This window comes from Schistocerca gregaria, chromosome 8, assembly GCF_023897955.1.
Source record: "Schistocerca gregaria isolate iqSchGreg1 chromosome 8, iqSchGreg1.2, whole genome shotgun sequence".
In the NCBI taxonomy this organism is placed as follows: domain Eukaryota; kingdom Metazoa; phylum Arthropoda; class Insecta; order Orthoptera; family Acrididae; genus Schistocerca; species Schistocerca gregaria.
In genome coordinates, this window is record NC_064927.1 from 179,650,675 (window position 1) to 179,794,853 (window position 144,179).

General features: G+C 42.1%; 1 non-coding gene across 1 annotated transcript; it reads left to right on the forward strand.

The window, feature by feature from the left end:
* The first annotated feature begins 80,469 nt into the window (after nucleotides 1-80,469).
* On the forward strand, nucleotides 80,470-80,544 carry Trnas-cga (transfer RNA serine (anticodon CGA)). The gene has a single exon. It is a non-coding gene; the product is annotated as a tRNA-Ser (tRNA).
* The last annotated feature ends 63,635 nt before the right edge of the window (nucleotides 80,545-144,179 follow it).

Below are 144,179 nucleotides of genomic sequence, written 5' to 3' on the forward strand. Positions count from 1 at the left end.
GTGGCACTGTGATCGTGCAAGTGTATTGAGTGCTTCTAGGTCTGTGTTACTCCATTTCACTTCTCCAAATGAGTAGGCCAATATTGGTAAGCATAGGTATTTACAGATTTTGTCTAGTTTCTTGCTGTCAATTCTGTTTTCAGTATTTTTTGTTAGTCTTTGTCTATATTTTTCTTTCAGTTCTTCTTTAATATTTGTATTACGTACTCCTATTTTTGCCTATATCCTAAATATTTATAGGCATCTGTTTTTTCCATTGCTTCTATGCAGTCGCTGTGGTTATCCAATATGTAATCTTCTTGCTTAGTGTGTTTTCCCTTGACTATGCTATTTTTCTTAAATTTTTCTGTTCCTATTTATATCATTGCTGAATACTACTGTTATCTTTAGCAATTGGTTGAGTTGTTGATTTGTTGCTGCCAGTAGTTTTAGATCATCCATGTATTTCAAATGTGTGATTTTGTGTGGGTATGTTACAGTAATATTGCATACATTATTTGTATTATTTTGCATGTTGGATATGGGGTGCAGAGCAAGGCAGAACCAGAAAGGGCTTAAGGAGTCTCGTTGGTATATTCCACGCTTAATCTGTATTGGCTGTGATGTGATATTATTTGGAATTGTTTGGATATTAAGTGTGGTTTTCCAATTTTTCTTTTCTATGTTTAGGAACTGTATCAATTTAGGATCTACTTTGTATATTTCCAATGTTTGTAGTAATCATGAGTGGGGTACACTATCAAAAGCATATTATTATTATTTATTAATCTCTCCCGGACATCGTTGATTTACAAGTATCATCTGATTGATTGAGAATGATATCTTAAATTTCATATAGGCCTATACCTGACTCTTTGTGCATTTTTGTTGTGAAAGAAAGAAATAGTAAAGTGTCAATATTTATATACAGCTGATGACAGAGACAAATGAATTGCTTCCACTGTCGAAATTTTCTATATTGCTACCGGAAATAGGTGTGATGTTTGGAACAGGCTAGTCAAAAGTGTCCTAATATTAATTTTTGGTTTATACGGAATTGTAAAGAATGACTCGAAAAATGAGGTGAAGAAGGATGAATATCAAGACAAGTGATTGCGGAACTGGTGAACCAATGTGTTCGCTATTTTTGTACATTATTCGTTTGAATAAATATTGAACAAATATATCAACGGGCTCTAAGATCGCGATGGTGTGTACAGATATTTCTCTTTACCAACAGTTCATATAGACTATCAAAAAGATACAACAATCTTCAGAAGAGAAAGATTCAGATAAAATGTGTACGTTAAACTTTGCATATACAAAGTGACGTCGCATACTGTGATCTTGAATTTCCCAATGCGTTTGATATAGTTAAATTACATTGCAACACGTGTAAAAATCGCACAAAGCCACCTCTTTCTCTTTATTATGGAAATGAACCCTATGCCAATAACAAGTTGATCTTAACTGTATCTCTACTAGAATAAATATTCACGTTCTCTTTATGTAAATAAGTAGCATCTGTCATTGCTATGAAGGTTTAACTTCGCCAGGGGTTTACACTCGACATTTTCATAGATAATTACCTCATTACAGAATCTTCCATGACAAAGTGTTAGACACTATCCAAATCAGAAATAGCGTTAAGCTGCCGAACGATAATTACAGACTTTCTGTTTCTTTATTGACGAGATTCATTTCACCCATTACCTTATGCTCTGAGAAATGTTGTGATACATGAGGTGAAGTAAAAAAGGTGTATTACATGGACCCAGTCTGCTGCGAAAGATAACTTATAATTTTAACGTATGTTATGCTTACGAAACAATTTGACCAAAACCTTTATGTACAGTACTAGAATGTGCTGAAACTTTTAACATATGAATTTGTGGCTTCTTAAAAACGTTGTAAATAGAAATTACCAAATATGTACTAAGATATTGTGTTTTATGTCAATAACTTTTTAGCTCCATAAAATCGATTTTTTTGAAGTTTCTGAAAAAACATTTAATCAAGTGATCAAGATTACTAAAAGAAAAAAAAAGAAAGACGTCATTCGTCACGTGTAGGATTACTGAGCAAGTTCCAAGTAATGGTAGCATTTCGCAAATATTTATAAACAACTGATGACCAATCTCGGCGTCACGTTACTTATATGACGTTTACATGTGGAATTATAAAGCATTATCGCTTTATGTTTGAAACCGATAGGTATTATTTTTCCATATTCCTCCATTTGTAAGCTCAAGACAAGTTATTTTTGATAAAGCGGGTTTCGACCTCTAATCATTACTAGTGAGCGGTGGCTGGGTTTTGTGAGTATTAACAGGTTTCAGAGCTATAAATCATACAGACACGGAAAATAAGATTTCCATTTACCGTTTCATCCATCTACGACGAGGTCATTAAAAGCTATGAATGGGGAAGAATACAGAAGCTAATTGGCTGCCGCCTTTAGTAACAAAGATACCCCCTTGAATGTCTGAGAAAAAACACGAAAATCCTTCATCTCGGCTGCCGGACGTGGATTGGAACCACTCCTCTCCAGAATACGAGTATCATCAAGTCTTACACTACAGTCCCTTCCTCCAGAGAAAATCGTTGACAGTTAACAGCAGGCTTTGCACTGCTGAGTTATGCCTCTATTACGAGCAGTCACAGATTACGATCTTGTTTATGTTTCTATGGAAACGATTATTGCCACAGTTCTAGGTCATATCGTTTTCGGTCTCTATGGTTTCTATACTTCGCGGTTTAGAGCTGGCAACAAATATCAAGTGCATCCTCTCACCGAGTAAAGGATAACATATCACTTGCTCCAGCAGAGTTAGTTTTTCTATGACAAATTTCCCTTCTACTAAGATGCGATTCAGGTAAGTTCATCTTGAAAAGTGCATTAAAACTGTTCTCACATTCGTACAACAGAAGATGGTGTAGCAGTACTTACAGTGAACTCAAAACTGTGAAATATCTCCATCGGAGAGGACCTACCTTACAAGGAGTCGCGACGAAACCTGAAACACATAACACACTATTAGGTCGTAAGCAGTCCACAATGAGCCAGAAATGTGTCACATGTGAAAGAACAAATTGCAGCTGGAGCTACCTCTGTTTGTGTAGGACAATGTTAATATTAGTAAAGGCGTGTAATCAGAGTTGTATGTCAACACAATTTTTCACTCTGTTTCCCTATAGTTCTTCCTACTCCTTCTCGACGTTGGACTTTCTTTTCTTAGGAATACAGCACAGTTTTTATACTACAATGTATTGTAACGCTGGAACTATAGTCGCGCCACGTCAAAGATGCGCTTTTAACAGCGAAAAAGGCTACTTCAGTCAAAGTCTGACATTTTTATTAGCCTCTCTGGTAGGTAAACTCCATTTTGGAACTGTAGTAATTTTTTTACATGAAATTCTCACACACCGACAATTTGTTATAACTCAAATAACCTCGCTTTGGAGGAATTATATTCGAAAACCTGCCACGGTTAGATTTATCGTGTTGCCTACGTTCAGAAAAAAACTGAGTAAGTACCTATCACAATGAATGAAATCTTCATGTCAAAAAATGTAAAGTGTTTAGAATTGCCCATTTCAAATCCTAGGCAAAGCATTTCAGAACAAGATTTATTTAATTGCGACAGTTTACTTTACAATGACTGCTGCTTATTATTTAATGTTCATTTTGTACCTTACTCCGTATTTCCTTATAGCAATACTGTGTGTTGGTTGGTTGTTTAGTATTGGTAAATATTATTTAGGCCTGGCTCTTTGTCCATGACAACGAATCCTGCTATTTCCGAGATAATTGCTGATGTTATCCTTAATGTGTATAACAAGTTAGAAGGTGTACTTACGTGGTGTAGTTATAGTCCGGTTATGTTAGAGGAGATCTATACAGGTCAGAGAGATATTTACACTATTTATACTATTTTTAGTTATAATAATAATAACAAACAGATTTGAAGAAAGTAAATTGGAAAAAGAAAACTCTACATGGCAAGCACCTGTATTATCTAACACAGCCACACATCGATCAAGACGCATCCAACACATGGCTAAGAAAAGGCAATATATACAGTGAGACGGAAGGATCCATGATTGCAATACAGGACCAAACAATAAACACCAGATATTACAGCAAGCATATTATTAAAGATTCCAATACCACAACAGATAAATGCAGACTTTGCAAACAACAAATAGAAAGAGTAGACCACATCACAAGCGGATGTACAATACTAGCAAATTCAAAATACCCTGACATTTCATTTCTTATAAATTGTGTTAGCTGTCCAATGTCTTTTCTCAGTTTTTCTATTCTGATCTGTAGACTGTGTTGCCATGTTGGTTTTGTGGGTTTCTTCTGTGTGTTGGTTGGTTCTGATCTCTGCCTAGTGTGCATATTTAGTGTAGTGAGTGCTCCTATTTAAAGCAGTAGTTGTAACTCTTCCATAGTTGTGTTTTTACTTATTTTGTTGTATATGATTGTGTTGACAGTTTATATTGCTGTTTCGACTTGTGGGTTATTTGGCGGTCTATAAAAGAATGGTCTAATATCTGTATTTGTGTCTTTGTATTCTATATATGTCAGCTGAAATTTTTCTTCTATATCTAACTTGTGTGTTACTTCGAGTTCTATTTGTGCTTGTTCTGGTGGCTGTCACAAGATTTCGCTTTCCTCTGATTGTTTAATTGATGCGTTTTGTTCTTGGTTTGTTTGTTCTGGGATGTGTGAGTCCATTACTGTATTTTCTTCTTCTTCTGATTGCACATTATTTTGTTACAGTATTTGTTGTACTTGTTGTTTAATGTTTTCTAATTTTGACTGGGGTATCCTGTTATTTTTACTTATTACACGGATCTGATCAGCTAGTCGTTGTTCTTTTAAAAATTTTAATTCTCGGTATCTGGTAATAAATGTTGTGTACACTTGTGATCTGTATCCAGTTGTTTTGGTTCCTAAGTTTGTTTCTTGGTAATAACAGAACTTGAGGTGTCGATTAACTTCATCTGACCATCTCATCCTTTGTCTTTGTTTTCCTTCTAGGGTAGTTGCAGGAAGCATATCCTGCAAAACACCTCTATTTGGATTTAAATCATTTTCCAGTTGGTTAGCAGTGTCGTTACCATTGTGTGCGGGCATAGGGTTCAAACGTCGTCCCCGACCATGGCGGCGCTTGTCAGAGGCTTCTTTAGTTCTGTCCTGAACCAACTAATCACACTAAAAGAGGGGGGGGGGGTTAGCCCTATTAGTGGTTTGTTATTTTCGTCGCCTTTTACGACTTGCAGAACATGCCAGAGGCCTATTCTATTCCCGGGCCTCCATGGGGTTTATTATTATTATTATTATTATTATTATTATTATTATTATTATTATTACCGTTCATATGTTTGGTGTGAAGACTGTCTTCATGTTTTGTATATGGAACCCCAAAAGAAGATTCCATATGGAGTGAATATACGTATACTATGTTTCCAAATCTTTAAGTGCACAGCATGTTGATGACTATTATTGGTAATGTATTCTTTAGCTGATAATTAACATAAATTGCTAAACCTGTGTGTTTCCTATATATTCAAAGAAACTTTTACCCACATTTAACTTGAGAGGTTATTTTTTCCTCTTTCAGACGAAATTTTTTCCTGGGTGTGAATTTATACCAGAAAGAAATATATGGTGACTGAGATGTTCAAAACAATGAACACATGATCATGCCTTAGAGAATAAAAGAAAAACTAATAGTGTTACTTTCTCTCCATATTGTAGTCTTACAAAAACCTTTAGAAATAAACTTTCCAGTCACATTAATGCGACCACTTGTTAAAATCCTGCAGGGTGAACTGCTGTGAGACGTACAGGAAGAGAATCAGTGAGCTGCTAGAAGGTAGCGACAGGGATGTGAAGCTGTGCTGACTCCAGCTCCGCCGGGTTTCTCGGTTGAGATCCATAGCGCCGGCAGTCCGATGGAGATGATCCCACACATTTTCGATTGGGTTAAAATCTGGAGAATCTGGTGGCCAGGGGAGTACGGTAAACTCATTATTGGGTTCTTCGAACCATGGATGTACAGTATGACATATGTGACATGTTACATTGCCCTACTGGTAGATGCTATTGTGCCAAGGAAAACCAAACTGCTTTCAGGGGTGGACATGGTCGCCAAGAATTGATGCATTGTTTTTGTACGTCCATCCTTTTAACAGGACGTCTCTGGGACGACGGCCGTTTACTATTTAAACAAAAAATAAAAATCACCTACAGCCGTCCTTATAATTTTATTTTATTTTGTCACTACCAGTTTCGACGCTTCATTGCGTCATCTTCAGACTGTTTTGATGCGGTACAGGTGGATACGGTCCCCATGCATAACCCATCACTTGCCAGCCTTACTGCATTCGCAGATAATCTGAAACTCACGTGTCAGCACACCAAGAATAAACTGTCACCTGACAGTTATTGGTTATGCATGGGGATCGTATCCACCTGTACCGCATCAAAACAGTCTGAAGATGACGCAATGAAGCATCGAAACTGGTTGCGACAAAATAAAATAAAATCATAAGGACAGCTGTAGGCGTTTTTATTTTTCGTCAAGAGGCACTGTTGTCCATGTCTCCGATGTGCTTTATTTAGCTTCAACTGCTAGTATTGCCACTTGCTGCTGAGTCACTATCTGACGTCAGACACTGGCGCTGATCACATTAATGTTAGTGGACCTTGTATATTCTGAGCTTTACGAAGAGGCGGCTGTGTGTGAAATAAAATGAAGAAAGGAAAATTGGGATTTATCATCCTGAAGACAACGAGGATAAAGCGATGTAGAATGAATGCGGTCTGGTTGTGGATTTATAAAAAACACTCACCGTCATTCGTTTGGGGCGATTTAGCGAAAGCACAAAGTACCTAAATCTTGTTTGTCAAACGAGGATTGGAGACCCATTGCTCTAATTCCGTACCCTTCAATTCCCTATCCAGTGTGCCACGTCCCTCGATGGGATAAACAATCTTGCTCGCATGACAGGAGAATGATAAGTTTTATTTTTATGTTCTAGGCGCACTGAACAATGTTACACGCACACATTCTTGCAATGAGCAAAGTTTCAGAGTGGTTTAGACTCTGGATTTGCTTTAGGGACGTCAGTGATTCACCTTTAGACCATCCAAATTTGGTATACATTAAATGAATTCACAATAGCGAATAAGGATAACCATCAGCTGTAGAATGCAATGACAAGAATGTAATTTGTGCCGGGCTGGGACTCGAACCTGGATTTCCCGTTTTTGGCGAGCGGTTGCCTGACTTTTCGGCCACCCATGCACGACTCAGAGCCGGACCAAACTTCCATACGTCGTCAACCATGCGTCTACGACCTGTAATGGTACATCCATTTTGTATATTCCCGTACAGGTCAGACATTTTAAGTCGCTTGTCTGGTATCGGCAGATAAATACGTTACGCAGTGTCTGTGTTATTCTGATTAGGATACAGTGTTCCTTTGGACATGCATATACGCATCGTAATCAAAATATTGCAGGCTATGCAATATCGTATTTATCTGCTGATACCGGGCAAGCGACTTTCAAGTTCAACGTCTGATCTGTATGGGAATATACATAATGGATGTACGAGTACAGGTCACAGACGCATGGTTGATGACATATGGAAGTTTGGGCTGAATCGAGTACGGGTAGCCAAATGGTCAGGCGACCTCTCGCGATAAGCGGGAAATCCGGGTTCGAGACCCGATCCGGCTCAAATTTTCATTATCGTCATTCCATTCTTCAGCTGATGGTTGTCATTATTCGCAAATTCATTTAATCTATTCCGTAACGACCGTAGTCTCCAAAGTTCAAAAATGGCTCTGAGCACTACGGGACTTAACACCTGAGGTCATCAGTGCCTTAGAACCTAGAACTACTTAAACCTAACTAACCTAAGGACATCACACACATCCATGACCGAGGCAGGATTCGAACCTGCGACAGTAGCGGCCGCACGGTTCCAGACTTTAGCGTCTAGAACCGCTCGGCCACTATCTCCACAGTGCATGTTCCTTTGTACATGAATGCATGTATAAAGGAACTTTACATCGTAACGAGAACATAATGACTGCAATATCTTACTCAAATTTGAGTTTTCTGCGATTTACTCAAATGAAATGATGGTTTGAAAACGGCATAGCCAATCTCCTTTCCCAGTCATCTGCACTCCGTGCTTGATCTCTGTCTCTAATAACCCCGTTCTCGACGGAACTTAAACCCTCAGCGTCCTTTATTATTACTTTCCTTTCCCTGAAACAAATTGTCACTGGCAACGTTAAACATAGGCCACAGAGCAAAGACGTACAATATTTCATACTCAGGAATCAAAGAAATGGCATATAGTCGTGCTCCTGAAATTGGTATCAATATCATACTGAAGCATCGCTTTGTGAGGAAGGCAAACATCTCAATACAGAAGTCTCTATGAAACTTACACGGTGTCGGATGCTACTAATTTGATTGTTACGCTAGGTGTGAAAACTGCACACAGAACACTTGAACGATGCGTTCTTGAGTACGGCTCGAGTGTTCTGGATCCAAACCACGTCGGATTAAAGGGAGACATCGAAACAAATCAGAGGCAAGCTGCTAGATTTATTTCCCGCAGCTACGGTCAACATGCTTATACCCGTTAGGGAAATGCTCCGCGAACTCAAATGGAAATTTCAGAAGGGAAGAAGGTGTTCTTTTCTCGGAATTCTTATAGGAATGTTTAAAGAACCGAAATTCGCGACAGAGTGCAAAAGTAACTGCCATCAACATAAATCTAGCGTATGGACATTGAAGACAAAACAAGAGAGAGAAGTGTTCCTGCCAAGAACTATTCTGAGTGATGACATGACGCTGGTGTACGACAAGTGATGTGACTGCCTCAGCACAGATGGTTCTATGTCATCGACCAGAAGCTGGACTGGGCGTGACGCGAATGCTTCTTTGTAGGCATTAATTGTACCTAAGCAATAATTGCACTAGTCAGGTGCTCTTGGAGGATTGCTCGGGTAGCTGAAGCTGTTAACGTGGCCTCTCACGACAAGCAGGCTACTTCTGAAATAATCCGCAGCAGATGTGAAACTACCCTACTGACCATTAAAATTGCTACACCAAGAAAAAATGCAGGTGATAAACGGGTATCCATTGGACAAATATATTATACTAGAACTGACATATGATTACATTTTCACGCAATTTGGGTGCATAGATCCTGAGAAATCAAGATCCAGAACAACGACCTCTGGCCGTAATAACGGCCTTGAAACGCCTGGGCACTGAGTCAGAGCTTGGATGGCGTGTACAGATACAGCTGCCCATGCAGCTTCATCACGATACCACGGTTCATCAGGAATAGTGACAGGCGTATTGTGACGAGCCAGTTGCTGAGCCACTATTGACCAGACGTTTTCAGTTGGTGAGAGATCTGAAGAATGTGCTGGCCAGGGCAGCAATCGAATATTTTCTGTACCCAGAAAGGCCCTTACGGGACCAGTAACATTCAGTCGTGCATTATCCTGCTCAAATGTAGGGTTTAGCAGGGATCGAATAAGGGTAGAGCCACGTGTCGTAACACATCTGAAATGAAACAACAACTGTTAAAAGTGCCGTCAATGCGAACAAGAGTTGACTGAGACGTGTAAACAATGGATACCACATACCATCACGCCAGGGGATACGCCAGTATGGCCACGACGAATACACGCTTCCAATGTGCGTTCACCGCGATGTCGCCAAACACGGAGGCGACCATCATGATGCTGTAAACAGAACCTGGATTCATCCGAAAAAATGACGTTTTGCCATTCGTGCACACAGGTTCGTTGTTGAGTACACCATCGCAGGTGCTCCTGTCTGTGATGCAGCGTCAAGGTTAACCGCAGCCATGGCCCCCGAGCTGATAGTCCATGCTGCTGCAAACGTCGTCGAAATGTTCTTGCAGATTTTTGTTGTCTTGCAAACGTCCCCATCTGTTGACTGAGGGATCGAGACATGGCTGCACGATCCGTAACAGCCATGCGGATAAGATGCCTGTCATCTTGACTGTTAGTGATACGAGGCTGTTGGGATCCAGCACGGCGTTCCCTATTACCCTCCTGAAGCCACTCATTCCATATTCTGCTAACAGTCATTGGATCTCGACCAACGCGAGCAGCAATGTCGCGATACGAACAACCGCAATCGCGATAGGCTACAATTCGACCTTTATGAAAGTCGAAAACGTGATGGTACGTATGTCTCCTCCTTACTCGAGGCATCACAACAACGTTTCACCAGCCAATGCTAGTCAACTGTTGTTTGCGTATGAGAAATCGGTTGGAAACTTTCCTCATGTCAGCACGTTGTAGGTATCGCCACCGGCGCCAACTTTGTATGAATGCTCTGAAAAGCTAATCATTTGCATATCACAACATCTTCTTCCTGTCTGTTGAATTCGCGTCTATAGCACGTCATCTTCGTGGTGTAGCAATCTTAGTGGCCAGTAGTGTACAATCGCAGACTTCGAGTTCATTCTTAATTGATTACGGCTGTCGATGTTCAAGGCAATGTTTCACACTACACTACAGTGTTCCATCTACGCCTCATGATGTCTGTGAATGTGATAAAAGCTTAGATGCGTTTGGGTTCTAAGTCCATGCTTAACTGTACATCCCCCTGAACTCAAGCTCTGGACTGTGACTTGATAAATACCTTGATTTATTCATAATATTAACATTATAGTAAGTAAAGTGCATCATAACTTATCTGTCTCGAGTCAAAGTCCACTATAGTAAAACCAGAGAGAGTTAGTTATACTACAAACTCTGGGAGTCCACAGCCGAGATGTCGGAAGAAATTAGCAAAACTGCAGTAGGATGGATTTACATAAGTTCTTTCAATTACAATTGGTGTAAGCCTGTGAAATAATCAGCTCGTTCTGTTGCTCCACGAGATCCACAAAGCAGTAGATACAGGCTCATAGGTAGTCGCGATTTTCCTTGCCTTCTAGAAGTTATTTGATGCAGTACCGCATTGCCGCGTACTTGACAACAACATACGGACGGAAATAATATTGAAGCAGCTATGTGTCTAAACTGAAAAGTTTCCATCAAACAGGATACAGCACGTCAATCTGAACGGAGAGAAATCTTCCTATGTAAGATTAACATCGGGCGTACCCAAAGGAGTGTTCTGGGACCATTATATTTCAAAATATAAATTATGATCAGAGATAGTCTGAAAAGCTCGTAAGGGTAGATTAGCACTGAAGTTAGCTGATCAGGTTACTGAGTGTACTAATTCAAGCTGCTCGCCAGAAATAGTGTCGCCAAGCATGTACTTCGTTTGGTTTCCAAAAGCTCAGCTAGAGGGTGATGCAAAAATTAGACATGGAATAGCGGTAAGGATTGAAACCAAATCAAAGGCTGAGCAGTTTCGTGAGTCGTCCTTCATGAGGACAAGTAACATTAATTGTGTCTAGCAGACCTCTTGGAACTGCACACGCAACGACGTGATCGGCTAACTTCAAAACTGATAGACTCGGCGTAAATATCGATTCTACCAATTATTTCCCAGAGCACAACCAGCAGTGAAAAATCCTTACAACCTTTTCAGACTGCTTTTGACTACACTGTATATCATTCTGTATGGAATACAGGAACGGGTATATGTCACATCCTCTATACATAATTAACAGCGAGCGAGGTGGCGCAGTGGCTAGCACACTGGACTCGCATTCGGGAGGACGACGGTTCAGTCCCGGGTCCAGCCATCTGTTGATGACAGTAGGCAGTAGGATTTATGGAAGAGTATTTGAGATAACAGTCGTGTCTCTCAGGTACATATTCCTTAGCTGTTATTTATATTTCAGAAGAAAATGTTGTTATTTATAGAGAATATTTTACAAACATTTTAAAGTATTCAATAAGGAATGATTTGCAGCTTTGGATTAAATTTATTGATGTGAACAGTGAACATATTTTGGGAGTTTATGATGAAAAATAATTCGTGATTTTTTCTGTATGTCACATAGCTTGTCTAATGTTAAAGAACATTTTGATATTTTTCAGCGTTACACTGTAGTAGCAATGCTAGAATATTTTATAAACACTTTAAAATATTCCATAATGAATTATTTGCAGCTTTGGATTAAATTTATTGATGTGAACAGTGAACAAATTTTGGGAGTTTATGATGAAAAATAGTTTATGATTTTTTTTTTATGCAACGGAGGTACCTAGTCTAATTTTAATGAACATTTTGATACTTTTGAGCACAGTCGCGATGGGGTTACATTGTAGTAGTAATGCTAGACTGTGACTGGAGTAGAGGAATGTGTGTGGCATATGTAGAATTCAGGACGTTTCTGTACTTTTCATAACAGCGCTGAAGTGTCTACATTGTTAGTGGCTCTTTCATTTTAATACGAGACTGATTGGAGGAGGGGGATATGGAACAATAAGGAACTTGTGTACGCCATTTTATGTAAATGATTGATGGCCTTGACTTCCAAGTTAATGTTACATAATTAATTACTGAATATCTGGGGTAAATTTGTAGAACTATAGTTGTGACTGGTTGGAAAGAGGAGGGTGGTGGAGTGTAAAGCAAAGTTTTGGTGTGTTTTTACAATCCCACCCTTTTAAAAATATGCTATGGTTGGCACGAAGTTAAACGCTGTCGGGCTGGGCTAGCACTTGGATTTATGACCATCCGGTCTGCCGAGCGCTGCTGGCAAGAGGGGTGCACTCAGCCCTTGTGAGGAAAACTGAGAAGCTACTTGATTGCGAAGTAGCGGCTTCGGTCTCGGAAACTGATATACGGCTGGGAGAGCGGTGCGCTAACCACATGCTCCTCCATATCTGCATCCAGCGACGCCTGTGGTCTGAGGATGACACATCGGCCAGTCTGTACCTTTGGGCCTTGATGGCCTGTGCGGGAGGAGAGATTTTGTGGTTGGCTGGATAGAAGGAATGAGAGATGAGAAAGTGGTTGTCTTGATGTTTGAATTTCCTGTTCTTTACATCTATGGTCACAATTTTTTGTCATCAAACTACCGGTTTCGGTCTATAATGAGTCTTAAGATCTATTTTATAAAAACATGTCCTAATGTACTGCAGCCATAGTGGCATCATCAAATGTTAAACGCAAATGGAGCACCAGCAGCGTCAAATATATATATATATATATATATATATATATATATATATATATATATATATATATATATATATATATATATCAGGATATGCAAGAGTCATCTTGTCAGAAGGAGTACTGTTCAAAACAAACCTAGTGTGTAGACTGAAAACGGTAGTCTGAAGAGAAAACAATTTGTGACCATAGACTTAAAGTAAAGGAAATGTATTCTGTATTCGGGTCACTGCTTGTGAAACAGTTGGTTTGTTTCTATCATCTTGGTATTTTTCATTGGGTGTTTCATTTAAGTACTGCGATATGATAGGCTGAAATAAGAAGAAGGTGAAGGGGAGAGCGTTTTTAAAATTTCCATTATCACACTCTGGTTATTTCCGACATCAGGGCATGATTTCTCACTGATAAAGATTATGATGTAACTTAACAGCTTTATGTCACTATTGATGAGGTCACTTTTCAAGGTCTGAGGAGGGGAAACAATACCGCAGAGGCCTGGATAACACATACTTATACTAATCCCAACGTGCCTGACAGTCGAATGTTGCCAAAGATATTAGTGTAGCAGTGCTACTGATTGCAATTAACCAAATGTGAGTTCTCAGAATATTAGGTTCCAGCCCCTTCCACCCTTTCCATTTCTCGCTCCATCAACAGCTTACAGATTTCCGAATGTTTTCTACGAAAACTACAAAATATTAAGGCTTTTCTATGCTAGTTTTTGCATGCGGGTTGAGCATTTCTTACAAGCTATGAGTAAACCAATTTTCGTAATATGCACTATTCGTCGTTTGAAAACCCAAGCCGTTTAGTGGACTGGAAAAACTATGACCTTGGTCTGTTAACGTGTGGTACGAGCTTCCGTGAGTCTCATCAGTGGTCCCTGATTCATTCACGGGAGTCTACATGCCTTAAGTGTTTACATTTCCTAGCGAATATGCTGCCTCTCTCGCTGGGTCATCCTTTCGCATATAATGCCCTCCACATGGTGCCAACACGAGGAATGTTCCACCCTCTCGACCAGATGACTGTAGATCTTACGAACTGAAAAATATGGTATCGTTGGATCGGTCTTTCTGGTAACAAGATGGTCCTGCAGAGGCAACAAAATTAAGAGCTCTGAACTTTTGTCTATGGTATAAAACAATGTCTCTACAAAGAAACGCCAACTACTCCCGAACTCATGAATTGCTGTTTAAGACGATTGTAGTGCTTTTATAAATCAGTATGAAATTGAGCGTGCAGTATATTCTGCCCTGAATCACTATAAATCGTATGACTGTGCTCAGGGTCAATAGTTGGAGTTTCTGACATTACAGTACAGTCTTAATAATAGTAAACACACGAACGTTACCTGAGTGAAGGGCTTCCTTACATTTCGGCAGGCGTTTCCGAGACGTCAGACCTGGAATATGGGACGGCGGTCCGCCACACTGTTATGCTCTTACTGTTTGATCAAATTGCAAAGATGTTGCCTTATTTGAGTTCTCGCCGAAGGCTACTTACAAAGCAAAAAAAAAAAAGAGTGTATAGTTCCATTAAAGAAAGAAGCCAAGTCAGTGTTATAAAGCAGCACCTAAGACATCAGAGATTAGTTGTATACCACAGAGGCTTTGACACATGGTCCTCTGTTGTGTAACTTGGCGGAAACCAGACTTAAATACATTTACTCGATATAGATATGTTTTGAGTGGCTAGTCGCATCTCCCTCGCACTGTATTAGCTTTCTAGTGGATAACATTTGAGTTCGCTATTGCTGTTCGGTAATGTTACCGTTGTTCATAGGGAATCCGTTTGCAATACAGCATTCACGTATAGTCTATGTACAGGAAGGTACACCGCTCATTTCGCTAATGGATATTCGACTGAGTCTGCCAGTTTTCACTCTCATTATGAAATATTCATTTATTGAACTAAACAAAGTATCTATTAAATTAAAATGAAGGTCAGCGTTGGCCGTAATATTGATGGTTTATTGATTGAAAATCGATTTTCAATCACATAGTGATTGCCCACAATAATTGTGATCGTTTCTCAGTTTTGGTTACTGATATCAGTGCCTAAGAGTTTAATTTGTACACCCCAGCACTCAAGATGATCATTGTGTGATGGAAAATCGATTTTTCTATCAATAAACCATCAATATTACGGCCAACGCTGACCTTCCTTTTAATTTACCATATATGGTCGTTGTGCACACAGCACTCCATGGAGTCGCCAATCAATAAATTATCTAAGAATTTTGATGTCTAGTGTAGCACAGAGTATGTGAACTGTAAAACGGTCAAAATTCAGTTGATCTTGTATGTGCCTCGCTTCTTTCAGACGACGTTAGAAGACCCACGTTATCAAGCAAATACAGACCTAAACTTTACGTGACTTAAACTTCTAGGACAATGGGTTTTGATGTCTTCTGAGTACTGCAATTTTGGTCAGGACTACTAGGATCTTTTGGCAGAGACTCTAACTGCTTCGAGTCTATTACAGTGTAACTACACTCCTGGAAATTGAAATAAGTAGACCATGAATTCATTGTCCCAGGAAGGGGACACTTTATTGACACATTCCTGGGGTCAGATACATCACATGATCACACTGACAGAACCACAGGCACATAGACACAGGCAACAGAGCATGCACAATGTCGGCACTAGTACAGTGTATATCCACCTTTCGCAACAATGCAGGCTGCTATTCTCCCATGGAGACGATCGTAGAGATGCTGGATGTAGTCCTGTGGAACGGCTTGCCATGACATTTCCAGCTGGCGTCTCAGTTGGACCAGCGGTCGTGCTGGACGTGCAGACCGCGTGAGACGACGCTTCATCCAGTCCCAAACATGCTCAATGGGGGACAGATCTGGAGATCTTGCTGGCCAGGGTAGTTGACTTACACCTTCTAGAGCACGTTGGGTGGCATGGGATACATGCGGACGTGCATTGTCCTGTTGGAACAGCAAGTTCCCTTGCCAGTCTAGGAATGGTAGAACGATGGGTTCGATGACGGTTTGGATGTACCGTGCACTATTCAGTGTCCCCTCGACGATCACCAGAGGTGTACGGCCAGTGTAGGAGATCGCTCCCCACACCATGATGCCGGGTGTTGGCCCTGTGTGCCTCGGTCGTATGCAGTCCTGATTCTGGCGCTCACCTGCACGGCGCAAAACACGCATACGACCATCATTGGCACCAAGGCAGAAGCGACTCTCATCGCTGAAGACGACACGTCTCCATTCGTCCCTCCATTCACGCCTGTCGCGACACCACTGGAGGCGGGCTGCACGATGTTGGGGCGTGAGCGGAAGACGGCCTAACGGTGTGCGGGACCGTAGCCCAGCTTCATGGAGACGGTTGCAAATGGTCCTCGCCGATACCCCAGGAGCAACAGTGTCCCTAATTTGCTGGGAAGTGGCGGTGCGGTCCCCTACGGCACTGCGTAGGATCCTACGGTCTTGGTGTGCATCCGTGCGTCGCTGAGGTCCGATCCAAGGTTGACGGGCACGTGCACCTTCCGCCGACCACTGGCGACAACATCGATGTACTGTGGAGACCTCACGCCCCACGTGTTGAGCAATTCGGCGGTACGTCCACCCGGCATCCCGCATGCCCACTATACGCCCTCGCTCAAAGGCCGTCAACTGCAAATACGGTTCACGTCCACGCTGTCGCGGCATGCTACCAGTGTTAAAGACTGCGATGGAGCTCCGTATGCCACGGCAAACTGTCTGACACTGACGCCGGCGGTGCACAAATGCTCCGCGGCTAGCGCCATTCGACGGCCAACACCGCGGTTCCTGGTGTGTCCGCAGTGCCGTGCGTGTGATCATTGCTTGTACAGCCCTCTCGCAGTGTCCGGAGCAAGTATGATGGGTCTGACACACCGGTGTCAATGTGTTCTTTTTTCCATTTCCAGGAGTGTAGGAGTTAGTCAGACTCCTCATTCTACGTCTTCTTATATCACAATTGGCAAATACAATGTTGCGCCAAACGTAGGCACGCATGTAAAATTCTCTTTATATGTCACTGCCAAGCGAGAGCTCGATAAAACTTATACCATACATATAAAAAATCTCCTACAGTATAGATCAGAAGATAACTAAAACAAAAACGCAATGAGATGGCTGTAGTGAAATCACCGCGATCTGTGATAGTTCCCTGTATATTACACACACATTTATTAATGATGTATGTGATCACCACCGACCGAAATGCAAGCTCTGCAAAGTGCTCCTATGCTGTCCAGTTGGTTGCTAAGGAGCTCTTGTGGTAGGGCGTTCTATTCCTTCACCAGCGCTGCTAACAACTATTTGATGGTTCAAAATAGCTCTGAGCACTATGGGAGGTTATCAGTGCCCCAGAAATAATAACTACTTAACCTAAGGATATCACACACATCCATGCACGAGGCAGGATTCGAACCTGCGACAGTAGCGGTCGCGTGGTTGCAGACTGAAACGCCAAGAACCGCTCGGCCACAACGGCCGGCCCACTACTTGATGGCCATTCATGCATGTGCTCGTGCTGCAGTACGTCTGCCCACCGTATCCCTCACGTGCTCGATGGGTAAGTCTGGGATATGGTCAGCCCAGTCCGTTCATCGAATATCCTCTCGATCTATAAGCTTCTCCACCTGCGCTCAAGGGTGCGGTAGCGCCTTGTCGTCCCTACAAACGGATTCATGGCCTAGTGAACCCCTGAAGTCACGCTCAAGGGGGAGTAGCACTGTATCACAGTAATGTTGGTGAGTGCACAGTGATGAAAGATTTTGAGGTAGGTACGCGCATGCAACATTACCCCCCCCCCCCCCCCCCCCCCCGCACACACACCGTAACACCTCCACCACCAAATCGATCATGTTCGACAATGCCGGACGTACCCTTATACGGTGAGAGATATGAAAGCTTAATGTACCCGGGCGCATGGTCGAATACGACCGTCCAGGCGTTATGGAAGTGGGAAGCATAATTTTGCATGTGCATACTGTCCTTCAAATCTTTCAAACCGTGACACTGTACTCTTGAGCCTTATGCGTCTTTTCAGGGTACCATTGGGCTCTGACTTCATTTTTTGTGGATGACAGTACGTAATCACATCGAACAGCGCATATGGAGCGACTCGTGCAACGTAAGGATATTCGGCGAATGAACTGACTTGCCTGTTCCCCGCGGTAAAGTCCCATCGGGCACATGAGGAATGCGTTGGGGATAAGCACTGAATCACATGCAAAGCACCAACGACCATTGAGCAACTATCATCCAAGCTGATGGTGGAATGGAATGTCGTACCACAAAAACTACTTACCAGCATTGTGGACCACAAGGAGCGTGCAGATTGGGCCCTGGTGACCACATCTTATTAAGAACCATTTCCCGCATTTTCTCATGCCCAAGGAACCACCATTAATCGCGCTGACTACAGTGCAGTTGTTGTATTTGAATAAAAGTGTGCTTATCTCATTCCATATCTGTTTCACTTACCTTTATACTACATTGCAGCAGTTATTTCGTTGTATTTGTGTAGTTCCTGTTCCCTCGAGCTGTGTTACTCGACAATGACACACTGACATATGATCGACTGTTAGTTTTATCGTTAAGCGTTGGACGTCATTAAATCATCTTAAAATTTCAGAAGAAGGGGAAATGTACTAGGTGCACCAAATATCAATCCCAGTCTTCACTGATGATGACCTTGAAACGTGGCGCTTGCTTCATACTTTTTCATAGGAGTGAAGCTCCCCACAGATAGGTTGGCCCACTTAGCGCTATGCTCTTTGAGCTGAAATGCGTATGGTTAATAGTAGTATTCTCTCCGCTATTTTCTTTGTGCCCTCGGTGGGAGTACGGGCATGAACATGTTTACTGCTAGAGCTAGCATCTGGAGAGGACTCTGTTGCAGTATCTAGAGACAATGGTCGCAACCGCAACATAATGTTTGCTGGTTTCTTTGGTGAGATCATTTCTTTCCAACAGTGTTGCAAGTAGGCTGTTTAGGTTTTTATATAGGTAACGCCACGTAGCGCTCCGTATGAAAATCACTGGCTGTGCTGTGTGGTGTTGGGCAGCTGGATGTTAACAGCGTGTAGCGTTGCGCAGTGGGGGGTGAGCCGCCAGCAATGGTGGATGTGGGGAAGTGAGATGTCGGATTTTTGAGAGCGGATGATCTGGACGTGTGTCCATCAGAAACAGTACATTTGTAAGAATGGATGTCATGAACTGCTATATATATATATATATATTATGACTTTTGAACACTATTAAGGTAAATACATTGTTTGTTCTCTATCAAATCTTTCATTTGCTAACTATGCCTATCAGTAGTTAGTGCCTTCAGTAGTTTGAATCTTCTATTTAGCTGGCAGTAGATAGAGTAACGAAGATTTTTTGTGAGGTAAGTGATTTAAGAAACGTATAGGTTAATGTTAGTCAGGGCCATTCTTTTGTAAGGGTTTTTGAAAGTCAGATTGCGTTGCGCTAAAAATATTGTGTGTCAGTTTAGTGTTGACCAGAATAAGTAAAGAGAATAATGTCTGAGAACGTTCAGTTTCGCTCAGCTATTTGAAAATCAGTAACGTAAGGGTTTTACCAGCACAGTAACTCATAAATTTCATATGTCGACCCTTAGCCGAGGATACCTCACTGGAATCTTCTGATTTTTTCTTGTAGTTTAAGTAATTAGTGTAGCTTTTGTTTATTATTAGCACGTTACTGTAGAGAGAATCTCCTTTGTAGTTGCAGTCTTTCATTGTTGTACAGTAAAATAGTTGTGGCATGCATGTAGATTTGCACCAAGTATTTCGCAGCTGCGCTTGCAATTAACTATATATTATTTTCAATGCTATGTTAAAGTGTTCTCTTATTTTTGCTCTTCAAATTGTGCTTTTCTGTTTTATCGTGTGAAATATTGCGACAATAATGGTGTGTGAAAAACGTAGCACTAGGCTCTAAAGTAAACTGAGAAATAATAGTGACGACGAGCGTAGCTTATCAGCACCACTTTGTAATGAATTAACAGACATTCAAAGTAGTAATTTCGTAATTGTGCATAGGGAAATGGAGCGGGCGGCAAATAATGGTGTAGACAGTGAAACAAGTAGTGAACAGGGAAGCATTATCGATCGATCGGTAGGCAACAGCTCGCCTCAGGAACCCGAAATGGCAGAATGCTATATTGCAAGTACTGTAGACTCAGGTTTTTGGTCCTCACCGTTTTCTCAAATGAGGCAAGACACATTTTCTGCTTGTGAAAATGTGACTGATGAAGGTAAAAATGCACTGCCAAAAAGCATAGAGAAACAGATTCCAGACACTAATACATTATTATTGCAATTAATGCAGCAAATGGACTCTTATACTGGCGCGCTGCCAAGATTGCGTAAGATACTTGGCGGGTTGCTTGGGCCGCCTATGTCGGGGCAACAAGCTGTTACATCCTTGAGCTTCCCGGTTCTAGATGTACCCTTGGCCAGTTAATGGCTGACGCTACAGATCACTTTGCAAATCAACATTTTAATTATGAAAATATACAGTACAATCACCAACAAACTTTACATATTCACGTCCTCCTTTACCTTTTACCCAAATGAATACGGACTCATTTAGAGAATTCTTCTCCTGTTACGAGTATATAAAGACAAAGCAGAAGGCGACATATATGCTGATTTAACAAAGTGTTTACTAGCGAGTTCTGCCGTATGATAGGTACGATACGCAATAATGTCTCTGTCAACAAAACTTTCAAGTCCACCAACACTAGGTACTCCCGTACCTCCACGTACAATAGCTACAGCAAACCACCCATTACCATGACCAAAAGAATCATTAATATCTAAACTAAAATTAAGATGACAACCATAAAAAACAGACGGTCCGTCCAGCAACGCTTGAGCAACAACAGATTTGACTGGTGTACGATTCTTCTTGTCTCCAGATGTTGTAGCAAATTCGATGTTCTCGATAGTTTTGTAGATTGTCTGTTTAGAACGGCGACGGTACCTGCTGTAAGACAAGCACAACAAAAGCTTCAAAAGTTAGACACAATGGAACAAAATCTTCGGACGTTAGACACCACGCTTGAACAAACACGTGAAGATTTAACTACTGAGTTACATAACATTGAATCGAAATGTCAAAAAGTATGTAATTAGGTAAAAACACAAATTTGTGAGCATTTTCAACCTTTTCTTCGCGGCATGAAAATGCATTACTGAATCACGAAGCAGCCATAGAAGAACTGCAAACTATTGTTCTTGAAAATCATGAGACATTGCAAGCTAAAATTGATCCAGTTGCATCTACCGATTCGGTTACGCAACTTGAAAAACCTCAAGGAAAACTTAAAGGGCACAGAATATACTCTGAAAATTGGTTCAGAAAGACACATGGAGGAAATTAGTTCATTATCAGAGAAAGTAGTTGAACTTTCGGATCAGCCAAATAATTTATCGACGAAGGTAGATCATAATCTGAGTGATACAAAACCGATAGTCTTTAATGACACAGAAGAGTGCGAAGAAATTAGGAAATTCAAACAAAATTAGAATCAAATTAATACGCAACACCAAAGAGAAATCCGGGAAGTACCAGATCAGTTGACGCAGGTAATGCAAAAATTACATACTTCAGATGACACTCGCGCTCCAATACGGGAAGAGAGACATAGAAATACGGAACAGCCACTAAATAATAACACAGGGCATTTCGGAAATTATGAAAGAATTTGGCAAGGTACACCGTACTTTGAGATGGAATCGATGAAACAAAGTAACAATGACCGATATGCAATTCGCCGATATGATGATTTTGAATATAAGCTATTTATTACAACAGGTAAATTCAAAACATTTATGAATTTTGGCAACGACATTCATTCACAAGCGTGGCTTCATCAGTTCTCTCGTTGTTTTCCTCCCAACTGGTCATTAGAGCACAGATTAGAATTTATGTGTGGCTATTTAGAGAATGAACCAGCTGTAAGAAAGCGATCGGCCATTCACGATTGCCACAGTGAAAGAATTTTATCATGCCTTCCTCTCAGCATATTGGTCTCAAGCTACACAAGACCGAGTAAAACATAGCATCATAATGATGAATCATTTCGAACAATCTGAATTTTCCAGTCCTGTGAAATATTTTGAAGACAGAATGAGATTTTCACTCTGCAGCGGAGTGTGCGCTGATATGAAACTTCCTGGTAGATTAAAACTGTGTACCCGACTGAGACTCGAACTCGGGACCTTTGCCTTTCGCGAGCAAGTGCTCTACCAACTTAGCTACCGAAGCACGACTCACGCCCGGTACTCAAAGCTTTACTTCTGCCAGTATCCGTCTCCTACCTTCCAATCTTTACAGAAGCTCTCCAGCGAAACTTGCAGAACTAGCACTCCTGAAAGAAAGGATATTGCGGAGACTTGGCTTAGCCACAGCCTGGGGGATGTTTCCAGAAAGAGATTTTCACTCTGCAGCGGAGTGTGCGCTCATATGAAACTTCCTGGCAGATTAAAACTGTGTGCCCGACTGAGACTCGAACTCGGGACCTTTGCCTTTCGCGGGCAAGTGCTCTACCAACTGAGCTACCGAAGCACGACTCACGCCCGGTACTCACAGCTTTACTTCTGCCAGTATCCGTCTCCTACCTTCCAATCTTTACAGAAGCTCTCCTGCGAAACTTGCAGAACTAGCACTCCTGAAATAAAGGATATTGCGGAGACTTGGCTTAGCCACAGCCTGGGGGATGTTTCCAGAATGAGATTTTTACTCTGCAGCGGAGTGCTAGTTCTGCAAGTTTCGCAGGAGAGCTTCTGTAAAGATTGGAAGGTAGGAGACGGATACTGGCAGAAGTAAAGCTGTGAGTACCGGGCGTGAGTCGTGCTTCGGTAGCTCAGTTGGTAGAGCACTTGCCCGCGAAAGGCAAAGGTCCCGAGTTCGAGTCTCGGTCGGGCACACAGTTTTAATCTGCCAGGAAGTTTCATTTTGAAGACATGTTGCACAAGAATCAGTACCTGTCAAACCCACACAGCCCCTCAGAATTCGTCCGCATTTGCTTAATCAAATTACCTGAACATTTACGACATATTATTATGGCAGAACGTTGCAAAGACGACATTGAAGCTTTTCAGGGACTCTCACAAGAATTAGAAATTGACACTGACAATCGCGGAACGCGAATACAGGAACACAACAATTACAGGTCACATCCGTCGCAATTCCGCAATGAAAGACATAATAACTGGACACGACAAGGCTAATCTCACAACACAAATCGTGACCAAAACAGACACCACCCGCATGACAACCGTTGGCAGAGTAGTAATAATTACAGGGAAAGATCTCCTCTCCGCGGTAGTGACTATCACAGATACAATCAGAGAAACAGACAATATGGGAACCAAAATAATTATTATCAAGGGAGACAGAATAACTTTAGACGCAACGGTCCAGCGCGCAGTTACGCTTTCAGGGAGAAATTCTCCACCACGTGACCGACAAGAAAGAAACTATGGAATCTACCGACATGACGACAGACGATATGGTCGTAACGACAGACCTGAATTGCATCGGAAACTGGCGGGATTCTAACAGGGCAAGGTCCTCTCGACAAGATGAATTTCTAGAAGTTAGGTCTCCAAATCCCAATAACGACGCGCGCCAACAAAGACGCAATAGGCAATGACTCATACCGCTGGCAGCCAAAAAACGTACTTACGAAACTGACGACGCAGCTGCCGTAGCTAGTAATTACGTAAAAATGGAAGACATTAGGGACTTCTTACTCGAGGAACACGACGTAAAACATAACAACATTGCATATCCTGTGATTCCTATTACAGTAAATGTAAAATTTACGGCAGTACTTGACTGTGGCAGTCACATTTCAGTAATTAGTGAAACAGCCTTTAGCAAATGCAACAAATCGTACGATTTCCCCACACTTCCGTTACGTAAGATTAAATTACAAGGTGCAATCTTTGGAAAAAGTGTAGATATACGCCAACAAACCAACTTAGAATTCTTTTGTCAAAGTCACAGCTTCTCTATGAACTTTCTTATTGTTCCATTATTGTCGACGAAAATTATATTGGGAGTAGACTTTTTGAATGAATACAAAGCAATCTTAAACTTTCACGATGCTGAAATAAGTTTAGAGAAAGAAGATAAGTCAATAGCTTTGAAATTTGAAGATTGGCTCTCAAACAATGACGAAGAAATTAATCGGCTTTACCTCCTGTTAGACAACAGTTCGAATTTTCGACGGAACTTCACACTATCAATCACTCTGCAAGTACTGACAGGAATGATATTGATGGCGCATTTGATACTAATGAGTTAATTCAGAATAAAATTCAAACAATTGAGAATTGTTCAAATGGTTCAAATGGCTCTGAGCACTATGGGACTCAACTGCTGTGGTCATCAGTCATCTAGAACTTAGAACTACTTAAACCTAACTAACCTAAGGACATCACACACGGCCACGCCCAGAGAATTGTAATGAGACTGATAGGCAAGACCTTTTTGAGATTTTACAAGCACATTTCACAGCTTTTACTCACAAAACAGCAACAATCAAGAGATTTCAATACCAATTTCGTGTTCGACCTCACGTAATTTCGGCAGATTACAGGGACCGTGTTAGAACAGAAATACAATCTATGCTTGACGAGGGTATTATTGAGCCTGCAGTAAGCTCATACAACAATCCATTACATGTTGTCGAGAAGAAAAATGGATCGATCAGACTTGTCTTAGATTCGAGATAAATCAATACTATCATCATTCCTGTAACAGACAGGCCGCAAAACGTTGGAAGAACCTCTTCAAAATTTTAATGGTGTAAAAGTGTTGTGTTCTATTGATCTCAGATCCAGCTTTTATCAGGTCGAACTTCATCCAGAATGTAGGAAGTACACAGCTTTTCCTTTGTTTCGGCGTTTGTTATCAGTTTCGGAAAGTTCCTTTTGGTTTGAACATTTCTTCGGCAGCATTCATCCGCGGGCTAGATTCCATGTTACCTGAGTTCTTAAAACGTCACATCACGTTATATGTGGACGATATTCTGATAGCAGAAGCATCATGGGAACAACACAATCGCATCCTCAACAGCGTGTTACATATTTTTGCAGAATCTGGAATTACAGTTAACTTGGAAAAGTCAGAATTCGATAGGACAAAGGCGAAGTTTTTGAGACGTATTATTTATTCTAAAGGCTTTCAGCCGGATCCTGAAAAGTTAGAAGCAATCAGAGCCATTCCAGTTCCATCCACAAAAAAACAAATCCGAAGTTTTCTAGGTCTCGTAAATTTTTACCGTCGTTTTCTGAATATGCAAATTCTAGTTACACCAAAACATTGCTCTCTCACTGGACAAAATAATATTTGGAACTGGGACGAATAAGCACAGTTGGAATTCAATTCTTTGAAAGAATCGCTACTTAACGCGCCAATACTGGCTCATCGAGATCTGTCACTAGATTTCTGCCTTAGCACGGATTCTTCTAAAGTTTTGGTGCACATTTATTTCAAGAAGCCATAGAAAATGACACTACTGTTCAGAAAACCATTGCTTTTGCTAGCCGAGTGCTAACAAAACCTGAAAAAAAATTATTGCGTTACTGAATTAGAAGCTTTAGCTATCGTTTCGGCATTTTTAAATTCCGTTTCTTTCTTTCTGGTAAGCACGTAGAAGTATACAGTGATCATCGTGTATTACAATTCTTTATGTCTTCAAAATTAAATCATGATAGGTTAAAACGTTGGGCATTGTTTCTGCAAGAATTCCACTTCACAATAGTCTACATTCCCGGCAAGGAGAACATTGTTGCGGACGCACTGTCACGCGCACCGGCTGGGCTTGAGAAAAGTAACACAGAAAGCAACCTCGATAAAAATGTCAGTCATCTTTGAAAACTTCATCACCACATCCTTAAAGGACATTGCTCATGAACAAGATAAAGATCCGATTTGGAAAGACATCAAAAGTAAATGGCATGAAAAGACACCCACTCAGATTCGGCATTATTATATGGTTAGAAACAACATACTGTTCAAACGCTACACTGTTGATGACAAGCTATGGGTACTTTGAATTCCAGACGAGTTTGTTAATAACATCATTTGGTACATTCATTTCAGCTACGCACATTTTGGTCCACGAAAATGTTATCATATTCTTCGAACGACTTGTTATTTTAACAATATGGAAAAGAGAATCCGAAGAGTCTTGTCTATTTGTAAACTTCGTCAAAAGGCGAAACCATCTATCTCACATCGTGCTCCGTTGTTTTCTATCACGCCTTCTAAATTAAAGGAATTTGCTGCTGTTGATCTCTTGGGACCCCTTGTCAGAACATCGGATGGATTTTCGTACGTTCTAGTCGCTGTTGAACTTATTCCAAAATTTGTTTCTTTCACTCCGTTACGTAAAGCCACTGGACGGTCTGTATCCAACGCCTTTGTTACAAAATTTTATGTCCAGTTGACCACGTTGCTAAAGCCATTTCAGATAACGGACCGCAATTCAGATCTGCTGTTTGGTCACGCATGCTTCGGAATCATAAAATCAAACCTGTTTTTATTTCATTGTACTCACCACACTGTAACCCGTCTGAACGGATTATGAAAGAAGTCAATAAGCTTTGCAGACTTTATTGTTACAGAAAGCATCAGCATTGGGACAGATATTTACACTTATTTCAAAATGTGCTGAATGAAATGCCTCATGACTCCACTGCTTTAGCACCTACTCTTGTACTGAAGAATGAAGAGCTACCGAACAGGATCAGAGAGCTTGTACCTTTCCCGAATACACGTAAACTTCGACACAAAGATATAATTGATTTGACTATTAAAAATATAAAATCTGCTGCATACAAAAGGAGAAAACTACACGGTATAGCAAATGCAAAGAAATTATATATTGGTCAGAAAGTTCTCATTAAAGCTCATTCATTGTCACATAAGAAGAAACACTTGAGTCACAAATTCTTTCTAGTTTACAATGGATCTTACAGAATCCGACGTATACCACATGATAATTACGCTGAAGTTGAAACTGTGCGTACTAGGAATAATAATGGTTTACACCACATTTCACATGTAAAACCCTTTATTGAAAGATAATCTGCTTTCTAACTTTGTCTTTGCCATAAAACTTTTCACTTAACATTTCTAGTTTGCTTTGTCAGACTTAAGAAACTCTTACCATGCAACAATATTTGAAGTTAAATATCCAGTCAAGAACCAAGAGAACTTATGTATACACAAATTACGAATGCATTGTTATAGTGAACAGACGACACAGTGTTGTTATTTGTACATTCTTGCTTGTTAGTTGCACGATTACGTAACGACTAGCAAGCCTACATACGTAGAACATATACTGCTAATGAGATTTTAATGCAACATTTTGGTTTACTTGAAAAGATACTCTTTATTTGAAGTACTTTCTGTGAGATTAAAGATGACTTAGCATTTTGTTTCTTTGATAGCTACACGATTATATGACGACGCTACTAATACGTGACACAATTTACATTGTTGCTTTTGCGGTGTATCTGTTTTATATCTGCACAGTTTTTCTGTATTATTCTGGAAAGTCAAACATGTTTTAGCAGTAAATTTTGTAGTATAGCTACAATGAGACAGCCTTTTCTGTGGCACAACAACACGTTACATTATAGTACTTTCTTGAGCATGATAAGGTACGGAATAACTACTATATCTATACGCAAAGCATTTCACTTTCGTTTATGATGAGGTGAGTACATTGACTTCAGCAGAACTTTGGTTAAAGAGAATGATAACTACGACACTTCTACAGAATTATCTTACAAGACGTACAGTTAAGCCCTACGGTACACGTAATTGAGTGATTAATTTTGTACTTAAAACATTTATTTTTAAAGATACAAAGGTTTTCCGTGACACATTTCATCCCACTGCTGTAATCTGTAACACCTGAGGGTATAAGTACATAAATCCTCAGGCGGGTACAGGCTTACTTTGTGTACAATGTGTTTGACAAGCATAAGGAGCCCTAGCTAATATGGTATTTGCTTATACAACTTTACACATAGGTATCAAATTTCTTTGAAACATAAATTACACAGCTATCTGATCATATAACTGAGAGAGACAAACATATTTTTTTTTATTATATCAGTGACAGATGTTTACGCAATTACAAAAAATTGTCCAAATGGCTCTGAGCACTATGTGGACTTAGAACTACTTAAACCTAACTATCCTAAGGACAGCACACAACACCCAGTCATAACGAGGCAGAGAAAATCCCTGACCCTGGAGGAAATCGAACCCGGGAGCCCGGGCGTGGGAAGCCAGAACGCTACCACACGACCACGAGCTGCGGACATACGCAATTACACAGTTGGATAACTTCACACTTACGAAATTGTATTTTCTCTGTACTTTGTGAACTGTTCATATTTTTTCGGATCCATTGTGATACTATGATAGATTTGGATGATGTATTTGGTAAGGGATCATGATTTTTGAAGTACATTTGAGGTAGATGACTTTATTGAAGGTCTTGAAATTATTGAAAGAAGCTGAGATGTGATTGACCTGTTTTGATGTTATTATTACGATGACGATGTGTATTATGCTGTTGAGGTACGTTTATGATCAATTAGCTGAAAACCGTACTTTAAGAGTTATGAAATGTGTGTAAATGCGTGAATGTATCACAATGCAGGCGAAAATTTTTTGCACTATGTTATATTCATAGGATTTTGTTTCTACACATTTGCAACGCAAATTCTCGACCTCTGAAATTTTTTATATGAGACTGTCACTGTAGTGCAAATTGGAGTCGTAAATATTTCGGTAAGAAAGCTAAGTGACCTTGACGTAATGCGTTATGGGCAACCAGCAGTGCGAGTCACCTGGAGAAAAAGCCAGTAGGTGGAAAAAGAAGAGCATTAACTTCGCTATTGACATTCCATTGCAGAAAGCATCGCAAATACGACATGCTCATTACTTGGAAACATATCTTACTTTGTGCTACTTACTGATATGCTTCTGAATTGATGGGAAATATTCTTACATCTGCAAACCTGATTATGAGAAGTGTCTTTCTACAAGAGTTGAGAGCTACTGACTTATGAAATGCCACATAGCTATTGAATGATGTTTTTATGCTTTGGTTTGCGTAATTGCTTATTTCGTTTGATATCTGGTTTCCAGCTGTGTTGCAGCATTGGTTTTATAAAATTTGCGAATGTGAACACTTTCTGCCAACAGATCTACACTCCTGGACATTGAAATAAGAACACCGTGAATTCATTGTCCCAGGAAGGGGAAACTTTATTGACACATTCCATGATCACATCACATGATCACAATGACAGAACCACAGTCACATGGTCACAGGCAACAGAGCATGCACAATGTCGGCACTAGTACAGTGTATATCAACCTTTCGCGGCAATGCAGGCTGCTATTCTCCCATGGAGACGATCGTAGAGATGCTGGATGTAGTCCTGTGGAACGGCTTGCCATGCCATTTCCACCTGGCGCCTCAGTTGGACCAGCGTTCGTGCTGGACGTGCAGACCGCGTGAGACGACGCTTCATCCAGTCCCAAACATGCTCAATGGGGGACAGATCCGGATATCTTACTGGCCAGGGTAGTTGACTTACACCTTCTAGAGCACGATGGGTGGCACGGGATACATGCGGACGTGCATTGTCCTGTTGGAACAGCAAGTTCCTTTGCCGGTCTAGGAATGGTAGAACGATGGGTTCGATGACGGTTTGGATGTACCGTGCACTATTCAGTGTCCCCTCGACGATCACCAGAGGTGTACCGCCAGTGTAGGAGATCGCTCCCCACACCATGATGCCGGGTGTTGGCCCTGTGTGCCTCGGTCGTATGCAGTCCTGATTGTGGCGCTCTTCTGCATGGCGCCAAACACGCATACGACCATCATTGGCACCAAGGCAGAAGCGACTCTCATCGCAGAAGACGACACGTCTCCATTCGTGCCTCCACTCACGCCTGTCGCGACACCACTGGAGGCGGGCTGCAAGATGTTGGGGCGTGAGCGGAAGACGGCCTAACGGTGTGTGGGACCGTAGCCCAGCTTCATGGAGAAGGTTGCGAATGGTCCTCGCCGATACCCCAGGAGCAACAGTGTCCCTAATTTGCTGGGAAGTGGCGGTGCGGTCCCCTACGGCACTGCGTAGGATCCTACGGTCTTGGCATGCATCCGTGCGTCGCTGCGGTCCGGTCCCAGGTCGACGGGCACGTGCACCTTCCGCCGACCACTGGCGACAACATCGATGTACTGTGGAGACCTCACGCCTCACGTGTTGAGCAATTCGGCGGTACGTCCACCCGGCCTCCCGCATTCCCACTATACGCCCTCGCTCAAAGTCCGTCAACTGCACATACGGTTCACGTCCACGCTGTCTCGGCATGCTACCAGTGTTAAAGACTGCGATGGAGCTCCGTATGCCACGGCAAACTGGCTGACACTGACGGCGGTGGTGCAGAAATGCTGCGCAGCTAGCGCCATTCGACGGCCAACACCGCGGTTCCTAGTGTGTCCGCTGTGCCGTGCGTGTGATCATTGCTTGTACAGCCCTCTCGCAGTGTCCGGACCAAGAATGGTGGGTCTGACACACCGGTGTCAATGTGTTCTTTTTTCCATTTCCAGGAGTGTATTAAATAATGATTTTATGATCCACATTCTTCGAAAAAGGAGCACTTGGAATGGAAAGAACATTATGTAGGGATTAATAACAGTAACTCCATACATAATTTTCTTTTCAATTACTTGGTTATCAGGTCGTTATCAGGAGAAAGAAAACTGGCGTTCTACGGATCGGAGCGTGGAATGTCAGATCCCTTAATCGGGCAGGTAGGGTAGAAAATTTAAAAAGGGAAATGGATAGGTTAAAGTTAGATATAGTGGGAATTAGTGAAGTTCGGTGGCAGGAGGAACAAGACTTCTGGTCAGGTGACTACAGGGTTATAAACACAAAATCAAATAGGGGTAATGCAGGAGTAGGTTTAATAATGAATAGGAAAATAGGAATGCGGGTAAGCTACTACAAACAGCATAGTGAACGCATTATTGTGGCCAAGATAGATACGAAGCCCACACCTACTACAGTAGTACAAGTTTATATGCCAACTAGCTCTGCAGATGATGAAGAAATTGAAGAAATTTACGATGAAATAAAAGAAATTATTCAGATAGTGAAGGGAGACGAAAATTTAATAGTAATGGGTGACTGGAATTCGAGTGTAGGAAAAGGGAGAGAAGGAAACATAGTAGGTGAATATGGACTGGGGCTAAGAAATGAAAGAGGAAGCCGCCTAGTAGAATTTTGCACAGAGCACAACTTAATCATAGCTAACACTTGGTTTAAGAATCATGAAAGAAGGTTGTATACGTGGAAGAACCCTGGAGATACTTAAAGGTATCAGATAGATTATATAATGGTAAGACAGAGATTTAGGAACCAGGTTTTAAGTTGTAAGACATTTCCAGGGGCAGATGTGGACTCTGACCACAATCTATTGGTTATGACTTGTAGATTAAAACTGAAGAAACTGCAAAAATGTGGGAAATTAAGGTGATGGGACCTGGATAAACTGAAAGAACCAGAGGTTGTACAGAGTATCAGGGAGAGCATAAGGGAACAATTGACAGGAATAGGGGAAAGAAATACAGTAGAAGAAGAATGGGTAGCTCTGAGGGATGTAGTAGTGAAGGCAGCAGAGGATAAAGTAGGTACAAAGACGAGGGCTGCTAGAAATCCTTGGGTAACAGAAGAAATACTGAATTTAATTGATGAAAGGAGAAAATATAAAAATGCAGTAAATGAAGCAGGCAAAAAGGAATACAAACGTCTCAAAAATGAGATCGACAGGAAGTGCAAAATGGCTGAACAGGGTTGGCTAGAGGACAAATTTAAGGATGTAGAAGCTTATCTCACTAGGGGTAAGATAGATACTGCCTACAGGAAAATTAAAGAGATCTTTGGAGAGAAGAGAACCAAGTGTATGAATATCAAGAGCTCAGATGGCAGCCCTGTTCTAAGCAAAGAAGGGAAGGCAGAAAGGTGGAAGGAGTATATAGAAGGTTTATACAAGGGCGATGTACTTGAGGACAATATTATGGAAATGGAAGAGGATGTAGATGAAGACGAAATGGGAGATACGATACTGCGTGAAGAGTTTGACAGAGCACTGAAAGACCTGAGTCGAAACAAGGCCCCCGGAGTAGACAACATTCCATTAGAACTACTGACGGCCTTGGGACAACCAGTCCTGACAAAACTCTACCAGCTGGTGAGCAAGATGTATGAGACAGGCGAAATACCCTCAGACTTCAAGAAGAATATAATAATTCCAATCCCAAAGAAAGCAGGTGCTGACAGATGTGAAAATTACCGAACTATCAGTTTAATAAGCCACGGCTGCAAAATACTAACGCGAATTCTTTACAGACGAATGGAAAAACTGGTAGATGCAGACCTCGGGGAGGATCAGTTTGGATTCCGTCGAAATGTTGGAACACGTGAGGCAATACTGACCTTACGACTTATCTTAGAAGAAAGATTAAGAAGAGGCAAACCTACGTTTCTAGCATTTGTAGACTTAGAGAAAGCTTTTGACAATGTTGACTGGAATACTCTTTTTAAATTCTAAAGGTGGCAGGGGTAAAATACAGGGAGCGAAAGGCTATTTATAATTTGTACAGAAACCAGATGGCAGTCATAAGAGTCGAGGGGCATGAAAGGGAAGCAGTGGTTGGGAAAGGAGTGAGACAGGGTTGTAGCCTCTCCCCGATGTTATTCAATCTGTATATTGAGCAAGCAGTAAAGGAAACAAAAGAAAAATTTGGAGTAGGTATTAAAATTCATGGAGACGAAGTAAAAACTTTGAGGTTCGCCGATGACATTGTAATTCTGTCAGAGACGGCAAAGGACTTGGAAGAGCAGTTGAACGGAATGGACAGTGTCTTGAAAGGAGGATATAAGATGAACATTAACAAAAGCAAAACGAGGATAATGGAATGTAGTCAAATTAAATCGGGTGATGCTGAGGGAATTAGATTAGGAAATGAGACACTTAAAGTAGTAAAGGAGTTTTGCTATTGAGGAAGTAAAATAACTGATGATGGCCGAAGTAGAGAGGATATAAAATGTAGACTGGCAATGGCAAGGAAAGCGTTTCTGAAGAAGAGAAATTTGTTAACATCGAATATAGATTTATGTATCAGGAAGTCGTTTCTGAAAGTATTTGTTTGGAGTGTAGCCATGTATGGAAGTGAAACATGGACGATAACTAGTTTGGACAAGAAGAGAATAGAAGCTTTCGAAATGTGGTGCTACAGAAGAATACTGGAGATAAGGTGGATAGATCACGTAACTAATGAGGAGGTATTGAATAGGATTTGGGAGAAGAGAAGTTTGTGGCACAACTTGACTAGAAGAAGGGATCGGTTGGTAGGACATGTTTTGAGGCATCAAGGGATCACAAATTTAGCATTGGAGGGCAGCGTGGAGGGTAAAAATCGTAGAGGGAGACCGAGAGATGAGTACACTACGCAGATTCAGAAGGATGTAGGTTGCAGTAGGTACTGGGAGATGAAGCAGCTTGCGCAGGATAGAGTAGGATGGAGAGCCTTTTGTAAAGGCTTTTTTACTACAAATGTTATCTGTATTGTTATGTTCTTTAATGATGTATTTTGTACCTTTGTTATTGTATTCTTATGTTATAAAATTGTAATTGACACCAGTTCATCAAATTAAGTATCTTGTAAGTTACATTTCACTACACACATTTCTGTTGGTCATAGTATATGGACAATAAGTGAGAAGTAGGGACTGATAGCGTTTGCACATGTGTTAATAATTCAGCAAGGGACTGGTTAACAGCATTGCTCGTTCTAAGGACATTTCCAAAAAAAAAAATATTGTGTGTGCACGAGTGGTGGTTTATGGACTTGCTGTATTCTCCGCAAGACTCTTCGATGGTGATTGCGCACCTGCACAGTCGCAACAGATAGCTGCTGGCCGTCTCTACAAGGACTACAGTGGGTCTGCATCTTTGATGGCCCACCAATTCTATTATTTCTACAAGAACTGCACTGGGTCTGCACTTCTGGTGGCCCACCAATACCGTAATCTCTACCAGGACTACAGTGGGTATGCTCTGTTATGACCTACCTAACCAATATTTTTCAAAACTTCGACTGAGTCTGCTGTGGGTTTGTTCTGTTGTGGAGCATTACCTGTCTGGATTTCAAGAGTTAGCATTATCTTTCTGTTGGAAGGACAACACTACTTCTTCAAGACAACATGGAAATCCACTACCGCCATGTACATTTTCTTTTACTGCTCAGACTTTGAGAAAAACACTGCAATTTCACTGTGATGAACGATCAGGACTGACTTTATGGACTGTGAGAAAATTTTAGCTTTTGACCAACACTGTATCGATAAGTGTGTGCATTTCATTTCTTTGTTATTGTAATTATGAAAAAATTTTTCAAATATGTATTGGCCACTGTCCAAAACAATTTTTAAAATTTTTTGTGGGGAGCATGGGGGCTATGTAAGTAGGATGTCTAGGTTTTTATATTGGTAACACCATGTAGTGCTCTGTAGGAAAATCACTGGCTGTGCAGTCTGCAGTCTGTGGCTGGTTTGCATTGTTTTTGGCTATTGTAGTGTTGGGCAGCTGGATGTTAACAACGTGTAGTGTTGCGCAGTGGGAGGTGAGCCACCAGCAATGATGGATGTGGGGAAGTGAGATGGCGGATTGTTGAGAGCGGATGATCTAATGTGTGTCCAGCAGAAACAGTACATTTGTAAGAATGGATGCAATGAACTGCTATATATACTGTGACTTTTGACCACTATTAAGGTAAATACATTGTTTGCTCTCTATTAAAATCTTTCATTTGCTAACGATGTCCATCAGTAGTTAATGCCTTCAGTAATTTGAATCTTTTATTTAGCTGGCAGTAGTGGCGCTCGCTGTATTGCAGTAGTTCGAGTAACGAAGATTTTTTGTGAGGTAAGTGATTTGTGAAACGTATAGGTTAATGTTAGTCAGGGCCATTCTTTTGTAGGGATTTTTGAAAGTCAGATTGCGTTGCTCTAAAAATATTGTGTGTCAGTTTAGTGTTGATCAGAATAAGTAAAGAGAGTAATGTCTGATAACGTTCAGTTTTTCTCAGCTATTTGAAAATCAATAACATAAGAGTTTTACCAGCACAGTAACTCAAACTTTTCTAAGGAGACGTTTCAGTGTCTCTATGCGACACACTTGCATTTTTAAGTTAGAAATTCTCTCTGTGGTTTTTCGTGATGCAGTCACGTGCATCACAGCACATATCTGATATTTTTCCATCATAGTTTCTATCTAGTTTGACTAGCTTATTGTAAGTGCAAATTAGAGTCCTCTCATAGTTGCAGCCGATTAGTATAAACTGTAGGTATTTACTCACAATGTTCTGCGAAATGATTTTTTGTATAAATCAGCATTTCTTCGTGGCCGTTGTCACTGAAGTTAAAATCTTCTGGGTTATTAGGCCGCGTCATGTTTCTTCTAAAATGATCAACCTTTCGACGCCCCTGCTGGGATCTTGCTCAGGATCTTATGGTGTCCACTACTGCTAGAACACTGTCAGAGACGAGTGTCGTGTCCTCTTAGCTTCTATAAACTTCCAGCATCGTGGCTCCCCGCCATCAATGAAGTAAATATGCGGCCGCTGTGTGTGAGCGGCATAAAGAACGCGCTGTAGGTCTTCTCGGCGGACAATAATATTGTGGGCAAACATTCCCCCTCTCTTGCTCTGTCCGTTTCGAATCTAGCGAATGACGACCATCCAATACCGATAGCTGGAATTTCAATCAAAAACCCTTCGCCAGCGTAAGTGTGGAATAGTGCCTTTTTATCCAATGATGGTGGGCCGCCAATAATATCCACAGGAGATTAGCATCAGAGCGGGGATATTAGCCTATAACTATGGCCCACCAATGGTAGCCATGTGAATTTTAACCAATACTATCACTTCCTGAGCGCGAACGTGTGAAAACTCCCCCTTTATAAGAGGAAGCGACACTCGTCTCTGGCAGTGTTCTAGCAGTAGTGGACACCAGAATATCCTAAAGAAGATCCCAGCAGAGGGGTCGAAACGTCGATCATTTTAGAATAAACATGACGCGGTCTAATAACCCAGAAGTTTTTAACTTCAAATTATTTTTCGCTTGTGTAATTTGGAACTTTCGGTTTTCCACATTTCTTTCACTTTCTATAATATCCCACTGATCGTCCACGACTACTGATACAAATATTTAGTGCTGATATGTTCTGAGGTATCAAGGGATCACCAATTTGGTATTGGAGGGCAGCGTAGAGGGTAAAAATCGAAGAAGGAGACCAAGAGATAAGTACACTAAGCAGATTCAGAAGGATGTAAGTTGCAGTAGGTACTGGGAGATGAAGGAGCTTGCACAGGATGGAGTAGCTTGGAGAGCTGCATCAAACCAGTCTAAGGACTGAAGACCGCAACAATAACAACATATCACGATACTGTTTTACTTTCATTATTCATGTAATAAAGTGAAGTGTTAATAATATGAATTTTCTCGAAAGGCATACACATGTGTAACTAACGATTTTCTTTGCCAGTGTGTTATTACCATAAATTTTGCATCTGGAACTACTTGTAAGATAAAAGTTATATAAAATTTATTTCGATTACGTAGATGATTATTCTGGAGTCATAATAACGTCTCCTCACAACCATTAGTAAACAAATGTCTAAAAATTATTAGATATCATGCAGTAACAGATTATTCCGAGACGTAACTCTTTTTAATTCAGTCCTTTCCTTATTACAACCCTTGCAGATCAAAGCAATGTGTGTATTTCTTGGAGTTGTCAGCTCCATTGAGGTACGTTTGGCGAGTCATAATGAGATGTAGCAAACACTCACTGTGTTAGTCATGTGAAGAATCCATTGAGGACTGTGGATAAAGTTGGAACTACACCGATACTTCAACTTATCTTTGAGCATATAGACAAAGCAATTGAGATATCATAATATTCGGATGTGTAATACACACCGTATCATTCATCGATGCTTTGACATTTCTGTGGGCTTATAGACAAACCAGTGGAGATGATATAATTTTCTTTGTCTAATGCGTAATATTCAATTCCCCGTTTATGAATTCTCCAACACTTGTTATGGTTTGTAGACAGACCAGTGGGGACATTACTGGAATTACAGTATGGCAGAACCACGAAAGCTATTATAAGTAGAATAGCGCATGAGAATAGACATTTTATCAGTTAATGAGCTCCGCTGGTAAAAAAATCTTGACTGTCAATCAAGGAGGTGGATTCAAATGAATAAGCTTTCAATATCTGAGCGATAAAAAGGCTCGCTATGAACAGATTAATGTGGCGAGGTACATTAAAGCACTCTTCAGACTGAAGGCCACAAAATTACTGAGGAAATCCTTCAACGCACGAGAACATACACACATTGATCATAGTACCTGGACACTTGTTAGTGGACATTAGTGTGGCTTCTATCAACCCTTCGCCTTTATAACAACTTGAAATCTACTGAAGACACTTTCAAGGACTTATCTGAAAGTCTATGGAGGAATGCCAGACAACTCATCTTCAATAGACGAAACTAGAGAAAATAGTGATGGAGGACATTGAGATCTGCAACGAAGTCGACCTTCTCACTCACCCCAAGGATGTCCCTCTGCGTTCAGGTCGAGTTTCTCGGCAGATATATCCATTTCAGTTGTCTTATTATCCACAAATCATTTGCCCACAGACGCTGCTTTATGACAGGATCTATTTTCGGTCAGCGACTCCACACTCTTTTCTATTGTACGCCACACAAAATGCTGTTAAATGAGCTCATGTCTTTCCTCATGTAGCATTTTCTTAGGCACATCCTCCATACTCCAGTGCAGATACTACACATGATGACAGGTAATGTTATCCAGGCATTATTCGCCTATTCCAGACCCTTTGTGGGGCGGCGCATTGGAAAATTTTCTCTATTGTTGCCGTTCTCAACACAGGCTATCTAACTACAATGTTGGCAACCAGCAAGTGATTAGCAATAACGTGATGCCAGCAATTAAAGTTCACTGGGCCCACTATGATGGAGAAATAAAGTTATTCATCATTGAAGTTCATTACTCTGAGGATTTAGGATGTCTGGGAATCATAGAAAGTGCAGTTTATTATTACAATTTTCATGATAGTCTGAAAACGATAAAGTGTAAAGTTTCAAATAAATATTTAAGCAAGCAATGCTATTATTAGCTATTGTAATATCAGAGCTGTTCAGAGTCTATTGCTGATCGTATTATCCCTAGATAACGAAGCTCTTCAATAATCGTAATCGACGTAGATGTTCAAAGTGAATACTTGCCAAAATTTGATGTTAATTCTCATCAAACAACACGCTAGTAATGATATAAGGTCTGCCCTGCGGCGACAGCTGAAAATACGACATACGCAAACTGAGAATGAATCACTGGAGTCGTTCCGCAATTAACAGTTTAACCCAATGCGAACTCATTGTTACGTGCATACCGAGTTACCTAATTGGGCATCCAAGGCTATTCCTTGCAACTGCACAAACGCGACGTGGCTTCCGACACGGAGTGCGCGCTGATACAAATCTAGAAGAGAATTGTTGCCTTGCCTACCTCGCAGCGCTCTTATTTATAGCCGCGGTGCGGACCGCCGGAGGCGCAGCCGACAAAATTTACCTTCCCGACCAGCCGCTCGGGCTATTAAAGCACCACTTCAAGTTATTAAGTAATTAACTGCTTCATTCGCTAAAGACCAGTGAAGCTCTCGATTTAATTGTGGAATCAGCACACAGGTAAGTATCTACAAAAAAAATTCTGATGTGGCTAGGTTAAATACCTTTGACGAGAGAATTATTTTAGTTACACTACATGCAATAGATGATCTCTGAACTTGCCCTTTGGAGAGACTCTACAGCTATAGTTTTATAGCTACCTTTTGGAAACTTCTCACATCTTTATTATTATAGCGTATCTCCGTTCTACCTAAATCTAAACATCCTAGCTTTATCTTAATCACTTTCTTAATCTATCTTGCTTCCATACTCTTAGGACACAAAAACAGAAAATCATGAATTTCAACCAAAATATTACTTTGTGAGATCCAGTACGCTGTTTCCATTAAATTACAATGAAAAAGGAATCCGAAAATAAATTTTGAAGTCTCTAACTCCTTCCTGTTGTGCCGATGATTTTTACGTAAAACGTGCAAATTTTGAAAAATGTTTAAGTTACTACACTGAAACTTGACACATTATCATTTTAGCATCATTCCTGACATACTATTAACTTTTCAGATTATTTGCTTTACTTTTAAGGTATTGCGCAACATCCGTGACGTCATAGCTAGTTACAGCAGACTAGGCTGGGACACAATGGAAAGCATATGAATTGTATATGGCGTGAGCAGGCTGCTTCCCTACACCTCCCATCGGATTTCCACGCGCTTTAGCGTGATTAATCAGCCCAAGTCACCGGATCCAGTCATTCGCCATCAGTGACGTCGCTCTTTACACCTAATCAAGCGTCGTTGAGTATTGACAACAGCGGTGAATGGCTCGCTAGAAACTGCTCCACCAATATACACCATCGTTTATATCTCTATACACACAGTCATTGTACTAGCTGGACTGCTGGTAATACTTTGCAAATCACGAGTCATTCGTTCCACTGACTTCGCGCTATTTTTTTAAAATCATCCTCCTCAATGTCTGACAGTCGCTGTCGGTCAGTACGTGAGGGCTGTCAGGTCTTAGTTTAACTGTGGTTCTCCCATCGCGATTCCGCTTCACAGACTGACCATCAAAGGTCAACCAGCGCAGCTTCAGAAGCGTTGAAATGTCCCTGATGGGTTTGTTGTTCAGGTGACATACAATTACTAGTCGATGATCGAAGTCACTGTGCTGTTCTGATTGACCCATTCTGCTTTGTTGCTTCCATACAGATATTACAAAACTCTCTTTCTCCTTTATACAACAGTGGGTCCACCTCTTTGCAGATATAGTTGTCAATTGCATATTATATGAGGGAGTACGGGTACTTTTGACCAGACGGTGTACCTGGCGAGCAACAATTTTCTGCGGAGAACCATGAGAAGACTAGGAACACGCAATGAATAACATCTGATCTGAAATACTGGGTGATCAAAAAGTCAGTATAAATTTTAAAACTGAATAAATCAGGGAATAATGTAGATAGAGAGGTACCAATTGACAAACATGCTCGGAATGACATGGGGTTTTATTAGAACCAAAAAAATACAAAAACAATCAAAAAATGTCCGACAGATGGCGCTTCATCTTATCAGAATAGCAATAATTAGCAAAACAAAGTAAGACAAAGCAAAGATGTTCTTTACAGGAAATGCCCAAAATGTCCATCATTCCTTCACAATAGCTGTAGTCGAGGAATAATGTTGTGAAAAGCACTGTAAAGCATGTCCGGAGGTATGGTGAGGCATTGGCGTCGGATGTGGTCTTTCAGCACCCCTAGAGATGTTGGTCGATCACTATACACTTGCGACTTCAGGTAACCCCAAAGCCAATAATCGCACGGACTGAGATCTGGGGACCTGGGAGGCCAAGCATGACGAAAGTGGCGGCTGAGCACACGACCATCACCAAACGACGCGCGCAAGAGAGCTTTCACGCGGACATTTTGTGAACTTTGTTTTTTTTTGTTCTAATAAAACTCCATGTCATCCCAAGCATGTGTGTCAATTTTTACCTCTCTACCTACATTATTCCGTGGTTTATTAAGTTTTCAAATTTGTACAGACTTTTTGATCACTCGGTAAGATGCCACAGAAAAATATCAAGTAACTTAAATATGGGCATAAAACTGAAAGCTGAGTCATTAGAAAGAACAGACAAGCGAAAATTTCAGCAAAAAATCCGTAACAATGTAAGTAAGTGCATGATGTGTCTCAAGCTAAGGCTTCACCTTTGAATGAGCAAATACAGAAGACATAGTATTGACAGGCAGAAATAATAGCACAACGCAGGAACGGATAGAGGCTTGATGAGGGGCTGAGGATTTAAAAGTTATAGATTCAGATGAATTATTATTAATGTTTTGTAAAGATGGAAAAATACTACTTGAAATGACTCAAGTTGTGTTGGCTCTGCTACCACTGTTTTCTTCATTAGATACAAATTTGCTTAATCTCTGAGCTAAGGTTACTATCGATCCAACAAAATGAGGACATGCCCCTTTCTTTTCGTATTTGAGTTTGTGGCAAGCACTTCTAGTTTTCGTAAAATTTCCGACGTTTTACTATACATGAATGTGATATTAACAATTCTATAAGTTTTATCTAATATCTATCCTATTATTAAAAATGATACTTGTTATGTTAACAATAATAAATTATGTCAGTATCAAATGCACGTGGCATTAAAAATAGGATACCGTGAAGAGTGAAAGAAACTTTTTTAAACTGTTCATTACTAAAATTAAAGACCGAGCTCACTGTTGGACAGTTAGAGTCAGACTGCTGCGTGAGTGGGAAGAAGAAATGTTCCTGTCATGTTTCGTCCTATTAGCTATTATTATTTTTTGTTGGGGTTGTTTTGGGGGAAGAGACCAACATCGTGGTCGTCGGTCTCATCGGATTAGGGAAGGATGTGGAAGGAAGTCGGCCGTGCCCTTTCAAAGGAACTATCCCGGCATTTGCCTGGAGCTATTTAGGGAAATCACGGAAAACCTAAATCAGGATGGCCGGATGCAACCGTCGTCCTCCCGAATGCGAGTCCAGTGTGCTAACCACTGCGCCACCTCACTCGGTATGTTTTTTTGTCAGTAATACACATTTAGTGAGTAAAACTGCGTTAACACATTAGCAATGACCAACGAAATGTTCCATCAGCTCAGGTAACTCTAGCACAGAAACAGATTTAACCTTGGATATTAAAAAAAGGGCAAAAATCTTAAACCGCAATAACACTGCACATGCCGAATAATTTTTAGATCCTTTGAAAGCTAAAGAGTTATACACTCCTGGAAATTGAAATAAGAACACAGTGAATTCATTGTCCCAGGAAGGGGAAACTTTATTGACACATTCCTGGGGTCAGATACATCACATGATCACACTGACAGAACCACAGGCACATAAACACAGGCAACAGAGCATGCACAATGTCGGCACTAGTAGAGTGTATATCCACCTTTCGCAGCAATGCAGGCTGCTATTCTCCCATGGAGACGATCGTAGAGATGCTGGATGTAGTCCTGTGGAACGGCTTGCCATGCCATTTCCACCTGGCGCCTCAGTTGGACCAGCGTTCGTGCTGGACGTGCAGACCGCGTGAGACGACGCTTCATCCAGTCCCAAACATGCTCAATGGGGGAGAGATCCGGATATCTTGCTGGCCAGCGTAGTTGACTTACACCTTCTAGAGCACGTTGGGTGGCACGGGATACATGCGGACGTGCATTGTCCTGTTGGAACAGCAAGTTCCCTTGCCGGTCTAGGAATGGTAGAACGATGGGTTCGATGACGGTTTGGATGTACCGTGCACTATTCAGTGTCCCCTCGACGATCACCAGAGGTGTATGGCCAGTGTAGGAGATCGCTCCCCACACCATGATGCCGGGTGTTGGCCCTGTGTGCCTCGGTCGTATGCAGTCCTGATTGTGGCGCTCAGCTGCACGGCGCCAAACACGCATACGACCATCATTGGCACCAAGGCAGAAGCGACTCTCATCGCTGAAGACGACACGTATCCATTCGTAGCACCATTCACGCCTGTCGCGACACCACTGGAGGCGGGCTGCACGATGTTGGGGCGTGAGCGGAAGACGGCCTAACGGTGTGCGGGACCGTAGCCCAGCTTCATGGAGAAGGTTGCGAATGGTCCTCGCCGATACCCCAGGAGCAACAGTGTCCCTAATTTGCTGGGAATTGGCGGTGCGGTCCCCTATGGCACTGCGTAGGATCCTACGGTCTTGGCGTGCATCCGTGCGTCCCTGCGGTCCGGTCCCAGGTCGACGGGCACGTGCACCTTCCGCCGACCACTGGCGACAACATCGATGTACTGTGGAGACCTCACGCCCCACGTGTTGAGCAATTCGGCGGACGTCCACCCGGCCTCCCGCATGCCCATGCCCTCGCTCAAAGTCCGTCAACTGCACATACGGTTCACGTCCACACTGTCGCGGCATGCTACCAGTGTTAAAGACTGCGATGGAGCTCCGTATGCCACGGCAAACTGGCTGACACTGACGGCGGCGGTGCACAAATGCTGCGCAGGTAGCGCCATTCGACGGCCAACACCGCGGTTCCTGGTGTGTCCGCTGTGCCGTGCGTGTGATCATTGCTTGTACAGCCCTCTCGCAGTGTCCGGAGCAAGTATGGTGGGTCTGACACACCGGTGTCAATGTGTTCTTTTTTCCATTTCCAGGAGTGTATTTTTCCATTTCAATTCACACTGCAGGCGTGGGGTTGGTTTTTTTCCTTAATTACCTCTTAGTGAGCTAAAAAAAAACACCTCCCACCAATGAGATGTGGACATTCTTGGCACAAAAGTGATGATATCGGCATGAGCGGTTTATAGCTGCGTGTCAAATTCCAGCTGAAGTAATTGGGCTTGTTACACTGTACTGACAGCAGCATCAGCACTTCGTTATCATTCTGGGAACCGCGTGTGAAGACCAAGGAGTGGAGGGTTGGGGAGGGTTCCTGCCACTCGCACTCCTGCAAGCACCCCCACCTCCACCTCGAACACCCCTGCTCAACAGCAAATGGCATGCAGCGGAGTGTGCGCTCATATGAAACTTCCTGGCAGATTAAAACTCCGCAGTATCCTTTCTTTCAGGAGTGCTAGTTCTGCAAGGTTCGCAGGGGAGCTTTTGTAATGTTTCAAAGGTAGGAGACGAGATACTGGCAGAAGTGAAACTGCGAGGATGTGTGTGAGTCGTGCTTAGGTAGCTCATATGGTAGAGCATTTGCCCGCGAAAGGCAAAGGTCCAGAGTTCGAGTCTCGGATGGGCACACAGTTTTAATGTGCCAGGAACTTTCATTTTCAGCCAATGGCATGTGTGTTGTCATATTCACTCCCCCACTCTAATGCATAGTCAGGATAGTTTCTACGTTTGCACGTTTGTGGGATGGCAGTTGACTGTAGCTTGTGTGCATGTCATGTATCAGTGATGTCTGCATCAGCTTCCAGCCACAAGTGCATGAGCCCCAACTCTCCTGCACTTTACATGTGTATTGTCAGCACGCATCACTCCCGTCAAACACCACTAGAACCAGCATTCTGCAGTGAATGGCATGTGTGTTGTTGGCATGCAGTGCAGCACCGAGGCTACACTTTTCGTTGCATTTGTAGCGCTAGAGTGCATGTACCACGACGTTCGTGCTTTTCATGAGAGTGAGAGTTACATGTAGGTCATGCACGTAAGCACGCGAAATCCAACAGATCAGCAAGTGTTGTTCACTATTACTACACGAACATATGTGGTGCTTGTAATCCGATACTCGTGCATGTAATAATGAGTGGTGGTACGTGAACATGATACTGTAACTAATAATATGATGTCCTGAGTATTTTGGAATTGTTAAAAATGCTTATCTACGCAAGATGCGTTAGCAACTACAATAAGTATTCATCTACCTATATTTATTCTTACGATTTTGCATAACAATATACATAGTTTTTTTCCAGCGCTATTTCAGGAGTTCACAGCAGGAGCAGGTCGTAGGTTTTGAAAATATCCATGAATATTAATTTCTTGATTAATTTTTGTCATTTATATGGGCTCTAAGTGTTTGAAATAATAGTCCGCCAGTCTCGCATCGCGTTGTCATTCAGTTTCCTGCCTTTATATTTTTATTTTCCATTTCACCATGTGGTGAAGAAACTTCCTGTTGCTGCGGTATTCTAGAAATTTAGTGTCGCAATAAATAATTATTGCCGGTATTTACAGCAATCAGGAGGAGTAAATATTCCCCGCACACTTACAGTTTAAACATTCTAAATGCACGGCGGACCGCCTGTGGCTCTGAGGCGCTTATCGGCCAGGCGGTGTCATTTTTCAGGACGCTGAGCTCCACCCGAGCATAAACGTAGGTAAGATAAAAATAATGGCAGTAGAAGTCTTGAAAATATTTAGTGATCGATGAATAGTTCACTCACGTGGCTGGATGTCAAGATGTATATCAACACTCCCTGCTAAGAAGCATTGCAAGTATTAACCTCGATGGCGATGAGTAGGAAAAAGAATTGATTCCTTGCATGCAAAGTGAGCTCATTCCGCCAAAGTGGAAATAATAATGTTACAGAAAAATATAGTAAATAGGCAGTAAATTACAACTACTGCATATACTTCATGCATATCATTTATCAACGATGCGCTGTTTCTCTCCGTTCGAGGAGTCCGAAGCAGAGAAAGTGTAAATAATAAAGTCACAGAGGTAAGAGTACACATTCAACTACCTAGAGCATCGTAAATAGGAGACTTGCTTAGGCAGTTTTGTGAGAGTAAGGAGTAAAAAGGTTATTCTTGCACAGAAACCACATATACATTTACGCAGAAAACAACTATTTCTTTACGTGTGCCTGGTGTAGATGTAATGTGTGAGCGCAGTATCGTATGGAAGCAACAATGCTGAATCACTTTCTTTTTTGGCATAATGTAAAGCAAACAGTGACACTGCTGGCATCCACTTCCGCAGCTAACTGTACTTGCTGTTCGTGTGTATTTGGACGGAACATCACAGCATTCGAAATGCGGAATTCAAATTAAGAGTACAATGGATTATTATACCTGGGACAGTCTGAATCGTTTATGGGGGGATAGGGGGCCGATTGTGCGAGACTCTGTAATACCCTGTACCAGTCAGTTCAGCGTAATTACAATTAACGAACACCCTCCAGAACGTTCTCCGTCTAGAAGTACCCACCCTCTCGGATGTGTAGTACATGAAGGAAGGCATCCCTCAGCTATCAGAGATGGACATGTTGTCAGTCTGCTAATGCTTTGGTTTGTGATTATTACTGGTGAACCTGGATAATCATACAACACTGAAGTACAGCGCCTCCTTAGCTGGAAGCATTGCAATTTGCGCGTCCCCGTTACAGAACCTTTTCTTGCGATGACGTTATGATAGTGAAAAATCTGATCAAGCAGAGCGATGTAATGATAAAGAAGGAGACGTGTGGAACATTTAATTATTGGTTACGTAACAAGTTCTCCATATTTTTCATTGTGAGACACAGTATCAAGGCAAAGCTGCCGTTCTTTCTTATGGGAATGACAGTAGGGCAACAGGAAAAAGTTTGAAACTAACTTCAGAAAAAAAAAAAACAAAAATAAAATATTGGTTGATAAATGGGAGATTAATATGGATTATTTAGTGTACACCATCAATACGAGACAGATTCCCATATGAAAAGCAGAAGCTTAAACAAAAAAATTACCAGGTCGCAGAATGACTACTGCCCGTTATAACACACAGAAAGAGAAAGGAAGTCTTTTCTGAAGGTATTTATCCGGAGCGTTGCCATTTTGGAACGTGAAAAATGAACGATAATCAATTTAGAGAAGAATAATGATGAAGATTAGACGGGTAGAGCACTTAGCTAAGTGCTGAACAGAATTGGGGAACAAGAGATCTGTGGCTCAATCTGACAAAAATAAGGCATCGGTTGATAGGACACCTTCCAAGAAATTAAGGGCAGAGTGTATGTCCTATATTCCCGATGTTAAATTATCAGATTTTGTGACGGACTATCTTGAAAAACTTTTAAGACACCAAGTTTCAATTTTCCTTTAAGTAATGCACTTGTTTGGATATACTGAACTACAACCATTGCAAAAATTGTATAATCGATTTTGTCACGATATTTTTCTCAAACTCTCAGTTTACTGGAAAATTTTCTAAAGGGTATGGACATAAAAGCTAAACAACATAGAATTTTTTCTTTTTGAGTGTCATATGTGTTGAATTTTATTCTTGGTACACTGTGACAATTTGATGTTTCTACCTTCAGTACTTTTTGAGATAATGTGTCATTTATAGCAAAATATGTAGTTCTGAGGTACTGAGGTTCAAAGCGTTTCAATTACGAGCTTTTACAAAGTGTTAGATATCTATTTCTTTCATGCACTAGAATTGTTCTGGAACATTATGTGTGCCCCCTACATTGTCATAGGTGTCCAGTGCTTACCTTGCTCTTTCCTTTATTGCTTCTTTTGTCTTTTGCTCAGCAGCAGACACTGCTTGGCCTACTTCAAATACAACCAGTTCTTACAAACCTCTAGCTGTTTACTGTCCTAATCGCACTCATACATTCCTCAGAACCTTCATTATTTTGTAGGTGCCACCATTAAAAACTATTACAGCATCAGACGCTGCAAACTAGAGTGTCACGAGGCCAACAAGTTCATTTATAGGCACATGGCATTACACAGCATTATTGAAGAATATGTTCACACTCAGGATCATCCTTTGCAAACATTTCTTTAGTATCTCTTGATTTACCAGTTCTTTGAATATATGGTTTATGGTCACTACTTTTGGCAAAAGTTATCAAAAACGTCAGCTTCCGTGTACTTACTTAAACAACTAGTACGCGTGGCCACTTCAGATACATTATTGTAGTTGTTTACGCTTCCTTCCCTGAAGAACACGTGTTTTCTATCACATCACACGAAAATTTGTATCTGGTTTACACGTTACCTGCAAATTTGCATTTCATAAATACACTTTCAGCACACTACAGAAATTGAATTGCATCAAACAAGACTTCGGAGTGAAGACTACAACGAAAAAAAAACAAACAACAACAACATTCTACAACAGTCTATTATATCGAAGCTTTCATAGATGGTACACTAGCAGGACAGAGAGCTTATGGATATTCTCACCATGCCTGTATCTGTCGGTTTCTAGCACTGAATACAGTGTAATCAATTTACGCTACGGCTTTAGGAAATTTTGCAATACGCTTAATAATAATAATAATAACAATAATAATAATAATAATAGTAATAATACTAACGATGCTAATGATAAAACTTTATACAACCCTCGCCTGTGACATTACGATTTACTGTTTCTCTGCTTTAGAAGCGACATAAGGCTAGACCGGTGGGTGTTTGCTCACCATACTGTGAAGTCGCCACACACGCACACACACACACACACACACACACACACACACACACACACACACTTGGCGGTAACACGCACACACGCTTGGCTGCTAAAGGCAGACGGGAAGCTCTATGATGTATGGAAAATGAGAGCACTGTTTGTTAGAAACCCTACAATGTTGTACATCAAAGTAGCTGCCTTCACCGAGTGAACACGAGGTCCAGCGGCAAAATTTCTATTTTCGTATTAGGGGTCTGTGGTCTTATGTCTTTCGCTCCACAATAATAACGTAATATTTATTTATTCGTTTTATTATTCAAGTTTCCTTTGTCAGTGAAACTAGCCGCATAGCAGAGAAACAGCAGTTGTTTTTCTACCATAGCAACGCACAACATAATGCACTGAGTAATGAAAAAGCAACCGTCAGACGTAACATGTTTACTTCTACCGTAGTGTGACAGTATTCAGCTCTTCTATAATCCGCATACCAACCTACGAAGTGTGGCGGAGGATACAGCGTGAACCACTGACATTCCCCACCACAGCTATTCCACTCACGAGTGGTTCACCGGATCCGCGAATAAGCTTCAGACTTTACCCGCTAGGTCATTTATCTATATTGTGAAATGCACTAATTCTACAGCACGTAACAAATGCAGAACTGATCCATTTACGGATGTTGCTGAAAATGTCGACCGCCATGATCAAGTGACAGTAACAGCGATGCAACAGTGTACGACCAGAATTCCCAGCAGTTTGGCGAGCTACTGGAACACGATTGCCGCGATCAGTTCGATGTTGCCGAAAACTAAATGAAGCAACTGTGTAACGAACGTATCCCTGAACACCACACTCAATTTTAGTCGGTTGAGCTGTTGTCCATCATGTACAACTTCCGGAAGCTGGAATACATCTGTTGTAACTACAGGGCGTTGAGGGATGAATGGTGAGTATTCAGAGAGACAGCAGGAACCATCATTTAAAGAAAAAAATGTCTAGTAAACATGGGCTCTAGCGTGTGTGCCTTAATGGCAACTCAAACACACACAACTGAATCAGCATATCTCTTCACTTAACATCACAGATGGGGTGGTCAGCGTCTTAAAATAAAATTTGCGTACGGTTTCACTATTTCCGCTCCACAAGTTGAATTTTACACCAGTGATTCCCGTGACCATACCAAGAGTGGTAGTGTTTTGTTGGAGACATGATCACGTTTAGTTCATTCCACACTGCTCTGTCAGCCATGATGTACTACAAGCACATGGCATAACTGTTACATGAGGCCCCGCTTGGTGGTGTTTAATGGGATGAAAATAAATACTATCGAATGAAAAGAAACAAAGTGTTTACTATGTATTAAAAACTGCCTGCCACGCGCAGTAAAATAGCGTTCTTTTAGAAAAAACATCTAAAATAATAATTCTTCACAAATCAAGTATTATTGTCGTATCATAGAATCACATACCTGTGAGCAGACTATGTTGACCTATTACAGGGTCTTGTATAGCATATTCTATCTAAAGAACAGTCCCAGAATCACACAAAAGCTCAGATCTGATTTGGTTCGACACTTTAGTACCCGCACGTGCAGGCATGGACGAAAGTTGTCTGGTACTGCACTGAACACACGCGTGAACTTACGTTTCATTCAGCTCGATCGAACTCACAGACTGTTACTAGTACAAAAGAAGAGTTTCACTGTGACTTCATTTCAGTTTTCTTTACGGCAGCATATTTTTAAGGCAGCATTACAAACATCCGGAATTTCGACAAGTGAAAACTTTGTTATTGAAGTTAGATGTACTTTTTGTACAAAAATAATATCGAAAATAAATTACATTTCATCTGTAACAAACCGGGACTCTGACAGAAATGTGGAACCCAGGGATAATCTCAGTTAAATGTGACGCATAATACATCATTTCCCGAGGCGAAAGCTATGCGGTTGCCCGATGGCCATCATTATGGAAAACATGCCGCTGTTTTCATAATTAACAGGCTGCGACGTTGTAATACCAGCCAAGCTGCAGTATCTGCTCTCCCCTCTAGTGAACTGGACGTAGTGAGAGCGCAGTTCCCGCAGAACTGTAAACATCACCATGCGAGCTGTATGGAGAAAGCGCTGCTTCCTTATGGGTGACTGATAACAGTCGGTGAATGGCTGTCGTTCTTTATGCTACATAATAATAAAGAAGAAGCATTGTAACCTTAGCAAATGATGTTACCGGCACAATGTCTTTTCTACAGATTTTTCACCTTCGAAGATTTTCCAAGCTTTTGTACTTCGTTGTAAATTTCCTTGACAATCTTTATAAGAGTGATTTTTGTTGTATTCGACCATGCAACAATTCTTTCGATCATCTTGTTAACGGACATACTCAGATTTCTATTGTATTGTTCTCTCTCGGAGTAGACGTGAACATACTAATGTTTTACGTCCACTGAGCTCAGACGAGACCCCTGATGAGTTGAACGGAGTCAAATGTCTATTTACAACATTTCACGAAATTTATCTTCTGACATCGTTCAGTATAACAAAGCACGCAACAATTAAAATGGTCAAATGGATTTAAGCACTATGGGACTTAACATTTGAGGTCATCAGTCCCCTAGACGTAGAACTAGTTAAACCTAACCAACCTAAGGACATCACACACATCCATGCCCGAGGCAGGATTCAAACCTGCGACCGTAGCAGCAGCGCGGTACCGAACTGAAGCTCCTAGAACCTCTCGGCCACAGTGGCAGGCACAATTAAAATAATAAATTTTGCAACCATAAGAAATACAACGAACAAAATGACAACACACAGCGATCGATCACATAGGCAGGAATTTTCTGCCAATTGACGCACAGCGCAGCCGGCAATTTGAGTTGTTCCGATAGTGGGAAAGGCGACTGCCAACAGTAGGTGCTTACTGCTGCGAATTGTAAATGGTTGCGAAAACACACTTGACCTCTTGGCCACAAACAATCCAGAGCTGATAGAGAGCATCATGACTGATACAGGGATTAGTGATCACAAGGTCATTGTAGCTAGGCTCAATACCATTTCTTCCAAATCCATCAGAAACAAACGCAAAATAATTTTATTTAAAAAAGCGGATAAAGTGCCACTAGAAGCCTTCCTAAAAGACAATTTCCATTCCTTCCGAACTGACTATGCGAATGTAGACGAGATGTGGCTCAAATTCAAAGATATAGTAGCAACAGCAATTGAGATATTCATACCTCATAAACTGGTAAGAGATGGAACGGATCCCCCGTGGTACACAAAAAAAGGTCCGAACGCTGTTGCAGAGGCAACGGAAAAAGCATGCGAAGTTCAGAAGAACGCGAAATCCCGAAGATGGGCTAAAATTTACAGACGCGCGAAATTTGGCACGTACTTCGATGCGAGATGCCTTTAATAGGTTCCACAACGAAACATTGTCTCGAAATTTTGTAGAAAATCCGAAGAAATTCTGGTCGTATGTAAAGTACACAAGCGACAAGACGCAGTCAATACCTTCGCTGCGCAGTGCCGATGGTACTGTTATCGACGACTGTGCCGCTAAAGCGGAGTTATTGAACGCAGTTTTCCGAAATTCCTTCACCAGGGAAGACGAATGGAATATTCCAGAATTTGAAACACGAACATCTGCTAGCATGAGTTTCTTAGAAGTAGATACCTTAGGGGTTGCGAAGCAGCTCAAATCGCTTGATACGGGCAAGTCTTCAGGTCCAGATTGTATACCGATTAGGTTCCTTTCAGGTTACGCTGATACTATAGCTCCCTACTTAGCACTCATATACAACCGCTCGCTCACCGATAGATCTGTACCTACAGATTGGAAAATTGCGCAGGTCGCACCAGTGTTCAAGAAGGGTAGTAGGAGTAATCCATTTAACTACAGACCTATACCATTGACGTCGGTTTGCAGTAGCGTTTTGGAGCATATACTGTATTCAAACATTATGAATCACCTCGAAGGGAACGATCTATTGACACGTAATCAGCATGGCTTCAGAAAACATCGCACTTGTGCAACGCAGCTAGCTCTTTATTCGCACGAAGTAATAGCCGCTATCGACAGGGGATCTCAAGTTGATTCCGTATTTCTAGATTTCCGGGAAGCTTTTGACACCTTGACACCGTTCCTCACAAGCGACTTCTAATCAAGCTGCGGAGCTATGGGGTATCGTCTCAGTTGTGCGACTGGATTCGTGATTTCCTGTCAGGAAGGTCGCAGTTCGTAGTAATAGACGGCAAATCATCGAGTAAAACTGAAGTGATATCAGGTGTTCCCCAGGGAAGCGTCCTGGGACCTCTACTGTTCCTGATCTATATAAATGACCTGGGTGACAATCTGAGCAGTTCTCTTAGACTGTTCGCAGATGATGCTGTAATTTACCGTCTAGTAAGGTCATCCGAAGACCAGTATCAGCTGGAAAGCGATTTAGAAAAGATTGCTGTATGGTGTGTCAGGTGGCAGTTGACGCTAAATAACGAAAAGTGTGAGATGATCCACATGAGTTCCAAAAGAAATCCGTTGGAATTCGATTACTCGATAAATAGTACAATTCTCAAGGCTGTCAATTCAACTAAGTACCTGGGTGTTAAAATTACGAACAACTTCAGTTGGAAGGACCACATAGATAATATTGTCGGGAAGGCGAGCCAAAGGTTGCGTTTCATTGGCAGGACACTTAGAAGATGCAACAAGTCCACTAAAGAGACAGCTTACACTACACTCGTTCGTCCTCTGTTAGAATATTGCTGCGCGGTGTGAGATCCTTACCAGGTGGGATTGACGGAGGACACCGAAAGGGTGCAAAAAAGGGCAACTCGTTTTGTATTATCGCGTTATAGGGGAGAGAGTGTGGCAGATATGATACACGAGTTGGGATGGAAGTCATTACAGCACAGACGTTTTTCGTCGGGGCGAGACCTTTTTACGAAATTTCAGTCACCAACTTTCTCTTCCGAATGCGAAAATATTTTGTTGAGCCCAACCTACATAGGTAGAAATGATCATCAAAATAAAATAAGAGAAATCAGAGCTCGAACACAAAGGTTTAGGTGTTCGTTTTTCCCGCTCGCTGTTCGGGAGTGGAATAGTAGAGAGATAGTATGATTGTGGTTCGATGAACCCTCTGCCAAGCACTTAAATGTGAATTGCAGAGTAGTCATGTAGATGTAGATGTAGAAATCTGATGGTAGTCTAGATCTATATTTACATCCAAACTCTGAAACCTAATGTTAAGTGGCTTATGCAGCTGGGGAGGAATGATATTTAAATGAATCTGTGTGCACTGTAATATCGACCTAATGATGTTCCAAGATACCTATGGAAGTTATGTAGGGCTACATTGTATACGCAGTTGTGACGTAGTTGTGAATATGGACTACCATCAGCTGTTGGATGGAATGACTACAATGAAAATTTTTGCCGAACAGGGACTCGAACGCTGATTTCTCGCTTATGGTGGGCGGTCGCCTTACCATTTGGCTGTCCATGCACGACTCACGGCCAGACCAAAATTTCTAGATGTCGCCAGCCACTCGTCTGCGACCGGTACTCGACCATACATCACGTATATTCCCATACATGTGAGACATTTTATTTGAAAGACGCTTGTCCGCTGTCGGCGGATAAATACGATACTGCAGTCAGTGCCTGTGTTATTCTGAATTATGACGCAAAGTTCCTTTGGGCATGAACGCATGTCCAAAGCAACTTTGCATCGTATTCCAAATAACACAGGCACTGAAATATCGATAAGTATGGAGCTTTAGTATATTCCAAGAGTCCTCATTTACAACGGGTGCTTGAAACAATTTTAAGTAGGCTTTCTGGGAATAGTTTGAACCTATCTACAAGTGTCGGCCAGTTCAATTTCTTTAGCAACGCTGTGAAATTTTCCCCAAGGTCAAAAAAAGTTGCTACCATTTCGCTGCATGCATTGAATATCGTCGTTTACTCCAATTACATACGGATCCCGCCCATATGAGCAATATTCTACGATGGCTCGCACGAGTGTTTTGTATATATACTGCTTAATAGACCCATTGCGCTTCCCTATTATTCTGCCAGTCAACAAAAGCCTGCCTCTTGCTTTACCTACACCAAAACCTATATGCCCCAAGGAGTGTAATTCCCGGGTGTTTGTATAGTCCGCCAAATACAGTTGTTTTTCTGACTCTGTAGTGGTTTTTTTCTGTTGTGGACAGTTTCAAATTTTCGAACATTTAAAGCAAGTTGCTAGTCTTCACATCTGTTTGAAATCTTAGCAAGATCTGACAGAATATTTATGCACCGTCTTCTACACAATAGTTCGCTGTAGATAACTGCATCAACTCCGAAAGTCCTAGGGTTACTAATAATACACTCCTGGAAATGGAAAAAAGAACACTTTGACACCAGTGTGTCAGACCCACCATACTTGCTCCGGACACTGCGAGAGGGCTGTACAAGCAATGATCACACGCACGGCACAGCGGACACACCACGAACCGCGGTGTTGGCCGTCGAATGGCGCTAGCTGCGCAGCATTTGTGCACCGCCGCCGTCAGTGTCAGCCAGTTTGCCGTGGCATACGGAGCTCCATCGCAGTCTTTAACACTGGTAGCATGCCACGACAGCGTGGACGTGAACCGTATGTGCAGTTGACGGACTTTGAGCGATGGCGTATACTGGGCATGCGGGAGGCCGGGTGGACGTACCGCCGAATTGCTCAACAGGTGGGGCGTGAGGTCTCCACAGTACATCGATGTTGTCGCCAGTGGTCGGCGGAAGGTGCACGTGCCCGTCGACCTGGGACCGGACCGCAGCGACGCACGGATGCACGCCAAGACCGGAGGATCCTATGCAGTGCCGTAGGGGACCGCACCGCCACTTCCCAGCAAATTAGGGACACTGTTGCTCCTGGGGTATCGGCGAGGACCATTCGCAAACGTCTCCATGAAGCTGGGCTACGGTCCCGCACACCGTTAGGCCGTCTTCCGCTCACGCCCCAACATCGTGCCGCCCGCCTCCAGTGGTGTCGCGACAGGCGTGAATGGAGGGACGAATGGAGACGTGTCGTCTTCACCGATGAGAGTCGCTTCTGCCTTGGTGCCAATGATGGTCGTATGCGTGTTTGGCGCCGTGCAGGTGAGCGCCACAATCAGGACTGCATACGACCGAGGCACACAGGGCCAACACCCGGCATCATGGTGTGGGGAGCGATCTCCTACACTGGCCGTGTCGAGGGGACACTGAATAGTGCATGGTACATCCAAACCGTCATCGAACCCATCGTTCTACCATTCCTAGACCGGCAAGGGAACTTGCTGTTCCAAGAGGACAATGCACGTCCGCATGTATCCCGTGCCACCCAACGTGCTCTAGAAGGTGTAAGTCAACTACCCTGGCCAGCAAGATCTCCGGATCTGTCCCCCATTGAGCATGTTAGGCACTGGATGAAGCGTCGTCTCACGCGGTCTGCACGTCCATCACGAACGCTGGTCCAACTGGGGCGCCAGGTGGAAATGGCATGGCAAGCCGTTCCACAGGACTTCATGTAGTATCTCTACGATCGTCTCCATGGGAGAATAGCAGCCTGCATTGCTGCGAAAGGTGGATATACACTGTACTAGTGCCGACATTGTGCATGCTCTGTTGCCTGTGTCTATGTGCCTGTGGTTCTGTCAGTGTGATCATGTGATGTGACTGACCCCAGGAATGTGTCAATAAAGTTTTCCCTTCCTGGGACAATGAATTCACGGTGTTCTTATTTCAATTTCCAGGAGTGTATTATCTGCAAGGCACCAATACACAACATGAAGAGCCGCGGTCGAAATCCATTTACTGGTGGCACTTCTATGTCAATGACTCTCCGTTCAAGGTAAGGCGCTGCGTTCCCCCTACGAAAAAAATTATCAATCCAGGCATAAATTTCACTTGATAACTCTTTCTTTTGACAGGAAAATCAGACGTTATACTGAATCAAATGCTTTTGGGAACTCGAGAAATACTGCATCTACCTTACTGCCTTGATTCATTTCATTGTGTAATGGGAGAAAAATGCGAGTTAGTTTTCACTTGATGGATGGCTTCGAAGATTGTGCTGGTTAGCCTGCTGGAGGTCATTCTGTCCGATGTGCTCCAAAGATTTTCAGCTGAGAATATGTGCTAAGATTCTATTACAAATGGATGTTAAGAATATTGGTCACTAGTTTTGTGGATCAATCCTGCTACCTCTGTTGTAGACTGGAGTGCCCTGCGTTTTTTGTCAACTACTGTACACGATTTTTAGTTGGATGCATCTACGGTAAATTACAATTAAGAGAGCGCTATCTCAGTCTCGAATTCGGTGCATAATCTGATAGTGTGTCCATGAAGTCCTTGAGCTTTGTTCAGTTGCTAAGCAAGTTCCGTTGTTTCTCAACACATCCGACACTAATCTGCTGACGGAATAAAAAATTGCAACACCAAAATGAAAATTAATGTAGAGTAATGAAATTTCAGGAATACGTCTGTATAGATAACAAATTAAGTGATTAACTTTGCAAGACCACTGGTTAATATAAGCACGCGATAAGCCAACGCAAATATGACAAGCTGGTGCATTAATGACCGGTGTAAACCCCAGAATGTTGAATGCAAGCACGCAAACGTGCATGCATTGTGCTGCACAGGTGCCGGAGTCAGTCTGTGAGATGGAATTCAATGCCGGTTGCACTTGGTCAACACAGGAACTGTTAGTGCCATTTGGAGACGACGCTGGGGTTATCCTCTGCTGCTGCCCAGTGTATGCACGATTTGAGGCATCTTGTACCAAGTATGTCAGAAGCACTATATAATAAAGAATGTATGGTAATTATCTATATTATTTAGTGCACGTTGGGCGACTCTAGGTGAATGCAAGATACTGTAGTAGCACAACCCCGTCCCCAGAAGAAACACGTGGCAGAATTTAGTAAACGCAAACAGAATCCTCAAAGGTTGGTTTATAGTCAGTTCCACTACGACTAGGAAGGTTTGACCAAAAGTTGCGTCATGTGTTAGACATCAGGTATCAACTGTCAAGTGTAAGACGTCAGGCGTCATACTTCCTGTGTTGGGTGTCACGTGTATCTTATAAGTCATCGCACTTCCAAAGTGTACGGTAATATGTAATTTGAAGCCTCATTGTGCATCCTGTACATTTCAAAAGACAAATATTAAAGGAAAATGTACTTGGGTGGAAGGACGGAGGTCTCCTCTTGATGGGATATGTTGCTCAGTATTAGGACTGGCGCTTTGACAGTCTAAACAAAGTTTCAGACCATTCAGAGTACGACCGGTCGTTAAGGCGTCCGGAAAAGTAATCACCTGGATTGATTTAATAGTGGTGGAATATTCACCTAATGAATGTTTCACAATACGAAAGGACGTAATTAATTATTACCGTAGCGTTTCGAGTCCAAATCAATCACATTGGACACATCAGCAAATCTCGTTTAACGTAATCACAGGTTGGACAGCAAATTAATATTCATCACGACGGACCGTAAACAGGTTACCAGCATTAAGTGAAAATTTCATGCCGATTCCAGTAAACCACACGCCCAGGCGGAGGCGGCGCATGGTCTAGCTATCGGACGTCACCGCTGCCCTGATGTTCATCCGACATAAATGTTCTTTTAGAGACCAATGTCTCCCTTAAATTCTCTGGTTTATTATACGCTATCGTTTCATCATATGTTACGCAAAGCGTGTAACTATCTTTATCAGATCAGTTGTATGAAACACAGCACAGTTCACCGTAATTCACAAAGACAAAGGCTTACATTGGTTGCTTATATTTCGCTTTTGCATACAGGAAAACAAATATCTTCCAACGAATAGAGTTACTGCTAAACAGTTGTAGATTTAGTACCGTGTATGAGGGTAGGCTTCGCTATTGTGAGTCTAAATTCTCCAATGTTTGCAGAAGGCTGTTTCAAGAATTATTACTCCCAGCAACAAAAACCCTCAATACGTGTCAACTGTTGTTTTTACAAATATTGTAAAATTACATAAGTATGTACTGATTAATACTAGAAATGTATATATGCAGGGAGCAACACAGAAAGCTCATCAGTACAGGAGGCGGTTCAGAATTTGGACATGAAGACGTTTCTACATTTAACCTCATCCTATGACAATCGCACGACACTGAAAGACAAGTCGATAAAATACCAGAGGGTATGATACCCAGCATTATCTAGGTCATCAACATGGTTTCCTGTGGATGTGCAACGTATATATGGATCGATACTTAGCGGAAATCTATTACCTATCTATTACTGTGAACTTGGCTTATCAAAAACAGTCACTGCTAAATATGGGACTAGGGTTCAAACCCACGTCCGTCCATCCTCATTTATGTTTTTCGTGATTTCCCTAATAGGGTTCATACAAACCCCAGAATGGGTCCTTTGAAAGGGCACGGTCGATTTTCAGCCATATCCTTGAAGCAATCCTTTGGAATCATTGACTTCCTGCTTGGTGTCTTCTCCCAAATCAACGAAGCAACCAATACCAATGTTGGAAGGCAAGGAGTTCTGAACAATTCAGTTTATTTTGTTTTCGGTGCACAAGCTGAAGATCAGTGTGGTTCGGGGCCAGAAGATACAGAGATACGTTTAAATTAATATAGGCAAGCTACGCGTTCAGCAAACGAAAACTGCGCTTAAATGCAAAACAGCTGTTTCAGTGTCACCGGTATCTTGACAGCACTGTACAATGGTCGTACTACCATCTATGAACTACAGTCAGCCATGTATGGAAGTGAAACATGGACGATAAATAGTTTGGACAAGAAGAGAATAGAAGCTTTCGAAATGTGGTGCTACAGGAGAATGCTGAAGATTAGATGGGTAGATCACATCAATAATGAGGAAGTATTGAATAGGATTGGGGAGAAGAGAAGTTTGTGGCACAACGTGACCAGTAGAAGGAGTCGGTTGGTATGACATGTTCTGAGGCATCAAGGGATCACCAATTTAGTATTGGAGGGTAGCGTGGATGGTAAAAATCGTAGAGGGAGACCAAGAGATGACTACACTAGGCAGATTCAGAAGGATGTAGGTTGCAGTAGGTACTGGGAGGTGAAGAAGCTTGCACAGGATAGAGTAGCATGGAGAGCTGCATCAAACCAGTCTCAGGACTGAAGACCACAACAACAACAACTATGACTGCTTAAAGATCGTTGTCTCGTTTGATTACTCCAGTTTGTTGTCTGTCCTAAATGCAGTTTTCTCACATTTTCTGTTACTGAACCGCCACTTTGTACTAGATAATTCCACAATATAGCAATTTTATTTCTGCGATTTTTTTTCGGTTTGTTAGTTTATGTGCCAACAAGATGGAACTAGCCCTTGAGCACAGAATTTTTTGAAGAAGGTTAATTAATGTTTATGGGGGTGGCATGAGATCTCGTCGATTTCTGTGCCTGTGAAAGTTGGTTTCTTAAAATTCCTACCTCACGCTTGTTATTCTCATTCCTCATACCAAGATAATTTAAAATTTCCTGTTACTCACGCTCTACGGCAAATACTAAATTCTTATGCATTTTGCCAAGGTCACTCGCCAATTTATTTATTTATTTCTCAGATCCTTGATGTACTATAAATATGTCTTCAACATTTCATCTACGGGGTTTATGGTAGTGCTTGACATTTCTGAGCCGGCGGCCTGTTCCGTGTCTTACCCCTTATACATTCATGTTCAGAACAAACAGAACACCTTGAATGACTGCAGACAGGACGTTCATATTCACAGGATATGTACATTAGTATGTTCTACAGAAATGATTACCATTTCAGTCACCTTGGTTCAGCATAACTCCCGTTGCCTAGTACGCACAGGCTCTGCCATGGGTCCTGATTTTGGAAATTTGTGGTAAGGTCATATGGGACCAAACTACTAAGGTCATCAGTCCCTAAGCTCACGCACTACTTAAACTAACTTACGAAAAGGACAACACACACCTATGCCCGAGGAAGGACTCGAACCATCGCCAGGGAGAGCCACGCGGACCGTGACAAGGCCCCCAGACCGCTCGGATCGTTACAAGGCGCCCCTGACCGAGCGGCTACACCGCGCGGCTGGGCCCTGATAACTTTTTCCATGCGTTGTGGTATCGATGCGTGTAAGGCCCAAATGTCGTGCTGAGGTATAGCCATCCTACGCATTAGGACCACCCATCAGTTGTTGCTTATTAAACTATCCAGCGAGATCAATTTCAATCGCCCTCAATGTCTCGCAAATAGGTACACTGCACCGCCAGCGACGACGGTAACCACGTCGCAGAGGCATTGTTGAGGCATGTTAACACTCAGTGAACGTAGCAAGCTAACACCCAGTGAACGCCCAGAGCTAAGCTTCCGCACTCCTCGACGTTTTCAGAGCGAATGACGCTCCGTGCTGAGTTGCAGGTTGCTCCCGTCAGGTCGCTTATGGCTGACGTCACACCTGTTATCACTTCCGGTCGCCAACCTTTAGCCCGGGCGGGGCCTAGTAAAAGAGGCCCCGCGCGGGGCAAACGCCCATGTAGGAAACCCGCAATCACAGCCGGTTCATAACTTCATCTGTGATTATTCACATTGGATCACGGCGCGACACATGTTGTTTGAGCAGATTTTCGACTGGCGACAAGTCTGGTGAGCGAGAGAGCCAGGGCAAAAGGCTGACATACTGTGACAGCTAGAAGGCACGTATTCGTGCAGCAACATGTGGTAGTGCAGTATCTTGCTGAAAAATGGCGTCTGGGTTGTTGTACAGAAAGCGTATGGCTACAGGTCGCAGGAGGTCATTCACGTACGTCACACTCGTCAAAGCGCCCTGGACACGATCTAACTGTGTGATCTGTAGTTATACCCAGTAGCACCCTCAGCATGAGGCCTTGAGTTGGCACTGAATGTCTCGAACGAATGCAGACACTGTGATGCTGCTCTTCCTGTCTGCGGCGTCCCAAAATACGGCCATCATTTTCAAACAAACGTAACCTGGAATCGTCCGAAAACATTATCTGATGATATTCCTATCCCCAGTAACGTCGTTCCACACACCATCGCCGTCTAACATGTTTCTGCACATTCGTCGATGGTAGGTGGAGAAGTGGATGACGCGCACGTAACCCACGCCTTAATGAACGACGATGGACAGTTACCCCTGACAGTGTACGATGTGTTACACTGTTGCGCCGGAGCAGAGGAGAACGCAGCTCTGTCCTGCAATGCCATTCGGTTAAGGTGTATCTTCTCGAGGTGGGGGGGAGGGAGGAGGGCTGTTTCTGTGAACCATTCGGCACGCATCCGTTGCAACTGCAATCCCGGAACACACGAGCTACAGTTTTCCAGATGGGTGCATCAAATTCCCTCATACCAATAATGCATCATATTTCAAAATAGTTCAAATGGATCTGAGCACTATGGGACTTAACATCTGAGCTCATTAGTCCCTTAGAAATACTTAAACCTAACTAACCTAAGGACATCACACACATCCATGCCCGAGGCAGGACTGGAACTTGCGATCGTAGCGGTCGCGCAGTTTCAGACTGAAGCGCCTAGAACCGCTTGGTCACAGTGACCGGCGCGTCTCTTTCAAACTCATTGATCTGGCGGTACGGTTCGGGCTTAAGTCGGCGAGGCATCCTGCAGTCTGCTCAAGTCACACTGATCCATTAGTTTGGTTTATAGCGAAGACGACAGCCGCAGGCACATTTTGCTGGTAGGTGGTGTTGCGACACGATTTAGATGTTGATCTTGAACCCGAGGGTGACATGGTCATATACTAATACTTTCTGCAGAACATACTAATGTAAATGTCCTGTGAATATGAAGTCCTATCTCTGGTCGCTTAAGGTGTCCTCTTTTTTCTGAGTGTATTATCCTGCTTTGCAATCGTGCTTAGCATATCAGACATTCATTTCTTCATTTTTCCTTCCGAATCGTTCTGTATTTACCGTGCGATAGTCGCGATTGTACCGATATAACTTGAGTGACTAGGACGTAGGTAGTGATTTAGATAGGCTCTCATACGGGAGTATGGTATCAAGCTCATTTCTGGTGACATTCAGATTGTTCACGTCTTGAATCGACTCGTAGGATATCTTATAACTGTAGAAAGCAACCTTCCCATGCTTTGCAGAGTGACATGTCAGTCAAGCTTTGTTTTTCCCAGCACCTGGCTACCCGAGAGGACAGCCGTATGGCGAAAGGCAGCACAAAAAATATTCGAAGGCCGCGTCTGGTCGATGGAATATGGTTCCGACGGCACTCAGTGGAGCTTTGTGTACAATAGCATCTAGAACTTCGCGGGTGGTTACGTTGAGATGAGCGGTTTCGATCGCCCACAGTGAAACAGCCAGATCTTTGATCTCATGGCGTTGTCTCGCTAAGCCAGAAATGTTGTCATACGTGCATTTCGGAAACCTCTCCTGCCCTCCTTCCGTGGGAACAAGGTTGGTAGCGTTACTAAAATTTGCAGAATTTACCATCGTGGAGAACCGGCCGTAGTAACCTTTGCTCGGTATCTGCCGGCTGGGAAATTATGGTTTCCGTTGGCTGGTACATGTTAAATTATATCGCGGGAGACAGGGCACCAATTAGCATGTCCGGGAATTGCGGTTGACTTGCTTATGCTGAATGGTCGTCGAGTGGTTTCTACAAACACTATTTCGAGGTGAGGAGGAAGATCGTGTTGCGCCAGGTCATTCAGTACTCAAACTTTTTCACGCTTTGAGATTGTTCAACTGCGTCAGTATCGACAGTATGATATTTTCGGCCTCAAGCAGTCACAACGCTACAACCAGAGGCGTTCTTCGTTAGTAGCTCTCATGCCTCAGCGGTTGGCGTCGCCACCTTCGGCTACAATTACGCGACAACGGTAAGACTGAAAATTGCGTTGTACTCTTTCAGTTTCAGATTATGCGGCAGAGTGCAATAACAGAGCCACCGATCGAGTAACGAGAAGCCATATAGGTTTTGTTTTAAGAGATTACTTTTATTTTCTTGGCGTTTTTCAGTAGCTAACATCTCAGGAATCAATGAATTGATGCTGTTATCAGCTGTAGGTCTCGCGACCAGTCTATTTTGCATCACTTCGAGTCCAAATTCCAATCCAGTTCTTCAATCTGTTGAGGTCATGTTAATATTATTCTTTTTCTGTTACGTTTGAAATTATTATTTATGTATCATTAATTTTTTTGGCGTCTGATTTAAGTCTATTTGTCCAGCGTAATGGTGGTGGTGAGCCTTTGTAATTAATTACCCACAATATATCTTGTTAAAGGAGGCCATTTCTAATAGCTCTTTCCGATCTTTCCACGAATTTTTCTGATTTACTTACATATAGTTTCTTCCGAAATAAAAAAAAAATATTTCGTGTCCCTACACTCCCAATCAGTTGTGTTAGATTACGCTAGATATATATTTCTCGAATTCTCTATGCGTAAGTTAGTGGACGAGGCCGCCTGATAATTTCAGGTACTTACATTTAGCATTTCTTGTGCGCAATAGTCGGTATACCCATCTAATCCACGTGCTTCATGGCGATATCAGTCATTGCAAATTAGCAAGATGCGATCATTTACATACCCGCAGTCAAAGCGTCTTCTGGCACTTTTTCCTGTAAAAAGGCTGTTTCAAATGAGTTCAAGAAGATGTCACTATTCCCTGCTAATATACAAAACATTTCATAGCCGGATCCCTTACAGCAAGGTGGTATGTTTTGTTGCCCTTCGTGGCAAGCCATCTTGAGCTTACATTTTAGCAAGATCATGCCCGCCCACCCGCCCACAGCGAGAGTCCTTACAGCTTATCTCCAATCTTGCCAGACCCTACCTTGAACAGTACGGTTGCCAAGTTGAGAACATCCGATTTCTGTTCCATTCCACTAATTCCTCAAGTTACATACCTTAGCAGTTGTTCAAATCCTGGAATATGTGTCCACTAGTATGTTTAAGTCAGCCATATTCAAATTGTTCAAATGGCTCTAAGTAGTATGGGACTTAACAGCTGAGGTCATCAGTCCCCTAGAACATGGAACTACTTAAACCTAACTAACCTAAGGACATCACACACATCCATGCCCGAGGCAGGATTCGTACCAGCGACCGTAGCGGTCGCGCGGATCCAGACTGTAGCGCCTAGAACCGCTCGGCCACAACGGCCGGCCAGCCATATTCAGCTAAACTCCTTCACAAGTGAATAGATTTCATAGAAATAGCACATTGCTGCGACGGTGAGTGGCATTCACACTACGACCCAAATGTATTATCAGTCCAGTGCGATAGGTAGCTTCTGTTAGAGTGAAATCAGAAACGTGTGCTTGCAGCCCTGTCGACGCCGTTGTTGCCATATTGAAATAGCGGAGTGAGGGCTGCATACTCATCATGAAGCTGTAGGAGAAAGATCAGCACTTTCCTACAAACCATGTTCAAATATACAAGCTGATTCGTGACCACGGTAATCAAAAGGATAGGCCACAAATCACGAAACGGAAAACACCCCCAAAACATCGCAGATCCGTTTATTACCTGAGCTACACACCACACACATTGCTAGATTAACGCCTCAGAAGGTCCATCTGTGGACTCCCTGCCTTGAACATTGAAAACAGACACAAAAGGCACCTCGTCACACCCACACCACAGGCCATGATTTAATTACAGTCCAGTGTCTTTGTTATTTGGCCCAATGTAGAATTGCAGCTTCATACGTCTCTGTGTTTTTGATGTAGTCGACTTGAACTAAGAAACTGTGTGCAGGAAGTTGGGAGTGTTCACTTTGAATCTTGTTCAGAGAGTGCTGTATTCACTCAAAACTCAAACTTGGACTCCGTCAGAAGAGGCCACGGAAGGCTCAACGTTACCGACCGACCATAGTATCATCATCAGCAGACAGGTTTCAATGGATGCGGATATGGAGAGGCGTGATGTCAACAAACAGCTCTTCCAGGAGTTGTCACTTTTAGTGACCGGAGCCGTTACTTCTCAGTCACTCTAATCTGCATTCACTCGCAGTAGCAGTTATTGCCGTTATAGGCGCAGCATCCGTCTCCTGTCTCCTTCGGTTAAGATTATTTTTACGAACACTGTTCTTACGCCGAGTGAGTAGCACATCATTCCTTGTAATCGCCTTCGAAAAATGCGCTGATACACCTGAATAGCAGGTAAATTTATTCATTGTGTTGCCATCGGGACGTACAAACACGACTGCCTCTTTCTGCACTTCGGTCATGTCCTCGCGTCGATACTGCGATCTGTGGTGATTATATACAACCGAACGACACAAACACACACGCAACAGAACTGTGACGATTGCTATCAGTTCTACACCATCTAGGGCGCTACACGGAGCTCTTGTAAGGAGTAACTAATATTTTGTCGCTACAGCTTACTTTCTTTCAGTAGAATCAGACTGTAAATTCTTCCAGCCAGGTACTAGCCCCCTTCACGAACGTTAAGCTGTGACCCACCGGACCATTTCGCACAGTGAGTGCTGAGGAGGCGCCTGGCGCTTCATCACTGCCCCTGGACCGCTGCCGCCTCATCACTTTGCATTCCGCGCTGGCCTCGCCTCGCTGGCCGGCTGCTATTTCAGTCATAACGCTGCTCCTTTGACCTGCGCCAAACGCCGCAAGCGCGCCTCCCGTACCTGATGTTAATCGACCGCTTGTTTGAGCCAGACTGCTAACATGACAGCGCTGGAGATGGCCCCTCCACTTTCGCGCAACGTATAGTAAATTTCTACACAACTTACGGAGATATTAGACCACGAGTGAACTGTAGGGTACAATAGATACGGTATACAGAGAGAAGCTGATCGATGGACATCACCTCATGTCTGTTTTAATGAGAGTGCCACACAGGTTTTCCCTTTCTTAATTTATAATGTTCGATCCTACAATTCCTCACCCAACCTATAATGTTCACACACGTGAACACGTCGGAATAATTACCGAGCCTTGCTACTCAATATACATAGCACTTACGGTACCTGCAGTCCACAGAAACAAGTACAACATTTTTTAATATTGAATAACAAGTATACTATTTTGTTGTACTGATTTTTTATAACTAGCTTTCGGCGTACTGGGTCATCTTCAGGAATGATTAACGTCCGAAAAGTACACTAGTTCTTAGGTAATCAAAGTTTATAAGCAAATGTACAATCCACTTGCGTAGAGTTTGTGCATCAAACTTGTTTCTTAACCTTGAAATTACACTTTACACAAAGGACAATATTAAGCACAATACGTAACTAAACTACACAATACTATAGGTACTTGTAAAGTCATCAGACGACCGAAACGAACTGAAAATCGATTTAGATATGGTATCAGTGTGGTGCGAAAAGTGGCAATTGACCCTGAGTAAAGAAAAGTGTCAAGTTCTTCACATGAGCACTAATAGAAATCCGGTAAATTTCGATTACGCCGTAAGTCACACAAATGTGAATACTGTAAATTTAACTAAATACTTATGGCTTACAATTTCAAATAACCTACATTGGAACGATCGCATGGGTAATGTTGTGGGTAGTGCAAACCAAAGACTGCGATTCATTAGCAGGACACTCAGAAGGTGCAACAGATCTACTATATAGACTGTTTACACCACAACTGTCCGCTCTATTCTGGAGTACTGCTGTGCGTTGTGAGATTCGCATCAGGTGTGACTGACGGATAACATCGAAAAAGTTCAAAGAAGAGCAGCTCGTTTTGTACAGTACTGGCCATTAAAATTGCTACACCACGAACATGACGTGCTACAGACGCGAAATTTAACCGACAGGAAGGAATTGCTGTGAGATGCAAATGATTAGCTTTTTAGAGCATTCACACATGGTTGGCGCCGGTGGCGACACCTATAACGTGCTGCCATGAGGAAAATTTCCAACCGATTTCTCATACACAAACAGCAGTTGATCGGCGTTGCCTGCTGAAACGTTGTTGTGATGCGTCGTGTAAGGAGGGGGAAATGCGTACCATCACGTTTCCGACTTTTATGTAGGTCTGATTGTAGCCTATCGCGATTGCGGTTTATCGTATCGCGACATTGTTGCTCGCATTGGTCGAGATCCAATGACTGTTAGCGGAATATGGAATCGGTGTGTTCTGGAGGGTAATACCGAACCCTGTGCTGGATCCCTAACGGCCTCGTATCACTAGCAGTCGTCATGACAGGCATCTTATCCGCATGGCTGTAACAGATCGTGCTGCCACGTCTCGATCACTGAGCAGATGAGGACGTTTGGAAGACAACAACCATCTGCACGAACAGTGCGACAACGTTTGCAGTAGCATGGACTATCAGGTCGGAGACCATGGTTGCGGTTACCCTTGACGCTGCTTCACAGACAGGAGCGTCTGCGATGGTGTACTAAACGACGAACCTGGTTGCACGAATTGCAAAACTTAATTTTTTCGGATGAATCCTGGTTCTGTTTACAGCATCATGATGCCCGCATACGTGTTTGGCGAAATCGCGGTGAACGCACGTTGTAAACGTGTATTCGTCATCGCCATACTGGCGTATCACCCGGCGTGATGGTATGGGGTGCCATTAGTTACACATCTCCGTCACTTCTTGTTCGCATTGACGGCCCCTTGAACAGTGGACGTTACATTTCAGATGTGTTACGACCCGTGGTTCTACCCGTCATTCGATCCCTGCGAAACCCTACATTTCAGCAAGATAATGCAGGACCGCATGTTGCAGGTCCTTTACGGGCCTTTCGGGATACAGATAATGTTCGATTTCTTCCGTGAACAGCACATTCTCCAGATTTCTCATCAATTGAAAACGTCTGGTCAATGGTGGCTGACAGTTAGCAGCACACCCTGAGGAAGGCGTCTTGCAATAGTCGGAATTTTATGGCTGACAATGAGGCCTCAAACTCAAAAGAATTTTATCGACTATATTGTTCAAGTTTGTTGGTTGAGACTAGGAATTTTCTTTGTGTTTTAATTCTGTATAGCAGAATGTGTCGTGCTGATTTGCGGACATGTGGCTGGTTGATTGCTTCATGTGTGGCTTAAAAGCGGGGATCATTTAAAATCGTCTGGGGATTTTGAGCTAAATATTTATCAAAAGAACATCTAACAGGCTCAGTTTTCTTCGTTTGTTGCCTATATGTAGCTCTTCTCTGTGGACTTCTTATCTTAGTCCTCCCTGCAGCACATGTTCGGTAAAGGTGGAGTCCGACCTAGTGATATCAAACTGCGTATGTGTTCAATCAGCCTAGTTGTTAGGGCCCTGCTTGTCTGAGCAACATACAGTTTGTTGCAGTCATTGTAAGTAATAATACAAACACCACTGATACTTAATACATCTCGTCCTTGCTTTTGAATAGAATATGAACTTTAGTGCCTTTTTTAATAAAATGAAGTTTTACAATTGCAGGATTTGATAATTTTATGCTAGTCTGTTGCATACCTTTCCTAAATATGGGACAGATCACCAGATGGTTTCAGATATGATTGCTGTTGCAGAGGGGGCAACATTTTTTCTTCTTTGTTTTTTGTGTAGAATGTTGTCTGTTAATTCTGGGGTATAGACATTGTTTGATGCAATACAGTCAATTATACCTCTTCTAAATGTAAATTTTGTTTTGAATGGTGTAGGTGTAGGAGGATGCACCATGGAATGTAAGGCAGCATGTTTGTGTGATATTGGGTGTTGTGAACATTAAGGCATTACCGTGCTTGTTGTGGTGGGTTTTCTGTAGTTTATGGTACTATTTGTGTTCTTAGTTTTATCTTTGTTGAGGTCTAAGATGTTAATGGATTTTTTATCAATATCCATAGTAAATTGTATATTTTTGTGTTGTGGGTTTAGATGTTCCAGAAATGTGTTCAATAGTGTTTTGGTGCCAGTCCACATATACAGTGCGTCATATACATAACTGTTCCAGTATTTGATATTATCACCGATGGGTTCATTATGTAAGAACTGTCCTTTTAAATCGTCCATGAAGTGAAACAGTTAAACATGAAAAACACAACGACGTCTTCCCAATCAATTCATCTTTAGATCGACGAAGTCACCACAGAAAATGATTTCCAACGCAGAAGAATGGCCCATTGGTACCTTCTGTTGATACTATGCTACAGAGTAAAAAAGCAGCGGAATGGATTGAGAAATTTATTAGGAACTCCTAACATGTTTAATGAGCTCTTCATCCTCACGTTTATTATAACACTCAGTCCATGCTCAGGGGATACTATGATCTACCACCAATGGAACTCCAATTTTTAAATGAATAATTTGATATAAAAGGTATTTATGATTTAGCTTTTCTGCACATTCTACTCGTACGATGGAAACTGATACTAGTAATCAAATATACAGACCTTTTTAGCACACTTTCATAAGCCAAATCATTATGACCGCTGCCCACAGCGAGACTGAATGGTGCCTGCTGGCATTGCAGGTACATGAAGCGACAATTACGAAAATTAAGCGCAGCAAATGGACTGTCATTCTGGTGACAATACAGGCCGTAAATGGGGAAATGCAACGGCATAAGCGATTTTGACATGGGACAGATTGTTATGATGCGCCACCTGGAAATGAACTTCTCTGTGACGGCGAAGCTGCTTGGCAGTTCATTTGATACTGCCGTGAACATCTATGAAAAGTGACCGAATGTCAGTGGAACCACTAATAAGCATGAAGGTGTAAGATGTCTACATCGGTTGTTGTCGTGCTACTTTCATAAGCATATGCGGAAAGTGGTTGAAGGACAGTGAAACCATGAATAAGTGACAAGGTGTTTGATGTCCACGTCTTATCTAAGAATGTAGAGGTCGGAGGCCTACCCACTGAGCACAGGACAATAGCCGACCATCTCTGACAGATCTACATCTACATCTACATCTACATCTACATCTACATCCGTACTCCGCAAGCCACCTGACGGTGTGTGGCGGAGGGTACCCTGAGTACCTCTATCGGTTCTCCCTTCTATTCCAGTCTCGTATTGTACGTGGAAAGAAGGACTGTCGGTATGCTTCTGTGTGGGCTCTAATCTCTCTGATTTTATCCTCATGGTCTCTTCGCGAGATATACGTAGGAGGGAGCAATATACTGCTTGACTCTTCGGTGAAGGTATGTTCTCGAAACTTCAACAAAAGCCCGTACCGAGCTACTGAGCGTCTCTCCTGCAGAGTCTTCCACTGGAGTTTATCTATCATCTCCGTAACGCTTTCGCAATTACTAAATGATCCTGTAACGAAGCGCGCTGCTCTCCGTTGGATCTTCTCTATCTCTTCTATCAACCCTACCTGGTGCGGATCCCACACTGCTGAGCAGTATTCAAGCATTGGGCGAACAAGCGTACTGTAACCTACTTCCTTTGTTGTCGGATTGCATTTCCTTAGGATTCTTCCAATGAATCTCAGTCTGGCATCTGCTTTACCGACGATCAACTTTATGTGATCATTCCATTTTAAATCACTCCTAATGCGTACTCCCAGATAATTTATGGAATTAACTGCTTCCAGTTGCTGACCTGCTATTTTGTAGCTAAATGATAAGGGACCTATCTTTCTATGTATTCGCATCACATTACACTTCGCTACATTGAGATTCAATTGCCATTCCGTGCACCATGCGTCAATTCGCTGCAGATCCTCCTGCATTTCAGTACAATTTTCCATTGTTGCAACCTCTCGATACACCACAGCATCATCTGCAAAAAGCCTCAGTGAACTTCCGATGTCATCCACCAGGTCATTTATGTATATTGTGAATAGCAACGGTCCTATGACACTCCCCTGCGGCACACCTGAAATCACTCTTACTTCGGAAGACTTCTCTCCATTGAGAATGACGTGCTGCGTTCTGTTATCTAGGAACTCCTCAATCCAATCACACAATTGATCTGATAGTCCGTATGCTCTTACTTTGTTCATTAAACGACTATGGGGAACTGTGTCAAACGCCTTGCGGAAGTCAAGAAACACGGCATCTACCTGTGAACCCGTGTCTAAGGCCCTCTGAGTCTCGTGGACGAATAGCGCGAGCTGGGTTTCACACGATCGTCTTTTTCGAAACCCATGCTGATTCCTACAGAGTAGATTTCTAGTCTCCAGAAAAGACATTATACTCGAACATAATACGTGTTCCAAAATTCTACAACTGATCGACGTTAGAGATATAGGTCTATAGTTCTGCACATCTGTTCGACGTCCCTTCTTGAGAACGGGGATGACCTGTGCCCTTTTCCAATCCTTTGGAACGCTTCGCTCTTCTAGAGACCTACGGTACACCGCTGCAAGAAGGGGGGCAAGTTCCTTCGCGTACTCTGTGTAAAATCGAACTGGTATCCCATCAGGACCAGCGGCCTTTCCTCTTTTGAGCGATTTTAATTGTTTCTCTATCCCTCTGTCGTCTACTTCGATATCTACCATTTTGTCAACTGTGCGACAATCTAGAGAAGGAAGCACAGTGCAGTCTTCCTCTGTGAAACAGCTTTGGAAGAAGACATTTAGTAATTCGGCCTTTAGTCTGTCATCCTCTGTTTCAGTACCATTTTGGTCACAGAGTGTCTGGACATTTTGTTTTGATCCACCTACCGCTTTGACATAGGACCAAAATTTCTTAGGATTTTCTGCCAAGTCAGTACATAGAACGTTACTTTCGAATTCATTGAAAGCCTCTCGCATAGCCCTCCTCACACTACATTTCGCTTCGCGTAATTTTTGTTTGTCTGCAAGGCTTTGGCTATGTTTATGTTTGCTGTGAAGTTCCCTTTGCTTCCGCAGCAGTTTTCTAACTCGGTTGTTGTACCACGGTGGCTCTTTTCCATCTCTTACGATCTTGCTTGGCACATACTCATCTAACGCATATTGTATCATGGTTTTGAAGTTTGTCCACTGATCCTCAACACTATCTGCACTTGAGACAAAACTTTTGTGTTGAGCCGTCAGGTACTCTGTAATCTGCTTTTTGTCACTTTTGCTAAACAGAAAAATCTTCCTACCTTTTTTAATATTTCTATTTACGGCTGAAATCATCGACGCAGTAACCGCTTTATGATCGCTGATTCCCTGTTCTGCATTAACTGATTCAAATAGTTCGGGTCTGTTTGTCACCAGAAGGTCTAATATATTATCGCCACGAGTCGGTTTTCTGTTTAACTGCTCAAGGTAGTTTTCAGATAAAGCACTTAAAAATATTTCACTGGATTCTTTGTCCCTGCCACCCGTTATGAACGTTTGAGTCTCCCAGTCTATATCCGGCAAATTAAAATCTCCACCCAGAACTATAACATGGTGGGGAAATCTACTCGAAATATTTTCCAAATTATTCTTCAGGTGCTGAGCCACAACAGCTGCTGAGCCCGGGGGCCTATAGAGACATCCAATTACCATGTCTGAGCCTGCTTTAACCGTGACCTTCACCCAAATCATTTCACAATTCGAATCTCCGTCAATTTCCTTCGATACTATTGCACTTCTTATCGCTATAAACACGCCTCCCCCTTCACTGTCCAGCCTATCTCTGCGGTATACATTCCAATCAGAGTTTAGGATTTCATTACTGTTTACGTCTGGTTGCAGCCAACTTTCTGTTCCTAGTACTATATGGGCGTTGTGACCGTTTATTAATGAGAGCAGTTCTGGGACCTTTCTATAGACGCTTCTGCAGTTTACTATTAGCACATTAATATTGTTATTCCTTGTTGCATTTTGCCTACTCCTGCCTTGCCGCGTCTCAGGAGGCGTCTTGTCGGGCCTAGGGAGGGAATTCTCTAACCTAAAAAAAACCCCATGTGCACTCCACGCGTACTCCGCTACCCTCGTAGCCGCTTCCGGCGTGTAGTGCACGCCTGACCTATTCAGGGGGACCCTACATTTCTCCACCCGATAGCGGAGGTCGAGAAATTTGCACCCCAGCTCTCCGCAGAATCGTCTGAGCCTCTGGTTTAAGCCTTCCACTCGGCTCCAAACCAGAGGACCGCGATCGGTTCTCGGAACGATACTACAAATAGTTAGCTCTGATTCCACCCCGCGAGCGAGGCTTTCCACCTTCACCAACTCCGCCAACCGCCTGTACGAACTGAGGATGACCTCTGAACCCAGACGGCAAGAGTCATTGGTGCCGACATGAGCAACAATTTGCAGTCGGGTGCACCCAGTGCTCTCTATCGCCGCCGGTAGGGCCTCCTCCACATCTCGGATGAGACCCCCCGGCAAGCAGACAGAGTGAACACTGGCCTTCTTCCCCGACCTTTCCGCTATTTTCCTAAGGGGCTCCATCACCCGCCTAACGTTGGAGCTCCCAATAACTAATAAACCCCTCCCCCCGTGTGCCTGCTCGGACCTTGCTGAAGGAGCAGCCACATGTCCACTCACAGGCAGAGCGGGCGATGCCACACGGCCAGCCTCCACATTGACCCTCCGCCTCGTGCGCCGCGAACGCCGCTGAACCCGCCACTCCCCTTGGGGAGAGGGTGGCCCAACCGCGCCCGGTACCAGCGAAGATGTCTCGACAGCAGGGACAGTGGGTGAAGCATGTAACACCTGGGGTGTACCTTGCGACGCACCAGACTCCCCACTGCCGCTACACTCCGAGGCAGCAGCCTGAAGACGGCTGACCGCGGCCATCAACACGCTCAGCTGTTCGCGAAGAGTGGCCAGCTCCTCCTGCGTCCGTACACAGCAGCCACACATCCTAGCCATCCTAAGAAATCAATTTACTATAGAGTGTTAATCAGCTTTTAACTAGACTGCTAATTCACTAAAGGCGGTTGATTATTGACTAAACTGTGATTGCTAACCACTTCTTGTAGAAACAAGGAAAATAGCACTACCTGTCTCTGGACGGTATTGAAAACAAACACTAGCACTACGAGCACTATGGCTGACTAAAGGGACTCTCTGACTGTATTCGAAACACACACGAGATCTATGGAACACTTAATAGCACTCTACTATTAAAGCTTCCTAAAAGCAAAAACACGCAGAAGAAGTAGTGACAAGTAAGAAAAATACAGATAATACTTAAATTAAGGTAGCTCGCTGCACAGCAGACGTGAAGCAGACGGCGGTTAGGGCGACACTGACACTACTGGCACTATGGCTGACTAAAGGGACTCTGACTGTATTCAAAACAAACACGAGATCTATGGAACACTTAATAGCACTCTACTATTAAAGCTTCCTAAAAGCAAAAACACGCAGAAGAAGAAGTGACAAGTAAGAAAAATACAGATAATACTTAAATTAAGGTAGCTCGCTGCACAGCAGACGTGAAGCAGACGGCGGTTAGGGCGACACTGACACTACAGATCTGGCGTAAGAGTGCATTGTTGGTGTTGGTGCAATTATTTTTGAGAACATCGTTCAGGGGCTCCGCAGCAGACGATACATATCTGTTCCAGTGCATACCAATCAGCATCATCATTTACGATTGCCGTGGTCTCCACATCATCCAAGCTAGAGGTTGTGTCAAGGTAAATCATCACCCAAGCGAACCATTGTGCAAATCATACGCTGCATCACGGACGCAGGCTAGTGGGGCGACTACAGACCTATGGGGGACCTTCACCGGGGCTACCATGGGACCTATGGTTGTAACCAAAGGCACCATGAAACCTGTAGACTGCGTGAACACTATTGCGGTTCACCTGCTTCTTTTCGTGGTTATTATGTTCCCTCTCGGAGATAGCATCTTCCGATAGAACAACTATCGGTGGCACAAGGGTAGAATAGTGCAACAGTGGATTGAGGGCAACGACAGTAGACTGGCGTTTAAGTCTTGGTCCTAGAAATCACCTGATCGCTGACCGAGAGAGGTGGCGCATTGGTCAGCACACTGGACTCGCATTCCGGAGGACGACGGTTCGATCCCGCGTCCGACCATACTGATTTAGGTTTTCCGTGATTTCCCTAAATCGCTTCAGGTAAATGCCGGGATGGTTCTTGTTGTGGCTGGCAAGAGAGCCAACCGTGTTTTTCTAAAGGAGGCCGAAATGCACACGTCTTAGCTCACGCAGGCTGGTGTGAGATCTGGAACATGACAAGGGAATTAGAATTGAGAAAAACGGACGTAGCTGGTGGAATACTTAACTTTAATCCATTAACGGAGAACGTCGCTCTTTATGGTACATGATTCACAATATCAATAGTACGGATACTGGCGCCTTGCTAGGTCGTAGGAAATAACGTAGGTGAAGGCTATGCTAACTATCGTCTCGGCAAATGAGAGCGTAGAAGTCAGTGAACCATCGCTAGCAAAGTCGGCTGTACAACTGGGACGAGTGCTAGGAAGTCTCTCTAGACCTGCCGTGTGGCGGCGCTCGGTCTGCAAATCACTGATTGTTGCGACACTCGGGTCTGACGTATACTAAAGGACCGCGGCCGATTTAAAGGCTAGCAGCTAGCACGTGTGGTATCTGGCGGTGACACCACAGTTCTTTTGAAAGGGCACTTCCGACTTCCCTTCCCATCCTTCCCTAATCCGATGAGATCGATGACCTCACTGTTTGATCTCCACCCCCAAACAACCCGACCCCCAACTTACCTGATCACTGAGGCTGTCGGGCCTACGAACTACCGATGGGTAATTTAAAAGGAGGGTCGACGCAGTACTAAGCGAGTCGTCATATTGCTTTGGCTCACAAGTGTATGAAAATGCAATTACGGTCAGAAACAAATTTTAAACTTGTTGATGTTTTTAACCCATTTTTTGAGTCGTCCGTCTTTTGAATGGTTTGATGCTGCAAGCCATGAATATCTCTCCTGTGCCTACCTCTTCATCTCAGAGTAGCACTTACAATGTACGTCTTTTCAACCCTAACAATACCTAAATAGTTTCCAAAACACACGTTACCAGTGGGAGTCCTTCACGTACTCCCAAAAAATAGGTTAAAAAAGACAAAAAATTATTTTCTACTTATATTAACAATTTATATTATGAAGAGGTATTGATGTGTAAATAAGTTCTACAACCTGAAAATACCTTTTAGAACATGTTTTTAAAGAGATCTTGATGTATAAGTAAGGTTGATGTTCGTTGTGGAAAGCGACATCTACTACTAAGGCTTACATTTTCGATTAAGTTTGACTGAAACATTTAAAGTATTTATGGAATATGATAGAAGAATTCGTTATGAACATTTTTTCACAATTTTAAAATACCAAGTAAGTGCCTAGAACGCAATATTTTCAAAAAGTAGGTATAACCACCGTTGGTACTGCGAAGGTTAACAGTTTAAACACTCAATCTAGAGGACTGTCTGATTTGTAGGGTGTTGTGGTTGTAGCAAAGTATTACAGGTACAGTCGAGTTGTATATGGAAAATACGTAGACTTAAAAGGGTAGGATGGGGGCGGCCCTTGTTTTTCTGTGTAAAACAGACAGGTAACTAGGCAATATCTTTTGGGAGCTGTTATCCTAACACGCTGACACTGCGTATTAAAATTTCGTTGTGCGCTTTGTTTCACTAGGTACGTACGGAGGGAAAAGCTGAAACTTCTTAGCGTGGTGTCACTGAAATACTGTTTCTTAAACCTTGGAATACCATTATGGTGGTGGTGGGGCGAGTACTTTGTGCCCACCTTTTCATAATGTAATAAAATATTTGTTATCTTTAATGAAGTCCTCTACCAGGTTCCATTAATGTGTTAAAATTTTCACGCAGCTTAACCAAAAAATTTAAGTCTTATTCGCATATGTCATTTCCCTAGTAAATATATGTTCAGTATTTTCAGGTTCACGACCTTACTCACACATCAGTACCTCTTTAAAAAGTATCTTGTGTTTAAAACTAAACAAAAGTGAACAAAGCACGCACTTCTTAAATCTTTTTAGAGTGGGCATAAATTGGCCCCTCCTGGGTTGTACAAGTTATCGAAAGTGAGTTGATGTTGCTTAGAATGTGCTAAAAGGTATATTCGTGTTCATGGCATTTGTAACACATCTGTACATCTTTAAAAAGTATGTTGTTAGTATAAGTTAACATCAGTTATCGAATATTGTATTTTTCATCAATTTTTTTAAGGCGGGCATAAAGTGCCACCCTCCCCTTTCTTCATAGTGCCCGTTGGGAAAATGTGTTGGCATCGCACTTATCAACAACCCTTCTACATCTAGCACTTGCATTGAACATTTTTCTAGTGAGAAGAGTCCGCTTTATTTTAATTTGATTCAGGAAATTTCTATCTGTGATTGCTACAACGGCTTCCTTGCATTCAAAACATTCAACGGCGACAATATTTTCAATTACGGACGTAGACGGAAGAAGATGTCAAATCTGTGTAACAATTTAGATGTTCCAACTATAATATGCCTAAACTGTTCTGTTGCCGAAACATCTTCAACACCTCCCTTTCCCCGTCTACTGAACAGTGTCCCGTGTCCGCTTCTCTCACTCTCTCACACACGTTTGGACCGTAAAAATGTGTAATGCTGCACAGGTATAGCTTTATACTTTGCAAGGTAATAAAAAAGGAGCCATTTAAATCCAAGAAAATAATTACTTATAACCTAAACTTCATACGAAATGGTTATCGGAATATTTACGAAGAATCAACGTCTTCCAAGTACTATGATGACTGTCGTTTTGGTTCTTTGGGTCAAATGATACTAAAGTGTTGAAAATCGACACATCGAATGAGTTGAATATGAAGACAAATTTGTTTTCTCGTTTCCTCTTGGTCAGCTGTCATCAAATCCTAAGACATTTTTTCGAAATGAATTCTCACAGTCAACTCTTATTCCTTGTGTGCCTATGGGATTTGCTATTTCACAGAGGTGTAAGTTACAATCGTCCACTGACATATCACATAGTTTCACAGTGCTTTCATGGATTGCTGAGGTTTTCGACCGGCGTGCACTGAGATCATCTTCAAAAAAAGTAGAGCCCCATTTGAATTCTGCTGCCTCTTTCTTGTTTATATTGGACGTAATACTAACTAACTGATGTTAAACGGCTGACAGTGATATGCCAAGAAAGAGTATAAATACAATTTGGCTATATAATTAATCTATTAAACTGGAACGCTCAAATACCATTTACATTCAAACTGTGTATAAACATAATTATTCCCATATCATTTCATCAAGATTTGCTATATTTCAACGAACAAACATAAGTAATAAGAATTTACTAAAATTAGTGCTGTATTTGTGTCGGGGCAAGAACTGTTCATCCATTTTCCCGCACTCGGCGAGGCAGCTAAAACAAGGCAGTCAAAATATACCTATCTCGCACTATCAAGGAGAGGCAAGTTTCTGCTCACTCTACAAGAATTTAAGAAGCTGTTTTCGCTTTGTTGTAACGAACAGTACGGCGAACTTTAACTAAAAATTCGTATTTTTAATACAGCTACATACATTTTCCGCGGAGGTGTAAAAAGCCTTTGAGGACTTTCAGTTGCGTAAGCTGTTGTACTTTATCATAATTTATTGTCTAACTTGATCAAATGGGTTCAAAGGGAAACACAAACGACTCACAAAGACCCGAGACACCATATAACACGGGCGTGAAATGCTGTAAGGCCAGGCGAGATTCAGCTGTCTGTCAAGAAATGCTTTATTTCATTATACATATTGCACTTTCGGCACTAATAGATGATGCGCAGATGCGTTACTAATATCTTGAAAATACATTTTAGCACATTCTAATTAACTTCAATGCATTTTCAACATCCTGTATTACCAAGAAGGGTAGCTCGCCGCCGCTGTAAAGAAAATTTAAGAGATGCGTGCTTTGTTCACTTTTGTTTAATTTTACACACAATAGAAGCACTGAAGTGTGAGTAAAGTCGTGAACCTGAAAATAATGAGTGACTTCATTGGAGTAGTGACACATTCGAATAAGAGTCAAATTTTTTGGTTGAGTGAAAATTTTTGTACAAATGGAATCTGATATAACACTTCATTGAAGACAATAAACATTTTATTCAAAATTTCAGAATATAAAATAACTGACTAAATTATAATATTTTCATAATATGGGTACGAAGTACTTCCTCACCACCACCAATACCTTGGTATTGAGCGAGTTAAGAAACAGTATTTCAATGACGCCACGCTAAGAAGTTTGCACTTTTCCCTCCGCCCGCACCTAGTAGAAAAAAGCGCGCAACGAAATTCTAATACAAAAAGTCAAGGTGTCTGGATAACACCTGTCATAAGATATTGCCTAGTTACCTGTCTGTTTTATACAGAAAAACAAGGCGCCCCTCTATCCAAACCTCTTAGGTCTACATATTTTCCATATACCACGCGACCTTACCTGAAATATTTTGCTACAAACACAACACCCTACAAATCAGACAGTCCTCTAGAATTCAGTGCTTAGGGCGTTAACTCCCGCAGTACCAACGACGGCTATACACAAGTTTTGAAGATACTGTAGTCTAGTCACTTATCTTGTATTTTCTCTGACGAAAACGTTCATAATGAATTCTTATATCAGATTCCATAAATGTTTTAAATTTTTCAGTGTATCTTTATCCAAAAATGTAAGTTTTATTAGCAGATGTCGCTTTCCACAACGAAAATCATATCCAATATTTTCAAGTTAAGGATCATTATATCAATATCGTTTTAAAAAAAGTGCGGAAACGTATATTCAGGTTCTACATCCTATTTATACATCAGGACCTCTTAAGATTTAAATTTTTAGTGTAATTCAACAACAGTTTTTTGCGTTTTTTAAACTATTTTTTGGGAGGACGTAAATGACTAATGTGTGTTATGGAGACTATTTAACTATTAAAACTTCCTGGCAGATTAAATCTGTGTGCCGGAGCGAGACTCGAACTCGGGACCTTTGCATTTCGTGGGCAAGTGCTCTACCAACTGAGCTACCCAAGCATGACTCACGCTCCGTCCTCACAGCTTTACTACTGCCATTACGTCGTTTTAATCTGCCAGGAAGTTTCATATCAGCGCACACTCCGCTGTAAACTGAAAATCTCATTCTGGAAACATCCCCCAGTCTGTGGCTAAGCCATGTGGCCGCAATATCCTTTCTTTCGGAAGTGATAGTTCTGCAAGGTTCGCAGTAGAGCTTATGTGAAGTTTGGAAGGTAGGAGACGAGGTACTGGCAGAAGTAAAGCTGTGAGGACGGGGAGTGAGTCGTGCTTGGATAGCTCAGTTGGTAGAGCACTTGCCCGCGAAAGGCAAAGGTCCCGAGTTCGAGTCTCGGTCCGGCACACAGTTTCAATTAGCCAGGAAGTTTCATATCAGCGCACAGTCAGCTGCAGACTGAAAATCTCATTCTATTTTACTGTTGTTGGCGGTATGAAGACGTATCTTGCAAGTGTTACTCTGAGTTGAAGAGGTTGGCACAGGAGAGGAATTCATGGCGGGGCGCATCAAACCAGACAGAAGACTGATAGCTGAAAAAATTGTTAAAACATTAACAAGTTTAAAATTTGTTTTCCACCCTAACTTTATGTACATACACTTATGAGCCAAAGCATTACGACGACCCGCTTTGTACTGCGTCAGCCCACCTTTGGAACGCAGTACAGCTGCAGTTCTACTCAGCATGGCTTCGACAAGTCCTTGGTAGATTTCCGGAGATGTCCAGCACCACATGTCTATTCACAGATCACATAATTCCCGTAAATTACCCATCGGTAGTTCGTAGGCCCAATGGCGTCAGAGATCAGGTGAATTCGAGGACCAAGACATAAAGGGTAATCGACTGCCGTGGTCCCCAGAGGATTGTTCCACGGTTCCGCCCTTGTGACACGGTGGGTTATCCTATTGTAAACGCCACTGGGGAACATAATAACCACGAAACGAAGCAGGTGTACCGCAACAGTGTTTACGCAGTCCATAGGTGCCATGATACAATGCTTCTGCTTCTCTTAATAATCGATGTATGAGCATTAAAAAGTAATCACTTCGCTCTAGTAATGAACATAGTGGTACAAACTGATTCCGAACTGGTTTATGAGTCCGTACGCGAAGGACACCGAACTGGATGACGTAACTAATTGCTGCAGCCAGCCGCAGACGAGATGTTTTCATTGGTGTATTATTATTATAATATTTAATGCTAATGGGTAACTAAATTTTTTTATAATTGTAAGGAGAGCATAATCTAATCGATCCTATAGATAGTAGAGTAATGCCGACCTGTTATTAAGTTTGTTCAGCAGAATGGTTGACTGGTAGCTTAAAATTGCAGTAAATCACACAAGGTGTCTCATTTCAAAACTCCTTATTTTCTGTTGAAGTCAGTTTTGTGTTTACGAATTTCTGTGGCCGCTCCATACGTCATACCGTAGTAGTGACTACTCCTTGATAAAACTGTGGCATCTAGGAATTTAATTTTGTGGTTTCTGTTCCAAATATATGTGTTGCTACTGCCACTTTATCCATTTTATCCGATCTATTGATTTGGTATTTAGCTATTTAAGCTGGATATTAATGGTTCACGTATCACCGACCAGCTCCAAAGCATGGTGTTACAAGACTTCCGTTCAGTGAGTCCAGGACATCATTAATGCCCGAATACTTATGGTAAGAACTGAACTACTTGTAAAAAAATCGTCCTCAAATATTGTTAAGACGACAAAAATACCACAAATAATTTGAAAAGCCATGTATAACAAGAACTGTGTCGGTAAGGAGAGTAACAGTCAATCTACTGATTCTGCTATTATGAGAGTCCGTGGCAGGGAAAATTAGCAGTATCCTCCTTTCAGTTAACCGGCGTACAGCTAACGTAAGTCATGAGACCTGTGCAAAATAACGTGGGCCTCTGAGCACCTGATGTGTACTAAATTACAAGCAAGTGCAGACTGTATTTCGTTGAGCTGTCAGTTACCAGCTAATAAGGACGGCGGACAGAACATGAAAAACTTCGGTCTTTACTCAATCCAGAGTCATCGACGTTGGTTGTGATCGATTTGGTAATCAGACATGAAGCTTCCTTCAAAAATTTATGTATTAACGCAAGGAAAAACTGTTTCTGAGACAGCATGTTTAAAAAAACGTTACTGAGATCAAACTTATTAACAACATCTTCAAAAAATATAATAATACGATTAATAAAGATGGGAGTTTGCGGCTTAGCGCAGAGCACAAGGGACGTTTAGGTACCACAGGTATGTCTTTCGCACTCGGTCTTCACTGACAAAATGTTGGAGGTTGTTGAGAAATAATTTCTCAGCGTTAGTAGGGCTCTTTACACAGTAATATTTATTTTGCTTTCCTAATCAATTTATCATCGTATCTGTATTGCACTGAATATACATGCACAACAGCGGAAATGTTGATGTTAATTACTGTGCATCTTCTTCAGAAACAAACTTGTTCCAGTCACTCAAGGCACTTGCCGTAGACAACAGTAATGGGCACACTAATCTTCATTCTCAAGCTCTTGTTCGGAATGCTCGGTTCTTCTCGTGTTTGTCTTACCGGATGTGTTAGCAGTACAGCAACATTAATACACAATAACATGGAAACGTTTACTGGCGAAAAGTTGGCCGGCTTTCATTTCACGTATAGACTCATTCAGACCAACGAAAGGGCGGTGTAACGACTGATATTTAACTGTTTTATCAACACCGGTGATCAAATCATAGTCTTTTGCATCTGGACATAAGGAAGGTTACTGGCTATGGAAGTATACCAGACCATCCGATATTGAGGAGAATATGTTACACACGAATAGTGAAAATCAGGCCACCAGGAGTTAGCGATTGTCAAGAGCTCTGAACACACCAAACAACCGTTTTGATAAACTTATATGAAAAACAACTGCATCCTGCCGGCCGCGGTGGCCGTGCGGTTCTAGGCGCTTCAGTCCGGAACCGCGGGACTGCTATGGTCGCAGGTTCGAATCCAGCCTCGGGCATGGATGGGTATCATGTCAGTAGGTTCGTTAGGTTTAACTAGTTCTAAGTTCTAGAGGACTGATGACCTAAGATGTTAAGTCCCATAGTGCTCAGAGACATTTGAACCATTTTTGAACTGCATCCTTATCATCCACAGAAGGTGCCATACTTGCTGCTAACTAATTTTCCATGCTGAGTCGGATTTATGAATTGATTCCGACAGCAATTAGTAGAGAACACAGTTTCTTGAATTCGGAGTGTTGATTAGGTAAGGCCTCGTTTCTGAGATAGCTCTTGTTCAGCATTAGGAATAGGCGTTTAACCATGATGAAAATCCTCACACACTGGGGTGTCGATGCTGTGAACACAAGTTCTCTCTGAACGAACGGGATGGCACTGCCAAAAATTGTGTGTTTGAATCTTACTTGCTTACCGATAAACTGAACATGTGTCAGTCGTATACAAAATGTTCCTGCAGAATATCCATCCACAGTTACTACAGGATGTGATTTCACTATGATAGAAGCCCAACACACTTTGTGCTTGGTGCTACAAACTGTACAACAATGGACTAATGGCGATGGTTCCTACCCATGGCCAGGTCGGTCGCCAGATATGGCACCAAAATACTTTTCCCTCTTGGGGCATGAGGAAGGTCTACTTTAAAATTTGTCGGTACTCGGACCTGGTTGCTTCGAAAGTCACATTTAAGGGAATAATGCAGTATAACTCCCTGAATTCTTAAATGTGGAAGACAATTGTTGGTGTGTCGCTGTATACTCTTCCGTGAGCGACGTTTTGAATTTTACCTACAAGGTACGGTTTTATATTTGTTACATACTGTACAGCGTAATGACTATAGATTGAACCTACTGTGATAAAAGTGTAATTGTTTCGTCTAAGACTTGTTGCACCAATACATACGAGGATTGGAACTTAAATAGTGGCAAATATTTATTCACAACCGATACAAAACAGCTACATGTTAGCACTTGTTACTGTCCTTCAAAGTATTTACCAGTGTTCTGTAGAACCCATTACGAGAGATGTGGAAGGCGTAGTATACCGTTGGCACAGCCTGTTCTGCTGATGGTGCGAATGGAGCGGTCTGCTACCAGTTGAATCTCGGAACAGTTCTGAAGCGAATGCCAATAAGTGGCTCCTTCACAGCATTACTTTTAGTTTTTGAAGCAGTACCTGGACCATCCTTGGGAAAGAAGCGCCGACAGTTTCTGCTCAACCCACCCATGAATTTGCACGACAATGCGAAGGCGCATACAGCGCTAGCCGTGGCTACTCTGTTCGGTCTGAGAAGTACTGTACCATCCGCCATACTCCCCGGACATAAGTCCTTTAGAGTTTTATTTGATTCCGAAGCTGAAGGAACCACTTCGTGGCATTCGCTTCAGAACTGTTCCAGAGATTCGACAGGCAGTAGATCGCTCCATCAACAGAACAGGCTCTGCTAACGGTATACAGGTTATTACAAAAAGGTACGGCCAAACTTTCAGGAAACATTCCTCACACACAAATAAAGAAAAAATGTTATGTGGACATGTGTCCGGAAACGCTTAATTTCCATATTACAGCTCATTTTCGTTTCGTCAGTATGTACTGAACTTCCTCGATCCACCGCCAGTTGGCCCAATTGAAGGAAGATAATGTTGACTTCGGTGCTTATGTTGACATGCGACTCATTGCTCTACAGTACTAGCAACAGGCACATCAGTACGTAGTATCAACAGGTTAGTGATCATCACGAACGTGGTTTTGCAGTCAGTGCAATGTTTACAAATGCGGAGTTGGCAGATACCCATTTGATGTATGGATTAGCGCGGGGCAAAAGTCGTGGCGCGGTACGTTTGTATCGAGACAGATTTCCAGAACGAAGGTGTCCCGACAGGAAGACGTTCGAAGCAATTGATCGGCGTCTTAGGGAGCACGGAAAATTCCAGCCTACGACTCGCGACTGGGGAAGACCCAGAACGACGAGGACACCTGCAATGGACGAGGCAATTCTTCGTGCAGTTGGCGATAGGCGTAAGTGAAGTTGCTGTACAAGGTAACGTTGACCACGTTACTGTACGGAGAGTGCTACGGGAGAACCATTTGTTTCCGTGCCATGTACAGCGTGTGCCGGCACTATCAGCAGCTGATTGGCCTCTACGGGTACACTTCTGCGAATGTTTCATCCAACAATGTGTCAATCCTTATTTCAGTGCAAATGTTCCATGATTAATGTGATTTGAAGAGAAGTAATAAAATGAGCTCTGACATGGAAAGTAAGCGTTTCCGGACACATGTCGACATAACGTATTTTCTTTCTTTGCGTGTGAGGAATGTTTCATGAAAGTTTGGCCGTACCTTTTTGTAACACCCTGTATAACGCCTTCCACAACGCTGGCAACGGGTTCTACACAACGCTGGTCACTGCTCTGAAGGACAGTAACAAGTGCAAACATGTATCTCTTTTGTATCGATTGTGAATAAATAGTTGCCACTATTTAAGTTCCAACCCTAGTATTTGGTTTCGGCGGCTACATTTTACGAGCTGCTTCGTTCTTGCGAAGCATTTTCACAGAAAGAGAGCTAAAATGGCTAACAAACAGAGTAAATCAGTGTTTGTTAGTTAAGTAGTTAGTTAGCTAGTTACATGTTCCACAGATCATTCGGACGATTGCCTTATCGAAATGATGTGAAACGAGTTACTTTACAGGACATCTACACTTGATTAGTGTTACCATTGATGAACACGTTATCATGTTACTCCTACTGATGCAGCTACGCTTCAACGAGGTTTTTTAGAATACTTGCTCCTAGTTTTTAATTAGAAATTCGCCAACGGAATAGTAAGGGAAGAAATAGATTGTTACTCTGTATCGAGCCACCACTTACCATGTCACTTATATCAGAATAGTCATAAATTATTCTTGAACAGTATCCGAAATTTTGGTGAGTTCGTGCAGTATTAGTACTAGAACAACAACCAGATGTTAGTTACCTACTGGTGATGAATGAAATGAAGCCTGTCAAAATTTCAGGGGCATGTTAAACACTTGAACCTCCTGGTAGCCCGAGTGGATTTCATTCAGTCACACTGTCGCAGGAGCATGCGTTCACGTTTGTTTCTGTAGTTCCTTTGTGTAATTCATGTCATATTCTTGGTTTTTGTGTACTCCCACTGTGGTAGTGGGAAGAGGGGTCAAAACACTTTAAGCGGCACAGACGTATATCCACGGCAGTTTCGGTGAGAAGAATTTTCTACGGGCTAGTGTAGCGAATTACCAGGTAGCAAGAAGCACTCGCTTACAATCAGTAATTATCGTTGAGCAAAGTTTGTGCAATGTACTGTACGTCTGATTACAAAAACTGACGAGCCAAACATTATGACCAACTGGTTTATTGTGTGTTGATCTACCTCTGGAAAAAAAATCAATACAACAGCGATTGTGAGTTACATGGATTCGATAACTCCTCAATAGGTTTCCAGAGGTATGTGGCACATGATGTCTAAGAACAGGTCACGAACCCGCCTCGGTAACCGCGCATGTTAACGCGACCACCTCCAGGATGCCGAGGTATGCCGATCCGGATGGATTCCGCCCGGCAGATTAAGACGAGGGTTCGGTGTGCCGGAGAGCTTGGATGTGGTTTTTAGGGAGGGTATTTTCTATCTTGCGTGGGCTGATGTGTGACTCGGCAATTGGCGGCTTTCTCACGTTTTCACTCTCAAGGCTGTTTCTAGCGTTGGTAGCCTATGTTTCCGGCGTTTTTCTGCATTCGTTAGTCGCTGTGAGAGCACTATCGACTATCTCTACGGGAGGCCTGGACAGTCTCGTGTTTGTGCTTCATCTAAGAACCTTTTGACGTTTGAGATTTTTAAACCACCTCCTTACTGTCTAGCAAACACTTTTTTAAGCAGGCTGGCTCTCTTCGCAGTTCTTTAGTTTCAAACGTCTCCCTGTGTGAATTCCTGGCGCGTTTTGTCTACTCTCCGTTCCTGTCGCTGCAGGGGTCCATCAGTCTTCGGCACGCTTCTCATTGTTCGCCAGGTTCTTCACAAGGTGTCCTTTCTGAAGCGAAAGTGGGGCATCCGCTAGTCTGCCCTCTGCGTGTCTGCATGCTACCGATCAATGTACTAACAAGTTGTAGGCATCAAATCTAGAGCACTATGACAAAGAAAGGGTCTTGAACTTTTCCCACGTACTGAAAACTCAGTGATGTTCAGCAATTGCAGCCTGAGGTCGCTCACTATTAAGCAAAATATTTCACTTTGCCATACGGCAGACATCGTAAGCTGAGCCGTCGCAAACTGACATCCTGTCCTTCTCGCACAGATTTTTAGCACACTGTGTTACATTTCCTATAAAATAGTCTTCCCTCTTAATCCGGATGTATCATCTACACTTTTTTCCCTTTTCCTTACTTTTTTCCTTTTCCACTTACCACGCATCTCCATGAAAAGTCATTCGTTTTGTTCTTACACGACTGCCGTCTCTTTAGTCGAATTTAATGGAAAATTTGTGTTGTTAAACTCCTCCTTTACACGATTTACTCGTCTTTCTTTCTCCTCCAATATTTTTGGCGAGTTAAATGCACAGACGATGGCTTTTTACTGATACGAATAGCAACAAGGCATTCCTTACACTTTGATCAATGCGATTTCGGACCCTTACTAACGGCTGAGATAAGAATTAGAATTTTTGCTCCTGAATTTCATACCTCCCGTTTTCCTTCGATATCCCTGATAAACAATCATCAGCCACTGTCAGTTAGTGACTGACATGTGGATGCTACTTCGTTTTTATAATTGATGGACACGACAAAATATCAGATGCTGTTGAGGGGTAAGTATTATGAGTGTACTTAACAAATGCTCAACGAAATAAACAGTTCTAGCTAAGTAGTGAAAGTAACATAACTAAGAAAAGAAGAAACAAAATGTCAAAAAGTAGTTACGATTGCAATCATATCCCGTGATTCCGACTAAAATAAAAATGCAAGTTATCTATCTATTCCTTGAATTTTTAATGTTCACTTTCCGTGCTATCGTTTCACTTTCCCGATTTTTCCCAATCTCTTAAACAATTTTATTTATTACATTAAATATGTATATGATTAATTAAAAAGGTTTACTAGAAACAGAGTTATCTGTTTGTGACTTATTACTCTCTATGTGAAATATTCATATTATGCTGTTGACATCTTCTGCGTCGTAAAACAGTTGTGTTATGAACTTCTGAAGTACTGTCTTTATAGATATTACGATGTTATGTTATTAAACTTTAGATTTCTTGTACATCAATAAACATGTACATTTATCTTTTCGTTATTGTTTTCCTGGTATTCAACGTAAAACACTAGAAAATTCGGTTCAATGTAACTTGGGTTACCTGTACAGGTCAATTAGCACTCCACTGGCGGGAAAGCTTGCGTGTGTTGGTAGCCCTGCGAACTCGTGCAGCTTATACGTATGCAGCTGCGCGCTCTGCCTGCCGAAGGTTTAATTGGGTGCCGGGCTGTCGCATTGTTCCGCAGAACTTCCTTCCATTTTAGCAGTCGATACCGTAAACCGTGAACCGAGTAGTATTTCACTGGAACCAGCCTGTTACATACACGCTCTCGCACGCTATCTGAACTCATATATTATAGCAGCTTAAACAACAGCGTTTACCTCCTCATTCAACGTGTATTCTCAGCAGAAGGATCACATCTATTGAATTATTTCTAACCTGTGTTATGTGTGCTCTCTAAGTAGCTAATCAAAGCAAAAGGAAACGTAGTTTTGACACCTGAAGATCGAGCGATAAATCACAAGCAACAATTAACTGTTACGGCTAGATGTATTTTGTGTTTCGGAAACTATTTTATTTTGCTTGGAGCGTTCTTTTGTGACCTAGCGACATGACATTGTGTAAACGTTTAGTGTAACACAAGTGTTTATTAACACTGATGTGTGTAATATCAGTCTTGATCAGCGCATCACTCACAAAATTTTATTGTGGTTGCACGAGTGTGAAATCGGGGAAATGACAGATCAACTTGTAAACGGCAATGTTGAACAGGAGAACACGAACGAAGTAAGCAAACACCACTCCTTATTGCAGCAGGTACTTCCACCGTCCAGCAACCACCCATTCGTCTTCTTGCTGAACAAGGTAGAATTGCACGTCAAGACAAACGGCCGACAATCCGGACATTTAGACCAGAACTCTGGTTCATGCTAACTGAACGCCTTCTGCCAAACATCGCGTTCACGACGACATTATTCGTTTTCACTGCGTAATTGTATATTTAAATGAATCGTACACATTTTAAGTACACTTAGTTACATGGCATTCAAAACCAGTTTAACCACACAGCTACCACTTGCTATAGAGTCTAAGTTACAGAAGTTGTTAGCAGACGAACGCAAGGTAAGCAATTCGCCGGAACAACTCCTGCTAGAACTTCGTTCACTGCCGGGTTCCGATTGTTGTCTGAGAAATCACTGAGAATGTTTTAGTTGAAAAGGCTTCCTGATAACATGACAGTGATATTAGACGCGGACAGGGAATTTCCTCCTACAGTGTTGGGGGCCACGCGGGATTAGCTGAGCGGTCTAAGGCGCAACAGTCACGGACTGTGCAATGGTCCCGGCTGAGGTTCGAGTCCTCCGTCGGGCATGGGTATGTGTGTTTGTCCTTAGGATAATTTAGGTTAAGTAGTGTGTACGCTTAGGGACTGATGACCTTAGGATTTAAGTCCCATAAAATTTCACACACATTTCAACATTCTTGCAGTGTTGGCAGAAAAGCGACGCCATTGCTGCTCCTGTGCAGTTCAATGTTGGTAACATTGTAAAACGACAGAGTCGGTGGAACCATGCATTTGAAGAGCAGTTACACAAATTGGATCAGGATCATGCATTCTACTGGGCGCTCCGGCGAATTTCACACAGCAGCTGTCAGAGAGCGTTGAGGCACTTAGTACGCAAACTGCGGCACGAAAGAAATGGGGACCGTTTGGAGGACACAAAAACTACGCTACTGGTCAGTAAAATTGCTACACCTCGAAGATGACGAGCTACAGACGCGAAATTTTACCGACAGTAATAAGATGCTGTGACATGCAAATGATTAGCTTTTCAGAGCATTCACACAAGTTTGGCTCTGGTGGCGACACCTACAACGTGCTGACATGAGGAAAGTTTTACAACCGATTTCCCAAAAAATGGTTCAAATGAGTCTGAGCATTATGGGACTTAACTTCTGAAGTCATCAGTCCCCTAGAACTTAGAACTACTTACGCCTTAGGACATTACTCATATCCATGCCCGAGGCAGGATTCGAACCTGCGACCGTAGCGGTCCCGCTGTTCCAGACTGTAGCATCTAGAACCGCTCGGCCACTCCGGCCTGCCAACTGATTTCTCATACGCAAACAGCAATTGACAGGCGTTGCCTGGTGAAACGTCGTTGTGATGCCTCGTGTAAGGAGGAGAAATGCGTACCATCACGTTACCAACTTTGATAAAGGTCGGATTGTAGCCTATCGCGATTGCGGTTTATCGTATTGCGAAAATGCTGCTAGCGTTGTTCGAGATCCAATGACTGTTAGTAGAATATGAAATCGGTGGCTTCAGGAGGGTAATACGGAACGCCGTGCTGGATCCCAACGGCCTCGTATCAGTAGCAGTCCATTCGAGATGACAAGCATCTTATCCGCATGGCTGTAGCGGATCGTGCAACCACGTCTCGATCCCTGAGTCAACAGATGGGGACGTTAGCAAGACAACAACCATCTGCACGAACAGTTCGACGGCATTTGCAGCAACATGAACTATCAGCTCGGAGACCATGGCAGCGGTTACCCTTGACGCTGCGCCACAGACAGCGATGGGGTACTCAACGACGAACCTGGGTACACGAATGGCGAAACGTCATTTTTTCGGATGGATCCAGGTTTACAGCATCATGATGGTCGCACGCATGTTTGGCGACATCACGGGGAACGCACATTCGAAGCGCGTATTTGCCATCGCCATACTGGCGTATCATCTGGCGTAGTGGTATGTGGTGTCATTGGTTACACGTCTCGGTCACCTCTTGTTCATATTTACAGCACTTTGAACAGTGGACGTTACATTTCAGATGTGTTACGACCCGTCGCCCTACCCTTCATTCGATCCCAGCGAAACTCTACATTTCAGCAGGATAATGCACGACCTCATGTTGCAGGTCCTGCATGGACCTGTCTGGATCTGCATGGGCAGCTGTACCGGTATACACCATTCAAGCTCTGTTTGACTCAATGCCCAGGCGTATTATTACGGTCAGAGGTGGTTGTTCTGGCTACTGATTTATCAAGATCTACGCACCCAAAAGGGTGAAAATGTAATCACATGCCAGTTCTAGTATAAAGTATTTGTCCAATGAATAGCCGTTTATCATCCGTATTTCTTCTTGGCGTAGCATTTTCAATGGCCGGTAGTGTAATACAGGGAGCCAGCCGCCAACCAAGCAATATGAAGTCACGAGAAACTACGGGTAAGGATTATTGCTGTTGGCTTTACCAACGTTTTGGAGACAGGGTACATAAGTACACTGCCCCCCCGAAAACACAAAAACTCTTTCGACGGCCTATAAAAGGCGCTACACGCCACCGTGAAGCAGTTTTCAGTCTCAGTAGTCTCGCAGCTAAACGTGAGTAGAATTGAGCGTGTGAACATCGCTTTGTCCCCGAGAGGCCTCAGCAGACGTAGTGTCACGTAATAGCTTCCCGAAATCGTAAGTAATCGTCACCGGTGGAATATGTGTGGGTTTGTCCATAATAAACTCAGTGGATAGTTTTCTTCATAGTCCAACTGAGCCGCTGTGTGTCCTACGTCTGCCTTCAGAACCATCCTTAAACCCAGCATGACCAGAGGCTAGACGTCCATCCATTTTTCACCTCTGCATATTACCTCCAGCTTCAAGGTGCGGTGCAGCTGTTCTGCCACCCCGTTACTTGCTGTATGGTAACTGTTGGTGCGAATGTGTGAGCAACAGCATAGGCTAAGCAACTCTGAAAGAATGCTGCTTCAAATTGCCTTCCTTGATCGGTGGTAATCCTTTGTGGAGACCCCAGTCGTGACATCCAGCCATTACCCTCCTTCCACTGCCACTTCAGTAATGTCTCTGTTATACACCTCAGGCCATTTAGTGAAATGAGATACACCCGTGAGCAAGAAACAATAATTGTCTAAATGTGGTAACAGCCCTACCAGATGCTCATGAATATGCGATAATTGAGACGTAAGCTCTATAATGGTGCTCCTAGTTGCCGAAATACGCCTGCTTACTGTGCTTTGCTGGCAAAGTTGGTACTGTTCAGCCGACCTTCTGCAGTCGTCCTTTATTCTGTGCCAAATTACTTTGTTTGTAAGAAAATGCACCATGGCACGCACTCCCAGATGAGACAAATTACGAAACGCATTGAAGAATAGACGACAAAAGTATTTGTGGATGAAGAGTCTAAGCATATTACGATATTAAATGGTGAAAATGGCTCTGAGCACTATGGGACTTAACATCTGAGGTCATCAGTCCCCTAGAACGTAGAACTAACTAACCTAAGGATTCGAACCAGCGACCGTAGCAGCAGCTCGGTTCCGGACAAGCGCCTAGAATAGCTCGGGCACAGGGGCCGGCTATTACGTGATTAATAACACCATTAAGATATACTCAATTTAGGAACATGCACCTGCTCTAGTTCCAGGCTGAATTTCTCTTGTTACTGCGCAAAACAAAGTTCAGGGCCCAGTCCTAGGACTTTAGCAATATTATCACACAGTCAGTCACATATGTTTACGCTGCATCTGAATAGAAAGTAAACAATCACATTTCTGCTTCCACTAATGTGACCCACGTCCATCGGAAATTGTGACATGCACTGTGCATGTCTGCATTGTCTAGAAAATCCGTTTTAGGTTCCTTTTGCAAAGAGCGCCATTAGAGGAGAGAGTACTGCGTAGATGGAGAAATGTTCCTATTCGAGTTAGTATCTAAAATGCCGAGAGCGGCATACAGGGCGTACAGCTCTGTATCGATTGCTTCCCAATTCTTCTGAGAATAAGCGCTAATAGTTGCAACGAGCCATCAAGGAACTGCTCTAGGACCACCCGCACAGCCACCAGCGTAGCATCTGCCATCAGAGCCGCAGGCACGACATGGCTTGGATGTGCAAGCAGTACGGCACGCACTATACATGGTGAAGCTGAATTTGGGCACTCAGGCTTCACAGCGCGACTCATCACACGGCAGTGATAAAAATAAATGTTTCATACAAAATTTCGTCCGTCGAGTACATCCGGCAAAAAAAGGACGTTAATGAGTGGCAATCCAGCAACACTGTAACCACATGTAGGGTATGTGCCTCTGTAAGCATATATTTGCTGTGCTGTACAGTTGCTGCAGAGGCTTGAGTTTTGGGTTAGCACACTGGTGCTCGAGGGATCGATCCTAGGTTGGGGCGCATTTTTTTTATTTGCCAATTCTATTCTATCATTTCATACTGTAATATACACCGTTTCCTAGGTTACATGTATCCTAAACTTACAACATTTTGTAACGCTCAACATAACAAATACGTGGTTAGGCAAACAAGAAATAGACAGTTGAAACAAATGACCTGTCATTGGACAGAATAAATACAAAAACAATATCAATTTCGAGATGCTAAAGATGATAGCACAGTACAACAACATAACATCTACTTGTCGTTAATATTACATGTAATATGAGGGCTCAGATGTCGCTTATTAGCAGCCAGTTACTATAATAGTGTCTATATTAATGTACGCAAGACCTTCACAATAGAATACGTTGTACCCAGAATAATAGATTCTCAAAGTGACGTCCCTGCAGGTCCGAACATAGCGCCACCACCGGATCATACAGCTCTGGATCCTACGCAACAAAACAGCCTCGACAATAACCAGAGCAACATGAAAACGCGCTACTAATTCTTCCACATTCGTCGATTCCTTCAGGTGTCCCCACAGGAAGAAATCCATGGGGTTTAGGTCAGCAATTTCCCTGGAAATGTTCTGTCCAAATACTGTCGCACATTAGTTCCAGAATTTCGAGGTGCACCATCATGTTGGAACCATATTCTCCGCCGAACAGACAGTGAGACATCTTCCAGAACATCAGGCACATAGGTTGAGGGGAATGCAAGATACTTCCATGCAGTCAACCAGACAGGCAACATGTGGGAGCCCAAACACCTATCCCCACAGTATCCCGGCCCAGACGTTGATACCAAAGCGAACTTGATACCTACGGCCTCGGGTGACGTGGGGGTTAACCTCACACCCATGGTGGGTATTGTGCTCATTGAAGACACCCTCACGAGAGAATGCTGCTTCATTCATGCTGATGGCAATCTGCAGGATGTAGTTGTTGCGTGAAAGCATAATGATAGGGGTGCAGCCCAAGTTCGTGCAGCACGTTAACGACTGTGCGTTGCAAGACATGCAGCTGCCTTACTACGCTACGTGTACCTCGCTAAGGTTCTTTGTGTATGACCTCCAGAATAGCTTCCTCAGTAGCTGGTGTTTGCCGAGTACGTGGACGATCTCTGTCACGCGATGGAGAAAGGAGAGAACCTGACTCTTGAAGGCGCAGCTCCAGACGACGAAACACACTTTTATCAGGATGCCGTCTACGAGGTTATCTAGTAGCCTATTCACGAGCGGCAACACCAGCCCGGTCATCAGGTGCACGTAAGACCAGAAGCATATCCACATTTTCAGCGTTTGTGTATGCCATACGTCTGCCAAACTGGTTTAGAGGTTTACAACGAGAAAAGTCGACTCGTATTCGCATGTATATTGGAGTCTGTCACGGGCGCCTTAGTCCGCTCACATCGAATCCCTGTCGGGTGGACAGCGCATACAGTATAAACACGCCGTCAGTCCTGCACTATGTTCCACCTAACGCGCATTTTCCCTGTGATTAATATTATTCTTCATGATTCATCGCGACACAACTAATTGTGAAATGTTCAGTTTGAAATTACACTGTTTCCCTAACGGCAATAGACGTGATGTTTCCACAATCCCATTGATAGAATAATAGTAATAATAATAATAATAATAATAATAATAATAATAATAATAATAATAAACCCAGTGGAGGCACGGGAAGAGAATAGGTCTCCGGTATGTTCTGCCAGTCGTAAAAGGCGACGGAAAGAACAAACCACTAATAGGGCTAACCCCCATTTTAGTGTGATTAGTTGGTTCAGGACGGAACTAATGAAGCCTCAGACAAGCCCTGTCATGGTCAGGGACGACACTTGAACCCTATGCCCGTCCACAATGGTAACGCCACTGCTAGCCACACGGTAAATGATTTAAATCCAAAAAGAGGTGTTTTGCAGGATATGCTTCCTGCAACTATTCTAGAAGGAAAACAAAGACGGAGGGTGAGATGGTCAGATGAAGTTAACTTACACCTCATGTACTGTCATTACAAAGCAACAAATTTAGGAACCAAATGGATACAGATCACAAGTATACACAGCATTTATTACCAGATACTCAGAATTAAATTTTTTAACTAAACAACGACTAGCCGATCAGATCCATGTAATAATCAAAAATAACAGGATACCCTAGTCAGAATTATAAAACATCAAACAACAAGAACAACAAATACTGGTGCAAAATAATGTGCAATCAGAAGAAGAAGAAAATACAGTAATGGACTCAAACATCCCCGAGCAAACAAAGAAAGAACAACACGCATCAATTAAACAATCAGAGGAAAACAAAATCTTAAGACAGCCACCAGAAAAAGGACCAATTGAACACAAAGTCCCACACATGTTAGATATAGAAGAAAAATTTCAGCTGACATATATAGAATACAAAGACACAAATACAGACATTAGACGATTCTTGCATAGACCACCAAATAACCCACAAGTCGATAAAACAATAATTATCAACACAATTATACACAACAAAATAAATGAAAATACAACTATGGAAGAGTTACAACTACTGCTTTATATAGGAGCACTCACTACACTAAATATGCACACTAGGCAGAGATCAGAACCAACCAGCACACAGAAGAAACCCACAAAACCAGCATGTCAACACAGGCTACAGATCAGAATAGATAAACAGAGAAAAGACATCTGACAGCTAACACAATTTATAAGAAATGAAATATCAGACAAAAAACGAAAAATGGTAGGTAAAATCTCACAACAATAAGCGATAGAGCAATTAGACGAAAAGAAGAAGAAATTACAAGCATTGGCCAAACGACTTAGAAGATGCAAAAAAAGTGAAAATTGAAGGAAACAAACCAAATATTCAACACAAACCAAAAGAAAATTTACCAGATAATAGATAACACACACATTAAAATAGACAATCCAGCAAACATAACAGACATGGAACACTTCTGGAACAACATATGGTCAAACCTGGTACCACATTACAGACATGCCCTTTGAATACAAGCAGAAATAGGCACATACAAGATGATACCACAAATGCCTGAAGTGATAATTTTGCAACATGAAGTCACCCGAGCAATTAATTCTACGCACAATTGGAAAGCCCGTGGAAAAGATAAAATAGCAAATTTCTAGCTAAAGAAGTTCATCTCAACAAATTCACATCTAACGAAATTATTTAACAGTTTCAATTGCAGACCCATACACAGTCTCTGATACACTTACACATGGAATAACTTATCTGAAACCTAAAGATCTAGCAGGCATAGCAAACCCAGCTAAATATCGCCCCATAACATGGCTACCAACAATACACAAAATATTAACTTAAGTAATTACACAGAAATTAATGACACCTACAACACAGAACAAAATTATAAATTAAGAACAAAAAGGCTGCTCCAAAGGAGCACGAGGATGTAAAGAGCAACTGACAATAGATGCAGAGGTAACACATCAAGCTAAAACTAAACAAAGGTCGCTACACTACGCATACACTGATCACCAAAAAGCTTTTGATAGTGTACCTGCTCATGGTTACTACAAATATTGGAGATATACAAAGTAGATCCTAAATTGATACAGTTCCTAAACATAGTAATGAAAAATTGGAAAACCACACTCAATATCCAAACAAATTCAAATAATATCACATCACAGCCAATACAGATTAAGCGTGGAGAATACCAAGGAGACTGATTAAGTCCTTTCTGGTTCTACCGTGCTCTGAACCCAATATCCAACATGCTAAATAATACGAATTATGGATACAATATTACTGGAACATACCAAAACAAAATCACACATTTGCTGTACATGGTTGATCTAGAACTACTATCAGCAACAAATCAACAACCCAAACAATTAATAAAGATAACAGAAGTATTCAGCAATGTTGTAAATATGGCTTTTGGAACAGATAAATGTAAGAAAAATAGCGTAGTCAAGGGAAAACACGCTAAACACGAAGATTACATATTGGATAACCACGACGACTACATAGAAGCGATGGAAAAAACAGATGCCTATAAATATCTAAGATACAGACAAAAATAGGAAAAGATACTAATGAAAAATATAGACAAAGTCTAACAAAAATACTGAAAACAGAATTGACAGCAAGAAACAAGACAAAAGCTATAAATAATTATGCTACACCAATATTGACCTACACATTTGGAGTAGTGAAATGGAGTAACACAGACCTAGAAGCACTCAGTACACTTACACGATCACAATGCCATAAATATAGAATACATCACATACATTCAGCAACAGAAAGATTCACACTAAGCAGAAAGAAGGAGGAAGGGGATTTATCGACATAAAAAACCTACATTATGGACATGTAGACAATTTAAGAAAATTCTTTATAGAACGAGGAGAAACTAGCAAAATACACAAAGCAATCACTCATATAAATACATCAGCTACACCAATGAAACTTCCTGGCAGATTAAAAATGTGTGCCCGACCGAGACTCGAACTCGGGACCTTTGCCTTTCGCGGGCAAGTGCACTACCATTTTTTTCTTTTTTTAACCTCATTTTGTTCGCTTTTGTTCGTCGCAACTGCTCGGGGCGGACGTCGTAAGACACCCTTTTAAATTCGTTGTGGATCGATTAACTCAGTTTTTTTACTACAGAGGGCAGCTACGCCTCTGACCGAACACGCTGAGCCACCGTGCCGGCGACCATCTGAGCTACCGAAGCACGACTCACGCTCGGTACTCACAGCTCTACTTCTGCCAGTATCTCGTCTCCTACCTTCCAAACTTTACAGAAGCTCTCCTGCGAACCATGCAGAACTAGCACTCCTGAAAGAACGGATGTTGCGGAGACATATCAGTGCACAGATTCCGAGTTCGAGTCGCGGTCGGGCACACAGTTTTAATCTGCCATTAAGCTTCATATCAGCGCACACTACGCTGCAGAGTGAAAATCTCATTCTAGCTACACCATTGCCATTTCATAACCCCTTCTACAACCCTTAAGATCACATAACATCAACAGATACGAAGAAAGTGAACTGGGAAACAGTATATGGAAAGCGCCTGTATCATCTAACACAGCCACACATCGATCAAGACGCATGCAACACATGGCTAAGAAAAGGCAATATATACAATGAGACAGAAGGATTCATGATTACAATACAGGATCAAACAATAAACACCAGATAATACAGCAAGCACATTATTAAAGATCCCAATACCACAACAGATAAATGCAGACTTTGCAAACAACAAATAGAAACAATAGATCACATCACAAGCGGATTTAAAATACTAGCAAATACAGAATACACCAGAAGACATGACAATGTAGCAAAAATAATACATCAACAAATTGCCATACAACACAAACTAATAAAACAACACGTTCCTACATACAAGTATGCACCACAAAATGTACTGGAGAATTATGATACAAATTGGACTGTAACATAACCATTATAACAGATAAAACGCCACCACATAACAATTCTGACATCATACTCACCAATAAAAAGAAGAAATTAACGCAACTAATCGAAGTATCTATACCCAACACAATAAATATACAGAAGAAAACAGGAGAAAAAAATTGAAAAATACATCCAATTGGCTGAGGAAGTCAAGGACATGTGGCATTAGGATAAAGTTGACATTACACCAATTACACTATCAACCACAGGAGTCACACCACACAATATCCACCAGTACATCAACGCAATACAGCTACATCCAAACGTATATATACAACTACAGAAATCTGTTATTATTGATACATGTTCAATTACCCGAAAGTTTCTAAATCCAATGTAACATATACCATACAGTTAAAAGGAGGTCACGATTGATCAAGGTCCGCGTCACTTTCCATTTTTAACCAGACATAACGTCTGAGAAAGGAAAGAATAATAACAACAATAATAATGTATTGAGATACATACTAAACAGAATGCGGATACCAGACTCAATGTTGAAAGGCATCATTAGAGGGACCATGTTGATAACACATACGAATAGTAACTGAGTTTGGACACTTCGTAAATCACGTTGCTAGTGCTATTGGAAACGTAAGGAAATGTAATGTACCTGAGCGAGGCAAGAATAATAGTTTTTATTAATCTATGGGACCATTGGAGGAGGGTACAACGGAAAAAGGCTTTGCATCTAGTAGGTGATGTGATGCGAATAAATTCACGCCCACGACGTGGAAACAGCTTCTTTCAAACCTCACCAAGATTCCATTTCTACGTTTGTAGTATGTAACTGCAAATGTTTTCTGGAGAACCCGCTGCAATCACTGTTGACGATAATGTGCCAGATACCGTACTACAATGACTACATTTACCAGAATTTGCACTAGAAAAGGCTACCCCTGACTTACATCTGTGACAGCACACCGACACGTACGACCTGCCTCTGGTGGAGAGGCTATGCAGTAGTCCTGTACTACCACCTAGAACACGTACAGAGCTGCTCGCATGCAGACCCCTTAGATTCCCACGAGAGTGTAATAGAAACAGTGTACCTAACAGTGGTGGTCGAGACCACTGAACGAGCTACACCTACAGCTACTAACCCAAAACACTGCAGTATTATCTGAACATAATAGAGACAATGGCATCAAAAATCATCTGAAATGTATGAGTCAGCGCACTCTAATCTGCTTGCTGTGAACATGCTGCCACAGAAAAGGTGCTTCAATAACAGCATCTAACTTGAATGTATAATTATATATCCTGTTAATGCTTTTTTGACTATACGACAGGGTACCCAAAAGAAACCGGAATGTTGTCATAAAAATTTATTGACAAATCTTTTCACAAAATTACTTCAGTCACCTTCAAAATACTCTCCATTACATGCGATTCACATGTCAAGTCTCTTTTCCCACTGCTGGAAGCATGTTTGGAACACTTCAAGATTGATATTGTCACTGAGTTTTCGATTGCTACCACAGGTCCCATGCAATCACAGGAGAATGTCTCCCATAGCATGTGTCCGTGGCGTGCAACACGTTTCAAGCAGCTGTTCACCTCAATGAACGATTGCATTTATGGTATAAACCAACGACCTACTGTAGCAAATATGTGATTCACCCGAAGAGCCGAACGTTTCCATTGATCGACATACGAATCCCGATGGTCCAGTACCCACTTTTATCATAACTGACGATGTCGATGGGTCAACATGTGAACACGTATGGGTGGTGTGCAGCAGGGCTCCATGTTCAACAATGTACGTTCAGTGGCGTGCTCTAAAACATTTATGGATGCACCATCATTGTTCTCCTTTGGCAGAGATAATACAGACCACCATCTACTGTAATTTACATGACAAGTCTCTGAACTCCACAGTCTGTGAAAGGTTGTGGGTATTCAACTATTTAGATCCTAGTGGTAGTTTCTCTGCGTAACAGTAATCTGTCCTTTGTTAAAGTCATTTATCTCAAAGGATTTCTCCATTTACAGTCCTTATGTTCACTAGGGTTATCCCATGTCCGTGTGTCCTCAACTTACACACTTTTCGTACGAGCATTTCGGAAACTGCACGATTATTCGGGTGTTCGAGGAGGGCTGTAACGGCTGTCTTCAATATGTGGTGAACCAGAGGTGAAATCATATCCAGACGTCATAGCGCTTGGCAATCACCCATCATTAGAGATGTCGGACGTTATAGGCAGGGCAAACTGTGGTGGAACTAACGTCAGATTTTAATGCTGGGCAGAATACAACTGAGTCTGAGCACACAGTGCACTGAACACTCCTATCAATAGACCTCTGCAAATGACGACCCACGATTGTGCCAATGCTAACACCCCAACACCGGCAACTACGGCTGGAATTCGCACTTGGCTATCGGCACCAGGTGTTTCTACAGTGACAGGGCGTTACGTAGTCTGATGACTCCTGGTACCTTCTTCATGATGGCAATGGGAGAGAGCGAATCTGTCGTCTTCCAGCTCCTTGACACCAATACTACCCGGCGGAAACAAGCTGGTGATAGTATGCTCTGGGTGCTGGATCCCAGTTTTCAACAAGTTAATGCTCCATGTCACTGAGAAAGGAGAAAGGAGTGGTTCTAGGAACAAAGTGGCATGTTCCAATTTATGTTCTGCCCCCCCCCCCCCACCCCTCGTCCTCGACCGTCCCACCGCGCCCCCAACTCGTCATATCTGAACCTGACTGAATGCATCTGGGATGCGATTGGCGTGGCACCAGAGCTCAGCACCCATTTCCTAGGATTTTATCGGAATTAGGTGACTTACGTGTGCAGATGTGTCAACTCCATCCACTGACCTCGCTCCTTCCATACCACGATGAGCCACCCCTGTTATCTATGCCAAAGGTGGATGTAACGGCTTTTAAGTAGCTGGTCATGATGTTCTGGCTCAGCAGTGTAAATGTGAGGCGTGATTAAAAAATATGGTGAATGAATTCTTTTAGCAGAAAATGCTGACTCTGCAATCATTTGATGTAATTTGCCCGATAGTCTGATCCGTAGAGACAGAATCAAGTTGGAACACATTCTGCATGTTCTGGCTTATCAGTCAGCGTCCAGAGACGCTAAACGGAGGTTGCGTTTACCATGTATGAATTTCGGACAATGAGTGAAGATTAAGTTCCGTTGAAGTAGCAAAAAGGTGACAGAGAAACTTATGAAATATTGTATTTGGTGTATGACGACAAAGCTGTAACTCTGAAGACTGCTTACAAGTGGCATGAGTGATTTATAAAAGGAAATGAGTTGGCACATCCATTAAACTTGAAAATAGGAGAATGTGTAGCAAATGTGCCAAAAATTATTCAGTTAAATAAGTGAATAACTAGAGAAGAGCGTATCTGCATCTCATACAAGTCCGAGCAAAGCATTTTAACCAGTAATTTTCAAGTGAGACCAGTAAATGCTAAATTTGTTCCTAAACTTTTGAGTCACAAACAAAATTTTATCTTTGATTAATTTGCACAGAGCTAACGGTTCGTCTTCATTCATATACGGGCTTCATATCCAAAATTGTAACTGGAGATGGAGCTTGAGTCACAGGTTCACAACGGAAAAACCAATAAATCTTCACTGTAAAGGCGCACGGTAGTCAAAATCGAATTTTGAAGACATGTTTACCGATTTTTTCGATATTGAGGGCATATAGAGTTTGTTCCAAGGAGTACAACAGTAAACGACGAATTTTATAAGGCTTCCTTCTCCATCAGAAGAACGAGCCGTGCACACCTTGCCTTGATGTGAGAGTTTTTGCCTGGAAAATGTGTCCCTGTCATTCCACATCCTTCCTACTCACCAGATTTAGTACCATCCGACTTCAGGCTGTTTCCAAAAATTAAAAATGTGCTTAAAGGAAATCGCTCTGACACCGTTCCTGACATTGAGAGGGCAACGACAGAGCAGCTGAACGCTCTTCCAAAATAAGCCTTCCAGAAATTATTCCAGTGCTGGAATAAGTACATTGCTAGTCAAGGACGGTCATTGAGGAGTATTAAGCCAAACTCCATGCAAACTGATTACTTCGTTTCAAATAAAATAATTCCCAGTATTTTTAATCACACCTAATATGTATAGAGCTAGGGAATATAGTAGATGGCGTATCAAGACATTCAAAGATTCAATTCATTTCGTAACAAGACACTTCAATGCTCAACTGGAAAGAAAAGGTGGTCCTGATAATAACTATGAGACAAGCAATTAGGACGGTATCTGGTTGATTAAATTTGCCAAAACGAGGTATATGACTATTAGAAGCACGTTTTATTCCTGCGAAGCAGTAGGTAAGATTACCTAGACATCCGCAGACGGAAGTACAATGAACTTAATCGACTATGTTCTAAATTACAGAAGTGTGGAATATGTGTGAACCCTCAGTGTGACAGATTACGTCTGAAACTGCCTACCAAGTGGAGAAGTGATGCTGAAAGCATTGTCCGCTTCAGCAAGGATAAATTGGAACATATAGAAGTTAATGAGCACTATCAAGACAGCATTACAGGATACCTCACAATATCGTAGGATCCTAATATTGTAGATGGTGCATGGTTGACGCTAAGGAACGCAGTGTTAATGAATGCAAATGTACAGCTCGTTTGTAATCCAAAACGGATAAGTAAACCTCGGTTCACCAAACCACTAAAGAGACTAAAACGCTAGAACAATGTTCGGAAGGTGCAAGACCAGTTTACTAAGAGGAGATGCGTAACTCTAATTTCATAAGGAAGTAGAAGAGGGACACCATAAAAGTCTGTTGATAGCAGATGATGAATATAAGGGGTCAGGCTCCGTTTTCCAGGGCACAAGATTTCCAGAGGTGTCTAACAACGACGTACATTGGTTCTAACAATTGAGGCTAGTGAAGAGGTACCATCATCAGGAAGCCTATTTAAACAACGTTTGAGGACTTGCTGAGTCATGATATCGTAACAGTCGTCCCAACTCAGAAGGGGACCCAGTCTGATACACTGGAAGTCTTGAACCTTCAGAAGAGGAAATCAGTGTTGTGCTAAAGAACCTCAAGAATAGCAAGGTTTCAGAAGGTAGTGGTATCACAGCTAAGATTCTCTACTTGGCAGGTGAAACATTGATGGATGTTTTGAAGCTGTTAATATCTACCACTTGAAAAACAGAAATAATTCCCGAAGAACAGAAGGGAGCTACATTACCTGTTCCACCATCGGGCTGGATGTAGTGCACAAGTATCCAACAACCAAGGGATTTTAATACTTGAAACGTTATAAAGTCTTGACAACGATGCTGCTAAGAAGCATGAAACAATCGACTGAGCAATTGTTGGCGTCTATAATCAGACACGAAGCCCACACCTACAACGATAGTACAAGATTATACGCCAACTGGCTCTGCAAATGAAGAAGAAATTGATGAAATGTATGATGAGATAATAGAAATTATTGAAGTAGTGAAGGGAGACGAAAATTTAAGTCATGGGTGACTGGAATCCGAGAGTAGGAAAAGAGAGAGAAGGAAACATAGTAGGTAAATATGGATTGGGGGAAAAAAATGAAACAGGAATCCGTCTGGTAGAATTTTGCACAGAGCATAACTTAATCATAGCTAACACTTGGTTAAAGATTCATAAAAGAAGATTGTACACATGGAAGAAACCTGGAAATAGTAGAAGGTATCAGATAGATTATATAATGGTAAGACAGGGATTTAGGAACCAGGTATTAAATAGTAACAAATTTCAAGGGGCAGATGTGGACTCTGACCACAAACTATTGGATATGAGCTGTAGATTACAACTGAAGAAACTGCAGAAAAGTGGGAATTTAAGGAGATGGGATCTGGACGAACTGATTGAACCATAGGTGAGCGCATTAGGGAACAATAGAAAGGAATGTGGAAAAGAAATACAGTAGAAGATAAATGGGTAGCTCTGAGGGATGAAGTAGTGAAGGCAGCAGAGGATCAAGTAGGAAAATTACAAGGGCTATTAGAAATCGTTGGGTAACAGAAGAAATATTGAATTTAACAGATGAAAGGAGAAAATATAAAAATGCGGTAAATGAAGCAGGCAAAAAGGAATACAAACGTCTCAAAAATGAGATCGACAGGAAGTGCAAAATTGGTAAGCAGGCATGGATAGAGGGAAAATGTACGGATGCAGAGGCTCATCTCACTAGGGGTAGGATAGATACCGCCTACAGGAAAATTAAAGAGACTTTGGAGAAAAGAGAACCACTTGTATGAATATCAAGAACTCATATGGAAACCCAGTTCTAAGCAAAGAAGGGAAGGCAGAAAGGTGGAAGGAGGATATAGGGGGTCTAAACAAGGGCGACGTACTTGAGGACAATATTCTGGAAATGGAAGAGAATGTAGGTGCAGACGAAATGGGAGATACAATACAGCGTGAAGAGTTTGACAGAGAACTGAAAGACCTGAGTCGAAACAAGGCCCCGGGAGTAGACAACATTCCATTAGAACCACTGACGACCTTTGGAGAGCCAGTCCTGACAAAACTCTGCCATTTGGTGAGCAAGATGTATGAGACAAGTGAAATACCCTCAGACTTCAAGAAGAATATAATAATTCCAATCCCAAAGAAAGTAGGTGTTGACATATGTGAAAATTACCGAACAATCAGTTTAATCAGCCACAGCTGCAAAATACTAACGCGAATTCTTTACAGACAAATGGAAAAACTAGTAGAAGCCAACGTTGGGGAAGGTCAGTTTGGATTCCGTAGAAATATTGGAACACGTGAGGCAATATTGACCTTACGACTTATCTTAGGAGAAAGATTAAGGAGAGGTAAACCTACGTTTCTAGCATTTGTAGACATAGAGAAAGCTTTTGACACTGTTGACTGGAATACTCTCTTTCATATTCTAAAGTTGGCAGGGGTAAAATACAGGGAGCGACAGGCTATTTACAATTCGTACAGAAACCAGATGGCAGTAATAAAAGTCGAGGGAGCTGAAAGGGAAGCAGCGGTTGGGAACGGAGTGAGACAGGTTTGTAGCCTCTCCCCAATGTTCTTCAATCTGTATATTGGGCAAGGAGTAAAGGAAGCAAAAGAAAAATTTGGAGTAGGTATTAAAATCCATGGAGAAGAAATAAAAACTTTGAGGTTCGCCGATGACATTGTAATTCTGTCAGAGACAGCAAAGGACTTGGAAGAGCAGTTGAATGGAATGGACAGTGTCTTGAAAGGAAGATGTAAGATGAACATCAACAAAAGCAAAACGAGGATAATGGAATGTAGTCGAATTAAGTCGGGTGATGCCGAGGGTATTAGATTAGGAAATGAGACACTTAAAATAGTAAAGGAGTTTTGCTATTTGGGGAGCAAAATAACTGATGATAGTCAAAGTAGAGAGGATATAAAACGTAGACTGGCAATGGCTAGGAAAGTGTTTCTGAAGAAGAGAAATTTGTTAACCTCCAGTATAAATTTAAGCGTCAGGTAGTCGTTTCCACGTATCCACAGGACATGTGGCCTGTAGTTGAAGAAGTGTCATGATGATCTCTCCATTGACAAAAGATTCCGGAATAGTCCCCCATTCGGATCTCCGGGAGGGGACTGCCAAGGGGGAGGTTACCATGAAAAAAAGATTCAGTAATCAACGAAAGGATAATGTTCTACGAGTCGGGGCGTGGAATGTCAGAAGCTTGAACGTGATAGGGAAACTAGAAAATCTGAAAAGGGAAATGCAAAGGCTCAATCTATATATAGTAGGGGTCAGTGAAGTGAAGTTGAAGGAAGACAAGGATTTCTGGTCAGATGAGTATCGGGTAATATCAACAGCAGCAAGAAATGGTATAACAGGTGTAGGATTTGTTATGAATAGGAAGGTAGGGCAGAGGGTGTGTTACTGTGAACAGTTCAGTGACCGGGTTGTCTAATCAGAATCGACAGCAGACCAACACCGACAACGATAGTTCAGGTATACATGTCGAAGTCGCAAGCTGAAGATGAACAGACAGAGAAAGAGTATGAGGATATTGAAAGGGTAATGCAAAATGTAAGGGGGGACGGAAATCTAATAGTCATGGGCGACTGGAATGCAGTTGTAGGGGAAGGAGTAGAAGAAAAGGTTACAGGAGTTTGTGGGATTGGGACAAGGAATGAAAGAGGAGAAAGACTAATTGAGTTCTGTAACAAGTTTCGGCTAGTAATAGCGAATACCCTGTTTAAAAATCACAAGAGGAGGAGGTTTACTTGGAAAAGGCCAGGAGATACGGGAAGATTTCAATTAGATTTCATCATGGTCAGACAGAGATTCCGAAAGCAGATACTGGATTGTAAGGCGTACCCAGGAGCAGATATAGACTCAGATCACAATATAGTAGTGATGAAGATTAGGCTGAAGTTCAAGACATTAGTCAGGAAGAATCAATACGCTAAGAAGTGGGGTACGGAAGTTCTAAGGAATGACGAGATACGTTTGAAGTTCTCTAACGCTATAGATACAGCAATAAGGAATAGTGCAGTAGGAAACACAGTTGAAGAGGAATGGACATCTCTAAAAAGGGCCATCACAGAAGTTGGAAAGGAAAACATAGGTACAGAGAAGGTAGCTGCGAAGAAACCATGGGTTACAGAGCAAATACTTCAGTTGACTGATGAAAGGAGGAAGTACAAACTTGTTCCGGGAAAATCAGGAATACAGAAACACAAGTCGCTGAGGAATGAAATAAATAGGAAGTGCAGGGAAGCTAAGACGAAATGGCTGCAGGAAAAATGTGAAGACATCGAAAAAGAGATGATTGTCGGAAGGACAGACTCAGCATACAAGAAAGTCTAAACAACCTTTGGTGACATTAAAAGCAACGGTGGTAACACTAAGAGTGCAACGGGAATTCCACTGTTAAATGCAGAGGAGAGAGCAGATAGGTGGAAAGAATAAATTGAAAGCCTCTATGAGTGTGAAGATTTGTCTGATGTGATAGAAGAAAAAACAGGAGTCGATTTAGAAGAGATAGGGGATCCAGTATTAGAATCGGAATTTAAAAGAGCTTTGGCAGACTTACGGTCAAATAAGGCAGAAGGGATACATAACATTCAATCAGAATTTCTAAAATCATCAGGGGAAGTGGCAACAAAACGACTACTCACGTTGGTGTGTAGAATATATGAGTCTGGCGACATACCATCTGACTTCCGGAAAAGCATCATCCACACAATTCCGAAGACGGCAAGAGCTGACAACTGCGAGAATTATCGCACAATCAGCTTAACAGCTCATGCATCGAAGCTGCTTACAAGAATAATATACAGAAGAATGGAAAAAAATTGAGAATGCGCTAGGTGACGATCAGTTTGGCTTTAGGAAAAGTAAAGGCACGAGAGAGGCAATTCTGACGCTAGGGCTAATAATGGAAGCAAGGCTAAAGAAAAATCAAGACACGTTCATAGGATTTGTCAACCTGGAAAAAGCGTTCGAGAATATAAAATGGTGCAAGCTGTTCAAGATTCTGAAAAAAGTAGGTGTAAGCTATACGGAGAGACGGGTCATATACAATATGTACAACAACCAAGAGGGAATAATAAGAGTGGACGATCAAGAAAGAAGTGCTCGTATTAAGAAGGGAGTAAGACAAGGCTGTAGCCTTTCGCCCCTACTCTTCAATCTGTACATCGAGGAAGCAATGATTGAAATAAAAGAAAGCTTCAGGAGGGGATTTAAAATACAAGGTGAAAGGATATCAATGATACGATTCGCTCATGACATTGCTATCCTGGGTGAAAGTGAAGAAGAATTAAATGATCTGCTGAACGTAATGAACATTCTAATGAGTCACAGTATGGTTTGAGAGTAAATCGGGGAAAGACGAAGGTAATGAGAAGTAGTAGAAATGAGAACAGCGAGAAACTTAACATCAGGATTGATGTTCACGAAGTCAATGAAGTTAAGGAATTGTGCTACCTAGCCAGTAAAATAACCAATGACGGACGGAGCAAGGAGGACATCAAAAGCAGACTCGCTGTGGCAAAAAAGGCATTTCTGGCCAAGAGAAGTCTAGTAATATCAAATATCGGCCTTAATTTTAGGAAGAAATTTCTGAGGATGTACGTCTGGAGTACAGCATTGTATGGTAGTGAAACATGGACTGTGGGAAAACCGGAACAGAAGAGAATCGAAGCATTTGAGATGTGGTGCTATAGACGAATGTTGAAAATTAGGTGGACTGATAAGGTAAGGAATGAGGAGGTTCTACGCAGAATCGGAGAGGAAAGGAATATGTGGAAAACACTGATAAGAAGAAGGGACAGGATGATAGGACATCTGCTAAGACATGAGGGAATGACTTCCATGGTACTAGAGGGAGCTGTAGAGGGCAAAAACTGTAGAGGAAGACAGAGATTGGAATACGTCAAGCAAATAATTGAGGACGTAGGTTGCAAGTGCTATTTTGGAAATCAGTGACTGATATGTGCCGGCTGGAGTGGCCGAGCAGTTCTAGGCACTAGAAGCTTTAGAAAAGTGGTGCTACAGAAGTATGCTGAAGTTTAGGTGGGTAGATCACATAAGTAATGAGGACGTACTGAATAGAACTGGGGAGAAGAGGACTTTGTGGCACAACGTGACAAATAGAAGGGACCGGTTGGTAGGGCATGTTCTGAGGCATCAAGGGATCACAAATTTAGCATTGGAGGGCTGTGTGTAGGGTAAAAATCATAGAGGGAGACCAAGAGATGAATACACTAAGCAGATGCAGAAGGACGTAGGTTGCAGTAATTACTGGGAGATGAAGAAACTTGCACAGGATAGAGTAGCATGGAGAGCTGCATCAAACCAGTCTCAGGACTGAAGACCAAAACAACAGCAACAACGTAATTGTGGTTTCCCTGGATGGTCGACACCTGATCACTTATTTACCTCTAGGAAGTTTAAACAAAAATTCTATGAATTCTATCGGTCATTACATTTCATATTCATTGATTTTCGACAAGCTTACGAAGCACTGGCCGCTACATATTACGGAAAACGATAGACTAATTTGACGTACCAGGGAAATACATGCGACTAATTGTAGCTTGCTGTCCCATTTCGGCTTGTCAAATTGGTTCACAAAGGAAATATAGCCACCGTTCAGTACTGGAAATGGACTGAAACAAGGACATCCATTGGCACTATTCTTCTCGACCTCGGGAAAAATAAGTCGTGATATCAGTCAGCCAGAGAAATGAAAGTGGTGTGAGCAGACACAGTTCTGGCATTATATGACAATGCTGAGAATCTCGGAGACACAGTGCAGCATGTATGCTCTTTTAATTCCAGCTATCTCCACAATCTGAATAAATCTGTGGTGCTGGCAAATAATGATAAACAAAATTTCTCACTGTATCACGCCGTCAATCTCTCTCCTACCTTCACTGTTGTTAGTGGGTGTACCTTTTAACGACCTCAAAAATCAGTTACCTTGGTTCCATCATGATTAATGAAAGTGAAGTGATGAAAGACGTGCATCAACAAATAATAAACGCTAATCGCATGTTCCTTAGTGGAAAAATCTACTCGGCTCACGTCTAATATCTCAGAACTAGATTCAGCTGCATATGACTCTAGTATTGCCTGTACGTTCATATGGTTGTGAAACCTGGACGACATCAGCCATAACTGACATAACAGTATGTGTCTCCGAGAGGAAGGCACTTCGAAAGATCTATAGACCAGTCTACAATACCATGGAAGGTTAACGGAAACGGAGCGAAATAAGACCTGTACCAGCGGTTTGGAATGCCACACATTGGCTGACTATTAGGCCATTAAAGCTATATTAGTTTTCCTGCATCTTTCGAGCTGATGGATCCCACACTAACCGAGTACTCCATTGTCAATCTGCTGGCAAACGCCCACGTAAATGTCTAAAGACGTGATGGGAAGATGGAGTACTAAAAACACTGAAACAAGTGGAGCCGACAGTGGTGGAAGATGAAGCCAGAGATTGGCAACAGAGGACTGTGATCTACTGTAGGTACAGCCTTTCTTTGTGACTGACTGACGTCCCTTTTATGTGCTTTTTGTAATATGTTTTTTTATAATTATTTACAGAGTGCAGTTTTTGTATATTCTTGCTGTGGTGTAGTTTATATTAGCGTTTTCCGTGCTGCTTTGCCTGAATGTGCATTTGACACGTTATTGAACACCCTTCCTCTTCCCCCTTACTGCATCCACTATTTTCTCTGTCTTTGCAAACTGTCTTTCCACCTCTATCTTTCTGTCTCTATTCATCTCCTTATCCCCTTCTCTCTTTCCATCTATGGTTCCCCCTCTTCTTTCTCATCTGACCACTGTCCTCTACACCTTCCACCTGACCATGCATCCCTCCCTCATCCATTCTTTCTGACCATTTTGTTCTCAGCCTGTCTATCCCCTCCTCTATCTATCAGCTTGTCTCCCACCATGTCCATTGACACATGTAGCCACTGCAACACAATTCAATAAAATAGGCCGACATTCCTCCGACAACACTTCTGTCATGCAGCGCACACTGCACCTCATCGGTTTGAATGGAGCAGATCGGTACTACCTCAGTACAACATGCCTGTCACGCAGGACAGCCTACTTATTGGGAGCCAGGAAACATTTCTTGGCCATGACATGTAAGATTCCTGCAACGCAAGTTGATTTTTCTGCTGAATACTGTTCAGCCACAAAATGTTTCTCGTGTGAGGAAGTCGAGTGAACAGTGTTAATACTCGTGAGGGCTGCTATTTCTGTACAAAATTTGTCTGAAACCTACCCAGACTTTTGCGAGGAGATACCAGACACACACACACACACACATGTATAAACTCGGCTTTATATATATAGGTGTATGTGTGTTTGTTCAATATTTTCTCCTGATAAAACAGATTGATTTCAACAAAATATGGCAAACGAATAGTACGAGCACTGTAGGGTTTGAAACCTTTGAGTTTCAGTACGAGTGGACGTACGGCCAAGAATCTGTTTGGTTTTTTTTCCCGCAATCCCAGACATATAGGCTGCCCTTTAGGAGGTGTAAAATGTGTGGGCCATACTGCCCTGTTTTGCTTGGAGTCTACATGTTAGGTTCATACAATAGTTTCATAGTCTCTTTCATACGGGCTAGACAGATAAAGGGGAAAGAAATGAGAGAGAGGTGTAAGAGGACATGGGGAGAGAGAACTGTGAGAAGATGGACAGTGATAGTGCGAACCGAGGATAGCTAGATAGGGGAGACTGAGGAACTGGACAGAGAGAGGAGGAGACAGTGCTAGAGAGAAGGTTTGGGGAGAATGCGCCAGCAGCAAAGGTCCCCCTCATTCTCTTTGTCCATCCATGAAGGGGCAGAAAGGGGTGGAAAGCTATTTGATGAAATATATATATATATATATATGTGTGTGTGTGTGTGTGTGTGTGTGTGTGTGTGTGCGTGTGTGCGTGTGTGCGTGTGTGCGTGTGTGCGTGTGTGCGTGCGTGCGTGCGTGCGTGCGTGCGTGCGTGCGTGCGTGCGTGCGCGTAGGCAAAACAGGGGGAACGGAAAGCTCGTAAACAATGTATAACATTGGCCCTTGTTGTCTGTCTCTTTCATATTTAGTAGCGTGTGGACTAACTAGCTCTGTCTCGAGGGTTCGGTTAAGAAGAGGTCAGCTGCTTTATTAGCCGGCAATCTTCCTACGAGAGCCAGAAGACGATAGAGAGGCGACCCTCGGCCATTAGCAGCAAAGGCGCTTTCCGCTAATGTGACCGACGTCATGAGAAGCACACCACTGGAGCTGCGCTCCATTTCGCAAAGAGCAAAGACAAATTTCGTGAGCTGAGAGATGGCGGGGGAGGGAGTGAAGGGAGCTCTCGTGAGCAAATGAAGGAAGGCGACGCCGCGCGCTGCGGCGAGTGTTTTTCCCACTCGGTGGAGGAGGCGATTAAAGTTTCTTTGTGCGCTGGTGGGAGGCGGCTAATTGGTGCCTGGTGTCTGTCTAATGGCAGCCGCTTCTGCTGTCGCCTGTCTCTGTCTGCTCTCGCTCCGCTCTGTCCTCGCCTGTCGCGTGTCCCCGTGCGCCTCCCCTCTCCACGGCGACAGACCTGGAGGGGCTTCATTGGCTGAGTCGCACGGCTAATTACGTCCGCTCGCAATCACCCCGCTGTCAACCACGCCTCGGCAACATGTTAATCTGGCAGCTGTCGGCCCGCCGGATTCATTAAAGGTCGCGCCACGCTCTGTGCGAACCACGCCGCACACGAACATCATCGAAGGGTCCGTGCTCAGAACTCAGCCATTAGGGAGCGGAATTTCGTTTGAACTTTGAACGTTTTTTTGTGTCAGTTTCCTAGAACTTCCTGTTGGAACAGCCATGCTCTCGTAAATTATGTCAGCGTTTACTATGTTCGTATTTTAGGACATTTCTGTACATTTCCTCGCTCTGACTCACTATAAGGCAGTGGCTTGCACTTCCAATTTTCAATTAAGGGCGCTCTTAGTTCAGGGACTTGTACAGACACGACATTTGGAAGTGTAATATCATAAAGCATCAGTCCACGATTTATCCATCATTCTACATCTGCAGCTACTTACACACTCTGCAAGCCACCCTACCGTGCTTGGCGGAGGGTACCTCTTACCACAACTGGTCATTTTCCTTCTTGTTACAATTACGAATAGAGCGATGGAAAAGCTACTCTCTATATGCCTCCTTAGCACTCTGCCGTCCGGCGACACCACAGTGTTGACGTGCGCGAAATAGCTGTCAATGGCCGGCGACACCACAGTGGTGTCGTGAGCCTAGTATCGCGCAGTGGCAGGCGACAGTACTTTAGTGTCTTTTGCACTCTGTTGGTGTTTTGTCAAGAAGTTCTTTGTTTTATAAGTAACTGTGCAGACGAAATAGACGATACGAGTATTTACGATGAATGCGCGGATGTCTTGTCTGACGTTCCCGACGACTTGGCCGGTTGGGAAAAACACACTGGATACAAAAAAAAAAAAAAAAAAAAAAAAAAAAAAAAAAAAAAAAAAAAAGATTGTGAAGTAGAATCGTGGGAACGCCTCGGTTGCCGGTTGATACGGGTGAATCAGACGAAGAAGACAGTGCACAATGGCCAGACTTTGATTTACCGAGGACCAATAATAATTTTGAAGGATCTCTGGGTCCAAACATATCTCCCAAAGATACACAGACTGTCGAGGATATCGTAGAATTATATACTGGGAGCGATCTATTTGAATATATTAGCAATGAAACCAACGAGTACTACAGTCAAAATTGAAACAGAGAGAAACTGGATTTTAAAAAATGCCAAATTTTTCAGCATTACGGGACCCGAACTTAGAAAATGGTTTTGCTTTCCTATCCTTATATGGGAATCGCAAAAAAAAGCAAGATCGATGGTTATTGGTCAACGAATCCGTTGATAGGCACGCAGATATTTCGCAAAACGATGTCCCGTAGCCGACTCAGACAAATATTATAATTTTTACATTTTTCCAACAACAACAATAAACCTGACAATGCCGACCGTTTTTTTCCAAAACGTATAAAGAAACGTTTAATGCAAGTCAAGACATCTCAACTGAAGAATGAATGATACCGTGGCGTGGACAGATAAATTTTAAAGTTTACAATCCATCGAAAATTACGAAATATGGCGTACTAATACGGATGCTGTGTGGTTCGAGTACGGGACACATTTCCTCCTTCAAGATATATTCCGGAGCTGGGCAGTCTTTAGCAAAAACAGTGATGGAACTAAACACACCTTCTTATGGAAAGTTGCATCACCTCTACATGGATAATTATTATAACAGTTTAGAAATTGCAGAGAAGTTACTTGTAAAGAAAATTAGAGGTTGTGGGACGATACGAAAAAATAGAGAATTTCCGGAAAAATTAAAGCGCTCAAAAGTCAATGTGTTTGAAGCTTGTCATCAACGGAAAGGTTACAAGTGGCAGGCGACAATCCAAGTAATCAGAGTTAGCGCTGCCGGCGTCACGCGAAAATTTTTTTTACGAGACGTGCGGACGTCAAAGATTTAAGTGCCATAATTTCTCTTATGAGCGTGGTCCTTACGTGAAATACTAAGTTTAAGGCAATAGGATCGTTTTGCAATCAGTTTCGAATGCCGGTTGTCTAAGTTTTCTCAAGAGGATTCTTCGAGAAGAACGTCCCCTTCCCTCTAGGGATTACGATTTGAGTTCCCGAAGCACCTCCATAATACCTGCATCTTGAGCGAACGTACCGGTGTTGTTGTTGTCTTCAGTCCTGAGACTGGTTTGATGCAGCTCTCCATGCTACTCTATCCTGTGCAAGCTGCTTCATCTCCAAGTACCTACTGCAACCTACATCCTTCTGAATCTGCTTAGTGTACTCATCTCTCGGTCTCCCTCTACGATTTTTACCCTCCACGCTGCCCTCCAATGCTACATTTGTGATCCCTTGATGCCTCAAAACATGTCCTACCAACCGATCCCTTCTTCTAGTCAAGTTGTGCCACAAACTTCTCTTCTCCCCAATCCTATTCAATACCTCCTCATTAGTTACGTGATCTATCCACCTTATCTTCAGTATTCTTCTGTAGCACCACATTTCGAAAGCTTCTATTCTCTTCTTGTCCAAACTAGTTATCGTCCATGTTTCACTTCCATACATGGCTACACTCCAAACGCTTTCCATGCCATTGCCAGTCTACATTTTATATCCTCTCTACTTCGACCATCATCAGTTATTTTACTTCCTAAATAGCAAAACTCCTTTACTACTTGAAGTGTCTCATTTCCTAATCTAATACCCTCAGCAACACCCGATTTAATTTGACTAAATTCCATTATCCTCGTTTTGCTTTTGTTAATGTTCATCTTATATCCTCCTTTCAAGACACTGTCCATTCCGTTCAACTGCTCTTCCAAGTCCTTTGCCGTCTCTGACAGAATTACAATGTCATCGGCGAACCTCATAGTTTTTACTTCGTCTCCATGAATTTTAATACCTACTCCAAATTTTTCTTTTGTTTCCTTTACTGCTTGCTCAATATACAGATTGAATAACATCGGGGAGAGGCTACAACCCTGTCTCACTCCTTTCCCAACCACTGCTTCCCTTTCATGCCCCTCGACTTTTATGACTGCCATCTGGATTCTGTACAAATTATAAATAGCCTTTCGCTCCCTGTATTTTACCCCTGCCACCTTTAGAATTTTAAAAAAAGTATTCCAGTCAACATTGTCAAAAGCTTTCTCTAAGTCTACAAATGCTAGAAACGTAGGTTTGCCTTTTCTTAATCTTTCTTCTAAGATAAGTCGTAAGGTCAGTATTGCCTCACGTGTTCCAACATTTCGACGGAATCCAAACTGATCCTCCCCAAGGTCTGCATCTACCGGTTTTTCCATTCGTCTGTAAAGAATTCGCGTTAGTATTTTGCAGCCGTGGCTTATTAAACTGATAGTTCGGTAATTTTCACATCTGTCAGCACCTGCTTTCTTTGGGATTGGAATTATTATATTCTTCTTGAAGTCTGAGGGTATTTCGGCTGTCTCATACATCTTGCTCACCAGCTGGTAGAGTTTTGTCAGGACTGGTTGTCCCAAGGCCGTCAGTAGTTCTAATGGAATGTTGTCTACTGCGGAGGCCTTGTTTCGACTCAGGTCTTTCAGTGCTCTGTCAAACTCTTCACGCAGTATCGTATCTCCCATTTCGTCTTCATCTACATCCTCTTCCATTTCCATAATATTGTCCTCAAGTACATCGCCCTTGTATAAACCTTCTATATACTCCTTCCACATTTCTGCCTTCCCTTCTTTGCTTAGAACTGGGCTGCCATCTGAGCTCTTGATATTCATACACGTGGTTCTCTTCCTGTAGGCAGTATCTATCTTACCCCTAGTGAGATAAGCTTCTACATCCTTACATTTGTCCTCTAGCCATCCCTGTTTAGCCATTTTGCACTTCCTGTCGATCTCATTTTTGAGACGTTTGTATTCCTTTTTGCCTGCTTCATTTACTGCATTTTTATATTTTCTCCTTTCATCAATTAATTTCAATATTTCTTCTGTTACCCAAGGATTTCTAGCAGCCCTCGTCTTTGTACCTACTTTATCCTCTGCTGCCTTCACTACTACATCCCTCAGAGCTACCCATTCTTCTTCTACTGTATTTCTTTCCCCTATTCCTGTCAATTGTTCCCTTATGCTCTCCATGAAACTCTGTACAACCTCTGGTTCTTTCAGTTTATCCAGGTGCCATCTCCTTAATTTCCCACATTTTTGCAGTTTCTTCAGTTTTAATCTACAGGTCATAACCAATAGATTGTGGTCAGAGTCCACATCTGCCCCTGGAAATGTCTTACAACTTAAAACCTGGTTCCTAAATCTCTGTCTTACCATTATATAATCTATCTGATACCTTTTAGTATCTCCAGGGTTCTTCCACGTATACAACCTTCTTTCATGATTCTTAAACCAAGTGCTAGCTATGATTAAGTTGTGCTCTGTGCAAAATTCTACTAGGCGGCTTCCTCTTTCATTTCTTAGCCCCAATCCATATTCACCTACTATGTTTCCTTCTCTCCCTTTTCCTACACTCGAATTCCAGTCACCCATAACTATTAAATTTTCGTCTCCCTTCACTATCTGAACAATTTCTTTTATTTCATCATACTTTTCTTCAATTTCTTCATCATCTGCAGAGCTAGTTGGCATATAAACTTGTACTACTGTAGTAGGTGTGGGCTTCGTATCTATCTTGGCCACAATAATGCGTTCACTATGCTGTTTGTAGTAGCTTACCCGCATTCCTATTTTCCTATTCATTATTAAACCTACTCCTGCATTACCCCTATTTGATTTTGTGTTTATAACCCTGTAGTCACCTGACCAGAAGTCTTGTTCCTCCTGCCACCGAACTTCACTAATTCCCACTATATCTAACTTTAATCTATCCATTTCCCTTTTTAAATTTTCTAACCTACCTGCCCGATTAAGGGATCTGACATTCCACGCTCCGATCCGTAGAATGCCAGTTTTCTTTCTACTGATAACGACATCCTCCTGAGTAGTCCCCGCCCGGAGATCCGAATGGGGGACTATTTTACCTCCGGAATATTTTACGCAAGAGGATGCCATCATCATTTAATCATACAGTAAAGCTGTATGTCCTCGGGAAAAATTACGGCTGTAGTTTACCCTTGCTTTCAGCCGTTCGCAGTACCAGCACAGCAAGGCCGTTTTGGTTAATGTTGCAAGGCCAGATCAGTCAATCATCCAGACTGTTGCCCCTGCAACTACTGAAAAGGCTGCTGCCCCTCTTCAGGAACCACACGTTTGTCTGGCCTCTCAACAGATACCCCTCCGTTGTGGTTGCACCTACGGTACGGCCATCTGTATCGCTGAGGCACGCAAGCCTCCCCACCAACGGCAAGGTCCATGGTTCATGGGGGGAGGACGTACCGGTAATAAATGCAATAAACCACTTCCGAATTTCTTCGATGTCTTTCCTTAATCCTCTCGGGTGGAGAACCCTAACACTAAGAGTACTCAAGAATGGATCGCACTAGCTTTGTGTCTGCAATCTCCTATACAGATAAACCACATTTTCTTAAAACTCTCCCAATAAAACGAAATCGATCGTTTGCCTTCGCGGCTACAGCCTTCACATGCTCGTTCCATTTGTATCGCTTTGCATCGTTAAGCCTCGATAATTAATCGACCTGACTGCTACAAGTAGTACACTACTAATGCTGTATTCGAATGTTACTGGATTGTTTTTCCTGCTCATCTGCATTCACTTACATTATTCTACATTTAGAAAAAGCTGCCACTCATAACACAAACTATAAATTCTGTCTAAGTCATCTTGTGTCATCCTACAGTCCTCAACGACCTCACATTCTCTTACATCACAACATATTGCTGCTCACCCTATCCCTCACATCATTTATGTATATAGAGAGTAATAGCGGTCGTCATATACTTCCCTTGGGCACTCGTGACCATCTGCCGTTCAGGAAAACTTATTGGTGCTAATACATAAAAAGTATTCTAGCCACTCACGTATCTGGGAACCTACTGCGCATCCTCGTACAATTGTTAACAGTCTGCAATGAGGCACCGTTTCAAACACTTTTCGGAAATCAGAGAAATATGGAATATGCCTGCTGGCCTTAGTCCAGAATTACAGAATATCATGTCAGGAAAGGAAAAGCTGTGTGTCGCACGAGACAAGCTTGATAAAAACTTGCTGATTTTTGGACGGAAGATTTCCAGTGTCAAGGAACTTAATTATATTCGAAATTAGTATACGCTGAAAAATTCAGCAGCAAATCGATGTTAAGAATATTAGTTTCTAACTCTGCAGTTCAGTTCCTTTTCCGTTCTTATATACCTGCTCTTTTTTTTTTTTTCAGTCACCTCAGACTTTGGGCAGGGCGAGAGATTTACTATAGTAAGGGGTCAATGCTATAGAGTACTCTTTCAGTTGCTTCGCCACGTCGGAGATGCCCACTACTTTGTCTTCCATACAAGATTACGTGCGGTTCTCTGTGGAGGTGTTCATCACATAGTGGTATTAAATGATCGTACTTTAATTCTTTCTTGAACTGATGTCTATCAACGGTGTCAATATGACATCTGGACCCAGACAGGCACGAAAATACTTTGTACGTGTTTTAGTATGGAATCAAACCGGCCCAAAATATTATTATACTGACGATTTTTCCCCTGCCTGAAACATAAGCTGGAGACTGGCGTGAAACTACACGTCTTTATAAGTATAATCTCTGGATTACAAATCACCGTACTTTTCAGGTCAGTCAAGTGTTCGTACATTCCCCAAGACATTTGTGGCGTGAAATGCTTTTTATCCCAGTCTTTGATCGCAATATGAATTCTTTAGACGGATAGCGGTTTCAGTCGGTAATGTCCATCCTCAGATCTTTTTTACCCCATGTCCTAAAGTGATAACGCCATAATGGCATCGCCAAAATATATATTTATGTCCATGAATATTATAATGGACATGGTGTAAAAAAGATCTGAGGATGGTCATTACGGACTGAAATCGGTCATCGTCTAAAGAATTCATATTGTGATCAAAGACTGGAATAAAAAAAATTGACAGTATTCCATCACTGTTTGTATACGAGACCATGTCGCAGTTGGTGAAATTTGTGGCGTGTAGCCCGCATCTCGTGTTGTAGCGTTCTCGCTTCCCACGCCCGGATTCCCGGGTTCGATTACCGGCGGGGTCAGGGATTTTCTCTGCCTCGTGTTGGCTAAGTGTTGTGTGATGTCCTTAGGTTAGTTAGGTTTAAGTAGTTCAAAGTTCTAGGGGACTGATGACCATAGATGTTAAGTCCCATAGTGCTCAGAGCTACCTGAACCATTTTTTTGTGGCGTGTACTGCCATGTGGAATCTCTCATAATCCTGCTGAAATACAGGGTGAACATTTGTAAATCAGACAATCGTCAGATACGAATTCCTAACAAAAATGTGTTGAAAACGGTTCCTGTGAACAAGTGTCCGGAAGTCTTCGTTGCGATAGTAAATGGCGCCGACGAATAAGAGCTCCTCTGAGCAAGTTCTGTGTGTTCCTTGTGTGTTGCAGGCTGCATGATTTACGCAGTGTAATGTAAGCAGCAGTAGTCCGGTATTCATGTCGGGAACAATCCTATATGGTGTTTGTGTACGGCAGATGAAAACGGTCGAGAGGCTGCACGGCAATGTCGAAACAGGTACCCTCACAGACATGGCCACATCATAGAATATTTAAAGACCTTTTTGGACGATTAGGTCATCACTAGTCTATTCCAACAGACGAACGTGCAGACAGTTGACCGTTTCCGTATGCTTGGCCGTATACAAGCACCGTCTCGGCTCGTTCCACACATCAGTGCCGGATCATCCTGCAGTTTACAGTACACTGCGTCAAGCACACAGACTGCAACACACAAGAAATACACGGCACGTGTTCAGAGGAATTGTCATTCGTCGGATTCATCTACCAAGGGAATGATGCAATTCCGGACGCATGTTCACAGGATTGTACGCAGCTCGTGATGTCCTTAGGTTAGTTAGGTTTAAGTAGTTCTTGGGAACTGATGACCATAGATGTGAAGTCCCATAGTGCTCAGAGCCATTTGAACCATCTGTTCACAGGACATTTATCCCTCCATGTCCAGTAAGGAATCCATCCCTGTAGGTTGTCAGTTATATAAATGTTCCGGTTGAATGCCTGTGGGTATCTTAGTTATTTAGGATGTGGCAATTAAGTCTGCTATTCTTGCTACGTCCAGGTTACCATTCAGTTTCCAATTAACAATTGCTAAATGAGTTATTGTTTTATCCTGGACCTCCCCACACCACGGCTGAAGGAGATGGACGAAGAGAACCACCGCTTCATCAGCTCGTTTACAGACACATTGACGTTGATCTGACCACGACAGGCCGGCTGGAGTGGCCATGCGGTTCTAGGCGCTACAGTCTGGAACCGAGTGACCGCTACAATCGCAGGTTCGAATCCTGCCTCGGGCATGGATGTGTGTGATGTCCTTAGGTTAGTTATGTTTAAGCAGTTCTAAGTTCTAGGAGACTGATGACCTCAGAAGTTAAGTCGCATAGTGCTCAGAGCCATTTGAACCATTTGACCACGACAAGTGGTCATATCACAGCATGCCACTAGTATCCCAACCTACTCCACTATAGGCTACCACAGTCTACACATGCAACGACGACACTCCTGGTCCTGCGACGGCAGCGCCTCAAGCGGACAGACAACTCTACTTCTGGACACGATATGAGATACACACAAATAGTGTCGTTTACATTAATTTCCAACATAGTTTTACAATACAGAGCGCCATAAAAATCGGAAACAAGACAAAATTTTAACCACATTTGCCTTTCTCTAGTTTTCTAAAGGCTCTGATACGTATGAAACGCTACATTGCACGACATTTACCGTATCTTGTAACCTTCATATGTTTAATGAAAAACGCCGCTTTGTTTTAAGAACAAACAGTGACTATAAACAACAGAACACCTGAACTTTTGCAGACAAGGTGAAGTTTCCTTCAGTACACTTTCAGTCAAATCAGTGAATGTGGAACGTAGAAATCTTGGCTGGACTGCAATATCTGCATTACATAAAGTACCAAATAAGCCACCAAAACTGTAGCTAAAGGAGAAAAAGCACGGACCTTAGAACAAAACGCCAAAAGCAGTAAAACTCTTTCCCAAAATAGAATAAATCTGTCCCACAATTGTCGCTATATCTAATTCACAGTTCGCAAGAATCTTCAACACAATCGCTTTTGAATCAAAAGTAATTCAATTTACAAAAATATTCGTATGTTATAAACTTGAGTGAAGTGCAAGAATAAGCAAACAATAGATTCTGTACAAAATAACTACGTGTTAATGAACATGCGTGTCATAATAAGAGCCGACAACAACAGAAATATGTTTCTCATGCCTATTCGTAAAATATATGATTGTATTCTCTTGTTTCCAGTGGAGAAAGTTGGAATTATACGTATGTCCGAAAGTATTTCTCATGAACAATTTGAAGCTAAAGTCACTGAATCAAAGGGATTCAGCTTCTATTATACACTCCTGGAAATTGAAATAAGAACACCGTGAATTCATTGTCCCAGGAAGGGGAAACTTTATTGACACATTCCTGGGGTCAGATACATCACATGATCACACTGACAGAACCACAGGCACATAGCAACAGAGCATGCACAATGTCGGCACTAGTACAGTGTATATCCACCTTTTGCATCAATGCAGGCTGCTATTCTCCCATGCAGACGATCGTAGAGATGCTGGATGTAGTCCTGTGGAACGGCTTGCCATGCCATTTCCACCTCGCGCCTCAGTTGGACCAGCGTTCGTGCTGGACGTGCAGACCGCGTCAGACGACGCTTCATCCAGTCCCAAACATGGTCAATGGGGGACAGATCCGGAGATCTTGCTGGCCAGGGTAGTTGACTTACACCTTCTAGAGCACGTTGGGTGGCACGGGATACATGCTGACGTGCATTGTCCTGTTGTAACAGCAAGTTCCCTTGTCGGTCTAGGAATGGTAGTACGATGGGTTCGGTGACGGTATGGATGTACCGTGCACTATTCAGTGTCCCCTCGACGATCACCAGAGGTGTACGGCCAGTGTAGGAGATCGCTCCCCACACCATGATGGCGGGTGTTGACCCTGTGTGCCTCGGTCTATTGCAGTCCTGATTGTGGCGTTCACCTGCACGGCGCCAAACACGCATAAGACCATCATTGGCACCAAGGCAGAAGCGACTCTCATCGCTGAAGACGACACGTCTCCATTCGTCCCTCCATTCACGCCTGTCGCGACACCACTGGAGGCGGGCTGCACGATGTTGGGGCGTGAGTGGAAGACGGCCTAACGGTGTGCGGGACCGGAGCCCAGCTTCATGGAGACGGTTGCGAATGGTCCTCGCCGATACCCCAGGAGCAACAGTGTCCCTAATTTGCTGGTAAGTGGCGGTGCGGTCCCCTACGGCACTGCGTAGGATCCTACGGTCTTGGCGTGCATCCGTGCGTCGCTGCGGTCCGGTCCCAGGTCGACGGGCACGTGCACCTTCCGCCGACCACTGGCGACAACATCGATGTACTGTGGAGACCTCACGCCCCACGTGTTGAGCAATTCGACGGTACGTCCACCCGACCTCCCGCATGCCCACTATACGCCCTCGCTCAAAGTCCGTCAATTGCACATACGGTTCACGTCCATGCTGTCGCGGCATGCTACCAGTGTTGAAGACTGCGATGGAGCTCCGTATTCCACGGCAAACTGGCTGACACTGACGGCGGCGGTGCACAAATGCTGCGCAGCTAGCGCCATTCGACGGCCAACACCGCGGTTCCTGGTGTGTCTGCTGTGCCGTGCGTGTGATCATTGCTTGTACAGCCCTCTCGCAGTGTCCGGAGCAAGCATGGTGGGTCTGACACACCGGTGTCAATGTGTTCTTTTTTCCATTTCCAGGAGTGTATTTATATTCGGATATTCAAGACTTTTGAGTATTTACTAATGCTTGGAACGGAAATGTTTAATATATATTTCGTTAATTAAGTAGAATAATATTTAAAAATTGGGCTCATGTCCCTTGCGTGAGCTCCACTGGACCCGTGGATGCCCACATGAATGTCTCCGCCCACATTACAAGTATGAAGGAGTCGATGAATTCGCACCCCCCCCCCCCCCCCATCGACTTGATGAAGAAGGTGTCGGGATCATCAGCCCATGTAACGCTCTGCCACTGCGCCAATGTCCACTGCTAATGGTCACGTACCGGTTTCAGTCATAGTTGTTGATATTTTAATACTAACACGGTTCGGCGGCTGTGTACGACCATCGCTAGGAGTGTTAGGCCTACTGTGTGTTCAAAAACACTTGTATTCTGCCCTGCATTAATGTTAATTCTGCCACAGCTAACCACCTGTCCTATTTTACCAGTCTGCCCAGCCTACGACGTCTCACATCTGTAATGAGGGTTGACCACCCAACCCCACGACATCTGGACGTTGTTTCACCTTGGTTTAACCACGAATTGATGACACTCTCCACAGCACACTCCGAACATTCAACACATGGTGAAGTTTCTAAAATGCTCGTGCTGAGCCTCCAGGCCATCATAGTTTGTCCTGGGTCAATTCAGATAGATGGCTTGCCTTTTCCATTCGACACATGGACAGCACACTCACTGATAGAATTTACTTGCACAGTTCGTGTGTCTGACTAGGAGGCATTCCTCACCACGCGATGCTGCTATGACCTGGACGGGTTTATATCGATAGTAGTTCGGTGGTCACAATTTTCTGACTGATCAGTAAGTAACCAATTCACTCCTTCACTCTCGTTGCTAGTGGCGCTAGTGTTGTTCCACCTGTCGGACGGTAACAATTTTCACATCATTGAGCATCGCGACTGGGTATTACACTGTGGCTACACATAATGTAATTCTCTGCCCGTAATACTGTGCCATCGGTAAAAGGCCATGGCAATTCTAGATCTAAAATCAGTTTCCAGTTATCTGTCCCGGGCAGCTTGAGGAGACACATTGGGTGAAGCCACTGTCAGGATTTCACCTGTTGTCGTAGGGCTTATCATTACAGCTAGTCGAAATATCCTACGATATCGTCGTGTGGTGCTTCAGGAAAATCACAACATGTCAGCATGATTCTCACAGGTCAGTGATAATGATGCGATCATTTTCAAAATCTGAAGTATGCTGATAAGATTCTCTGACCATGTCCACTGGGCATGCTATGATGCGGTGTCCGCCTAAGAAGCTCCAGAAATGTAAGACACTCCCAGTAGCCTTGATGTACTCATGCCAGTCTTCATCTGTGGGAATGGCTTCTTTCTCTACTGAAACTAAGGCTGATTTTTAGATCGTTGTATCCCACAAGCATGTAATCAGTGCACTAAAACTTTAGTTGCCTTCTCTCGTACTATTTAAAGCGTAACACTTCTAACTTCCGTCAGTGTACGAAGTGACGTACTTTTCTGCTCAACAAAACGTATTATGTGCTGACAACTCTTCCTCCATCTATTATTCTTAATTTTCCAGACGGCAGGGACGAGTCTACCTATACCAGATGTCAGCTGCGAACTGTGACGTAACGATATAGTGGCACAAACGTTCGTCAGGAGAATTAGGGTTTGTATTTATTTTTCTTCTATATTACGTTTTATGTATATCTGCAGCTCGTGCTCTAGTGGCTACCATTACTGCCTCTGGATCACAGGGGCCCGAGTTCGATTCCCGGCCGGTTGGGGATTTCTCTCAGTCCGCGGACTGGGTGTTTGTGTTGTCTTCATCATTTCATTATCATCATCGTCGTTTGCGTAACGGGGTGGCGACAGGAAGCGCATCTGGCCATCACTGAAATTAACCATGGCGAATCCTTCCATAACCATGTCGACCCTGTGAAAATGTTGGACAAAGGCACAGGAAAAAGAAGAAAAGTGACATACTGATGTATTGCGTATTCCCATATCTACGTCATATTCTAAGCTGACAGTTTAGTTTTGCGGTCTTCAAGGCAACGAATGTCATCTTATGAGAACATCTATAACTGTTATTTTGGATTGCATTTTACGCTTATTAGAGTTGGATAAACAGTTTCTACCTGTCATTTTTATGACGAAATTGGTGAAGACTGTTGGGTGGAATCTGTAGATTCTGAATGTCCATGAAGAAGTCTGCCATATAATGAAGTACGTTTAGAGTCTTCGCTTCCCACCACATTTCTCATGTTCATCGGCAGCAGCGGGAGCAACCATTTACTATCCGTTTTCCGGTGAAAGCGTCTACAGATTCCCCCACACCTTATTATTTAAGGAAAACGAATCCTTACTGTTCCCTTACGTTTCTTAATACATCTACCCGTCTTTCATCACATCTTCGACTTTTTATTTCATCGACCACACACTGCTCTTGCCCATTTCCTTTTCATTTTGTTTACAGATAGAGTTACGTTCTGCACTCCAGAAAGTTCCCTAGGTCTTCCATTTGCTTTTTCTACCTCTCTGCTACTTTGTAACCTGTATCTATCTCACACTCTTGTCTACTGTCTTTATTGATTTGCATAATTTTCTTTTTTATACGTTTGTTAAAGGTTACTTTAGGCTTGATAAATTTTCTAACCTATATTTAAACCTCATTTGTTTTCCCCATCACTTGTTGATGTAACACTACCTTGGACGCAAGAAGAGCAACGATCCCAGAAATATTATGGGAATCTTGTTAGTGAAAACAACAGAATGGATATAGAAATAGATGCCAGTCTAGCACCAACCTACAGATTTCACTATGAAGCTTTAATGTATAAAAAGTGATCCCGTTACCATGTTACAAACTTTCATGGACGATGGATAAACGTATATCAGATGTAAGATGCCATGGCCTGGAAAGCTATAAGCGAAAGTCATTTCGATGCCTGTGACAATGGACGTCTTCTACTACGGACTGTTTGTATTCAGTATTTTCAGAGGTGGTACTATGGGACAAAACAGGAAAATTCAGTAAACCCGAGCCCTAATAGTTATGATCACTTGTTCATCTTCGCTAGTATGATACACGTCTCTTCTTCTAACAGCTCTTAAGGAAGGCATTTTTGAGCCTTTGGTTTACTACATAATTTTTTCTTGTTTTGGTCCATATTGTTTTTTTTCCAAAATATGGAAAGCAAAGAGATTGCAGTAGAAGAAGTCCCATTGTCAGTGGTATCAGAATGAATTTCGTTTATAACTTTCAACTCGTTCGTTTCCGGCCCAGTGTACCTTACCTCAGAATGATATATTTAGCCTTTTCCATTATCCCTGAAATTTCGTAACATCATTGCAACATTATACTGTAAGAGGATATTCGATGAAGAGCGATACGCATTGTGAAAGTGTACGTAGGTGCATATTTTTCACATCACAGCCAAAAGCACTGGACTGACTTAACCAAACGTCCTATACATGTCTCTTACTGTGTGGAAAGAATTGTTATGTGGGCAAGAAACATCTATCTAGGAGACGAGTTTGGATGGGAATTGAAAAATAATTTAGCCCACGACACTCAGGAAACCAAATTTTTTATCATCCATCTCCTCCGAAAGGAATGGACCGCTTTGATTCAAACCTGTTATACACATCACTTGCTGTCTGGAAATAATCGCTATGCGGACAAGAACCATCTTTCCAAGAGAGGGGGGTGATTAGGGATGAAAAAGTCATTTAGCCCCGCCACGCAAATATTCAAACTTTTGATTCATTATTTGAGAATGAGGACACATAGTTGCTTGCAACAAACTTAACATATATTTATAAATCGCTATGAAACTTTTCTCGCTGACAATCCCCACAAAATGACGAAAGGAAGGAAGTTTATCACTCACTACATTTTCACTGTTCGCGCAGTAAAACAGTAGCATCAAGCATGACGTTTTCATTTCCTACATTTAAGACATATTTTTCTGACGTTTCACTGACCGCCGAATCTATCTGCAAAATTATAACACTGTATGACACGCAGTTCAGGAGATATGGCTTCAAATACTGAGATGCATGACAATATGCCACATCGGGCATGATGCTCTAATTTATTATGTCTTTGATACTAACTCCGTTCGCAACACACTTAGCCGACAGCATGCAAATGTACCACTCAATTTACCTGAAAAATGATGTCATTGTACAACACATGGTTTAAGAGATACGACATCGTGATGAGTGAGCTGTGAGAAAATGAAACTCAAGGGCGAAAATCGCTACGTGATGAATACAAGTAAAATATGTATGACATTAATGTATTGTGGCAAATCTGTAGGCAGAAAGCTCCACTTAAACTCCTAAATCGATTGAAACCAAACTTTTTACGCATATTACATACTACACAGAAAGAAATACTGTGGGGTGGGAAGCACTAGCCTTGCATTCATGTGGGGGTAATAACTTGGTGATGTAGAGAGAAATTGTGCAGAAGAGCATGGAGAGGGAGGGAAGATGATCAGATGCACAGAGATAGGGTAAAGGGGCAGATGGACAGACAGAATGTAGGGAGGCAGATGTAAGGGGAGAAGGGTCAGAAGCAGATGGGAGAAAGTGGAGGAGAAGATGGATGGGAAGAGGAGGAAGCAGCAGTTGAACAGAGAGAGAGGTGAGGATTAGATGGAGAAGGAGGTGGCTCAGGGAGAAATATAAAGACATAAGGGTGGGAGAAGATAGACAGAGGGGGTAAGAATGAGATGGACTAACGGAAAAATTGACGAAAACATACTTGGGCAACGCTGGTACTCAGTTACTTACAAACAGTCTATAGGAAAATATCAAGGAAAATAAATGGACATGTAATCGATGGAAATTAATGGAGAGTAATTAAAAGCAAACCATTACGATAATTTACAAACTCAGAATACGTTTTAATGGAGATTGAGAGGATAAAGAGGTAGGAAATTAATTTTTTGTTTATTTGCAGGTGCAGATCTATAATTCCAATATACGTGGTAATATCAGCTCCAAAGTATCGAAGGAAGCCGCTAAGGAAACCAAAATACATCAGGCAGCCCAGAGATAAAGTGCAGACTGGTTGCACCATTTTGATTTGGACCCGGTAGCGGCGTGGCACGATACCGCAGCACAGAGATTTCAATGTTTAGTAGGGTCGAAAACAAACAAAAACTGAACTGCGTAATTTTGTTTTTTCGATGGTACGTTTGAATCCTTACGATTGGCGCTTGTATTAAAGAGAAACAGCCGCTGGCGGTAATATGCTAAGTGCCGATCCGACCAAGTTGGGAAGGGCTATCTATTAACGGGCCAGTGTTATCTCAACGACAACATCGCGTACGCCGGAGATACGCTGGCTTTGTGCGCTACGCCCGACGTAATTACTAAATCAATAGCGGTGGGACAGCAAGTAAACACAGCCATCAAACTCCGGTCCCCACCCTGCCTCATGCAGAATTCCTCCCGCCCAGTGCTGGGCCACGCACAAAGCGCAATTTAAGCTCTTCTTCTTTTGCTTTGGCAGGCTTGAGAGACCGAAACTGTCTGCGGCCGGCACTAATGTAGTGAAGTCCCTTGGCACGTTAATCGCTCAAAAGTATGCATGGTAGATAAATTTCCAGTTTCGTGCAACAGGTGTCACAACTTGATAGGTCGATTAATACTGAGGGGCGTAGTACGAAGAACGTAGCCAAAAGTGGTGACGGTCTAGGTGTTCTGGACCTCCCTCCTCACCTATCGCCTGGAAGTAATTACATTAGACCTAGTTCCTGTGTAGTGAAACTGAAAGATTTATATTTTTTGAGTATTATGACGAGAAAGGGATACGCACTGTCGATAGCCAACAAGGTCACTGAGTGATTTAAATTATTGATATAACAATAGCATCACCCATCGCCCATCCACATGCCGTACTTTACCCAAGACCAACTGCTGCACATTTTAACCTTAGTTGTACACCTTTTTTTCTTTTTTTTTCTTTTTTTACAAACCAGTTCAGTTCCTACTAGTATTTGAATTTAATGTAAGTGCTGCCCTTTATTGTTTTTGTTTCGTGTGCCTGCATGATAGTTTCTGATTACAGGTAACTTTATATCAAGAAATAAGAGGAAAACCGATTTTGGTTGTCCAATAGTGTTATGGTAAGTTAGAAATATGTATGCACTACTACAATATCCTAATAACCTAATTACCTATGTATTTCAATTTAATGTCAGCACTGGAGTCGTTATTTGAAGAGTGGTAGAGTTTTGTGCTTGCACTATTTGAGTATTTCACACGGAAGCGGGGCGGTAAACATAACTACAACCAAAATTAGATTAAAATGACTGCATAAAAATACACTTGGAATTACCTGTATCGCCCAAAACGTGATCAACAGAAATATCAACCAAATGGCGATGATTGCATTTCATTAAAAAATTACTTAAAATTCTGTCATTAGCAGCCCAAATGACAAAATATCGCCTAGCCTGGTGCACCCGGGTGTACTCAGCTATCAAAACCAGTTCCGATACGGAAGAGCCGACTGCGGTGGCCGAGCAGTTTTACGCTCTGCAGTCCGTAACCGCGCGACTGCTACAGTCGCAGGTTCGAATACTGCCACGGGCATGGATGTGTGTGATATCTTTAAGTTAATTAGGTTTAACTGGTTCTTAGTTCTAGGGGACTGATGATCTCAGATGTTAAGTTCCATAGTGCTTAGAGCCATTTGAACCATTTCGATACGGAAGAATTTGGAGGGGTTTTTGGAGAGCGGAAGGGGTATGTGATTACAGCTCATTCTATAGTTCGTTCGTTTCTAAAAGTTTTTGTCAGAGGGCTGCTACAGTTCGAGACGACTGCGGCCCGCATCTACAGTCTATTTCCATCACCTCTTTCGTACTGAAGCTATTTAGGCTCTTGTAACACTAAGATGACTGAAGCGTTGCCTCATGTTCTACGATAATCTTCTAACTGTAACGTTTTTAAGTTGTAGAAACAATTATGTTAAAAAAATTTTTTGTTACTTTTGTACCACTACTTACATTGATTTGAGGAATAGCTATTAATTTCTCTGGCAGACAGTATGTGATTTTAATATTGGTTTCCATGCAATATAGACAATATTATTAGTTCAGCGATATTTTCATTGGTAGGCAGCTAGCGATCATCATTTTATACTATGTGTCTGTGCATAAAGACGGCTCACTTGTGGAACGGCGATATACCATGTCTTAAGATTTCATTGTAAGACAGATGATCTACTCTGAAATGTCATGGTCGTTAAATCATCGGAGCACTGTGTCCAATAGTCAAAACTATAATGTATATGAAAATACCGTCATATAAGCGATAACGTATGTTGTAAATCACAGAGGATTTCATGAGCATCAAAGCTTATGTAACCATATTACAATGTGTAAATGTAAACTCATTTGCAACGTCGCATATACATCAGATCTAGCTGAAATCAGTTTACAAATCTAGATAAAATCTATGCATAAATCAACGTTAATATGAAAGAAAAGGTACTTAATCTGAGATTGAATTGAGGAAGGTGGGATGCTTTCAATTGCTGACAGAATTCTGACTTGGTTTTACATAATTCGGAAATTCAAACACTAGATTGTAGTAGGAGAAAGATGGCTGTTAATATTCTATTTTCTTCAATCCAGCATTACGATTCTTCAGCTCTACGACTGTGAACCGTTTATTGGAAGACAGATCTGTTTTGTTAGCAGAGAAGCAATAATTATTTTAGAGTTTCAATTGTTTTTGCAAAGAATTAAAGTTATGTACTGTGCCTCTCAAAGGTAAATTATGTACATGAAATTAATAAATCAATTAATTTGTTTTCAGAATAAATAAAAATAAGAGACTTTTTGAGGTATTCATTAACAAATCGGAGCCCCAAACCCCATCCTTACAAAATCTCATCTGTCCTGGCCGAAACAGAGCAAAATCTGAGAAATAATGATTTTGAAAATAAATATTACATTGTCAATCAGTATCCCTTCTACATATTTTAAGTAACTGGAATTTATCATAAATTAAGATGTAAGATTTTTTTTTGCTTTTTCAAAACAAACCAATTATTTAATGCAGTAAAGAGATGTTACTTTATTTTTTTGCTTAATCATTATAGCACTGTGGAACTTTTGAAAATCCCTGTAATATTCACAATATTAATCTTTCTCAGTGTACATCTCTATCTGGCTTTAGCCTTAGCGAAATATTATGTACTACTCGGTCCAGTAGAACCAGGAGAGTATGATTCGTCGACAATGAGTGCAGACTGAATCTGAGAAAGGAGCCGTCATGTTTGGAAGCAGCCACAGCTTTGGCCCACTCATTTAACTTGTCATGAACATGATTCAAGATGATCATTTGAACACTACCAGAGTCCACAGTGTTGTCCTTGTATGTATTTATTCAAATCTTCTATAAGTCCATCTCCTACTTCAACCTCTCTGTCCACCTCCTCCTACCATCTGTCTGCTCCTTTCCTTCTCTCTGGCATTTGTTCCTGCCTCCTCTGACCATCTGCTCCTTCCCCATCTGCCCACATTCTGCTTCCGCTCTAGCTCTTCCTCAATCCATGTAAGTCCATCTCCCACCACTCTGTCCATCTCCTTCCCTCTCTATACATCCTCTCGCCTTCCCTACCCCCGTCTATTTACTCTTTACCCTCCCTTTTTGCATTTCCCCCTTCATCTGTCCATTTCATCTTCCCTCTCCATTTGTCCATTTTCTCCCTCTCTGTCCATTCCTCCTCCCTCTCTCACTGTTCATTTCCTCCTGCCCTTCTCTCTCTCCATTTCTCCTCCCACTTCATCTCCCCATTTCTTCTATTCGTCTCTCTGACCACTTCTCCTATCTCATCCTCTACCCATTTCCTCGTCCCACTTTCTGTGTGTGTCCTCTTCCACATGTCTTCAACAAATTCCTCCTCCTCTCTCTCTGTTCACTGCCTCCTCCCATCCTCTGTTTCTTCTCCATCCTCTCTGTGTCCATTTCCACCTCCTCCTCTCTCTGGCCATTTCCTCCATCCAAGCTAGCTGTCCATTTCCTCCTCCCCAAACCTATAAACATTTTCTTCTCTCTCTCTCTCTCTCTCTCTCTCTCTCTCTCTCTCTCTCTCTATCTATCTATCTATCTATCTCTCCATTGCCTTATCCCCACTTGTCTTTCCTCTTCCCACTTCGTTTTCCATTTTCTCCTCTCCATGTCTCTCACCATTTTCTCGTCTCTCTCTCTCTCTCTCTCTCTCTCTCTCCCTCTCTCTCTCTCTCTCTCTCTCCGCCCACTCCCTCGACTTCTTCTGTCCATTTCGTCTTTCCCCCCTCTCTGTCCGTTTCCTCCTACCCCTGTTTCCCTTTCTGTATTTTGCCCTCCATTCCCTCTCTATCCATCTCTCCCTCCCCTATCTCTGTCCATCTCGTCCTCAACATTTTTTTCTGCATTTTGTCACCCCTTTCCCAATAGGCGCCTGATGATTTATGTAACCAAAATATTCTGAGACTATGTGATCTCATTATTTAATTCTATAAAATGAGAAAAACAAATAACTGATTCGCATTATTACACATACTAACACAAGTGTATTCAAATCTATCTATATTGTCAAGTAGTGTAGAGTACCTTAAGATTAAGTCAAAAGTAATAAGCAGGCAGCAAACATGCCCTGTCCGTCTTACCAAACTCTCCAGTATACATTTAGCGGTATAACACTAATAGCTGTCAGTGGCGTTTATCGCTCTCACCACAGCGAGTGACCGAACAGTGATTTTATCGCATATACAGCGCAGGCCCAGTCATCCAGGCGAGCGCAGTGGACAGCAGCGGTAGCGGTTTGTGTTAGTACACAGAGCTAGGCCAAGTTTAATACTTTTCTCATGAGCGTCTGTCAGGAAATAAATTGTATTTTTATCTCATTCACTAGTGTTTATTTGGATTTAGAACTGGGTATTTATTTCGTGCATTAGCTTGTATATCAGGTGAGTTCGTAGTGAAAAGTAACTGCTTTCACAACTGCTTCCAGTAGTGAAATTTATTTTTCTTTTATATGTATGCGTGTTTTGTGAACTTAGCGTATACGAAAGAAATTTGCGGAGCAGAATGTGGTTATGCTTCTCATTTACATTTTTTGAACCTTCCATCTCCAGTATCGCCGCAGTCGCACAATTCTCTCTCGTGCTCAGGTCTGTTTGTTCTCTCAGTTAGTCCTGACAGTATTGTTTCTACTTTTTTGAGGTTTTATATAGTTTTTTACACAGTGTGGATGGGGACTGCACTCGTTATATGTACACAAAAGGAGAAGTGACGGTTGTCCATAAACAGCTGGGAGCTGCGTTGGTCATGACGAATAGGTTTTAGAGAACTGCTCAATGCTGCAGCAAGATTGAGGCACCAATAACAGAACCTGCGCTATGTTTGTGCCTGTGGAAACTCCTGGCACCTCGTCAATGCTGCGTCTCCCTTCAATTAGGAGCAAGCGGTCGGCAGTGACAGGTTCAAGTACATCTGGGCAGAGGGGGAGAATGGGAACTGGCCACACAGTTGGCTCCTCAGCAGCAGGTCTGAGGTAGCACAGGGTGCCTCTCCTCTTAAGGCAGTCGCCATCTTCAGACCCAGTCTAGACAAGTGCAGATGGAGGGTAAGTCATTGGGAGCTCCAACGGCAGGCGAGATACGTAGGCCTCAGGATCTCAGCAGGCAGGGGCACTTGATACGTGTCGTCCGAAATGTGGAGAAGGCTCTGCCAACAGCGCTTGTCCAACCAGTTCTAGATGTGGTTTATGTGAGTACGCTTTGGTTCAGAGGCGGTCCTCTATTCCTGTCCACGGATGGCTCATTTGGTGGAGACATGTGCAGACTAAATTAACCTTTATAGCTTCACAGTCAAAGTTGACATCGGTCCTCTGACTTGGAGCAGAGTGTAAGGTCCAAACCAGACCCTCAGACGATTCTGCCACGATGTCCAATGCGAATTTCTCGATGTCCGCTATCGGTTACGTATTTGTACGGGACAGAACAATTAGTCAGGTGTACACTACACGCAGGAAGCGACAACGGGAGTAGAGGAATACGTGTGGCGTGCACATGGATACGTTTTAGGTTAGAGAAATACCTTCACCTCTGACCCTTGAGGTCACTGATAATCCAAGGTAAAAAAAGCCACATTGTTCTTCCAGAATGCTCGGAGATTCGATGTACGTAGAAAAGGTTAATATCATAATAGTAAATCCACGTTAAGGTCTCATAATGAGTATCTCTGATTAGGAGTAATGGTAGCCATATACTTTTTGAACTAAAATTTCCTTCACAGCAACAAAATCCTAAATACAGATTGCATATTTATTCTTCATGCTTTCCCGGCGATCTGTTGACATCTTGGATATTCGGGAATCCAGCCGGATGTTCGCGTCGTTCTCGCACGATATTTCAACAGCGTGCCTCGCTGTCTTCTTCAGGTGCTACCTGAGACTGGTCCTTGAGTCGATCGAGTCCAGTATTTATGCCTGGGAGGACCAGTCTCAGGTAGCACCTGAAGAAGACAGCGAGGCACGCTGTTGAAATATCGTGCGAGTACGACGCGAACATCCGGCTGGATTCCCGAATATCCAAGATGCATGTTTATTATTTGGATAGGTTGGACGTCAACGTTGGCGGCGTATTTATTGCAGTAAAGCATTCGATAATATCTAGTTGTTACGGAATCCGAATGTGAATTAATCTGGATGAAGTTTAGCATCAAAGTTGGGTTGAACATGGTAATAAGTCGCTCTTACAGGCCGCCTGCGGCATAAACTGTAGTGGCAGAACGCTTCACAGACAGCTTGCAGAACATAATAAATTTCCTGATCTCACAATTCTAACAGGGAGTGACTTCAGTTTTGCACATATGAAACGGGAGAGCCTAGTAGAGAAGCGTGTAAGCCGAACATTAACTCTGTTTCAACTAGTCAAGTTCTTAACTTTTAATGCTTTCTGAAGTGAAAATAGAGTTTTGAAAACACGTTTTTCTTCTATTCTCTTTGTCACACTCATCTTTCAGACCTACCGATAACAGTGCTAGAACACATAATTTTGTGCAACGGATTCCTCGTATTGCTTAAAATTTTTCTTAAAAAGCATTAAGTTTATTTTGGACTTTGTACATGTATCCCCCAAGCATATATTATTATGACTCAGTATCTCACTGAATGTTGAAACGTAATCACTTCTGCATAAGTAAATTTCAAAACTTACATCAATTCCCTATCATTTTTCGCAATAAAAACAGCAGATTCACTTTATCTAATTTTAAGAATGAATAATACGAAAACGTAGATGAGATCTAAAGCAACTATTCAAACATTATGATGCATCGCCAAGTCAAATGCAAAATTCTGATGTTTGGGATTTCCATTTCTTGTTGGCCCTTAATTACTTTGTAGTGTTTGTTCGTTGTTGAGCTTCTGATCCATTTACTTCCAGAAGACCATTTGATCTTAATTATTAAGGACTGACGTTCATGACATTTATCGAAATCCCCGAAAATAATGAAGTGTGAGATTTGACCTTTCGGCTAAGCCCAATTTTCGAAGCTATTCTTCAATACTAACTCTGTGAACAACGATTCCGTCGATTACTTTCAAATAAACTTTCACGGCATGCATGTAGAGGGCTGCCACACATACTCTTTGGTTTTATAAATTATCTGTGACACTGTTCTGCATCTTAGGAACAATAGTAAACCAGCTCCATTGTTTATCAACAAGCAGTCCATGTTTTTCATTGTGTAACTGACGGAAGTTTTCCAGAATTGCAACTCATGATGCAGTTATTGTATTTCATTATGGGAACGTATTTAATGAATGGATTAGAGAGAATGAACTTTAAGAGAGGATAATTCACTAAGACATTTGAGAAAAATAGATCTGCAGCTGCCCTCTGCAGCTAAAAGGCCAGTTGAAGATCTAGTAAAGGAAAATAGGCAGAAAACAAGAAACCAGAAAAGAAGCCATGAAGGAAAAAGAAATCCTTAGTATAAATCGGGGACCTTCTGAAGGTCTGACATAAGAAAAAAGTTAAACTTTTAATTGCATTTAATGACAATCATGTTCTTTAAAGTTTATGTATCTTTTTCTCAGAATCTATGAAGGCTAGAATTTCTCCAAACCCAATAAATGTCTCTAGAATTCTGAGTGTGAGCTGAGATATTGGGAAGTGCTTGCAATTTTGCATGAATTTTATATTATACTTAAAGAATTATAACTGAAAATTATTAAATTTCTCGTATCCAATATAATCAAAAAGTTCGTGATAGATATTTACTATACCAGCAAAGAGAATAAACATAGAAATTTTTTAAGAAATCTCTTTAATAGTTTCTGTGGAAAAGGTACATGTATTATTTTTTAATAAAGTTTTTAAATGCAATGTAAAAGTTAAATATATATAATCCAAGGAACTTAAAAGTAAATATATTTAATTTCATGAAAAGAATGATATAAATTTTCATTGCCTTGTTTGCAGAATTGTGGAGGTGGTGCACCTTTCGAACAGCGTGTCCTTTTGCATGAACGTCCCCCATTAAAAGTATTGCGTGTTTTCAATCACCAGCCTTAACTTCTAAAATCTGGTAAATCAATGGAATCACGAACTGTTCATGTACCGTTCATGTACTTATATATTCACTCGAAAACATAAGGACTCACCAAATGCATCAAACCAAATTATGGGGAGGCATATTCAAATTAAAGAACGACGAGAAGAAAATTTTATGTTGCAGATGGCCTGAAGAGCTTCAGTAGTTTACAATACAATAAGATTTAAAGTTCTCCAGTGTCTGGATGAAGTCTGAATCAAGACAAGTGGAGCATGTTAACATAATTTTTTTATCCTTTAGAGGTTCTTTAATAGGTTTGCTCTAGAAATGATTTTTAATGTGGAAAATGAAAACTTCAGATATTCACGGCGTACTGTGTCTTCAATAAAATTACGGTTATGGAGCTGTACCCAGGAAATCTGACGATATTTTGGATGAACGGCTCTCAACCAATACACTAGCTGGGGAAACTTACTGAATACAGCTACAATCCCGTAAATTTATTGATTACATGAGCTAAAAGCGTCTAAATGCTACGATTACCCTTACAATAGTAAGCGGATTTCCATTGTGAAGGGTCAACCAGAAATCCACCGACAAACATTCAGAGTTTTTTTCAGCAACACCACATTGCTATATTGGTGTAAGCGATAAGGGTGTCCGGTGATTCATTACAAATAATGTAATAATGCTGCATTTGGTTTGTTAACTCATTTACCATTGTTTCTCTGAAAATACCTTAACAAAAGTGAAAAACCTGTAATATGCAATTACCAGAACATTCAACACAAAACAAAAAGTAACGCGACGATTCACACGCTGCGGGAGAAGTTTGGCATAGCGTGAAACCATACATGAGATACCTACATGTCTCTCAACGCTTCATTAGTAAACCTATCTGTACGGCTGTTAATACTGCATGAATATCAAACCTGAGACAGAACCGGACAGTACTGACAGCAAACTGTAGCCAGTACGAAGAGCCATGAGTAAATGGAACAAGTTTGCTCCCAGGCAATTCACACAGAGCACACGGTAGATTTTTTCACTGTTGTGAACTATTTTCAGTGAAGTACAGCTATAATGGTAATTAGGACAAGAAACGAAACGAAATGGTGTAACTCTCTAACGAGCTGCCAGAGACTGTGGGTTCCTTTACTAAAATATGCAGAAGGAAGCCCTGAACAACGCCTCAAATTTTGTCGGTGTGCTTTGACGTTAGTGTGATTCTCTGAAACTCTAAGGAAACGAAATGCAAATTCAGTAACCAAAGTTCGTTTCATTCTGTTTGGTGCGGAAAACTGAATTTCCATCACAAAAATAAATTGCGGGAACTATAAAGCCTCAAGTATTGCAGATACTGCTTTTTAGGAAACAGTACCAAAGACAACTAACCCTCAGCAATGTACGAAATTTGCTTAATTCAAACGCTCAGTCGCTAGAATAAACTGTTTTGTTGTTGGACTCTAAAGGATATATCTCCTGCGGTAGACCGGAATCACATATACAAAGAAGTCCTACTCAGACCAACCTAGAATTCATTACATCGAAATGTTATCCAGATAATGAGATAAACCGGACTGTTTGTCTCCACGTCTGGAGAAATGTAGGAGAAACCGTCTTGCGAACGGCTACGTAGTTCAGAAAGATACTTAGATAATATTCATCGCAGCTGTGTAGACCCACTACAGGAAAAATACGGGAGCCTGATGGCTATACAGTGAAAAGAGTGATGGATATTCGGTAACCTCGACAGTGACCTTTCGGCATCATTAAATGAACACCTACCGAGCCATTTTCTTCTTATGGTGGGAAGAACGTATGTTAAAGTAAACGTGTTGACTGATTCAATGATTCTCGATCGCCCAGCCAAAAATATTTCACCTCTAAGGGGGTGAAATGTGGGTTGAATTTTTTTTAATAAGTCACTATTAATTTATTTATGAAGGTAGAGCTACCAAAATTTTGGAATTTGGTTTTCCGCCATGATTTTTAGAAATTCTAGCTCTAGTGGGGTAAAACAGTGGTTGAAATTTTTTTTAATTTCTTCTAGAAATTCAGCCCCTAAGGGGCTGAAATAGGGATTGAGACATTTTAAGGAAACATAACCGCTTTTTTGTCAGAAGTGTATTCTGACAAAACAAAGCTTCTATGACCTTAATTTACGTGAAAAGTTTACAAGGTGTTGCAATTTGTGAGCTAACTTAAAGAAAGTTATTTAAGTCACGACGACAGTTCGGGTTTGTCAGTATCAAATGTACAAAGAAACTAAGACCTTAATTTTTCAACTGGCCTAACACATCCTTATAAAAGTATTTTTGTTGCAATTACTACGCAAGCTAATCTTTATTGATCTCAAACTAGATACTACGTTTAAACGCTATTACATGTACAAAAGTATCCGTTTGAGGTATGAGAATTCAAAACCGAGTGACTCACTGACTACAATAACTATAGGACCACTTACCAGATTTGTTTTTTTTTTTTTGTTGAATCTCTACATAAATTTAAATTAAAGTTATTCTAACGCTTTAATTACATAAAGGTTGGCAGCAATGTAAAGAGTCACTAACTCTTCCATAGTGTGTAAATTTACCCATGAGCAATGGGTGTAACAACATACAAATTCAATAAAAGGAAAGCAAAAAGCCATGTAGACCATACAGCCTATGTGAGCGAAGCAGCAAGCGAGAAGCATGTAAAAATACAGTAAGGGTAGAAAAGTGATTTTAATATGCGTTACCATATCCGCATAAGGTGCTTTTGGCCAGATGGTACGTTAACTGCTATGTAAGCTGCACACGTCTTGCCATACAGTAGCGCAGACAGTAACACACCTCTGACGAGTGGTTTACCAAACTATGGTGAGAGGGCTGTTGAGTCTGTTATATATAAACTCGGCATATTATCTTTCATTTTCGCTCTAGAACTGAAGTGTATTGCATCTCCAATCTATATTCCTGGACCCCACAGTGGAATTCTCTTCCATGTCATACTCCAAAATTCAGACCGAGGCAAAACGAATTGAGAGAGAATTCCGATGAAAACCATGAGATTCTTCGTAACTTCCAATATCGTGTAAAGCAGAGCCGTCCACGTAGTTCCGAACTTCATACGTACTGCGGACAGGCCAAGATCCGGCCTATCTCGCGGTCGCTCGGTCCTTCCCGGAACAGCGACATATTTCATTTAGCATTGCGATGTGGCGTTTTTCATTTGGCACAACTCTCTGAGTTCGGCACAACTGTGCTGTCGGCAGTATTTTTCGTAGTATGAAGGGCGTTCAAAGTTCCGGTGACTGTTTGCACGAAAAGAGGCAGTATAGCCAACTATCGTCGCAGTCCTTTAAAGTGAATCGGAATAACGGAAGAGATGAATGAGAATTCTCAATTCCCATTAGTGGCAGGTACTGCATGTATACTACGAAACGACATTAACAAACCACACAGGAAGATTCTAAAGTTTTAGTTTACAGTGAAAGAGTAAAAAATTACAACGATAGACGAGAATCATTGTTCTGTACAAAAATAATTACTCTGTGCTAAATTACAGGCCTGGAGCACGTGAAGAAATTCATGATACGAATAGTAAAATTCCTGAAGTAACACGTATTGTTCCGTTATCAGTTGCAACAATTTCCAAAGCAACTAAACTGAGAGATTGTAGACTTCACGTATTACTGCAATGTTCGTTGATTAAGCCAAAGAACGATTTTTCGATTTAAAATACGTTGTTGTTGTGGTCTTCAGTCCTGAGACTGGTTTGATGCAGCTCTCCATACTACTCTATCCTGTGCAAGCTGCTTCATCTCCCAGTACCTACTGCAACCTACATCCTTCTGAATCTGCTTGGTGTATTCATCTCTTGGTCTCCCTCTACGATTTTTACCCACCACGCTGCCCTCCAATGCAAAATTGGTGATCCCTTGATGCCTCAGAACATGTTCTAAAAAACCGATACCTTCTTCTAGTCAAGTTGTGCCACAAACTTCTCTTCTCCCCAATCCTATCCAATACCTCTTCATAAGTTATGTGATCTACCCATCAAATCTTCAGCATTCTTCTGTAGCACCACATTTCGAAAGCTTCTATTCTCTTCTTGTTACTACTTATCGTCCATGTTTCACTTCCATACATGGCTACACTCCATACAAATACTTTCAGAAATGACTTCCTGACACTTAAACCAATACTCGATGTTAACAATTTCTCTTCTTCAGAAATGCTTTCCTTGCCATTGCCAGTCTACATTTTATATCCTCTCTACTTCGACCATCATCAGTTATTTTGCTCCCTAAATAGCAAAACTCCTTTACTACTTGAAGTGTCTCATTACCTAATCTCGCTGCTGCTACGGTTGCAGGTTCGAATCCTGCCTCGGGCATGGATGTGTGTGATGTCCTTAGGTTAGTTAGGTTTAATTAGTTCTAAGTTCTAGGGGACTGATAACCACAGCAGTTGAGTCCCATAGTGCTCAGAGCCATTTGAACCATTACCTTATCTAAATCCCTCAGCATCACCCGACTTAATTCGACTACATTCTATTATCCTCGTTTTGCTTTTGTTGATGTTCATCTTATATCCCCGTTTCAAGACGCTATCCATTCCGTTCAACTGCTCTCCCAAGTCCTTTGCTGTCTCTGACGGAACTACAATGTCATCGGCGAACCTCAAGGTTTTTATTTCTTCTCCATGGATTCTAATACCTACTCCGATTTTTTCTTTTGTTTCCTTTACTGCTTGCTCAATATACAGATTGAATAACACCGGGGAGCGGCTAAAACCCTGTCTCACTCCCTTCCTAACCACTGCTTCCCTTCCATGCCCCTCAACTCTTGTAACTGCCATTTGATTTCTGTACAAATTGTAAATAGCCTTTCGTTCCCTTTATTGTACCCCTGCCACCTTCAAAATCTGAAAGAGAGTATTCCAGTCAACATTGTCAAAAGCTTTCTCTAAGTCTACAAATGCTAGAAACGTAGGTTTGCCTTTCCATAATCTAGCTTCCAAGATAAATCGTAGGGTCATTATTGCCTCACGTGTTCCAATATTTCTACGGAATCCAAACTGATCTTCCCCGAGGTCGGCTTCTACTAGTTTTTCCATTTGTCTGTAAAGAATTCACGTTAGTATTTTGCAGCCATGACTTATTAAACTGATTGATAGGTAATTTTCACATCTGTCAACACCTTCTTTCTTTGGGATTGGAATTATTATATTCTTCTGGAAGCCTGAGGGTGTTTCGCCTGTCTCATACGTCTTGCTCACCAGATGGTAGAGTTTTGTCAGGACTGGCTCAAACAAGGCTATCAGTATTTCTAGTGGAATGATATCTACTCCCGGGGCCTTCTTTCGACTCAAGTCTTTCAATGCTCTGTCATACTCTTCACGCAGTATCGTATCTCCCATTTCATCCTCATCTACATCCTCTTCTATTTCCATAATATTGTCCTCAAATACATCGCCCTTGTATACACCCTCTACATACTCCTTCCACATTTCTGCCTTCCCTTCTTTGCTTAGAACTGGGCTGCCATCTGAGCTCTTGATATTCATACACGTGGTTCTCTTCTCTCCAAAGGTCTCTTTAATTTTCCTGTAGGCAGTATCTATCTTACCCCTAGTGATATAAGCCTCTACATCCTTACATTTGTTCTCTAGCCATCCCTGCTTACCCATTTTGCACTTCCTGTCGATCTCATTTTTCAGACGTTTGTGTTACTTTTTGCCTCCTTCATTTACTGCATTTTTATATTTTGTCCTTTCGTCAACTAAATTCAATATTTCTTCTGTTACCCAAGTATTTCTACTAGCCCTTGTCTTTTTACCTACTTGATCCTCTGCTGCCTTCACTACTTCATCCCTCAAAGCTACCCATCCTTCTTCTACTGTATTTCTTTCCCCCAATTCTCTCAGTTGTTCCCTTATGCTCTCCCTGAAACTCTGTACAGTCTCTGTTTCTTTCAGTTTATCCAGGTCCCATCTCCTTAAAATCCCACATTTTTGCAGTTTCTTTAGTTTCAATCTACAGTTCATAACCAATAGATTGTGTTCAGAGTCCACATCTGCCCTTGGAAATGTCTTACAATTTAAAACCTGATTCCTAAATCTCTGTCTTACCATTATATAATCAATCTGAAACCTGTCACTATCTCCCGGTTTCTTCCATGTATACAACCTTCTTTTATGATGCTTGAACTAAGTTGTGCTCCGTGCAAAATTCTACCAGGCGGCTTGCTCTTTCATTTCTTACCCCCAGTCCATATTCACCTACTACGTTTCCTTCTCTCCCCTTTCCTACTACCGAATTCCAGACACCTATGACTATATTTTCGTCTCCCTTCACTATCTGAATAATTTCTTTTATTTCATCATACATTTGTTCAATTTGTTCGCCATCTGCAGAGCTAGTTGGCATATAATCTTGTACTATTGTAGTAGTATGATTTTTATTTGGTAGAAACTGTCGACATATGGACAG